General features: G+C 39.0%; 3 protein-coding genes across 4 annotated transcripts; 1 reads left to right on the top strand and 2 right to left on the bottom strand.

Annotated features, from left to right (window-relative positions):
- Nucleotides 1-4706: 4706 nt before the first annotated feature.
- Nucleotides 4707-11994, top strand: pla2g12b (phospholipase A2 group XIIB). Of its 2 annotated transcripts, none has more exons than XM_012966460.3 (4): nt 4707-5110; nt 6242-6330; nt 7606-7771; nt 9659-11994. In XM_012966460.3, exons 1-4 carry the CDS (start codon nt 4882-4884, stop codon nt 9775-9777), a joined length of 603 nt encoding a protein of 200 aa, XP_012821914.1. In that variant the 5' UTR covers nt 4707-4881; the 3' UTR covers nt 9778-11994.
- Nucleotides 11995-16093: 4099 nt separating this feature from the next.
- On the bottom strand, nt 16094-36620 carry oit3 (oncoprotein induced transcript 3). The gene is made up of 9 exons (XM_002935968.5): nt 36461-36620; nt 33545-33919; nt 31285-31395; nt 25257-25379; nt 22693-22815; nt 21376-21536; nt 19108-19523; nt 18636-18735; nt 16094-16564 (listed from the first exon to the last, which is right to left on the bottom strand). Exons 1-9 carry the CDS (start codon nt 36522-36524, stop codon nt 16385-16387), a joined length of 1653 nt encoding a protein of 550 aa, XP_002936014.2. The 5' UTR covers nt 36525-36620; the 3' UTR covers nt 16094-16384.
- Nucleotides 36621-52706: 16086 nt separating this feature from the next.
- Nucleotides 52707-116206, bottom strand: mcu (mitochondrial calcium uniporter). The gene is given in 8 exon segments (NM_001130227.1): nt 52707-53384; nt 53948-54064; nt 55372-55575; nt 56089-56249; nt 58859-58963; nt 59558-59728; nt 62758-62827; nt 116066-116206. Coding segments are annotated over 8 exon segments (1020 nt in total). The 5' UTR covers nt 116180-116206; the 3' UTR covers nt 52707-53306.
- Nucleotides 116207-144179: the final 27973 nt, after the last annotated feature.

The raw sequence follows: 144179 nt of genomic DNA, 5'->3' as shown, positions 1-144179 counted from the left end.
TTCGGCTATGCGAAAATTAACACCTACTACAGGCAGGCGAAAAATTATACAAAAGTACAGTAAATGATTTTTTGCAATAAAATATGGACTTACAGTGTTATTTATTCAAGTATGTGTTTCCCCTAGAGTGACGCAGCCGCCAGTTTGCAGGGAAATGGTCATTTTTAATACAGTAATTTTCTGCAAGTATTGGCGTGTATGGCTAACATGGCGTGCGTTCATTTTTCGCGACTATTTATATTTGGCTACAAGTGATGAAATTTTTCGCCAGGCATGGATTCGCAGCGAATTTTTGGACGTGCGTTGAATTTTTTTGCGGCGGATTTTTTCATGCGTTTCGCAAAACAATCCGCCAATGGCAAAACGCATGAAAAAATTTGCCACGCAAAAATTCACCGCACATACAAAAATTTATACAAGCGTCAAAAAATAATAGTCACGGGCAACAATTTTTTTGCCCGCACAACATTTTTGCCGTTTAATTTTCACTAAAGATAACCAGAACACATTTACTCATCACTAGTGGCTACTATTTATAAGCATCTACTATTTATATGATACCATTTATATGTGGCTAATATTTATATACATAATTTATATGCGGCGACAATTTTTATACACTATTTCTAAGCTACCATTCATATGCGGTGACTATTCGCGGGCGTAATTTAGCATATGTACCAGCAAATACCGCATTGAAATAGTCTTCGCGAGTTAAATAATGCATGCAATATCGCGCGAGTATGCTTATAGTGAATCGTGCGAAAAAGCGCCAAAATTAAGACGCGGTAAAATTTTTAACGCACGCTATAAATAGCGCACGTTAAATCGCACTTTAGTGAATCAGGCCCAATGAATGCTGTTTTGTGGATAAGATTTTATTAGTTCTGAAAAGAAAAACAATGGGGCTTATTTGCTAAAGCTGGCCATACACGTGGCGATCTCACGATGTTTCGTACGACCGTCGGTCGCACGAAACATCGTCAGATCCGCCACACACCATTCAGGGCTGAATCGGCAGGTAAGGAGGTAGAAACAATAGGATTTCTACCTCCTTCTGCCGATTCAGCTCTGAAGGGAGAATTTTGGTCAGGCGCCTTCTATGGCGCCCGATCAAAATTTTCTAACCTGGCCGATCGGCGAGTCGACCGATATCAGCAGCTTCCTGCGATATCGGTCGGCTCGCTGACATGCCATACACGCACCGATTATCGTACGAAACGAGGTTTCGTACGATAATATCGGTGCGTGTATGGCCACCTTTACAGGCTCAAAAGTGTAATCAGTGCTGAATAATCCTTAAGGTGGCCGTACACTTTAAGATCCACTCGCTTGACGAGGTTGCCAAGTGAGCGGATCTCCTTCCGATATCCCCACCTATGGGTGGGCAATATCAGGCGAATGTAGGCTATAGCGGCGCTAACGGGCACAGTCTGTTCGGGGACCACATCGGCTCAATCTGACTAAAATTTTTAACCTGCCCGATCGATATCTGCCCGATTTCAGGCCAGATATCGGTCGGGCATGCCCTTCGTTCCTGCCTCTAAACAGGCCGATAATCGGCCTGTGTATGGCCACCTTTAGTCTGAGCACTAGGCAGTACCTTCAGGGGCGGGCCGAGCCGCCCGGAAGCCCTAGGCAACCTGGTCGGCTTGGTCGGCTGTTTTGGCGCATGCGCATTTTGCACGGGGGGGGGGGGAGAGGGTGCGATGAAAAGTATAATTGATTGCCCCCACTGCTGGGCAATGAAAAAGGAGAACAGACTAGGGGTAGGCAGGAGTGGCTCCTGTCTGGCGCCCCCCAATCGTTGCGCCCTAGGCAGCTGCCTCTTCTGCCTACCCCTAGTTCCAGCCCTGAGTACCTTTGTTGTAATACAAGTCCAATTGTTCACACACTCGCCCCTTGTATTATGCAGTATGTTTCAATCATTTTATTGTTTAAGATGACCCATTGTGGACAGGCCCAGGCAGGTAATCTGTAGATTCTGGTAAATGTCAGTAAAGGTGGCCATACACGTAAAGATCCGCTCGCCTGTCGAGGTCGACAAGCGACCGGATCTTCTCCCGATATCCCCACCTATGGGTGGGCGATATAGTGGGCATTTAGGCTAATTCAGTCATTTGGCCCTGGGGGTCAAATTATAATGACTGTAAAGGGCGCAGTCGGTTCGGGGACTGCATCAACAAGCCGGTGCGGTCCCCGATTCGACTGAATTTTTTAACATGGCTGATCTATATCTGCCCGATTTCAGGCTAGATATCTGTCGGGCAGGCCAGTCGTTGCTGCCCCTACATGGGCCAATAAGCTGCAGAATCTGCAGCTACAATCGGCTCGTGTATGGCCACCTTTAGGCTGCCATGGGCACATAGGCGGAGGGTGACTTTTTTGTTTGGGGAGGCTAAAGATGGGCCATACAGAGACTGACCTACAGCTAATGTGAGACTTAGTGGATTCGCTGCTGGTGTAAATGAACATCCCAATTACCTCTTGTGGTTCCCACTGACTTCCAGGGATACTGTGCAAAAGTGCGGGTGGGAGAGCTTTTTTCTCCCTAAAATACTTAGGATGTAAAAGAGTTAATTTAGGACTGGAGCAAAGGTGATAGGGGTATAATAGATATTATTTCAGCTAGTGATTCAGCCAAAAGTTCAAAGTTGTGAGGTTCTTAGATAATGTTTACAGCCTGCAGATCCTTTTTATCAGTCTTCATTTCTGAAGATTTCCCTGATGTTAAAGGTTCCAGAGCAGTGCAGAAATAGTTTCTCTTTTTAAGGTGCCAAGCAAGTTTGGGGAGGCTTTGCCGCTTATGGATAGGCACTTATGGGCCTGTGGGGGCTTGCATGAAATGCAAGGGCCTGTTTTTGAATCCACAGGTGGCTATACACATTGCCATTTGCTCGTTTGGGGAGGTCCAAGTGATTTTTCATCTGACATCAGTCAGGAAATCAGTCGGGAAGATTTGAAAATTTTAGTCGTTAACAATGAAATGTGTCCATTTCCCAACTGTTTTCAGGGCCAAGCAAGCAGCTACCAACAGTTGTCGTAGCATCAACAAGACGATAATGCTTGGAATGGTCGTGTTCGCAATTTTAAATGATTGTTTCAAGATAAGCTTCCTTGTACAATAAACAAAAAATTAACACATGCATGGCCAGCTTTAGTCTGAACGTAATTTTGGGCAATTGTTGCATATTGCTTGGTTTTTATCACCACTGAAATTGTAAAATATTTTCTGTAGACTTAGCCCTCTAAAAATTCAGGTCAGCTAAGTTCAAAGGGACAAGCAGAATCCATATTCCTCTACTCAGCAGAAGCTGCACGAATCAGTACATTTCACTATCTGTTTCTCTGGGACTTTGTCCCCTGATTCAGTTATTTGCCTCTCCCATTGAAAGAGTATTGTAAGTATAATCTGCAGTAGTAGTAGTATGATACTGCCCACATGAAAGTACGATATACCCACATTATACCCACTATATGATACATCCCACATCCCACATCCCACATTTTGTGGGTATAATGTGGGTATGTCGTACTTTGGCTCATGTAGGAGATATCATATAGTGGGTATAATGTGGGTATGTCGTACTTTGGCTCATGTGGGATGTATCATATAGTGGGTATAATGTGGGTATGTCGTACTTTGGCTCATGTGGGATGTATCATATAGTGGGTATAATGTGGGTATGTCATACTTTGGCTCATGTAGGAGACAAATCTCGGCGCCGCGTACACTGTCCCACTGGCGATTTACATTGTACCCGGTGGGATGGCAATGTGGGGAGATTAGTCGGCTGTGACATTGAAGATTTGTCGCGCGACGACAAGTGATGAGCGAATCTGTCCCGTTTCGCTTTGCCGAAAAATTAGCGAATCTTTCAAGAGATTCGGGAGACGGCGAAAATGTCACGCGTCAAAAAAAATTGTCATCCGCGGCTATTCTTTTGTTGCCCGCGGCTATTCTTTTGTCTCGCGTCTATTCTTTTGTCGCCCGCAGCTATTCTTTTGTCTTGCAGCTATTCTTTTGTCGCCCGCGGCTATTCTTTTGTCGCCCGCGGCTATTCTTTTGTCTCGCGTCTATTCTTTTGTTGCCCGCAGCTATTCTTTTGTTGCCCGCGGCTATTCTTTTGTCTCGCGGCTATTCTTTTGTCGCCCTAAGGTATTCTTTTGATGCACGCGACTATTCTTTTTTGACGCACGACTATTCTTTTGACGTGGGTGACAATTTTTGGATGCACTGCAAATTTTTCTGCGGCAAATTTTTTCATCCATTTCACAAAACAATCCGCCAATGGCAAAACGCAGAAATTCACCGCAAATCCATGGCTGGCGAAACATTTCGCCCATCACTAGTGACGACTATTCTCCCCATGTGTCACTGCCCTTAGGGTTCTGATTTGGTTTAGCTGAATACATTTTTGTCTAGAATTTCTGCAGCAGATGGTTAATTCTGTGCATCCCTACTGCTTCGAGTAAATGATTTGTTTGATTTCAAGCAGCCAGGCTCTGATTGTTATGGGTTACTTGATCTATAGCAAATATACAGCAGCACCTACACCTCTCTGTATTTTTCTCCACCCTATACACTAAACAAGTAGTACATGTCTGATGTATTTGCAACCTTACAGGCATCCACTAGCCAATGTCTTAATCATTCAGTATTTTGTAAATCCAACTTTGTTCAGACTGCCACTAAGGCCGACCTTTGGACTGCATGTTCCCTGTTATTATTCTTGCAGTGACCTCACTGAGTTGCAATGTATAAAGTCCACTCTCAGGAACTATACAAAGAACAAGCTCAGTAGGTAGAAAAACATTTCAGTCTTGGGCTTGGGCTTTGTCTTTCTTTCTGGCTAAGGCCTGGGGTGACTTACCTGCAACATGAAGGGATTTGTCAGGATTGTTGTGCTGTGCTTAGCTTTAAGCATGGGTATTTGCACAGAAGATACAAACCAAAATAACACTGCCAGTCAGGTACCAGAAGAAGACTCGTCAGACTGGGGCATTGGTACAATTAGAGATGGATTTGAGGCAGTTAATGGCTATTTTGACTCCTTTCTGGAACTACTGGGAGGCAGGAATGGTGTGTGCCAGTACAAATGTCGATATGGTAAGTTGGAGTTGCCGGAACAGTTATTTTTGCATTAAGTCCAAGGTGTTCCTTCCAGTTCTATCCATATTGTGTTGGCCTTTGTGTTCTTTATATTTTCCAGCAGCACTTCTCCCCTCGCATCCCCCCATTCCACAACATCACCTCCTGTTATATCTCTGTATTTGTGTTAAGTGAAACAATGTGGTGTTTGGGCAAGTTTTTGGATTGGCCAGAGATCTATAAAATCACATTTTTAACTGTATAGGTATCAATGTGAACTGGTCTGCAGCCTTCCAGCTATTTTAAAAACTGCAACTCCAGGTGGGATGCTGGGAGATGCAGTTTTAAAACAACAGTAACTTAAGGGCTACAGATTGGGCCTCTTCCAAGTTCCAAGTTCCCTCTTCTCTAATGCTGGGCCTGGAGGTGTTAGAGCATTGCAGTTTCCTTCTGGCAAACTCTCGGCAATCAAGCAAGGTTTTATAGATACCAAACACATCCCATGATCAGCAGTGATTCTATGTAGTTGGTCAGATTCATTTTATACAGGTATCAGGATTTGGCAGAGAATGATATACTGCAATTCCAGTACCACTATCTTTATCCAAAATCCCGTTCATTTGCACATCTGAAACGTGGATGAAGCCGGTTACAGCAGAGCCAACATTAAATACCTTTGCAGGGAATTTGGCTAATCATTAAATGAAAATCCACTATTTATTTTCTCTTAAACAGAGTAGATTGTTAATCTTAAAAGAGTAACAAAATCTTTTGAGTTCATACTTGTGTATAGGATATTCCTTCTCTGTATTTACACAGTTGTAATTGCACACAGGAATAAACTCCTTCAAGGGCTCCAAATCCTGCGCTAACCTAAAACAACCAGTAGTAAAGAAGATCTCTGACCAATGTGGTCTGATTACCTTTAAGAGCGATAAATATAATCTCAGTCATAGAGCATGACCCAATTAACAACTGATTTGCATGTCATTGTAGTAATAAGCCACTGTTCATGCAATACAATTTGAAGGTTAATACATGTAGGCCATTTATACCAGTTTGTACCATGAACGGAGAAGGCAGTAGATATGGAAACGTAGCGCTTCTTGCTATTCACTACAGTTGATCTTTGTTATATGGTTTCTCTAGGTAAAGCCCCACTGCCCAGGCCGGACTACAAGTCTCCTGAACCCAATGGCTGCAGTTCTTATTTTCTTGGTCTCAAGGTACCAGAGAGTGTATGTACCATTAACCCCTTCTGTATTTCATATACACAAAGATCATTAACCCTGTCTAATGGAACTGATTACATATTAATTCTTGAGTGTTTTGAATATCAAAGAAAAAATTATCTATCTATTTCTCCTCTCTCTCTCTCTCTCTCTCTCTCTCTCTCTCTCTCTCTCTCTCTCTCTCTCTCTCTCTCTCTCTCTCTCTCTATATATATATATATATTGATATATATATATAGAGACATATATAGAACACACAATGTTTTAGGCTCCTGTACCAGCCCAAGGCAGCCACAGGCTTTTAGCAGGGAAGGTCTGTGCCCCCAAAGATGCCCCAGTAGCTCCCCATCTTCTTTTCTGCTGATTCCCTGCACATGCTCTTTACTGCTTTTTAATTTAATAATCAACCTCATGGCACCACCTTATATGATAGGGAAACCTTGTTTTCTGCCTTATAATTTGTGATGACCCCTAAGCTTAGCATCTCAACAGGTGCCCAGAGCTCACTGAGCATGTGCAGTGTCACTGACACTTCTAACATATTCCAAGATGGGGAGCTCCTGTGACAGCTGTGAAGGCCTGAATCATTGCAGTTATAGGGATGCTGAACCTTAAGGCTGTTTCAATACACACAAAGATAAATGTCAGTCATACAAGCAACCTGTTTAGTGTATTTGCCCTTGTGTTGTTGCAACAATGGCCTGACACACAAGTCCACCTGCAATGTCAGGTGCATTTAATTCAATGAATTCCAAGCATTTTGGCTGAATAACTATTTTTATTATGCCTCTCCCTTCCTCCCTCTCTGCATCTATGAAGGCATTACTGGTTCACCTGGCAGATTTTGACTTGCCTAAATGTCTATTCACTTAGATTGTCTGCCCAGAACCTTCCTTGTCAATTCCTTTATGTTATTATTCTCTTTTTAGTAACTGGTAGGACTTGTGGTCTAGTTGCCAGTGGGTATAATGGTGGCATTTGAAATCTTGGTTTAGTCTTCAATGGAATACTACACAGCATAGACAACTCTCTACATTTCCTTAAAGTCTGTATAAAAACACACCATTAAACCTGTGTGTGTTTCCATTGAACTTTTACTTACTGCTTCTAAGCACAATTCCTAAGCACAAGTCAGCAGGAATATACTTGTATATAAGGGGAACCACTAAGTCACTAGAGTAGCAAACATCTGTCTGTTTAAACACTTGGATTTGTGTCTAATTTCCTATTGTTCTGCTGTAAATGTTTAATTCTGAGCACTTTGCTTTCTTTTCCCTGCAGATGGATTTAGGTATCCCAGCAATGACAAAATGCTGTAACCAACTGGATATCTGCTATGATACGTGTGGGGCAAACAAATACCGCTGTGATGCCAAGTTTCGCTGGTGTCTGCATGCTATCTGCTCTGACCTCAAAAAAAGTCTGGGATTCGTCTCCAAGGTGGAAGGTACATTTTTATGGCTATTTCCTACAATCATTTTGTGTTTTTTAAGAAATCCTCTTAATTTGCCCTAGAGGTTCATAAAACCAAATAAATGCGGCCTCAATAATTGTTAGGGTGAAGGCACACAGAGCTACTAGTAACAGCTGCTTTTTCAAGGCTACTAAACTCCAGAAAATCCCCTGCCATAGACAATACTGGGAGTTGCCTCTGCTAAAATACATGTAGAGACAATTATCAGTTAATGATCAGAATTGTCTATTTTAGTAGCCATGACAAGTAGCTGCTACTAGTAGGTCTTCACCCTAAGGGCCGTGACACACGGGGTGATTAGTCGTGCTGCGACAAATCTCCGTTGTCGTGGGCGACTAATCTCCCCGCAATGCCATCCCACCAGCTAGAATGTAAATCGCTGGTGGGATGGCATATGCGCCACCGCCATTTGCCGAAGTCGCCGAAGTTGCCTTGAGAGGAAACTCTCAGCTCTCGAAGATTTGTTGCAGTGCGACTAATCTCCCCGTGTGTCATGGCTCTTAGGGTGAAGAGCTAATAGTAGCAGCTACTTGTCACAGCTACTAAAATAGACTAATCACCCCGCAATGCCATCCCACTGGCTAGAATGTAAATCGCCAGTGGGATGGCATAGGTGTTGCTGCAACGTCCCAAAGTCACCCGAAGTTTCCTCTTAAGAAAACTTCAGACAACTTCAGGACATCGAAGCGACGCGTATGCCATCCCATCTTCGATTTACATTCTAACTGGTGGGATGGCATTGTGGGGAGATTCTCTATCCAGGCTTCCTACTTTTTAGCTTCTCTCAAAATGATTGAAATGCAATGCAGTCAGGCTAGATATCCAAGGTAATGGCACACCAGACACTAGCATGAGACTGGACATGAACCTGAGTTGCTTGGGACCCACCATGATCACCTGGTTATTGAAAATCCTGGTGTGCCCTTGGCCCTGAACTAGCATAGCTAAAAACAAAAACATAATAATGAATCAGAGCCCACTGCACCCTGTCAGGGCCAGCCTTAGGCCAATTGAACCTATTGGGCCCAATAGGGCCCTGCACTTATGGGGGCCTTGCACAAGGATGAATAAGCACATTAAGTCTTGCCTGGCCCCAGCACACATTACCCGATAATGCTGATATGTGTTCTGGGACATTAAATACATACATGTTGCTTTCATACTGCTACCCCAGGAATGTCAGTGCCCAGTGGGGACCACATTTGCCATGAAATGTTGGGGGCCAATGTAACAAGAGAAAGAGGTGAAAATATAGGGTTACAATATCAGTCATAGAGTGAAAGGCAGGGACTATTTGCCCACTCAGCCCTGGAACCCTGTGCCAACTGTCAATACCTTGTGTAGGGTGCCCCACCAAAATGGTCCTAATCGCCCCCAGACTGACCCTGCACCCTGCCCTGCCCTTAGCAAGTAAACTACAGGTGTCGCATTTCTAACATAATTCTTTACTACTTTAAATACCTTCTTCCAGCTCTGAGGCAGAAAAGCAAAAGCAAACACTGTAGAATCTCCCACCTTGTGGTCTTCATAAATCATTATACAAATAGTTATAATAGTTACAAATAGATATCATTTTATCTCTGCGTGCTTAACATTCAGAACTCTAGATACACGTAATATAGATGAATACAAGCTTTATCAACAAAACTGATATTAGGCATGAGAATAGATTCAGAAGGTTAGAAGGTCTGTATGTCTATCTCACAGCCGTAGGAAGGTGTGCAATCTCTGTGCAACAGCTAATGTGAATGTAATGAAAACTAAAATGTTATATAGGGAATAACCAGAGATCAAATAAGCAAATTAATAATTGAGGGTCTGCAAATCATATCCTGATTAAATTGTGTTTTTTTTCTGCAGCATGTGAGTCAGTGGCAGACACAGTTTTTAACACCGTTTGGACTTTGGGATGTAAACCCTTCATGAACAGTCAGAGATCATCCTGTATCTGTAATGAAGAGGAACGAGATGAGCTCTAAGAGCCGGTGACCTCTGGACTTGTATTACTACACAGTTTATCAGCTGATCTGTACAGAAAGTTGCAGTTCTATCCACTTTATTTCCAACATGAACTTACAGTTCTATACAGCTCTGCCTCCTTCATTAGTCTATTAACTGAACATTATGGGACTGCACATGACAACACCTCCAGACTCTGAAGACCATGGGGGTACTGCAGAGTTTGAAAGCAATCATTCAGTTGTTCCATTTTGTGAACTTTTACTTTAGGATGGAAGACTAAAGTTTCTTTTTCTTTTTAAGGCATTATACAGCTCAAGATGGGCAAATCTGAGTTATACAAAGACTGGGGATAACTGATTGTTTTGAGGGAGGGAAAATAAATGCAAGATAGCCATAGTTTGTTAAAGGGAATATATCAAACAGAAATGTTTAGCATCCAGAAACTCACAGCATATTTTTTACCTCTTACTTTTCATGGTAGGACACATACAGAATATTGTCCTAATTCAGATGCCCCCTTTATAGGTTATAATATATTTTGCATTCAGAGAAGGTGCCTTCTATTACCTATTGTTTTTGTGGATTCTCTATTCTTATAAATACATTTTGTTAGAACAGTTGTCTCAACCATTCCCTCTTACTATCACCACTATTTAACTATAAGTAAGGGTCAATATGTTCTACAACAAGGTTGTCCAATAGGAGGCTCGTGAGTCGGAAATTGTTTTTATGGCCCCCAGTCTTCTCAAGGGCTACAGAAACTTTGCATGATATTATTTTAATGTAATCCACCCCTCAAACATACTGTACAGTAAGACAAATCATCTCCCTACTACCTATCAGAAGTTGCAGAGTGCTGCTCCACAATGGTTTTTGTCTGTGGCTGTAGCTGTCATACATGTATCTTTCTGTACAGGCTATGAGCAATTGTACAGGTTTCTTTCCACTGCTATGCGTGGACTCCTCTATCTTATAATGGCATATTACACAAGGCTGAATCCAAATAGAGAACCAACAAATTCATAAAAGCAAGCAAAAACAAATCAGGCAGTAAATTATTATAAATTCCCCTGTTACAATTGTATTTAGAATAACAGAAAGGAAATAATATAAAGTTAATTGGCACATTTATTTCTACTCTTTGGCTGGATTATAACAAAAATCGTATGAATATGGTAGTAGCCTTGGGAACCCTATTTGGGATTTAATGTTAACCATTGCCTTGCCAGGGTACAGATAACAGGGTACAGTCCCTCCATCACATTCAGATCTTGCATGCAGTTTAGTTTGCCTTTTATGTTCAGGTGCTATGCTTGATAATGGTTAGTTAGCCTAGTAGTATTCTTAAATGTAAAATGTAGTGAATGCTTTCAAAACACAGTGCACAGTATCTCTGATCTTTCTTAGGGTTTTAGCTCAGCCATGACCCTTATACTTACCAGAGGGTTCCATACCATTTAGTGGATAGACCATAGCAGCTATTGGTGTGCCAAACTCAGTAACATCAGTAGAGTGGTTGGGGACAGAGCAGCTGGATGGATCTGGCACAGACTCAAAGGGCAAACATATGCTCCTTAGTGAAGAGACATATCTTTTTGAATTCCCCCTATAAAGCCTAAACAAGTAAATTTTATCTCTGAAATAAATTGTCCCTTCCCTCTTTAATAAATATAATCTTAGAGAGAGAGAGCTTTTTGAGCATTCGTGATAGGCTTAGTACCATTTTACTACTCTCTCAAAAAGTTTAAGTTGCATTTTTATACTCATATTCTGCATTTTATTCTGCTGACTACCAATGCGGTAATCATTAATAAAACAGAAAGATAGAGGCTATCTCGCTCCTTATCCATCTCTTTACAACCTATTGCATCATGCGAATAATATGTTATTACTCAACTGAATGCTTTTTGCAGCAGTCATTTATTTTACGTAGGCCAAGTTCTACATGACCCAGATGTGTTTTCATACCAGGCAACAATTATAACTTCAGTCCTTGCTCTGTTTACAGCAGCCCCTCTGGCATTTGCCAGAACCTACAGATTGCCGGTCTGGGTCTGTTAGCCGTATTAACAGCTGTTAATGTTCTGTCAGTCCTCTGTATATGAAAGAGAAGCATGTATGAGGGGGGCTTTTCTTTCTCTTTAATATAGGATAAATGTCTGCTGTTAACTTATAATTGTTTATTATGTGTTATCATTATTGTTCTTTGGATAAAGTTGAAAACAATTACTGACGATTTTCTCTCATTTTTCAGTTTTTTTTGAGCCATGTTAAGCCATAAATAGCAGTGTGTCTATAGAGACAGCCAACCCAGTGGATGGTAGGACCTGGCTGATGAGAAATGTTAGTATAAATATGAGAAACAGATCATATCTCTCACCATTCAGAAAAGAGACGCACATATATTTTAGTTATGCCGTTGTGGACTTAAATAATACAGTTTTGGGTTGGTCAGTATAATCAAAAATGAAAATACTAATGAATGAAATGACAGTCATACAATTTTACATTTTTGCTGTGATTAATTGTTAGTTAGATGTAAAGGGATCACGCTACTTTAATTAATGCCTTGAACTATGGCCTAGAAAATATATTGTATTCATGATGAGAATGGTAAAGGCAAATTATTATCACATAAATTTCTCTTTTTGCATCTCCAATTAATTGTAATTGTGCAATTTGTACTGTGCCCCTTTGAGAACAGGATCGCATAACAGCATCATTATGAATAATGGAATACTAAGCTCACAGCCTGCATTTCCATAGTAATGTGCTACAGACAGGCGCATGGTTGGATGAAACATGCAACTGGTTTGTGAATTTAAATGGTTACACACTTTTTTGGAGGGACAGAGGGATTAAAAAGAGTGCAGGGGGTTTGTCTTCATGTAAATATGTAAATATCTTTAAAATGTTGCTTAACAAGTATACAAGTCAGTATATTCCTCTTGTAAGCAAGGAGAGGCATCGCAAAGCAAAACCTTTATGGTTGTATAAAAGTGTTAGTGTCGAGGTTGGTAAGAAAAAATGTGCTTTTAAAGCATTCAAGTTAGCAAGGACAGTGGAAACTTTCAGCAGGTACAAGGAAGCAAATAAAGCATGCAAAAAAACTAGCTAAAAGGCAAGCTAAAATAGAAATGGAAAGGGATATTGCAGCTAGGAGTAAAAGGAATCCAAAATTATTTTGTAAATAGTAAAACAATGAAGGGGTGGGACCCTTATTATCACAGGGGGGGTCAGTTGGTTGATGAGAACGGGGAAAAATTCTGAACTCCTATTCTTCATCTCTCTACAAAGATGATAGACCCAATTCTAGTAATTTAGCTACTGATGCATGGGTCACTCGGGAGGAAATTCAAAAGAGACTTGAACATGTAAAGGTAAACAAAGGTCCAGGACCGGATGGGATTCATCCCAGGGTATTGTGCATTGTTATTTTATAAGGTCAAGAATATTATTCAGAGCCTACTGCCTATTCTTCACAATGACCCTCAGCTTTCTCCAATTGTGGCCAATGGCTGCAAGTTTGTCTCCGGCTGTATTAACTTCTAAATCGACTAAATCGATGTGGCTCACCACTAGGGGTACTTACCCTTGTGGCGCACAGAGATGCATCACATGCATATATATTAAGCGCTCTACTACCTTTAAAAGTACTGTAACAAACAGATAGTTTGATATGCGTTTTTACGCCAATTGCAATATGCACCATGTGGTATATTTATTGACTTGCAGTGCCTGCTTGCTTCAGTATGTAGGCTGCACAATTTGTCCCCTTAAAAACAGGATGCGGGAACATATAGGGCATATAGTTGCGAAAAATAGAAACAATCCTGTTTCAAGACACTTTCTTGAATGTTGCAATGGTGAAGTAACTATGTTCAAAATTCAGGTAACTGACAGTGTTTCCAGACGAGCGATGCAGCGATATGTGGACTAAACTTTTACATAAGGAGGATAAATGGATTTTTGTTAAGCATGTGCCAACTGAATGGGTTAAATTCCATTTTTGATACTAATTATGTTCCCTCCAATTGATTTTGCCAGGAATATTTAGTATGCTTGGTTCTATTTCATTTTCTTTTGCCTTTCTCTTTTTTGTTTTTTTCTGGTTGATGGTTTTATATTGTGGGATGTCATTAATTAAGGGGCTGTGCTCATTTTGAGGAGTATGCCTATGATTAAGTGCACATGTACGAAACGCGACAGGCGTAAAGGTTTTATGAACATAAATAAGACTTTTCCGGGATTTCCTGGCTGTCCAGTGTGCTTTTGCTAGGCACTTTTGAAGAACTGATTGATTCCCTCAGGCTACGGGTTCGGGGCTCTGAGCACCTGGGCCACACAGCGACGGCGGTGAGTTACACTCTGGCATGGTGCCCAGAGACTGGCAAATTGCTACTGTGGTTCTGTTATTCAAAAAGGGATTCAATTCTCAGCCTGAAAACTATAGGCCTGTTAGTCTGAGGTCAGTGGTAGGAAAGTTTTTGAAAAGGGGTAATATGGGATAGGGTACTTAAATTGCAAATCACAATACTATAAGTTTGTGCCAGCATTATTTATGCACAACTATAAGGCTCTGCTGGGGTTGGATCCCCAGACCTTTTGATTGCTGACTGCTATCCCTAACCACTGAGCCAGGAGAGCAGCCGGCAAGAGCTAATTTCTCATTTTTTCTCCTGTGCACTTGTATACTGGGCTTTGGTACATCACCCCAGCAGCCTTATTGGTTAGGTGGGGTCAGCCAATCAGGGCTGACTCTGCCCTATATAAGCCCATTCCTTCTCACATTCTGTGCCTGAGTATTGGCCTTACATTGAGCACTGTGGCTTGCTCCTAGCTCTTGTTCCCTGGTCTGGCTCCTTTTCTGTGTCTTCTCTTGCCCGGTTCTTGCCTTGTCTTGTTCTAGTTTCTCCCCAGTTCTGTTCTTGTTTCTTTCTGTTTCTGCTCTTTTTCCTTCCTGCTCTTGATTTGGGAATCCCATAATCAGGTAGGATCCAGGTCAGTGGTCCTACAGAGGGTTCTTGCACACTGTATTGACAATGTTTAATTTTGGGGGAAAACAGTCCCTGAATATTAAGGGTTTACAACAAGACAATAAAGGTTAGGGTTATTATCTGCAGAGCAGGGTGCAAAGTGACAACATTCATCCAAATCGGCCTAGTTTTTGCTGTTTATATCCTGCACCTTAAAGGAACAGTAACACCAAAAAATGAAAGTGTATAAAAATAATTAATATATTATGTACTATTGCCCTGCACTGGTAAAAGTTGTGTGTTTGCTTCATAAACACTACTATAGTTTATATAAATACCCTGCTGTGTAGCCATGGGGGCAGCCATTTAAATTGAAAAAATGAGAAAAGGCACAGGTTACTAAGCAGCTAACAGATAAGTAGCATAGATTCCCATTGTATTCTACACAGTAATCTGTTATCTTCTTATGTAACCTGTGCCTTTTCTCCTTTTTTCAATTTAAATGGTTGCCCCCATGGCTACACAACAGCTATTTCTATTAACTACAGTAGTCTTTCTGAAGCAAACACACAACTTTTACCAGTGCAGGGCAACAATACATAATATTTTAATTATTTTAAAACGTTTTTATTTTTTAGTGTTACTGTTCCTTTAAGGTAAGGGTTAAAATTTGGGTTCCCATTGTGGGTTGAGTGCAGGTCAGACTGGGAATGTACACTCTTCCTCTGAGCCAGAAAATCAAACTCAAATGCTGATAAATCTCCCCCTTACTGAATTAACATTTTGTATCCCATTTGTCACATGCATTAAGTGCAAAAAAACATGGCATTTGCATCAGAAATTGCTCTGTGCATACTGCACTCATGAATGACCCCTTGGATCCCTTAGGTTATTATAAACTTGTTAAACTACAGATCAACTTCTATATTCAACATTTTATTTTTGGTTACAAAAATGTTTACAGTCTCCAAATTAGCTAAAAAATGGGACAATTTTAATAAAATCAGAGACAAGACAAGGGCATCTGATGGCCATTTCTGTCACTATGTGGCTACTGTTCCTACCCACTTGTTAACTGCCACCAGACTGTCGCTTCAAACACAATGCTCTCTAGTGCCTTGTGTCCCCCTGCACTTCACAGCTTGCACCTTCTGTACACAGAATACAGCTCTTCACAGTTCATTCTTGGAGCATCAGGGAAAAAAACAACTAACTTATTGGAGCAAGTTAAGAAAACATGGCACTTTGAGCCCTTTTTTTGTATCAGGGGACACTGGCATTGCATTTTAGTTTTCCTTTTGCATGGTTAACACAGCCCATATGTGGGCAGTCAGCTAGAAAAGTCATACAGAGCATGTCATTGGCAAATGTATTTATCAAATATAAATTTGCTTTTTTTTTTTTTAGGAAGTTAAGACAACTTTTCATTAATGACTGTCAAATTTTAGTTAACATTCCAATGCAGCAATATACAAGGGAAATGATGAGAAGAAACATATTTATACACTGTTGTGATAATGAAAAGGAAACAGAAAAACAGCATGTAGCAACTATAAATAGGGAAACTAGAAATACAAAGATATTGAAAAGTATATTAGCACATATATTGCTGAAGCTTTAAATACAACATTATCTCTCTGAAGTAAAATTACTCCTCAAAATCAATTCGAATGGGTCCACCAGTGAGGAGGCGATTTGCATGGTGAGTGGCCTTTTCTTCTTCCTCCATCTCTGCAGATCTCCTCATCCGACTCCGGCATCCTTGAGCGCAGCGAGACCTTTCATCCAGTGTGCCGCAAACCAGGACTTGGCAGTGCAAAAATACTTCCTGTGAGGGGGAAGCAAAGAGAAATGGGGTTTGTATCAGAGAAGCTACACTGGGGTGGCCTGCCGCTGATACATCACCAAGCAAGCTGTACACTGAAAGGCAAAGTTAAGCCCACCTTGATTTACAGAAAGGATTGACAGCCATAGAAGTAACTGAGGCCAATGTAATAGATATCACAGAGCTGTTGTTTTGCACAAGTGGTTAAAGGACATGGGATATTAACAAAAATAAATGTTTGTATACAAAGAACTTTAAGGCTCAGAATACACTAAAATATCTGCTCATTTTGACCAAAAAAAGCAGAATTTTTTCCTAATTTGACCAACCAAATGGTGTGGCAGCATTAGGGTGGCCTAATATATATATATTAGATTAGATTTAATAAATCTACATCTTTTAGAAAAAAAATTTCCTCTGTCTACCATTGCAAAGTCATGGCTAAATCTGGAGGTGGAGCTGTGGGTACCCCTGTCCTAGACAATCAGTGTAGGAGTATAATCTTCCCGTGCATGTGTTGAGGGAGTGGTCAGGGGCCTCTGCATAGGGCAGCTGCAAATATCTGCAATACAACTAATTTACTAGTGAAGTGCTAGATTTTGTCTTAAAAAATACAGGGCAAAAGTCACAGATATTTACACACCCATGACACACAATACTGGTACAAAGTTGGACATTGCTCTATGAAGGATTGTTCTATTTGCAAATACTGATTAGATGTGTGGCACTGGCTTAAGCGTGGAAGCAATGTATTTGTATTTGTAATGTGTATTTGGCATTGTATAGTAATGTGGATTATATATATATATATGATTGCACATAACATGGTTTTTTTTCTTCACTTCAGTTCATCCATAAATTACATTTTCTTTCACAATGAAATTGCTATTGTCCAAGCTTTAAGTAATCATGCGGTAAAGTCCCAATATTTGCACTGATATGTGTATGACCTTTATACCAGCAGCAAACAACTATTATCTACTAAGTTCACAAGAGCCTTCTTAATGATTGCACACCTTGAAGTCATCTATCATGGCTGATTCCACATGGGTCTGATTTTCAGCCTGCAGAAAAAAACAGGCCTAGAATCACAGATCCTCCTCTGGCATCAGCCTCCAACCCAGAACCATTGTGTCGGCCCATGTCAGGCTGTGTGCAGGTTTTGGGATTACTGCTCTAGAAGATTTGTCAAAATCCCCAAATCAGTTACCCTTCTCCCGGCAGAGCCTGGATCAGTGGCAGGGGAGCTAAGTCTGACAACCAGTTAGGGTTATATTTGGAGAGAATGCGTATTTGCTCACCTGAAATCCTCACTTAAGGGGATTGTTATAGATTTTATGGTGTAGCTTTAGTTTCTAAATTACACTGTTTACATTGCAAATAATTCATTTAAAATTTTATTCTTTAACTAAATAATATATATTTTTTAGTTGTAATATTGGTGTGTAGGTGCCATCTCAGTGCATTGTGCCTGAGTCTGAGCTTTCAGAAGGAGCCAGTGCTACACATTAGAACTGCTTTCAGGTAACCTATTGTTTCTCCTACTCCCATGTAACTGGAGGAGTCCCAAGCCAGACTTGGATTTCTTACTATTGAGTGCTATTCTGATATCTACTGTGAGCGGCTATCTTGCTACTTTCCCATTGTTCTGCTGATCGCTGGTGGGGGGGGGGGGGGGCAATATCACTTCAACTTGCAGCACAGCAGTAAAGTGTGACTAAAGTTTACCAGAGTACAAGTCACATGGGCACCCTGGGAAATGGCAAGCCCCATGTGAAATTAATTATAAAAAAAAAACTACTTATAAATAACAGATTTCAATGCAGGATTCTGCTAAAGGAGCTCTATTGACTGTCGTGTTTTTTTAAAAAAAACATGTTTTCCCATGACAGTATTCCTTTAAAGGTCAGTTATGGTTAAGCATATTTACTGTTCTTTATATTTTTGGAACTAAGGACAAGAGCCTGATACATTAATTTTCCTATATCTGTAATTTTGTTGCATGTGACCAAAGGTGGGACCTTCAAGGAAGACTTGAACCTATAAAAAAAGAAACATATGAAACTGCTTTTACCTTGTTATCTTTCCCCACAAACTTGAACACTGGAACTTGAAAATGTTTGGCAAGATGATCTTTGGATGAATATTGTTTCACTGTGTCATCAGAGACACATCTGAAAATGAAGAGGAAGACAATTCATATTTCAGATAAATAATACAAAAGCTTCCATAAGACTAACGAGATTATTTTCTCAAAGGCTGCAGATCCTAAAATGTAACTTAATATTACTTTAAGCTTACAGCAACATTATAATATATCACCTATTATGTCTGTATTTTGCATGTTTCATTTATTCCATATTTTCCCTACATCTGGGCTTGCATTTAAACATTTTACTACACACGGTTTCTTATAATGAAAGTTGTATTTTAAATCATATAATTCTTTATTATTGCTGCATTTTATAGTAAAAAGTAATTTGGACTATAATCGAATATGGCTAAAAGCAAAGCTAATCATGCTGTTAAGGCATAAAATCACTTGCCCATCCTTTATTAGGTAGTACTTCAAGATCTCATCATTATTGGAAGTTGGGGTTGCAAAGCAGCTCTCCACGAGGGTTTCCAAGCCATTCACACGCATAAGGGGTTCAATCCCAAAATAAAGGGAGTCTCTGAGCTTGAGCACAGGAAGATCCTCTCTGTATGGCTCATCAAAATCCTTATCCTTAAATATTTCTAGAGCGAATGGGAAGGTGCCTCGGTTACGGCTCATGATCTCCAGTGGGGAGTTCTTGAGGTTGGGGACGTACCCTTCAGAGATGGTATAAAGCCGAGGAAATTCACATGTTACTGGGATGAGGAGTTTGCTGGTACGGATGATAATGTCTCCATTGCTGCCTGGGGTCTGCTTGGGCATCCCAGTGACCAGATTAGAGGCAATGATCTTGTCACTTACCACCTTAAAGTTAGAAAGGCAACAATAATTTGACAATTACATGTTACAGTTTCATAAAATACAGAGCTGACTGTCAAGATTAACCCCAGAGCTCTACTAAATTATTATAATTAAGAATAAGCCCTCTCAGGAACATGGTTCTTTTCTGATCAGATTAGGCAAAGGTTATCCCATATGGGTTGTACCTAATATTTAGTAGTAGCCTAGATGAGGCAGAGCTAGCAAAACCATAGTCTTTTTAACAAGAGTAATGAAATATGTATGATATGATATTTAAGCCTTGGAGAAAACAAATGGAAGTATAAAAATTAATTTATTTGATGAATGTATCCCTTCAAAATATTTTTGCTGACTGTTCCCCATCACAGTCTCCTTAGGCTCAGAATAAGGGTTGGATTTATGATATCAATAAAGAAGAATTGTAAAGGCACACAGGGGGTCATTTATCAACACTGGGCAAATTTGCCCATGGGCAGTAACCTATGGCAACCAATCAAATTGTTGCATTCATTGTTCTACATGCAGCTGGCTGAAAAATGGCAAACACTGATTGGTTGCTATTGGTTACTGCCCATGGGCAAATTTGCCCAGTGTTAATAAATGAGCCCCACAGAGTCTTATTCTTATATGGAAGAGATTAAGAAAACTCATGGGGGCTAATATTTTGTCCAGGTTTCAGATTATTAAAACCTGGACAAGCCAAGCTGAACTAGACAGCCCAGACGTAGACAGGCAGTCCAGTCCAAAATCAGCAACCATATTTCACAAGCAAATTCAGATCTAGTTTATCACAGTTATTACTCCTATGTGCAATGAACAGTAATGGAGGTTGGAAGGGGGTGCAATTCTCTACTATTGAAGTAAGTGGTTCATTTATCAACACCAGGCAAATTTGCCAGGCAGTAACCCATATCAACCATTCAATTTTTGTCTTTTTTCAGCCAGCTGCAGGTTGAACAATGAAAGCAAAAAGTTGATTGATAGCCATGGATAATTATCAGGAGCAAATGTATAAATGAGCCCCCCGTGTGTACATTTCTCTGCCAAAAATACATATATGAATATGTCTAGACTAGATTCTATCTGCTAAAAATTAAAATAATGATCAGTTGCCAATCTGGACAAACATCTACAGGGCCAAACTCATTGAAGTCACAAGTTGTGGTGAGTTGTATGTGCATCTGGTGCAAGTTGCACTTTCAAGCTACCAGCTGTAGGCTTCCCTAGCATCAACAGGCAAACATTTGCATGATTAATTATATTAACTATATGGAAAGACGAGGAGTGTTAGGATGCAAGTACCAGAAATGAATGGTTGATCAAAATCACTACACACATTTGCTTTCACTTTAGCACAATCACCCTTGCACTTACAGTAGTAAATGAACCATTCCTTCCTTTTTGCACCTACAGAGGGTGTAGTTGCACAGTATGTCTGATATGGATTGTCTGTGGCTAACTTCAGACCCCAAAGAGCTAATGTATTAAAGAAAGCAAGGTGCACAGTGCAAACACATGAAAAGCACTCTATTTTATTCCTACAGTCCTTCTGCCCACATCTCGGATTTTGCCTGCAGCTGACAGGCACAGCTTTCTTGGAATCTTGTTGAGGTTGGCAATGCTACATACAGAAGGGATAGCACATGCAGGAGATATGGGCATTCCCTGGCACACCCCACCTTTGAATGATAAGAAGAACAATAAAGGGAACACCAGGGTCCTTTAGAGACCTCAGTGCTACCTCAGAGAAAATAGATTGATGTAAATATTATTTTGGTAATTTTGTGTCATTAGTGAACACATTTGTACTTGTAAGTGACTCTTGAAAATATCAAGAAAGAATACTTTTACGAACATTGATGATGGTTCCACAGGTCTTCAGGTTAAAGTTGATGTTGACATGAGTGCCATTGGAGACTCCTTTGCAGGATGAGTTTGATAGAGAGAGTTCCAACCCCCCTACCAGATCCTTTGGGACAGCGACTTCTATTGTGCTGGGTTTACACAGCACGGGAACTGCAGGAAATATCATAAAATGAAGCTTAGTACATGGACTGAAATAGTTAAATGCGTAAATCCTAAAATATAATTAAAGAAACTGTAATTCTAAGCAATTTTCAGTGTATATTAGTCACAGATTTAATTGGTTATTAGTAAATATTACTGCAATTGATGCTAGTATGTGCCTGTCACTTTCTGTGATTATATCTTGTGGTATACTTTGGACATGAGGACCAGTTGGCAGGGAAGCATTTTACCATTTGGCATTCTTAATTGAATGTATATTGTATAATATATGAATAAATAAAGATATATTGGATAGTTGCTGAAAATTACATTTTATTTTATTAGACATCATTTTATTTTTTGGTTTACATTATTGCCCTGATATCTTTTTCAGCAGTATCCACAAAAACTGTAGGTCAAACTGGGAAATAACAATATACGGTTACTGGAATGTGATGTTCCAACAATGACTATGCACAATTGGGCTCATTTAGCAACACTGGGAAAAATTTCCCATAGTCAGTTACCCATAGCAGCCAATCAGTGGTTGGCTTTTTTAAGCCAGCTGCAGGTAGAACAATTAATGACAAGTTTCTCAGCATAACCGCTGCTTTATTTATGAAAGACAGACTCTTGTGGAAGCTTTCGGCAACACAGAACAATAACTGAAATGTGTCACAAACAGCTTCAGGTGAGACACTGAAAGCCTCAACCTTTTATAGAAGATGGAATCCCTTACCTCAAAAGTAAATGACACCCCTTTTATAACATTCTGTGTATTCTGTGGTTACAGCTGTGCAAACAGCATGTGCATGTGGGGGCTTAGCTAGTCAGCACTATCATGTCTGGCCCTTGTGGGTTTGCAAGATGGTGATATTGAACTTTATACTTTACATTTATGGCATTTTTATATACAGTACTTTTATCTCCTACTTTACCTGCCTTGGGTTGTCTTTATAGGGGTCACTGGGGGATTTTATGTGTCCCTTTATACAGAACTTACCTGTCAGAACTTACAACGTCTCCAACATGGCCATGGGAACATTTATAAACCTTCCGGCATCCCAACAAATATTCCCTTATTTGCCAAACCCCAGTTTTTGATTTTTTCAAGGAATAATTCTGGTAAAGTGTAAATAACAGGTGACCAAATAGTTTCACTTACCTTGACAGGTGAGATTATTATCAGAGAGGCTCAGCCCACGTGGGCACTGACACTGATAGGAATCGCCAGTTTCAACACACATGTGACTACAGCCACCATTATTGTGCTGGCAGCCTGCAATATCTAACAACAGAGAAACCGTATTCAGTGATTGCTGCATGAGATTTCCAAAGTCCTCTGAGGTGAAGGTACAAACTGTATCTGACCTTTTAATCAAATGGATCTTTCCCTAAAGTTATAAAACTAAACATGAAATTATACAATTGTCTAATTGATATTAGCAAGTCTGTAGGATCACATATAGAAAATGATAGCCTAAGGACAAGCATGTGGCCCTATGGTTTTTACAGGGGCCAGATGTAATACATGGCTGCATGTGTGACACTTCCAATTAGGCTGTTAGTGACAGAATAATTACTGCAAATGACCTAAGTGAAAAGTCACACAACACACAGGCAGTGATTAGTGAATGATCACTGTAATTGTACTCCTATTGTAACATATATGGCAGAAATGGATTGTAATCCTGAATCAACAAAAGATGAAGATTTGTTTGCAGTAAAAATATTTTGGTACGTTAAATAAGTTTTTACCCCAGTGGTATGAAGGGTATGAAGCCTTTAATGTAGCACATTAAAAAAGATTAAATGTGATTAAAAAAGACACAAAAATCCCCTCCTTTGAAAACTTTACTAAGTCATTCTGTATGGATGCTTCAGAATATTAGGTAAACATCATTTTACCTTCCACACATAATTCTGTTTAAAGTGAGCAGGGATTTGTAAGATTGTTTGTCTACTCAGAGCATTTTACACAAGGTTTTTTGGTCTATATTAGCTGAATCCATGGAAGGGGAAAGTAAATCACCTTTGGCAGGAAAGAGTAGCTTGCAGAAGAAGGAGAATGAGAATGATATGGGAAAAGTCCCAGGATCCCAAAGCAATAAAGATATCTGCCACATTCTCTGAAAGTCAGTTTAATCAGCGCTTCTACAAGGGATATATTTTCTTATAATCTAAAGAAACACATTTTAATAACAATATTTGTATTAAATTAATTGGATCATCTGCTCTGATACTAACAAACTAGTTGATGTTAAATGGACAATTGCTGATTCATAAGGTGGCAAAGTAGAAAAAAGGCAGCAATTGTCCATTTGTTTGCCCACTGCATAGGGCACTGTTAAATTAGCCGCAGGCCTTTGATTTCATTTCAGGGATACACATAGGCATCCTAACTCCTGCCCCTACTGTGCGCATCATTCTGAAGTGCAAGGTAGGAGTGATGGGACTCACAGACCCCATTGGGGCCCAGTATTTTCCAACTGCCTTTGGACAGGGCTGGACTGCACATCCTGATGCTGTGCTCTTGTGTATAGTGCAGAGCATGGCATACTAGCCTAAGCACTAATGGACACACTCTTTCACTCCTTAGTGCACTTGCACCCCCCATCTCATGCTAGATTCTAAAGTAAAGGGCTCCATTATGGCCTGTGCCCGCTGATACTCCCTAACTTGCACACCTGACTGATGCACACAGTATGTAATGGCTAGGGGGCCCTGCCATGAGACAAGTTGAAATAGTAACTTCAGGCAGCAGCACCCCGAAAGTAACCAGGGTGGCAAAAAGCTGCTCCTGCTACATTTAAGAGCTGAGATCTCTACACTCTGCTAGTGTAGAGTGCGCAACTGTGCTCTCTGCACTAGCGATGTAGCCCCCCCCCACTCGGAAAGGCTTTGACTTCATTTCAGGGGTGCACATAGGTGGCTCTGTATTCATGGGGGGAGCAGGTCTCTGTGCTCCATTTTGGAGTGCAGAAACTTGTGCAGGACAGGATGCAAAGTACAAAAAACACCATGATTTTAACAGTTTGCACCGTGCCCTGCATGAAATAAATGACCCCTTTGAACATATTAGTTTTGCTATTTTGCCAGTATAGCAGGATATAGCTGAGCCAGAGGTGAAAACTAGTGCAGTGTAATGTAGTGTCCATAGAGGAGAGTTCTCGCAGCTTAGCAAGGTACTTGATACACAAGAGGTCATTTACGAACTATTTATTTACTAACACCAGGGAAATTAGTACCAGAGCAGAAAACAAAAGACTCCAGTTAGTTCAGAAAACCATGGTTGGAATAATAAACAAAGCATGAGGTTTCTATTAGTTACTGCACTCTGCAAAATTTTAAATCACCTCACATGCATCCCGTACAATGTTCCCTTTGTGCAAATGGGGCTCCGGTGTTTGTAAATACTCCCCCCATGTGATGTCTAACAATTCAGCATGTATAGGGCACAAAAATAGGGCAAAGTTACATTAAATAAAAAACACATTAAAAAAAACACTAGTGGATAAGCATAGCCAAAATCACAGTATATTCTGTGTACCGTTCTATAAGTGTCAAATAATCCCAGGAGACAGTTCAAGTGCTTCTGATATTGTTTATAAAATGAACAATGTCCCACTGGTCTGAAATATTGACAAGAAGAAAGGTTTAGGTTATAAATCAGACCCTTCAGACTGCTTGGGAGGCAGCTGAGGTGATAATGGGAAATATATCAATTACCTTCACAAGTTTTTCCATCTCTTCCCAAGACGCGTCCTTTCCCACACTCACACCGGTAGGCATTTTTCAAGTTTATACAAATCTCACTGCAGCCTCCGTTGTTTTTCTCACACTCATTTTCATCTAAACGGCAGGAACAATGATATTCAAATTTGGACCAAAATGAGATACTTTTCAGAATTAATGTTGGTGAAAAGAATCTTATTACACAGCCTATTTGGGAAGCTGCCAAGAACAGTTAATCCCATAAAGAGGAGGAAATTACATACTATGATAAATGTTAAAGGCTCTTTCTGACCACAACTCTTTTTGCAACCACAATGCACTTTGCACAGATCATATGAGATCTGAATGACATGGGTTACACATGATGGCTTATGGGGCATAAATGGACAGAACATGTTAAATTTCAGGTCTTTCTATATAAAAAGGTATTCTCACGGGAACACAGCCTGAAAAGCCCTAATAAACCGCAATATAGTTTAAATAATATATCAGGCAAGGTTTAAGTCTCCTTATACTTTAAATATACAGAACATTTGGTGTCTTTAAGGAATATTCAACACTAGGGGGCAGATTTATCAAAATGTGAGCTAGAGCTCACCACAGTAAAATTCACTCACACTTTTTATTCATACCTATTGGAGTTTTTAAAAGTGTATTTATCAAATGATGAACTCTAAATTTCACCCATTGATAAATAAACTAGAAATGGATAGAAAGCGGGTGATTTTTTTCTGTGGTGAGCTCTAATCTCACATTTTGGCCAATCTCCCCCTAAATATAACAAAACAGCATCAGCTCTTCTTGGGGACTACTTCCCACTGAAAATTGTTGCTAAGCTCTACTGTATGTAGTCAATGTATGTATGTATGTATAACTTTATTTATAAAGCGCCACAAGGGTACGCAGCGCTGTAAAATCTTACAGAATACAAAATTACACACAGGGAGGACAAGTGATCTAATAAGTAAATACAATATATATATATATATATATAAATACCATGTGGTATGAGACAGAGTAGGAAGGAGGTCCCTGCCCCGTAGAGCTTACAATCTAAGTCAAAGCCTTAATGTCTCTTCCAGGTATGTTATCAAGGCTGCAGAGACATAAGCTGCATGTGTATACAATAGTGATAAGCACATTATTTGGCAGGCATGGATATGCAGCGAAATTCTGCATTTCACCATTGGTTAATTTTGTCATGAAACTGGCGGGACACATCAAATAAGTGGCATCAAAATAGATGTGGTCATGTCAAATATGTTACGGTAAATAAGTCCTGGTTGCATCAAAAAAGTTGTGTAAAAGTTATGCATTACGCACATTTTTCACCATTTGGGGGATTCTGAGGAGTTTTGTGAATTTTTTGGCAAAGCGAAACGGGACAGATTCGCTCTTCACTAGTATCCAGTGAAACCTCAACTTTACATCCCCTGATTTTATGTCTTCCCTTATTTGACACCATTTTCCTGTGGTCTCACCAGTATATAATGCATAATACATTTGCCTGATTTCCCAGGTTTTACACCATTTTCTTCTAGTTCCTAGTAAAATGAAGATTCTAATATATTTAAATATCTTGTACACACATAAGTCGAAAATTCCTTGTCTCTCATTTCATCAGAAGCTGCAGCTGCTTAACAAGGATCCCTTGTATCTAAATGTAATGTACATTTTTTAGGAGGGGGCAATTATTGTCCTACTTTGTGTCAGATGTAAAAAGTGTTGGTGAGCCAAAAAAGCATGAAACTCTAAAACTGATGAGTAAAAATGTGTCTCTGTACTTCCAAAACTTGCCTCCAAACCAGAGGTTTGTTGAGAGCAACATCAAAGGGGGTGGTGAGCAACATGTTGCTTATGAGCCACTGGTCACTACAACTGCTGCAAAACAAATCCCAGCCATCAATCTTCTTTCTTTAATTCAATCAGTCAATATAAGTAGCCTAGATACTGAACACCCTGCTTCGCCTAACACTTTTGTGGCCCTAAGCAGGGCCGGATTTGTTTTCGGCGCGCCCCTAGGCCACCCCGTTAAACGGCCCGCGCCCCCCCAATGCGCATGCACAAATGAGCGAACAACCGCTCGTCTCCCTACCCCGCCCCCCCTGCGCGCCCGCGAGTGCGCATGCTCATACATTTAAAGCCCCATACGGAGCAGTGGGGAGAAGTTCCCACTGCTCCGTATTGAAAAAAACTTTAAAAATTCCATTGCGGCGGGGCGGCATGCCGCCCCTACTTTTCTGCCGCCCTAGGCCCGGGCCTTTGTGGCCTCTCCACAAATCCGGGCCTGGCCCTAAGGCCCTTAGGCTCCCATAGGGTGGGGTTAATTGGAATGGTGCTGGGGTTGGGTGGACAATTCTCAGGCATAGCAGCACATGGATTTGGCAGTCTGGACAGTGGCCAAAAAGTCCAACCTTGAAATATCTGTATGTTTGTGGAAAGCATTTTAGTTGCCTAATTCAGGAGACCCATCTGAAAGAACTTACCTTCAACACGTTGCCAGATCTTTTTAGTTGATGCTTTTGTATGCCTTGGGGATTTTGCAGATACCTGTGGTTGTGACAACCTAAAATCCTATGTTGCTTCAGCAGCTTCCCTTTCTGTCACTGGCGCTGTTCAATCATCCTTCTCTTTATTTTTGTACTTTTCTTAACAACCTTCTCCTCCCTCATCTTTCTAGAGGTATCTGTCTCTCTAACATGATTTCATCTGAATAAATGAATGAATCGGCAGCAGGCACTGACAGATTATTTTTCTGTAGCATATTAAGTCAGAGACACTATAAATCAGAAAGACTTTGTGCTCCCGTGGCAGACAAACTAAAAATATTCTTGGCACGAGGCACATTAAGTTAGAGGGAGCCCAGTGGCCGTTCTTTAGCTCAGCAGAGGCCATGCTGATTATCTTTGTAACAGTCTCTTCATACATCAAATCAGCCTGAGATGGGACTTTAATAATCCCTATCAGAGCAGATAACACTGACAATAATTAGTTCCCATAAGTAATACAGAGAGTGGTCATGAGGTGAAAACATTATTTTGTCATTGAATGTGTTGAAATAACATTGAAGTCGAAGTCTCAGCCTTTACCTAACTCATTTTTTTTTTTAAATAATAAAAATATTGCAATTGGATTTTAATTAAAAGAAACATAAGGACAACTTTCTGGTCACACAGCGGCTCTCATTCAGCGTGATAAGTTTTTAATACAAAAATAAGGTTATAGTTAAAGTTATACATTTTCTACAGGAAAATATCAGCACACAGGAGACCATTACATGCTACATTCTGATTGGTTGTTATGGGTTAAAAAAATATTATTATAATATTGGGACCTGTTATCCAGGTCACACAAGCGAAGACAGGCTTCAGTTCTCTATCAGGTCAGCCTAGCTGTTGATTGGTTCCTTTTCTACAGTGCAGTGTGCTGAGTGTCATGGCTCCCCTGCCCAGCCTGGGAAAGCAGGCAGCAGGAAGTGGAACGGATGGGCAGGTCTAGTAGGATTTTTGGATTCATTTTCAATAAATTGGAGGAAATCTTGTTTTTTTCACAATATGTCTGTTTTAAAACTGACTCTATGGGAAATGACCTTGCATAATTTGGAGCTTTCTGGTAACCATACAGCAATAAGATACAAGCATAGAGGACAGGTAATAGCCACGTTAACTCCAGCATAAAACAATGTTATTACAATGGCATCAAATTCATAGCGTTTCACTGTAAACGTTCCATTCCCTGGCTTAGCCATGCGTGTTTAAGGCTCTTACATATGGTTATGTAAAAGTGCGACTTTTAAACACACTTCAAGTAAATGTGCTTTTTGAGTTCAAGATTTATCTCTGGTTTAATACAGAGTACTTGGCGAGTGAATAAAAATGCATGACTGTGCTAAAAACACTACTGTGCTAAAAAGCAAATTTGAACGCTGGTAGGTACAACCAGGCAGGTAATATAACAGATTTATTTCCTTTATGCAGTAAGGTGCGCAAAAACCCACGTTTCAAATGCATGTTAAAGGCACACGAAATCGCGCCTGTAAGAGCTGTAAGCGCTGCAGCATTAACTAGTGTCAGGGTCAAAAGCTCCAGCTATATTTTATCCAATAAGTGTCAGGGTCAGAAGTTCAGAGTAACCCACTGTTGGACTGATTTTTAAATAAAAAAAAATGTTCCAAATTTTAAACTTCCAACTTTGATTTAAAGTTTGACTTATTCTTAATATAACATGTATATCATACAAATATTTGTATTATATATTAATAACATATTCTCTAATGTACAAAAAGAGTATTAGTAGCAGCATGGCCAGGGCCGCCATCAATGGGGCCCCTCACAATAAAATTTTCTGGGCCCCCCTCCCCCAGGGCAACTCCCCCAATGGCCCCTCCCATCAGTACAAAGGACACACAGACATGAGACACTGGTAGCCAGCAGTACCCCCCCTAGTACATTGGTAGCCAGCATTACCCCCACTAGAACTTTGGTAGTCAGCAGTGCTCCCCTAGAACATTGGTAGCCAGCGTTGCCCCCCCCTAGTACATTGGTAGCCAGCAGTGCCCCCCCTAGAACATTGGTAGCCAGCAGTACCCCCCTAGTACATTGGTAGCCAGCAGTGCCCCCCCTAGAACATTGGTAGCCAGCAGTACCCCTCCTAGTACATTGGTAGCCAGCAGTGCCCCCCTAGAACATTGGTAGTCAGCAGTGCCCCCCCTAGAACATTGGTAGCCAGCAGTACCCCCCTAGTACATTGGTAGCCAGCTGTGCCCCCCCCTAGAACATTGGTAGTCAGTGTTGCCCCCCCTAGTACATTGGTAGCCAGCAGTGCCCCCCCTAGAACATTGGTAGCCAGCGTTGCCCCCCCTAGTACATTGGTAGCCAGCAGTGCCCCCCCTAGAACATTGGTAGTCAGCAGTGCCCCCCCTAGAACATTGGTAGCCAGCGTTGCCCCCCCCTAGTACATTGGTAGCCAGCAATACCCCCCTAGTACATTGGTAGCCAACAGTGCCCCCCCTAGAACATTGGTAGCCAGCAGTGCCCCCCCTAGAACATTGGTAGCCAGCGTTGCCCCCCCCTAGTACATTGGTAGCCAGCAATACCCCCCCTAGTACATTGGTAGCCAACAGTGCCCCCCCTAGAACATTGGTAGCCAGCAGTACCCCCCCATAGTACATTGGTAGCCAGCAGTGCCCCCCCTAGAACATTGGTAGTCAGCAGTGCCCCCCTAGAACATTGGTAGCCAGTGTTGCCCCCCCTAGTACATTGGTAGCCAGCAGTGCCCCCCCTAGAACATTGGTAGTCAGCAGTGCCCCCCCAGAACATTGGTAGCCAGCGTTGCCCCCCCCTAGTACATTGGTAGCCAGCGTTGCCCCCCCTAGTACATTGGTAGCCAGCAGTGCCCCCCCTAGTACATTGGTAGCCAGCTGTACCCCCCTAGTATATTGGTAGCCAGCAGTGCCCCCCCTAGAACATTGGTAGCCAGCAGTGCCCCCCTAATACATTGGAAGCCAGCAGTGCCCCCCTGATACATTGGTAGCCAGCAGTGCCCCCCTGATACATTGGTAGCCAGCAGTGCCCCCCTGATACATTGGTAGCCAGCAGTGCCCCCCTGATACATTGGAAGCCAGCAGTGCCCCCCTGATACATTGGTAGCCAGCAGTGCCCCCCTGATACATTGGCCTCCTCCAGCGAGGTCCTTCCTTTTATAAGGTTGTGCCCGTGTGTACTGATGTCACACATATGCACGGGCACAACCAATAGGATTACCCGCTGACCACCAATGACAGGTCCCGGAATTGATTAAAGGGGGCCCGAGCTACTAAGAAAACTGAAGCACGGCCAGGCCCCCTTTAAAGTTAAAATCGCCCAGGCCGGGGACGACGTCCCCCCTGATGGCAGCCCTGAGCATGGCAGTTATGTGACTTGTTGTGGAACACTTCAGTGTCCCCTTTATGGTAGAATATACAGCCGGGAACACATGGTACCCTACATAGTGCTGTGCTTACCCACATACCAAGCTCACTTACCAAGACACGTCTGCCCATCTGGGCCTAGCACTGTTCCGCTGTTGCAAACACAATCTCCAGAGTCTACACATGTCCCTCGGCAATCAATAACATCACATATATCATAGAAATCTGGCAAAATACACAAGAACAATATTCAGAGGCGGGGCACAAAGTCAATATTGCATAATGATTAGCACTAAAAAACTATTCCTAGAATATACATTTTCTACCTACAATTAGGAATAATGTAGAACTATAAATAAATACACATCTTGCAGCATTTTACATGGGAGGAGGATGTACATGAGCCTCTTGTTGGTGGTGTGAATCAAGCAGATGCAAAGGTTTGCTTTTCAGGCCAACAGTCAGATACCTGTGGGAGCCATTGAACTCTCACTAGTGACCTACATACACAGGCTCTTACTGTCTTCAGCCAAAATGAATTTCTGCCCACACGAGCAAGGCATCAGTGAGTCTTAGCCACATTTATGTTGGAAAGGTATTTACTCCTATACACAAAATGACTACTGTTTCAGTCACGAATGACTCAATGGCTAAGTAATATCTGCACCTTTGGGCCTGGGTTATACATAAGTATTGCATGCAGAATTTGGATACAATTCAGAAGAATCATTTTTAATAATGTGAACAATATACTAAGCTTAAAGAGCATATGTCTACCCTTGCCTATGTGAATGATTTCTTTGTCTTTAGACTAATACCTCTCTAATACCTCTCTAATACCCCTCTATTTTTTTTATAAATTTTTAAGTATTTGCCTTTTTATTCTGCCTCTGTGCAGCTTTTTATATAGGGCTCACTGACCCCAGCACCATAAAACCCTATTGCTATGGCCTATTTTCTTAATTATCTTTCTATTTGGTCCTCTCTTATTCACATTCCAGTCTCTTACTGCCTGGTGCTAGGCTAAATTAGGCCATAGAAACCAGTTAGTTTCTGAAATTCCAAACTGGAGGCTATGAATTAAAAAAAAGCTAGTCAAAAACAACAAGAAACAAAAAATGAAGACCAACTGTAAATTGTCTTATAATATCACTGTCTACATTATACAAAAATGTAAAGGTGAACTTTTTCAGGGATCCCCATCCTTTTTTTTTTACTTGTGAGCCACAGTCAAATGTAAAAAGACTTGGGGAGCAACACAAGCACCATAAAAGTTCATGGAGGAGCCAAATAAGGGCTGTGATTGGCTATTAGGCAGCCTCTATGCACACTCAGCTCAGCTCAGCTTACAGGGGGCTTTATTTGGTAGTAAATCTTGTTTTTCTTCAACCAAAACTTGCCCCCAAGACAGGAATTCAAAAATAACTCCCTGGTTTGGGGGCACTAAGAGCAACATCCAAGGGGTTGGGGAGCAACGTTACCCCTGAGCCACTGGTTGGGGATCACTGCAGTAGAAGGTCATGTGTATGTAATGGTTATTAACTAACATAAGTACTAAATTACACCACTCCAGTAGCTCAACCAAAAATGAATTAATTTTCATCAGTTTCCTACAGACTAGGGGGCTGATTTACTAACCCACGAATCCGACCCGAATTGGAAAAGTTCCGACTTGAAAACGAACATTTTGCGACTTTTTCGTATGTTTTGCGATTTTTTCGGATTCTGTACGAATTTTTCGTTACCAATACGATTTTTGCGTAAAAACACGAGTTTTTCGTATCCATTACGAAAGTTGCGTAAAAAGTTGCGCATTTTTCGTAGCGTTAAAACTTACGCGAAAAGTTGCGCATTTTTCGTAGCGTTAAAACTTAACGCTACGAAAAATGCGCAACTTTTCGCGGAAGTTTTAACGCTACGAAAAATGCACAACTTTTTACGCAACTTTCGTAATGGATAGGAAAACTCGCGTTTTTACGCAAAAATCGTATTGGTAACGAAAAATTCGTAAAGAGTCCGAAAAAATCGCAAAACATACGAAAAAATCGCAAAATACCGATCATTACGAAAAAAATGCAATCGGACTCCATTCGACCCGTTCGTGGGTAAGTAAATCAGCCCCTAGGAAATGAAAGAAAATATCTGTTGGGTCTTGGTAGCTTTCCCTATATTTTTTCAGTGACAATATTCTTCACCTATGAAAGGTATCAGTAATACTATGTAATTTTTTTTTACATTTGAAATCTGAATTCTGGGTGACACGGATTAATATTTTATAACTTGCTGCAGCTTTACAGCAGACTATGCAGAGTATATATTTTAGGCACCCAATACAATCTCTAAAACAGATTAGAAAGAAAAAGGAAACACATACGTCCGCAATATACGTGGAAGCAGACACTAGGTTTGGTTAGCCGATAGACATAATATCCTCCTGGGCAAGCCTTGATATCAATAGTGGTGTTCCACATACAGCAATCGTTGTTGAAGCTAGCACAGGCTTGTCTTTGTACAATGCCATCTGATTCACTAGGATGACTTCCATTGAGCCATACTGGAGCATGAGTGCCACAGTGGTTTTCTGGGATACAAAAAGTCGGCATTGCATCTCCAGCCATGCCAGTAAAACGATACCACTCTCCATCCAAATGGTTGTCGCACATTGGTTTGTCTTGGGACTCATTAAATACGTGGTCTGTATTCCTCCAAGGCTCATTGAGACTTATATATGCAGAACATGGGTCAAGAGCTGGTAGGGAACATAAAACTTGATTAGAATGCAAATATTTATGCAGTTAACTTCAAGTTTAAAGGAGTAACTCTTGAAGTTAAACATTTGCAGAGATATAACTAAACCCTTAAGTATTTTGTAGTATGTACACACGATGGATACTAGCTTTATGAATAAACATAAAAACAGTGGATAAGGCTAATTTTTGGGGGGACTGCTTACATTATTTTTTAATGAAGAATGATCACTAAACTGGTTTTAAAAAACAACATTGCATTTTGTCCTAGGGTAGAGGTTTCTAAACTTTAGAGCCAAAAGCTTCTCTGCGTCAAGGTGGAATCAGTCCAGGGGCAGCAAACTGCAGCATCTCATACAATAATCAGCTCTGTTATTTATCAGCGTGGGTTTGGGTCAAACAGAACCCGAATAGCAAGCTGACCAATAACAGTGTCAAGTGACTATAAAGCTAAAATCACAATGTGTGAGGGCTATACAAGAAATGAGTACGCAACAATATAAAGAAAGGGGGGATTTCCAGTGTTTGCACCAGGGCCCTTTCTTCTTTAGATTTACCCGTGTTTGCAGCTCAACACAATGTGGCTCACTCTATATTCAGTAGCAGTGATTTTTCTTCCTCTGCAGCATTTTGCACCATGTAGGTATGGGGCACCACAAAAGCATTTAAAAATGGATTTCCCTATGTCACATAACATATAAAACGTGTTTCAGGTGCATGACACTGTGCATTTTTAATGACTGTTTTACAAAATTCACTTTGAAATAGTAAAAAATAGTGTGTAGAGAATACTGTGTATTATACAATACAAATCTGGAAGCTGTAGTAAGACGTTCTGTTAGAATACTAAAATGACAAGCTGACAGATGGGTGGAAAATGCATGTTACATATGCCGTTTTTTGTATACCAAAAATACTTTGAAGACATCCTTCAAAAAAGGTGTTTCTATAATTTTATTATAAAAAAACAAAATAAGAGGTCTTGTGCAACAGCATTAAGTGTTTTCTATAAGGTTGCCACATAACCCTTTTTAGACATTTCTATAAGCTGGATGGCTGTTTAGTAATTAGTTTAGGCACATTGTGCACAAAAGCAAATGGGCTAATGGTGTATAAAAACGCTGACCAGAAGATTAAATCACAGCAAGTCAACATTTTGAATGTTTGAGACTCTTTATAGTTCTCTGTCATAAGTACTAGTCTACCATACTAATTTGTATTGATTGGCTTGGCTAGCATCCCAGGGGTGGGGTCTGGAGCAGTGGAAGCCTGAACTCCAGTTATGGTGACAGAGAAGGGAGAAGAGTCAATTTGCTTTTCTAGGTAAACTTAAAAAGCTCAGGTTATTGGTCAGTAGGGTGTGGTTTGGGGTGGGCACTAATGCTGAATGTTTCATATTTTATATCTGTAACTGTGTTAGGAAATAAGACCTCCAACGGAACCAGGACCCAAAAAGTCTGGCAACCACATACTAAGCAATAAAACCAAGCTTTACTTAAACCTGTTATATTTTTACATTGTTTTTATGCATAAAATGACCATGTAACCTAACTCCTCTTCCCCTCAAAGAGGTTTCAAAAGAGAAGGTTTTGTGCCTTTTTACTGAGAAGAACACTATTAAATTATTGTGCTACCTATTTTCATAATTATTGTTTTATGTTGAAACAATAAGTAACAATGAGAATTATTTGAAAAATGATAAAATGCAAACAGCTTATAGAAATGACTGTGAATTTTAACCTTTCAGAATTAGACAACGGCTTTGGAGATCATTTTGATGTTAGAAGATATAGTACTGTCTGTATCAACGAAACCTGAAACTGTCTGACTGTGCCGCCGCATTATGTGTAAAATCACTCACAAAGATAATGAGCTCTGAAATCTATTCTGGAAGTGTGAACTGACAGACTGGCTGAGAGGCAAGACAATCATTTGAAAGCTGTCACAAAAACTCATAGAAGGGTTTTGAGGTAAAACCTGATGAAGCAGACTGGACTAAAAATTGGATATATGGTATAAGATCAGAACACTCAAATACATTGACAAGTACAAGATAGAAATATAATATAAAATGAAATTATCAATTGCATGAATTTCAAGAATAGCCAGCTGATCAAAGTCTTTTAAAAGGTTACTTTTACATGTTCTAGAACAGAGAATTTTAACTTGCCAGATAAGACTGTGCAGCTGCTTTCTGTATCTGGCTGAAGGTAGGTTAGTTCCTATTGTAGGAAACCATGCCTGTTAGAGGTAGCAGCTACAGATCTCCATGTCTGAGTTGGTGCTGACTCTCTGTAAATGGCAACTGTAATTAATACTTCAACACTATGCATGTGTGTGTTGTTTGTGTGTCATCTGGGTGTTGCAGATTAACAGCAGTTAGGTAGGTAGAAACATGTCTGCCATATCTAGTGTTGTGTTATTTCTATGCTCACCAACACACAAAATAAAATAAAACCATAAGGTACAGCCAACAGTACCTATAAATGGAAGAACTTGTATTCATTATCCTGGTTTTGTTTTTGGTATTTAAACCTACTTACCCAATGGGGTCACTGGTTTAAATCTTGAATAAATAGAGAACGTAAGGAGAAGAAGCTGCAGCATCTTGGCAGGTCAACTGTAAACTAGAGAATGGAAACTGAACCTCTTGGTGAACCCTTTAACTTCTTGCTAGATTGTCTGTCTGTGATTATCACTGCGTGTGTATGTTCTCTTGTTTTCTTTTATTTATCACCAAAACCCCTTTCTTTATCATATGCACTGTGCATATTATCAGAAGGAAGAGGATGAAATGGGTAGCGTCTCTGACCTTTCCAATAAATATCTGCCTTGTAAACAAGGATATTTTTACCGATTGATCCCAATGCCTCATCCTCCCATTGTTTTCTTATGATGGAATCCTGAAAATGACACTCTTCTTATCCGAAAGGGAACTGAACAGAAGGAATGCCAGGAGACAGACACTAGTCAGAAACTGTGCTTCCTCTTCTCTCCAAGTCACATGTTGCTTATATTTCTACATCCATATTTAGCTCTTTGCCTGTACAAGATAAGCCTTAAATAATTACTATTCAAAATAAGGAATAATTTAGCAAGGTTCAAAAACCAATAAACATAAAAAAATCCTTCCTACATTTTGTTAAATTAAATAATTTATTTAGTAATTTTGTTAATTCCCACTGAAAGGCAAGCCCAACTACTATAATATATCCCTACTGTTACCTCTTGACCCCCTTTTTTCGCTCACCCTTCATAAACTGCCTTGTGCCATTCTCCAACTCTTCTCCATCAGCTTCTTTAGAAAAAGGAAAGGGGTGTGGGCCTCCAGATTGAGCCTTGTCCAACAACTGTTTAGGTAAAAAAAGAGACCAGACTATTAATGTTTTTGGATGTCCAAGATTTAATCCCTAATGTATTTAGAAGGAATTATGTGTTGATTTTATCCCCACAACTTAAGTTGCAACTAAAAGCTCCTGTATGCATCTGTGCTGTTATAGACTGATTCCTTGACTTTTTGTGGGTTGCTTTTTGTTTACATTACATTTGGTGTGGCAGACACATAACAATAGATGATGTTATGGCAGTATCCTGTCAGTATGTATACATATTTCCTAAGAGAAAACTTGCTTAAAAAGGATTTGTAAATTATACACACATGCTGCATTAAAGGAACAGTAACACCAAAAAATGAAAGTGTATAAAAGTAACTAAAATATAATGTGCTGCTGCCCTGCACTGGTAAAAGTTGTGTGTTTACTTCAGAAAGTCTACTATAATTTATATAAATAAGCTGCTATGTAGCCATGGAGGCAGCCATTCAAAGGAGAAAAGGCACAGGCACATAGCAGATAACAGATAAGTTCTGTAGAATACAATAGTGTTTTATCTGTTATCTGCTATGTAACCTGTGCCTTTTCTCCTTTGAATGGCTGCCCCCGTGGCTACACAGCAGCTTATTATATAAATTATAGAAGTGTTACTGTAGCAAACACACCAGTTTTACCAGTGCAGGGCAACAGTACATTATATATTTATTACTTTAAAGCTCTTTCATTTTTTAGTGTTACTGTTCCTTTAAAGTGTAAGTTATGATCTGCCAGTAGATGATGTTCTAAAAGCCAGGAGAACTCAATGCCCATTCTCCATAGCTCAATGAAGTCAACATTGTTCAGCTCTGTTAAAAATGTTTCCTGAGGGATTTGTTTATGTTTAGTCTTTACAAAGCATTCTATACTCTTGTGCACATTCTGTCATATAATGAAATAAGTAAGAATTCATTTGCAGAATGGACAACTCAAGAGGGAAGCCCCACTTCTTTTCTTGTACACCGTAAGTCTGGACGGCTTTACTGAAGAAGAGAACATTCTCAGAATCACAACTAGATGGAACCATTTTTGTGGAGCATACTTATACCCTGTCAAGGTGACAAATACATCAAATTGCTGTTTTTGGGTGGTTGTGATTCAGAATAGATTGTCCTGGATTTCCACATATTTTAATAGAACAATATGTGTATAATTAAAGAATGAATCTCATCTTAAAGGAACAGTAACACTAAAAAATGAAAGAGCTTTAAAGTAATAAAAATATAATGCACTGTTGCCCTGCACTGGTAAAACTGGTGTGTTTGCTACAGTAACACTACTATAATTGATATAATAAGCTGCTGTGTAGCCATGGGGGCAGCCATTCAAGCTGGAAAAAAGGAGAAAAGGCACAGGTTACATAGCAGATAACAGATAAGCTCTGTAGAATACAATAGTGTTTTATCTGTTATCTGCTATGTGCCTGTGCCTTTTCTCCTTTGAATGGCTGCCCCCATGGTTACATAGCAGCTTATTTATATAAATTATAGTAGACTTTCTGAAGTAAACACACAACTTTTACCAGTGCAGGGCAGCAGCACATTATATTTTAGTTACTTTTATACACTTTCATTTTTTGGTGTTACTGTGCCTTTAAGTCACACTCAAGTTGCCCATTAAAGGTAATCTGCCTGCTTGCTTCAGTCAAAACATGTCAATCTGTGACTAATTTAGTTATTCAAAGAGCCCTGCCCTTGACCAATTGCCTCATATTATTGACAAAATTCAAATTTACAAATTATGTTCTTTTTCACAGTATGAAGATTCTCATTTATCCAGGTCATGATATACAGTATCTAGTAGAATTAAGTCTAAAACAATTGGTCTTTTCTGAGTTTTACCACTCATCCGAGTGGCTTCTTCAGTTCAACTGGCTGGTAGAGAATTCCCCGGCATTTAGACCCTTGAGGGTAGTACAGTCACATCCAATCACAATGGTTCCATTGAACTTATTCAGATAGGTGTTGGCTGAAACTGACAGGTGTAAGAAGGTATGATCCAGTCACAATGGTACCATGATTTTCATTGTTGAACGTGTTAATCCTTCAAAGTACATGACTGGAAGTTTGAACAGCCTTTATTATTTTTTTCAAAGCACAGAAAATTAAAATGAGGTTCAAATGTGATGTTGTGTTATGTTTATATTAAAAACCCTACAAATGCATATAAAGAAGTAGACATGGTGATGGTATTATTATGCTATAGTGCTCTTTTTTATTTTATGGGTCTGGGTATCTTAAAGTTGGTGGGAGAATGGATAGTGCAGAATACAAGGAAATACTACAAGGGAACCTGTTGAACAGGACTTTCATCTTTTTTTAAAGCATTAAAAGGATCCAAAACACAAGGCAAAAATAATATTGTAGTGGCACAAGAGTGTCTGATACTAAAGGTGCATTGGCATTATAAGGACAACCTGTATGAAGTCTGCCTGGAAGAAAGGACAAAACCACTCGCTAACAGTGTGGAAAGCTGACAAACTGTTACACATGGGAGCTTCAGCCACGAGACAAGGTGAGAACCTTTCCTCGGGTGGCACTTTACAAGGGACAGAAAGGGTTGGTAGCTGTAAGAGCCCAGTTTCTGTTTTTTAATGCAGAAATATTACTCTTGTGGTGCAGAGAGCACAAATGCACACTCATGTATCGACCTGCTCAAAACAAGCAGCCCCTGGAGCACCCCTGCTCTTACCTCCGAAAGAATTAAAGCTGTTAATGCAGCAAAATGGTGGCTTTGGCTCTACAAAGTACTGAAGTGTGAAGACTAAAGAGTTATGCAAACAAAATAGGGATTAATGATCTGTTATTAAGTAAAATAAGAGAACTGGTCGTGTCTGAATATGTTTGCAAGGCACTGCAATAAATGGGCAACTTCTGATTACATGGTCCCTGTAAGGCCAAGTGCAGTGAAATTGTCCCAACGACTACAAACACAGGTAGGTGGGTATCATCAGCTGACTGGATTTTTGCAAGATTTCTATTCATTTAATGGGGATCTTAACCTATTTAAAACTATTATTAGTTAAATAGCTATGTGAATGACAAGAAGCATTGCCCAATCATAGCTTAACAGCAGTGACCCACCCAATTATGAACAGATTGTTATAAATTAATGTGAAGCGCTGTGTAATTTGCTGGCAGTATATAAATAAATGATGATAATCATCCTTGGAGGAAGAACTTTCTTGTATGGACCTTAAAGGACTCATTGGGGTCCATCTTTTCAGAGCTACTGACCCATGCATCAAGAACCATTCATCTAACATAACACAGATGGCACAATATTTATTTCCAATATAAATTAAAAGTAAAGGTGGCCATACACGAGGCGATTTCGCTCGTTGTGCGATGAACGATTATATCGACAAACGATCGTATGGCGATCGAGTTCCCATACGATATGCCATCCACGGGCAACGATAATTCGGGAAAGATTTCGTCGCATCATTATCGTAAAATACGTACGATCGTACATCTACGTACGATCGAATGCCGTTGACTTCCGCTGCTGGCAATCGTGACATGCGCAGAGAACAATCGTTGAAAGACAAATGTCTGACACTCACACCAACTGGCAGATTTTATCGTTAAACGACCAAAATTTTTAAACCTGGCCGATCGATTTTGGGGACGATAATGTCGGCTCGTTTAGTGGGCCGACGATCGTTCGTACACCACCGACTATACGATAACTTAACGATAGCATCGGATCGTTCGGGAATCGATCGTTTGTAAGTAAAAAATCGGTCCATGTATGGCCACCTTTAGTCTAAAGGCATTCTTTTTAAGTACTTACTGCATATCTAAATTCCCAGATCCCTACTTGCTTTTCTGAGATATGGTGCTGGCAGCCTACAGCAGTGTGAAGACTCTGAGCTACACATACCCACCAGCCAGTCGGAAGCGGATCTGGCAGAGGGGAGGGGAGGGGGGGGAGGGAATGAAACACATGTGCAGTATGAAGCAAGGAGGGAAAGGAAGGGAGAATACCTTTTTTAGAGATGGCTGCCTGTTCTAGAAAATGTGAAGTAAGTGTGACTGAGTAAATATTTGTTTGGGTGAGCCAAAAGTGTGGTGTTTTTACTAAACAATAGGAGGACATATGGGTAGTATGCTTTTTAAATTTTCACTTGCATTCTTCTTTAAGTGCCCTCACATTGCTAAGATGTATGATGTGACCTTTGTATCTAACAGCCCTTTATAATACAGGGTTGGTGCAAAACTTTGAGTTTCAAATGTCAACTACCTACACACAAAGCAAATGCTATATATGCCCCCCTCTCTACTCATCTTTGCCATCTGTTAAATGTAAAAGAGCAACCAACAGATTGGATCTTAATGTATGTAAATGTATTTTAAAAGTGTTTATGGATCGATGGAAACCTAAGAAACTGCAGGAATTCCACATGTCACAGCATACATATCATAGATAAATGTATACAGGGTTTTAAAGCCTCAGTTTCTCAGAAGCAATATTCTAGATTTTGGGATCCAATTCATGTCATTAAGGCCCTGACAATTTTGAGTCACTGCTTGAAAGCTCCTTGTCATATCTAGCCTTTTTTAAAATTGGATGTAGCTGTTGAGTCATTCATGGTAGTGAACAATGGGCACTGAAATATATATATTTATAAAGTCACAAACAGCCAGCACTCACGTAACCGCCCATTATGCTGGCCTGGTGCAGTCCAAAATTGAAGATATCCAGAACATAGTAAGGGTCCGCACTTCTCAGGGCTATGGAAAAAAACTATATACTTTATTGGGAGGCTGATGTTTCGGCCCAAACAAGGGCCTTTTCAAAGTGAAAGTGAAAAAGGCCCTTGTTGGGGCCTCCCCAAAAAAAGTATATATTTTTTCATAAGCCCTGAGAAGTGTGGACCCTTACTATGTTCCATATATACAGGTATTTATATATATATATATACTGGCTCTAGGGGTACTCTTATGCATTATATTAAGCTTCAATGTGTATTTTCTTCTTAAACTATGTAAACGTAACTAAACCAATGGGCAGAAAGCCCAGGCTGTCATGGTTGCCTTGGATAGGTAGACTGCAGTATAACCATTATTCCAAAGCTTTATGTCTCTGTAGCTTTTGAATGTGAGTCTGTCTATATGTTGCACCATAAAACAGGGTTTTGAACCCAGACTGGAAAAGTCTGGTAGGTTCAAAACAGAATTTAAGAAAAGGAGGTAAAAGGGATGGAGTTCACCACCCATTACAACCCAATAAACTGAGGAGAGTCCACATTCCTATACTTACTGTTAATGGAAACACTTGGGAGTTCCAGGTATATGTGAATAATTGAATTTACCTAGGAAAGTAAATGGTGCTATAAAGCTAATCTAGCCAATTGTACAGAGAAGAGACTGCAATAAATTCTAATAGGCATATGGTTCTGCGTCTGATCTGAATCATTCTGCTCCGCAAGAGAACATAATTAGGATGTAACTTTTCCTTAGCTGTTAACTGTGATTTTAGCAATAAAATAGCATCTGCTGAGTTCAGTTTGTCCTAAGGCACACGTTTACTGCCACAACCTGTTCAGCAAAACAAAAAAACGTTTCTTTTGTTGTATGGGTATGGGACCTGTTATCCAGAATGCTCAGGACCTTGGGTTTTCCACATAAGGGATCTTTCTGTAATTTGGATCTCCATAACTTAAGTCTGCTAAAAATCATTTAAATATTGAATTAAACCCAATAGGCTTGTTTTACTTCCAATAAGGATTAATTATATCTTAGTTGGGATCAAGTACAATATACTGTTTTATTATTACAGAGAAAAAGGTAATCATTTTTAAAAAATTAGAATTATTTTCTTATAATGGAGTCTATGGAAGATGGCCTTTCCGTAATTCAGAACTTTCTGGATAACGGGTTTCCAGATAAGGGATCCCATACCTGTACTATGAAACTGTATATTGGCTTATATATACAGTGCAAGCTTTCGAGATTTAAAAATTTAAAAAAATCACATCTTTTCGTTAGGTATAAAACATATTACTTCAACAGGCATAACAAATTATATATTGCACCTGATGAAAATATGTTTAATTTCAAAATCTTAAAAGTCTGCACTTTTGGCATGAATCAGCTAATTTAACAGTTAATAGTTTAAGTTTGGTTGAAAAAAGTCCATAGTCCATCAAGATCAAGCCCTCTAAACAAACCCCAGTGCACATCGATACATATATACACATACTTATACTGTACATACACTTATACAGACCAATCGATACACTCACATATATAAACTATATATGATTGCTAGTGTCTCAATCCTTTCTCCTTGTAGATTGTAAGCTCTTTTGGGCTTTCTTCACCTCTTGTATCGGTTACCGATTGCTTTATATGTTACTCTGTATGTCCATGTATGAAACCCACTTATTGTACAGCGCTGCGGAATATGTTGGCGCTTCATAAATAAATGTTAATAATAATAAAATAATATCTATACTAACTGACTTAGCTGTGGATAATATGCCTGTAAAAGAAATCATCCAAGCCACTCTTAAAGGCATTAGTAGAATCTGCCCTCATCTGGCAGGGCATTTCACAACCTCACTGTCCACACCGTAAGAATCCACCTACGCTGCTTCCAGTGAAATGTAGTTTCTCTAGTCTAAAGGGGTGGCCTCTAGTGCATAGATCTATGGGGACATATACCCTCGGCTATCTGTCTATAATGCCCTCTAATGTACTTTTAAAGAGTAATCATGTCCCCTTTTCTCCAGAGACAACAACCCCAATCATGACAATCTACCTTCATAGTTTAATTCTTCCATCCCCTTTACCAGTTTAGTTGCAGTCTCTGCACTCTCTCCAGCTCATTAATATCCTTCTTAAGGACTGGAGCCCAAAACTGCACTGCATACTCAAGGTGAGGCCTTACCAGGGACCTATAAAGGGGCAAAATTATGTTTTCAACCCTTTGGGTTATGGAAGGCAGCACTTTTGCTTTAAGAGCCGCTGAATAACATTGCCTAGAGTTACACAGCTTGTTATCCATAAAAATCCCCAAATCCTTCTCCTTTAAGGGAGCCCAAACACACTACAATTTCCTGTATAATTAGCATTTATATTATTTCTAGTACCTAACCTACATAACCATGCACTTATCAACATTGAACCTCATTTGACAGATTGCTGCCCATTAGGTTCAATTTATTTCCTTTTATGAACTATGTCTAACCTAGTACAACTCTACAACCTGTTCAGCAGCACTTGTGAGATGCAGGCTCTCGTGTGAGATGTGAGAGGGACACATCAATATTTATATTTTTGCTGGAACTTCAGTTTTACATTTCATACATTTACTACACCCTCACTTAATGTACAGACTCATTTACTAAACTGGTGCAATGTGAAAAGTGAAATTTGACTGCAGAACAATCAATAACACCACTCATGGCAGGAAACCCTAAAGGTGCCCATACACTATAAGATCCGCTCGCTTGGCGATGTCGCCAAGCGAGTGGATCTTCACCCGATATCCCCACCTACAGGTGGGCGATATCAGGTACCAAGTAACTTAAAAAAAAAATAATCCATACATTTGTGGTTATGGGGCAGTCGGTTCGGGGACCGCATCAACGAGCCGATGCGGTCCCCGATCCGACTGGATTTTCTAACCTGGCCGATCGAGATCTGGCCAATTTCAGGCCAGATATCGGTCGGCCAGGCCGCTCTGCTCTCCCCATACACGGGCCGATTAGCTGCCGAATCGGTCCAAGGGACTGATATCAGCAGCTATAGTCGGCCCGTGTATGGGGACCTTAAGTCCAAGCTTACAATCATAGTCACTGGGGGGTGTCAGTAGCAAAGTTACACCTTTTATTACATGTCCTTTGAACTCCCTCCATATAATGAAACAGACTGTACAGTGAATGGAGAACAGATATATACTACTGCTTAAAGATTACGTAAATGTGACAATGGAAGGTAACGTTAAAGGCATTTCCTGAACTCATTTACTCAGTGTCAAGGACTCTTGTTGTCTTCGTAGTGTAAACAACCTGCCATCTGGACCAAGATAAAGCCCGGTCATTTATCAACACGCAGCTATTTCATTTGTTTGCAGATTTCTAGTGGAGATCATGATCCTAGGAGGGAATGATTTTTGGCATAGCATAAATGTATGTTTTCTAAAGTATAGGCGGTACTACAGTAAAATGCAAATCACTGTTGCAAAATTGGAATAAGACTATTAAACTATTGCTATTGAAACAATTACATTCAGTCCCCTTGAAAATAATGTGAATTGTAGGCAGCCTGCATTTTCCTGCATGACAGCGAAGAAAGCCAGGGCGGTCTGTTAAGCTGGCCATATACGAGCACCGATTTAATCGTACAAAACATAGATCTGATTTTCGGACCCTGTGTGGGCTTTATCCTACTATTTCACTGTAAATGTTAGTTTTAGATCTATACATTTAAAATGGACAATCGATATCCGAATGTTCGTCGGAATAAGAATAAAATGTGAAAGTGTATGGTCACCTTTAGTTAGCCTTCCCCCAATATGCACAGTTCTTATGCAAGATCTGCGCAATATCTGACTTTATATGTAGACTGAACTTGGCATGAGAAACAAATAGTCCCCATAGCTCTAGTATCATCAGCTCCGATTGGCCTTAGCACAAAATAGGCATGAAATTGGTCAATATAATGTCCTTTCGGTACTACAGCCTGATTGATTCTAGAAGCTGCCTATCCTTGTTCTGAATTTACAACTGGGGCGATCCCTTTTTGGTCTACTAAGTCAGCTGCTGACATTGCAGAATTGCTAGTTTTTAGAAAGTACCACAAAGTGAGCACTGTGGAAATGCATATTTTTTTGTCCTTGGTGGACTTATGTTGCACCACTCACGTAGGCAGCTTTATCCACCTGATGTGGAACTGTTAATATTTTCACAAATTTTGGACTAAGCTTACTAAATTTCTGGCAGATGAACTAAGCCTCCCACAGGCTTTGAAGCCTCAGTTTTTGTCCCCTGTGACAACAGCAGCTACCTGGTAATTAGTACTGCACCTTGTACTATTAACACAGTGTGAATATTTTGCCTTAATTTAGTCTGCCTTCACTGTCTGCATGTTAAAATTAATAAAAAGCAACCTAACATAATACATTAGGTTGAAAAAAAACCCCCACCAAGTTCTACCTTATGTCTTTTTATAACCTGTCTAGCTGCTACTGAAGCCTCTTTAATGTGGCAATCGGACCAGTCACTGGATCATTTTGTAATGTGAGCCGTCTTCCATAACCCCAAATTTCCTCACTTGCTAAAAAGCCATCCAACCCCTTCTTGAAACTATCTAATGCAGTGCTGTCCAACTTCTACGGTGCCGAGGGCCGGAATTTCTCTAGCATACATGGTGGAGGGCCACTAATGGAAGCCAGTTTTGACCACTCCCCTTTTTGAAACCACACCCACTTCAAACCACACCTATTTTATCACAATGGTGGTAGCACAGCAAAATCCCAAATGCTTGGTCCTTACTGTGGGGATATCAACCATCATTCATATGTGAAAGAATTATGTCATATTAAGATATACCCTTAAATTCCATATGCCTCCTCCTCCCCTGTGGATAGCAGAGCAACCCCCAGTACATAATTACACACATTAGGGACCATTTAATGGCTATTTCCAACTGCTAACAAACTCCCACAACAAACCCCTGCCAGGTTCACCTCCCACAAGCAGCACAGGGCAAGCAGAGTATGGCACACACAGGCAGCACTCTGCCTGTCCTATGCTGTCTGTGTGTGCCATGCTCTGCCTGCCCTACCCTGCCTGTGTGTGCCATACTCTGCCTTCCCTATGCTGCCTCTGTGTGTCATACTCTGCCTGCCCTACCCTGCCTGTGTGTGCCATACTCTCCCTGACCAATGCTGCCTGTGTGTGCCATACTCTACCTACCCTATGCTGGCTGTATGTGCCATACTCTGCCTACAGTACCTATCTGAGGTGTGAAGAAGTGAACAATGGGGGTGATTACAGTCTGAGCCTGAGGTGTGAACACTGCAGGGGGTGAATAATGCAGGGATTAAAAGGTGTGAAAAACACAGTGGATTACATATTTAAACAATACAGAGGGATTACAGCCTGAATCTGAGGTGAGAACCATGCAGGGGGGGCAGTTAACCTCAGTACTGATACAATTTAATGCTTACTCAAAGGTAAGCCATCAAAGCAGCCACACAGAGGGGGGTCGCGGGCCGCCAGTTGGACAGCACTGATCTAATGTATCAGCCAGTATAAATGATTCGGGGAAGGAATTCCACAACTTTACAGCTCTCGCTGTAAAAACACCCTTTTTGAATATAAAGATGGAACCTCCATTCTTGTAACCAGAATGACATCTGCTGGAAGGTCCTATTGGTAAATAAAGCATTAGAGAGGTTATTATATGATCCCCTTATATACAGTATTTATACATAGTTATCATATCACCCCTTAAGTGCCTCTTCTAAAGATCTAAGCAGTTTTCTATTCCACAGATTATTTTAAACAGTGGTACTACATTTATATAAAGATGTATACAGCTACTATTTTGGTATCAGGAAGAAATCAATATGTCCTTCCAGTGAGAAGAAGCAGGTTACCCTGCTGGACCAGCTTGCCAATGTGTTAAATAGACCTCTACTGACTTCTGTATTTCATGTGCAACCTGTACTGTAAACCTATGCAAAATATCCTGATGCCATGGTTCCTGGTAGCTGGAATGATGGTGAGTTAATGAATGAATACATCTACGTTGAGGAAGAGACATGTAACTTGGAAGACATTGTTTACCACTGACTAGTGGTAAATATGACTGAACATGACAGTGGCAGAATGAGTAGAAGATAAAGGAAATTTGTGCATAACAACATAAGATCATTAAGCCGATGTGTATAGATGGCCAGACATAAATCTTTACGCCCTGCTTGTAATATGCATCAAGGAAAAAGGAAAATACCCCTAAGCACAACGCAGTGTAATGGCATGCCCCAGAGAAAGTGAGGGCCAGTCTCAGTCTCAGTCACAGTCACAGTACTGATGCTGCTATATCTGCCTTCATATGAGCACAAGCTTCATTTTATACATTCTGGCTAAAATCTAGAATCTAGCACTTTTTTGTCCCTATGTCACACCTTTCTGATTGTCAGGAAGAATGAGAAATGTTGAAGAATAGCTACTTCACAGAATATCTGCATTCATATTTTATTCATTGTCAGAACTATGTATCCATACATCTGTCTATTTGCATGGCGTTGATAAGCTCTTACAGAATCTCTGCTGAGTTGAAGGGCAGAGCCCATAGGCTTTCTCACTATTTGTAAGGATTTTAACAGGAGATCACTACTGCAGTAAATTAAGAATGATATGGTAAACCGAAAGCTAGAGATCAAAGAAATTCATTTACGTTTGCTTAGATAAGCAGTACAGAACTAGGGAATTACATTCTTTACATTTGTTTTCTGCTTACTTGCATTTACACCTATAGAAGAAAGGAGCAGCCGCCATATATCCTGATAATAAACCATAGATCACACAAACAGCCCCATCTATTCCTGTCCGCTAGGGATTATATACAATTAGAAAAATGATACAGAGATATAGCTATAAACCCCCAGAAAATCCTGTATGGAATATTTTAAAGCGGTTGCTCACCTTTGAGTTAACTTTAGAGAGTAATATCCATGACAGTCTGCAATTGGTCTTCATTTTTTTTTTAATTTCACTTTTTGTTCTGCAACTCTCCAGTTTGAAATTTCAGCAGTTATCCAGTTATTTTCTCAAGCTCAATTAAAGGCATATAGAAAACAGTCTATGCATGCACTAAGGGCACTGGTCCAGTCTTTACAATCCTAAGGATCCAAAAACTATTTTAAGTCCAATATGAAAATAAAAGAAAAACCACCTTTTCATGGGTGCGAGTGTCAGTAAGCATTCCTGCCTAACATACAGTCTTTCCCAAGGATACTTAGCAAATGGATCAAACAGTAGTTGTGTATTTCCTATCCAATCCACATTCTTTTGAAGTTCTGGCCAACGTTCAGGGCTAATACTGGCATACTTACAAGCGGAAGAAAAGCAGCCCCACAGAAGGATGCTGACACTACCATACTTAAATGAATGAATGAATAAACCATTTAAATCGCTGCACCTTATAAGGACTGTATGGGATAATGATGTAAAAGAAGTCATTACTCAAAGAGAACTATGTGCAAGTAAGAAAGTGACATGTTAAGAAGTAGAACAAATATTTTGCTGTCAGATGAAACCAACCTATTACTTTGAACTCTGGGCAGACTACTGCAAGTGAACCTTTTTCAGTTTGTTACAAAAATAACAGGACAATGATTCTAAAAACAAGGCCAAATTATGGGACTCTCCTGCAATGGTCCAGTCAAAACTCCACTCAGACCCTCAATCTCAATTCAGCCACAAATTTTGAAAACTCCATTTGAAAATTGAAATCAGTCTTGTACTGTTTTTAATATACTGGGCTAGTGCCATTGGTTCCTTGACTTAAGTGACTTGTTGGCCTGCACAGAGCCTTGACCTCAACCCAACCCAACCCTAAGGTGTAAAACAGGAATGTCAAGTCAGTTAGGCCTAATTGTGCAAAATCAGTGCCCAACCTCAGCGTCTAAGGCTGAATGGAAGAACCAGCAATGTTGTAACATCTAGTGGAGAGGTTGTTATCACAGCAGAGAGGGGGCCAACCCCATACTAATACTCTTGGTTTCAGAATGAGATGTTGGACAGCCACTTTCAAATAGTGTAACACATCACAGTTGAAGAAATAGGGCTGTTGTTCAGTGTAGGGTTTGTTTTTCTGAGAAATGAAATAATTGGTCATGGTTATGAATTTAAGTCAGGTCTGAACTGAAATGACAAATTTGCTATGAGGCATTGTTACTATAACACTAACGGTCCATCATTAGTATGGAATGCGGAGGACATAATGCTTAATAAATTTGCTCTTCATGCAGCTTGCAAAAAAAGATGGACAGCAATTTTGTAAAATAAATATATTTCTTTCAATACAAATGCTTGAAATATAAGGCAAACAAGGCAACTGTATAAAGCATACCATAGGGTTGATTCACTAAAGGTCGATAAAACGTGTGTTATTTTGGTGCACAAAAATAAAAATGAACGAATGTGGTAGCACGAAGTTTAACGCACGCGATGTGACTTAACGCATGCGTTAATACTTTAGCGAATTGCACGTTTTTTCCGCGTCAATTTTAATGCAAAAAAGCATTCAATAAAACTTAGACCTTTAGTGAATCAACCCCCATGTGTGCAATCATCTAGTTTCCAAACTGAGCTAGTACAGGGGCTACATTTGACATTGTTACACTGGTATGCTTTTTTACATGCCATATTGTTTTGTTAGTTGCCCATTTTGTATACCGACGTGCTGCTATTCATAAATATGCCCCTAAGCCCCACACTTTCTATTCCTGGTTTTATGTTTAAAGACATGCACACAGTTTGGTGATTGGGAAGCCAGGCCAACAAAGCTCTAGGCCCCAGAGCAGCTAAATGTTTAGCAGCTTCACAGCAGCACAGAGCTTTGCTATAGATACTTATTTGTCAGCATTTGGCATGTTATAAAATAGAAGCAAAAGACAAATGTTTCAAGGAGGTTTCTATGAGTTCAGTTCTTTGGCACATGTCCCTGAGGCTTCTATAAATAATACATTATTATACAGTACACTGTAGAAGTGAATAGCTTGATTGCACTACATAGAGTCATACAGCCATAGCTATTGCAATAACACATACATACACCTCAGGCTTCCAAAAATTGTGTGTTTATTGTTGCAGAATTACATTTTTTTCTTTTATACATATTTCATAAATGATACAGGATTTTACACATCTTTAATATTTTGCTTATTGATAGGACATTCCTCCATGCTCCAAACCTCCCCGCGCATACACCCACACACCAACCCTTTTGAATACAATGACATCTTTACTACACTTCTTTGAGACCTTTTTGCAGAACAAAAAATGAACTTTCTTGCTGAAGGTGCTAGCAAAGTGCATATATTCCCAGCTCATTCAGCACAAACTGAATGCAAATGTTCAAAACAAAATCCAATTTCTTTAGTGTTTAAAGAGACCAACATTATCCAGTCATAAAGGGTTATTTCAATTGTTAGAAACAGGGCATCACATTGAGAGACTAACATTGCTGAGCTAATAAGACTTTCCCTTTAACTTTTTTTTGGCAGAAAATTGGTGTCTCCGCAGTTTGGGGGACACTTGATGAACATGATTGTCTGAACTGATCACTTCAAAACAGATGGTGCAAGCACCAGAGTAATAATCATCTGAGTACAAGCTGTAAACAGCACAGGGATTAAATGCAGTGAGATGCACCAAAGCCTAGTTGCCATAATCTCATAATTGCTTTTAGGTGTTCACCATATAACTATGTGAATATGTATGAAAGACAATGAAAGATGGGTATAAAAAAAAAAAAAAAAAAGAAAAATATAGAAAACATTCATTCCATCAGCAAGTAGAGCTGCATTTTCAGCAGTTATCGGACTGCAGCGTTGTGTCACCTATGGCCTAGTAAGGCCAGCATGGAGTCCTCAGTAAGGTGACTGGATCTCCTCTCTCCATTTCAATTTTTGCAAGGCACCAGTCATCTGGCTTCACTTCTTTAGTTCTGCAATTCTATTCCTGAAGTAGGAGCCTTTCACAGTGGGGAGTGCTTAGAAAAAGTGTCTCTGTAAAGTTAACATGTAGCCCCAACCTCCCTCTGTACCCATCATGCCAACCCTCCCCAAAATGTCCAGCCACAGTTTAGCTGGAACGAGAGACTGCACCATTTCGATATAGAAAGTCTGTGGAAGAGCAGCGTATTCCAAAGGAACAATACAAAAATAAAGAAAATGTATTCCCCTAAAATCTTTGGAACAAAGATAGAGGTTAGAGCTCAAGGTCTTGCCACACTAAACTTCATCTGTGATATGTAGTCAGGAGAGTACATGGACAAAGCTAGAAGTCTGGAAAACCCAAGAGAGATATTTCTGAAGGAAATAGCTCATTAGGGACCAGTGGAAAGAGCTAGACCATAAAAACAATTACTGGTTATCGCTTTAGAATTGGTGATGCTCCTTTATACATTCATGCAAGTTTGAATCGCTACCCAACTGGTCCACCTACTAAGTGCACAGGACAGTGGAACAGCTTCCTCCCAAAAGAACATACATAAACCTATCATGCATTCAGCCACTGGGGTAATCAGCCAGGGCAATGGGAGGGACTGAGGAACACTCAGAATGTGATCACTAGAAAATCACATGCGTTTCCCTAAAATGCATAGCAGATAGTTTTCACTGTGTTTGGGACTTAAAATTGGACGGTGTTGCATGGAAAAGGCATGTGCATGAACCTGGAGATTAAAGAACAGAAAGGCATAACAGTGCCTCAATGCCACTGCAACAAATCCCTCTAAAAAGCAGAGGTTATTGTATTTTTGAGGTTACTTCTGGTCCAGCATTTTCCCAATGCCATTCATTGTGCACTACTTTGTTGTTTCTGCTGTGCCCCCACTGGCTTGGCAGACCTAAAATTCAGATGTGTTTACAGGCACTCTGCCACGGACTTAACCTTACCAAATAAAAACATGAACTCAAAAGTAAAACGGAAAAGAAAAATTAAATAAAACATTGTAATTTGTTCAAACCCCTCAACCATATATATACTAATGCATTTTCATCCACAGACAAATAAAAAGATAGCTACAGTTTGAGTAAGACAATATGCCACAGCCCTTTCGGAGAGGCATTGTCAAGGCCTCTTATGCTCATTAATTTTCCTTTTTACCTTCTTCTCCATTTGTATAACATTTACTATAAAGTAAAAAAAAAAAAAAAAGAAAAAAGTAAATGCTCATCCCAATACCATGTCCCAGCTACCACCTGTAATGCTTTTAATTCAAAGGCAATTGATATCCACAGGTTTGGCTGGGGATTAGAGATATGATGAAGATCAATCTTTAGCATCAATTTGTTGGATGGGGAGTTGCATTTGCAAAGGGTCACGCAGTCTCTTAAGGTCCACCTCGGCCTGTAAGAAATGGGAAAATACAGTTACATTTGGTCAAAAATTATACTAAACCAGCACTTAAAATCATTGTAATTTGTTCCTTCAAAAGTATAAATAAATACCATTTCATTTTATGTGCTGAAATCCAGCTGCAAAACCGTTTTTTTCTTTCTGCATCTTATGAAATCCTGGCAGCAGAGGAAGGGCTAAAACACTGATGTTACATTGATGAACTACATAACCCACAATGCATTGCACTGTGGGATTTGGAGGATGCAGGATACTGTTACATTTTATTTTAGTCTCAAAGTAGTCAGGGGACTAGGCTTAGGTAACTGTGAAAAGGCTGTGTATTTTTTAATTAAGTTGTTTGAAATTATGTTTACTTTATAAAAAGCTTAAGTTGTGTTTGGGAGGAGTTCCCATTTAAGGGAATACATTTAAAAGAAAAAAATGGTCCTCAACACTGTGAGCCTAACTATGCTGGCCTTGAAAGGCTTGCTAATAAGGGCCCCACACCCATTTTAAAATGGTTGTATGTCCTTCCTGACAAGAGCCGGGCTTGGGTACCGGTAATCCCATACCTGAGTAATTGCATTCTTGAGTCGATTATATTCTTCTAAATCAAAACTTGTCTTTTTGGCTCCTTTATGGAAAAAGTGTAAGTACTGTCTGTCTCTGGCATCTGGATAGATATATTCCTGCAAAGAGAAAGGAAGTCTCTTGCTTTGAGAAAAAAAAGTCAGGCCAAACATTTTAAAGCAGATGATTACAAAGAACAACACAACCCCCGGGCCAGAGAGTGATATTAATACAATATCAGAAAGGATTACAGGCAGACAGTTCTGCTAAATCAGATTTTTTGCAGCATCTTTGCACTGAAGAATTTAAAGAGAAACTTACAAATAAAAAGGGACAGATTATTGGAAGCGTTGTATTCAGTGTTATTCTTCTTGAACACTTTTATGGTCACATGATAGTACCACAGGAAGAGACTATGATCTGCAAGGAGCTGTGCTGAACTGACCGTTGGTGTCTATTAAAAGTTCTCCAGTGTCAGAAAATAAAACCAGATTCAAACATTATATACTCCTTCTCTGTCACTCCAACAAAATTGAATGGAAGACTGTCACAAATGCGCTCAAATTAGTGGAATGCACCAATCCATACGAAAATGGTCTACCCATTCCCTAACTATCACACAGTCAAAACGTATATAGATACAAAGATAAGCTAACTAAGAATAAAGGGCCAGTATACCCCTTGTTCAACATGAGAGCAATGAACATACTTTTTGCCTGTTGTTTTAATCACAGACACACAAAAAAATCTACGGTTTTTATTTCTTGAGCTAACAGAGCTAACAGGGACACTGAAGTTACTCCCATGTTTGGTTCTTACGAGGTAGACAAAACAAAGGGTGAGGGGTGGGGTTGTATAAAAGAAATCTATTAACAAAGACCAAACATGGAGTAGTTTCAGTTTCTCTGGCTTAAGAAATAACAAAAATCACAGATTTTTAGTAATTAAAACAATAGGCAAAAAAGGAAAATATAAAATGGAGGAAAATAAATAAAGGAAATAGGATAAAGGAAAATAAAAGGCAACCCTACTTTTAGATAAGCTACATTTATACTTTTCAGAGATGGTCAGATACAAAAAAAAACAACATCCAATCATGGAGGAAGATTTTAGCTGCTGATTCAGCTCCTTCAGTTTGAGTCAGCAGCTTGACTGCCTATGCATAAGGTGCTGCGACAAAAAAAAAAAAATCTTGTCAGAGCGATAACCACATTGGCTTGTTGATGCGGTCCTCACCCTGATGGCCTGTATTAGAGTCTGATATTACGGAGAGATCACCTTGTTTGGCAACATCACCAAACAAGTGAATTCTTTTAATGTATGGCCAGCTTAAATATAGAAAAAACTCACGTGACCAATTAGTGCAATTGGTGCACTAAGTATAACTTTCCTAATTAAGCCACTATTTTCTCTGCCTTGGTCTTACCTGGCGTGTTAGTACAAAGTAGGCATACATTGCCATGGCGCTCCCATAGGTAATAAAGTATGTGACAGGCTCCATAATATCCCAGGAGTATTCCCACCATGTCAGGCGGGCGAGAATACCAAACTGTGTAGCCATATATGCCAGTCCACCCCACAGAACCCACGTGGTTCGCTTTTCTGCTCGTCGGCCTATCTCCTGACGCAGCTGGAGAAAAAAAAAAAACCCAGATAATAATTACTTGCACTGTCCACAGAGCAACAACATATCCATACTTTGAGTTACCGAGTTGCACAAACTGCAATGCATTGCTAGGATTCATTCAGTATGACAATTAAGGATGATACATATGTGTATCAAAAATAGAAGGTTCCTGTTATTTTTCTATGGTTCTTGAATGTATACCCTTTCAGCACAAAACATCTACAACAGTGATCCCAAACCAGTAGGTGCCCATTTTTAAATTTCAGGCTTGGAGGTAAGTTTTGAAAGCACAAAGACACAGTTTTACTCCAAGCAGGACCTCCTGTAGGCTAACAGTCCACATGGGGCTACCAAATAGCATTCCCAAAGAACTCTTTTAATGCTTGTGTGGCTCACCAACACTTTTTTACATCTGAGAGTGGCTCACAAGTTAAAAAGGTCTGGGACCCCTGATCTAGAATAACTACACAGTGCAAGCAATAATGGTTGGGAAGAACATGTATATTTAGTACATACTTTCTCTAGAGGTTCTAGCTGCCCCCGGAGATCCTCTAACCGCCCATTTAGCTCCCGTTCTTTGTTGAGCTGATGTTCTTCAATGCGCAACGTGCTGTACAGGTGCTGAACTAGTGTTTTCAAGTCGTTCATTGTTGTTGCATCTTCATGGCTTAAGAGTTCTAAGCATAATGAACACAATGTTAAGGATGATCCTCCTATATGTCTACAACCAGATGAATGTTTGGATCTTAATCCCTGGCGGGAGAATTATCTTCCATCGGCACCTTAAAACCTACATACAGTGGTGTGAAAAACTATTTGCCCCCTTCCTGATTTCTTATTCTTTTGCATGTTTGTCACACTTAAATGTTTCTGCTCATCAAAAACCGTTAACTATTAGTCAAAGATAACATAATTGAACACAAAATGCAGTTTTTAAATGAAGGTTTACGTTATTAAGGGAGAAAAAAAACTCCAAATCTACATGGCCCTGTGTGAAAAAGTGATTGCCCCCCTTGTTAAAAAATAACTTAACTGTGGTTTATCAATGTCAATTTTCAATTTCAATATCAATTTCTGTAGTCACCCCCAGGCCTGATTACTGCCACACCTGTTTCAATCAAGAAATCACTTAAATAGGAGCTACCTGACACAGAGAAGTAGACCAAAAGCACCTCAAAAGCTAGACATCATGCCAAGATCCAAAGAAATTGAGGAACAAATGAGAACAAAAGTAATTGAGATCTATCAGTCTGGTAAAGGTTATAAAGCCATTTCTAAAGCTTTGGGACTCCAGCGAACCACAGTGAGAGCCATTATCCACAAATGGCAAAAACATGGAACAGTGGTGAACCTTCCCAGGAGTGGCTGGCCGACCAAAATTACCCCAAGAGCGCAGAGACAACTCATCTGAGAGGCCCCAAAAGACCCCAGGACAACATCTAAAGAACTGCAGGCCTCACTTGCCTCAATTAAGGTCAGTGTTCACGACGCACCATAAGAAAGACTGGGCAAAAACGGCCTGCATGGCAGATTTCCAAGGCGCAAACCACTTTTAAGCAAAAAGAACATTATGGCTCGTCTCAATTTTGCTAAAAAACATCTCAATGATTGCCAAGATCAATATCTTGTGGACCGACAAGACAAAAGTTGAACTTTTTGGAAGGTGCGTGTCCCGTTACATCTGGCGTAAAAGTAAAAGACTCGTTGCAAGTTATCTCAAATGCTTGATTGCAGTTATTGCTGCTAAGGGTGGCCCAACCAGTTATTAGGTTCAGGGGGCAATTACTTTTTCACACAGGGCCATGTAGGTTTGGATTTTTTTTCTCCCTAAATAATAAAAACCCTCATTTAAAAACTGCATTTTGTGTTTACTTGTGTTATCTTTGACTAATAGTTAAATGTGTTTGATGATCAGAAACATTTTGTGTGACAAACATGCAAAAGAATAAGAAATCAGGAAGGGGGCAAATAGTTTTTCACACCACTGTATGCACTTTTACATAGGCAAGTCCTTATAGCTGTCCTGCAGAACTCCTGCTTTCCGGCACACCCAAGTTTACAATTACAGGGATCACTGCTTAAATTACCTCCCAGAGATTTTTTTTTTTTTTTTTAAGGAAAAATCCTTTATTCCAGAACTTTATATCATACCATGTGTTACTCAGTTCTTCGACATTTTCCTTTTAAGCTGGCCATACACGTGGCGATCTCACGATGTTTCGTACGACCGTCGGTCGCACGAAACATCGTCAGATCCGCCACACACCATTCAGGGCTGAATCGGCAGGTAAGGAGGTAGAAACAATAGGATTTCTACCTCCTTCTGCCGATTCAGCTCTGAAGGGAGAATTTTGGTCAGGCGCCTTCTATGGCGCCCGATCAAAATTTTCTAACCTGGCCGATCGGCGAGTCGACCGATATCAGCAGCTTCCTGCGATATCGGTCGGCTCGCTGACATGCCATACACGCACCGATTATCGTACGAAACGAGGTTTCGTACGATAATATCGGTGCGTGTATGGCCACCTTTAGCATCAAGGCATGTTTCAGAATCAGTTACTTTGGAAATAATAATTAAGGTGTTTATTCATTATTTACAATGCTGTCTGTAATAATCCATCTGTGCACTTAAACAAATGGATCCTGCTTATAAGATAATTTTATTTTTAAGTTCTAGAGCATTTGAAAAAGACAATTAACACAAACGTTCCTAAATAAATGAAACAACCACATGCAAGGCATATATATTATTAAACAGACCGGATTAATAAAGCAAACAAGGAAACGTGATCTGTCAAACCAATACATAGTAGAAGTGATGTACAGCATTTAATATTCCTCCTCTGTAGTTTGGTTTTAGATTGCTATATATTGGTAAATCTGTGAGGCTATCCTCATTTATGAGGCTCGATAGCAGTTCTGTGTAATCCTCCATACACATGGCACAGAAGACAAAATCTACTCTAAGGCCCTGGATTTATACTAGAATAGGCAAATATGTATTCTTTGTATTTTTAAAATAAAACTATGAATTTCAACTGTTCTGGTTTTCCTGTGGATGCAATGCAAACTTTGCTATAAATAGAAATATTGCTTGTACACAAGTGTAAGCCTAGCTGTAATATCAGTAAAGCTGTTCCAGCGGGGAGGCTAATAATTAGCATGGGGCTTGGCCTTGTCTCAGAAATACACATGCATGCACTAGAAGGGGATCTGTGGAAAGTAGAGCACAATTTGGGAATTAATCCAGGATTCAAATTTTTTGCAAGCTGTAAAAAGCATTTACCTCTTTTTGGTGGCTGCACATAATAAGTTTTATCATTAATGGACAATTTGAAATCATCTAAAAGGAGAATTTCAATCCCTGTGGAAGAGGCCACACGTGTTCCATCTGCAAGATAATTATAGAAAAACTGTCAAACACAGACAAGAGAGCAGTATACACACAGATTATATACAGGCTGCGCACTAACTGTACCTGCTCTATCGAACTGTAAGGCTAATGCCACACAGGGCTGAACCTTGGCCTCCACCTGGAGTGGATTTTTGACAAGTAAGTCAACTTCCTCTTATTTATCTTTCAGTTTTTGTCATTTAAACCACTGCCTGGTTCCTATGCTAAACTGGACCTTTGCAACCAGATTGTCTCAAAATAGAAATATCTGAATCATATTAAAAATTAACTTAAAGATTAAATTAACTAAAATTAACTAAAAGATTAACTACCCTATGAGCCCCAGATTAAACAATCCCAGAACTGACAGGGTGCTACATTTGTCTCCGGTTGCAGCTGCAGTGGGGTTGCAAATCTTGCCATGTGAGTATAGTACCTGAGCCTCACATTGAAGCTACAGCAGGTATCTGCTAATTTGTGTGTAGGACAAGTAACCTTAAGGAGCAGATAGGGTACGGCACACATAGCGCTTTTGTTAGCAACAAAAAAACAGTATAGTATCATTTCAATTAAATGAAAAGTCTGTGGTACCTGTAGAGTAGATTGCAACCCTGTCTATGCCTCGGTCCTCTTGCTGTAGCTGTTGCAAGAACACTCCAACAGAATCTGAGATGGGCTTGAGGGTGAATCGACATCTCTCGTGTCGTGAGGGAAGACTAACAGAGATCACAGGTAACCCATTTTGATACACCACAGTCACATCTAGTAGAAAAAATATCCACCACAAAGATGTCAGGAAAAGATTTAAAAAAAACAAAAAAAACACAACAAACAAACAAAAAAAAAAAAAAAAAGGAGTAATAAAAGTGTAAAAATCAGGGAAACTGTATTTAAAAGCATAATTTATAAAAACAGCATTCTGAAGGTTACTGGTAATATCTTATTTGCGTGAAAACAGCTGCATTTAAGGACAAAGCTCAGAATAGTGTGTAGTACTTCCCCTAGAAATAAAAGGCGGAAGAGGAAAAACCACACAGGTGGTCCTGATCAAGACTTCAAATTACTGCACCATTAACCCGATTAGTATCAGGTAGATCAAATAGTCCATTAAACTGAAATGATAAAACTTAGGCTGATGCCACACCAGGCGTAGGGCTGATTTTTTCGGCAAGCGGAAAAACGCTTGCTGAAAATTCAGCCCTACGCCTGCTACTTGTGCCTGCACCCGAATGAATGGGATACGCTCGGGTGAAGGCACAAGTAGCCGATATACGCAAGAAAACGCGAGACTTTGCATTCTCTCGCGTTTTCGTGCGTATATCGGCTACATGTGCCTGCACCCGAGCGTATTCCATTCATTCGGGTGCAGGCACAAGTAGCAGGCGTAGGGCTGAATTTTCGGCAAGCGTTTTTCCGCTTGCCGAAAAAATCAGCCCTACGCCTGGTGTGGCATCAGCCTTAACCTTTATTGCTAATCATTAAAAAAGGAAAAAAATAGAAAGATGTGTGTCATTGCTCAAATCCCCATTAAAATTCGCAAAGGTGATTATCAGGTGTAAAATCTGCTATGAGATGTGGTAGGGCAGCTATTATCTAGCCTTTCAGGTGCACAGGATTATACAGTATCAAAAAAAAATGATACAATGAATATCAAGGCTCTCAGCACTTTTAAGCGTTCCTGTAGAGACAGCCAAAAAGAAAAAAACAAACAAACCCCTTTTAATTTGCAACAAATGTTGCCAGTTCAAACTCGTAGAGAAAAAGGTATAAAAATGATACAATGAATACCAAGGCTCTCAGCACTTAAGCGTTCCTGTGGAGACAGCCCCCTGTAGGGATATCAGGCCAGCATTCTAACATGAATTAATGGTAATGAAAATGCACTGATTTTCTTTTACTTGTGACTCCTGCATAGGGTTGTCCCAGCTATAGGGCCCATTTACATGGAATAAGTTGGGCATCACAAAGATATTGTTGGTAAGATGTACTGATAAAGCTGGGAAAGACAAGATAACCTTCTTGGGACACCTCAAGCTTTTAAATTAAAGGGGAACTGTCCTGAAAATGAAAAAGTTGTAGCATAGTGTTACTAATAACTATAAACAGAAGCCGATGCAAATAAACCCATTCAGATTTTGTGTTGAAGCCCTTAACTCAGCCTTGCAGCTTCACCCATCTCCCTGTGCAGCCAAGTTACTAAAGCTGTAAAGTCTGTCTGTGATATGTCAGAGTCTAATAACCTACTCATCAGCGCCACCTACAGTGCTTGTCAGGATGCAAATGTAGAATTTGCATCAAAAAACACATACTGAGCCAGGGGCTTATCATTGTTAAGTACTTATAAATACTAAAGCAATGCTGGCTAGGGTTTCCACATAGTTAAGACTGTAACACAGGTGGGGAGGGGGTCAGGCTGTTCCCTGCTCAGATATATATGCAGTAGGAAAAGGCAGCACATGGCTGTTAACTATAGTAACAGGTATGTGGGCTGTTCCTGCGCCGATGTATGCAGTAGGTAAAATTGGCCAATATGTTTTACTAAAGTTGTTAGAATGTGCTTTTGAATGCAAATTCTACATCTGCAAGTAAAGGGTGCTGTCCTGGTTTTATGAAGGTGAATTTACTTAGCTTGTACTCTAGGTGGCGCAGAAGAGTGGGTTGCCAGACTGACATATGGTTAATGACAAACAGCTTTAGGATCTTTGCTGCACAGGGAGTGGGGGAGGATGGGTGAAGCTGCAAGTTTGAGTTAAGGGCTTTCACACAAAACCTGAATGGGTTTCTTTCAATCGGCTACTTTTTATGGATATTACTAACACTATACTACAATATAAAGAATTTTCAATTTCGCCCAAATTCCCCTTTAACTGTGAAAACTCAAATGAAGCCCATGCAGTAGGGCCTATCCCATCACCCTCCTAGGTATATAAAGCAGTAGTTTAGCTCCACTTAGGGCATGTATGAGGGGTTTACAGAGGGTACGCTAAAGAAAAACATGTGTTTTTCTCTGCATATCCATGGCAATGTCACTGTGTGCAGAGAGCCATTTAAAAAAAAAAATGCCACTCAGCATGATTTATTGTTTTTGCTGGAGTCATTACAGACTGGTTATTTGCTTCTAGCTGCAGGGACCACGCCTAAATCCTTGGTTACAGTGATGGCTTGTATAGGCCATTGGGTAACTATGTAATTTCTGGGGAAGGGTTACCACAACAACAGGCCCAACCGGCAATCTGGAACTGTGGCATAAGATGGCATAGACCAGTGCTTAAATTGATGCGTGTTTGGGCCTTTGTTTACTTAAAGTGCCAGTCCTGACATGCTTCATAGCAAAAGTGGCAAATCATGTGGTCAGCTCAAGCAAATTATTTGTACAATAAAAGTAGAGTAGGTTCCACTGTATTGGAGGGTGTCATGCAGAGTCCTGTTGAGGTGTGATATGCAAATCAAATAACCTGTTTGGAGATGGGTGTGGGTACATATTCTATCTTCAGATTTTGCCCCTTTATACAAACTGTTGGCAGAAGCAGCTCTGTGGATTTGAGGAAAGATTAAAGCCTCCATTTGACTAATCAGTCAATTTATATATGGGATGCTATTGGATGTATCTAATATTAGAGCCTGTTAATAGTATCAATTCTTTAACAAATAATGGCACCTGCAGTAAATATAACACACAGTTACTCAATATAACTGGACATTTCTGGCTAGGAAATAAAATAATAAACAATTGTTCAATGTACTGGGCTTATTCTGATTTACACAGTGTGATAAATAGTGCAACTACTCACCATCAGAGGGCGATACTGTACTGCAAAACACTACTCTTTGGCTCAGCCATGCAGGATGTCTCTGGTGCACCTGGAAAGGAAAAAGGATGGATCATTAATCACCTGGGAAGGTAGAACCTGCTTGTGAGCATCGGGAGACATATATTTCTGTTCCTCCAGGAAACATCCAGTACACGTTAAACAGTATCTAAGCAATAGCTCCTTGAGTGTTCTAATATGTAATAGGAACAGACACAAACATATAACCTTGAGGCACACAGTTACGCAATGATTTTTACAGCATCATGGATATAATATATTGTTTCAGTAGTCAGAGCCATCATATTATGAATAATGAGACCCCATGGGGTATCAGTTAGACAAACAATGTTTCCTCATTGCATGACCCCCCCCCATTCCTTTCTAATAATATGGCAATGCCTTGTAATTGTTAACTGATCCGCTACAATTCCATTTTAATGTAAAAATCAATAGTATACTTTTACTTTCTATGTTTCAATTTCCTTGTTCCAAATTATGGGGAAGCCCTTCTGCAGAATTTCCCTGGAGCCAAGCATTGCAGTAAATAATTTTTATGCCCGTAAAGAGAATCACATTTTTCACCCCTTTTTGCCCTCTGTACCCCATAGCAGATGCATGCAATCAATTAAATATTAGCCACTCTGCTAGCCCTTTGCATTTTAATAGAAGAGTCCATCCAAATCTTGCACTAATTGCCCCTGGGGGAAATCTAGCACAATAAATAAGTATTGACCTCAGATCTGACTCTGGCCCTCAGTAGGGGCCCCCATACTCTGGGAAGCTCTAGTAGGTTTCTGATGCACAAAATGGATTTGCTTTTATTCCTGGGAGCTTCCCCAGATTTTCACTGCTCACGTCCTTAAATAGTTATTCACTAGGTTGATTTTTATTTAAATCCACATACATGTGCGATTTTCCATTTAGTGATGTAATTGCTTTACAGTAGAGGCTGCCACAGGGCACTGACAATCATTGAATCCCCTGCATGAAACCATGTTCTTCAAGTCTGCTGGGATCCTGTTCTACTTCCTGTGCTGCTGTATACGCCCACTCATGCACAGTGCACAATGTGTACATTATGTGTATAATGAATGGCATGTCACATTCCATATACACAGGAAAGCTCAGTGACTGCTAGAATTACATATATACTTGAATTTTTATTCTGAACTACAGTAATTACATGCATGCACTATTTACACCCATTTAAGTAAAAAAAAAAAAAATAAAAATGTCACATTTTCTTCATCTAAATCCTCTACTGTAGTCACAGACACACTAACAATATGGTTAACTAGCAATTCAGCGCTGCGGAATATGTTATTGCTTTATAAATAAATGTTAATAATAATAATAAATAATATTTGCAAGGTAATGCCAACTGAAGTAAAAATGTAAACACAAATATAAACCAGTTGTCTTTACCCCAGAGGTTACTCTTTAGCCCCCTTAGGGACACCTGTAACATATAGCTCTGGTACAACCAGTCGCCCGTTTCCCTGAGGCTTATATAGCCGCGCATGCCTGGCTCATAGGAAAAGCCTTTTAAGGGTGATACAGCATCGCTCCTAGTAGTGCTTAGTAACAGACGAATCCACTCGCTTTCATGGAAATATTTAAACCTTCAAACTGCTGCGGCGGCAGTGGCTGCCATTCAGGAATTGTTAAAGGGGAAACATACCCTATTATATATAATTGGACATATACAGTCAGTGCAAGTTTATTTATTAGAATTTCCCAGAATGGAAACACTGACTTGTACACAGCTAATGTTTTCTTGGCATAATAACATAATTATAGGATAAAATCCTATTGCAGGGATAGGATTCTCAGTAAAAATAGATAGCAATGCAGAGGGAGTAAAGCATTTCAATAAATATGCAGTTATTAACTGTTACAGTTTTCCTTTCTTTCCCTTAATTAGTTCTAAAAATAAAATCTAACACCTGTTTCATATTTGCATTTATGAAATATTCTGCTTAACACACTAGAAAGCTTAAAATGCTTGCTTTACAAAAGACATTGTATAGGTTTTGCCCAAGTAGAGCCCAGATTTGCCCCCACAGACTCCAGATCCATAACCCACAGTATCGAAAAGGTGTTTAGCCACACTTACTCAACTGCAATAAGATGAAAGCAACATTTTGATTGGTTGCTATGGGTTACCCAAGGCAGAACTTAACACAATTATTAACTATATGCCATACAAGAAGGGCACAAGCCTAGCAATCGTAGCTTTGGCTAACAGCTCTGATATTGTCCTTCTGATTTTTTATCAATATGCTATTACACAAGGATGCAATATAAATATATTTTCTATTAAACAGACATTTGAAGGGCTATGAAGATCTAGGCAAGGTATGAATACAGGGCACCAATGCTGCCTGACAAAATCCATCTATTCATAAATTGAACCAAGGACTCCAGTGATGCTAGGCAATGATGCTAACCACATAGCCATCACGCTGCCCAAATGTGTTGTTTAGAGGAGTTGAACTGCAGCTCTGTGGAGATTCCTGGACTTGAAACAAATGGTGCCCCCGGTGCAGTAGTGCAATTAGGTGGGAAAGAAAGGCCACAGAAAGCTTGCAGGGTTTCACAATCCATAACTGGACTGTACGATGTGCCTTTAAAGCTGGACTTTCCCAATAAGCTTAATGTGTGGGATATGTTATTCTTCATTGGCTTTCATACCCGCACTACAAGGCTTCTACTTGAATGAAATCAGATTTTGCTCAATCTATATTTATGACCTTGAGGGGAGCGTTACGCTGATGCAAGTCAGATTCTGTTGTAGCTTTCCCATACATCACTTTGCATTCATTTCACAGATGTCACATTCTCTTAGACTTCTGTCAGGAAGCACATTCCCGGCAAATCTAAGGACTCAACACTTCATGGGTATTGAGCTGTTTATTGTAGAACATCCACACCAGCATGTTTCCCTTTTCATACATTCACTACTTACTGAAAATAAAGAAGCAAAGGCATGAGATCGTTTGTCATACCAGTGTGTCCTATCTGATTTTTCATTTGGTACAGGTACAGGATCTGTTATCATGAAACCAGTTTTCCAGAAAGCTCTGAATTACAGGAAAGCTGTCTCCCAGATTCCATTTTAAGCAAATAATCCTAATTTTTACAAATTACTTCCTTTCTTTCTGTAACAATACAACCATGTACTTGTTCATAACTAAGATGTAATCCTTACTGGAGAGAAAACATTCCTACTGAGTTTTTTTTAATGTTTTAATGATTTCTTAGTAGCCTTAAAGTATGGTGGTGCAAATTACGGAAAGAACCCTTATCTAGAAAACCCCAGGTCTGGAGCATTTTGATTAACAGGTCCTATACTTATACATCAAACCAAAGCAGATGGGATTCTCTGGCTCTCCAGCCCCATCTAAACAAGATTATTTTAGTCCTAGAGAAGTGTGACTACTAAGAGTCTGATGCTACAAATTTTGGAGATGTGGTTATATCTGGCCAAATTGTATGTGAAATGAACAAAATAATATATATAATTCTAAGCCGAAACGTTAAATTAAACACCATTTTTTTGCTTTATACAAGTCCTGTGAGTGCGATTTGTTTGTGCTTACTAATTATGTTATTTTAACCATGCACCCAGGCAGTACCTGGAGTTTTCTGTGTGCACCATTCCTGGACTTTTACATATATAAACAATATTGGTCTCAGAATCAGGCCAGTATAATGAACAGGATGTAGATGAGAAAGCAGAAGTATGCCCAGTAGAGTTTTAAAGATAAGGTTAAGCATGTGGCTACACCCCACTGAACTTGGCATTTATCACTTGTAAGCAGACTTCCCCAACAAACACATTTGTGGTTGAAAAAACAAAAGAAAAAAAAACCTAGAACATATAACATAACAAGCAAGAACTTGGATGCAGCTCCTGTGGGCCAACACTTTTTTTTTTAAATGCACTGTTATAAAACAATGCTATTTATTTATTAATAACTGTTAGCATTGCACCCTTTTCCATTAATTGGTACAATCCCTGTGGGCCCTATAGGCTTGTGAGAGGAGAGGGAAAGGTCAGACTGACCTATTACCCCTGCATATATGATACCTCAGTTTACTACAGCAGGCACAATCCCTGCCTCTTACCATTATATGACACTTAGGGGCACATTTACTAATCCATGAACGTCCGAAAAGCGTCCGAATGCGTTTCTTTCGTAATGATCGGTATTTTGCGATTTTTTCGTAAATTGTTGAGACTTTTTCGTAGCCATTACAACTTGCTCGTAAATTGTCGCAACTTTTTCGTAGCCATTACGACTTGCGTGAATTGTCGCGACTTTTTCGTAGCCGTCGCGTAGAGTATGAAAGTTTCGGATTCATTCAAGCTTCAGTATCGTGACTTTCCTTGGGCAGAGTGCCATTGAGTCCAATGGGAGGCTTCCAAAATCATGCAAAGTCTGAAAGGTTTGCCCGCCGTTTACGAGCGCTCAATACAAAAAAGTTGCGACAATATACGAGCAAGTCGTAACGGCTACGAAAAAGTCGCGACAATTTGCGCAAGTCGTAACGGCGACGAAAAAATCACAAAAAATACGAAAACGTCACAAAATGTTAGTTTCCAATCCGATTTTTTCCCATTCGGGATTCGGATTTGTGGATTAGTAAATCAGCCCCCTAGGGTCAGATTTATCAAAGTGTGACATAAGCTCACTGCAGGAAAACCCCACCTTTCTATTCATTTCTGTGGGATTTTTAGAAGTGTATTTATCAAATGGTGAACTTTAACTTTCATTTACTGATAAATATTATGCTTCTAGAAAAATTCAATAGGAATAAATAGAAAGCAGGTTAGTTTTTCTGTGGTGATAAATCGACCCCCAATTGTACAAAACTATAGGTTCTATAAACTCTGCACTGCAATTCAGATACATTGGAAGACGTGGCAAGAAACTGGCAAAAATGTGGTCTTGCCACTTGTAAATGTAACCTTACATGAGGGGTATCAAAGGAAGGTACAGACAGCTAGTGACAGGTGAATGAACAGCCTACAATTGTGAATGCATGTCTTCTGCTGAACACAGGTACCTGTATGGGATACACATTTCTTACTGTTATATTTATAGTTATTGAACAGATCCCATTCATTCCAACATGAACTCCCTGTCATATACCACCTCTGGAAATCTTAACAAGCAGTTCTGTTATTTAATGGGTGACCCATATATATGATATAGGAATATATGGTGTGATTTTGCTGGTGTGCCTAACACATTGGGTTGAGCTATAAGCAGGAATCTGCTTGTTTGGCACAGCTGCACTACAGCACTTTTTGTTAAACTTAATTTATTTCTGGGATGCAGTCCATAATAAAGCAAGAAAGAATCCAACTGATGTGAGCCGCTCTTATTGTAAGAGTTTTAATTACACTATGGCTGTTCTTCTGGCAGGAGAGAAATGAAGCCATTTGAGCATGTCCAGTAAAATATAGGGAGAGTGTTCAATGGTAACATCATTCAGGAGCCTCAGAATCAGGGGAAAAGGTACAAAGGAGAAATCAGAAAGTGGTTTATTCATTTATGCTGGTCTGTGACCTTTCATACTATTTATTGTCCTTTCCTCAGGGCTTGAGCCCAGTGTGACACTGCAACTGCATTAATGTAATTCTAGATAAGAATTAAGAGGTTTTCAAGAACATGGGTCTCCAGTGGGTATCGTAGATGAACTGTGAATTACACTTTACTTATTAACAACAGCGCTCTTCAGTAGAGGAGACTAGTAGGGTCTAAATCCACAGCTGCTATAAAGTGCAGACCATTTCTTTTCTAAACGAAATATATAAGCATCCAGTTCTTCTGCAGTAACATTCAAGCATGTTTTCCATTTATAATGGGGAAAAAACTTCCTTGAGAATGCCAGATAAGGACTGCCATTATTTATTAGGTAGTCCTATGTGGGCTGCTGGCTCTACTTGGTGTAAAATTGAGTCTCTGCCATTTAAAACTTGCCTCCAAGCCAGAAATATAAAAAAGGGCACCTACTTTGAGGCCACTGGGAGCAACATCCAAGGGATTGGGGAGCAACATGACAGCCACGAGCCACTGGTTGGGGAACACTGTCATAAAGAATTATTTTAGTCTAACCAGTGCAATTTGCTTTGGCCAATATAACAAGACAACATACATTTTTGAAAGATTTATAGTTATTGCAATAAATAAAGTCAAACTATGTTCAAAATCATTGTGTGTATGATTTTCCAACCAATATGTAACTCACTCATGTAAATCCCATAGAGATATTAAGCAGTTTGTTCCAGGTACCAATTGCTTTCCTGGTCTAACAAACTGAGTTTATCATGTACTGGTGCATTCTTGGATCAGTTACTAAACAGCACAATTAAAGGAGAAGGAAAGTCATTTTGGCATTTTACTGCCAATAGATTTGTCACATTAGTGCCACCTAGAGCACTATTTATTCTGCAGAAACCATTACAATACCTGAGGTAAAGAGCCCTAGAAGCTTTCTCTGTTTGTTTGTTTAAGACGGCATCTGCCATTTTAAGTAGCTTCGTGCTTCAGCTCTAGCTGTTATAGGTCAGATCACACATTCCCAAGGGTGGGGGGAGTGAGTTTTAGGAATTCTTATGGGAGGAGAGAGCTGGAGAGGGAAAAGAGGAGAGAGGAGAGAACTGGACAGACTCTGGCCCCAGGAATGAAGGATTTTTCTGAGAGAGGAAGTCAGATACCCTAAGTACATGGTTACAAAAAGGAGACAAGAAATCCTGTGTTTCTTTTGAGGACTCCGTGCAGCTTTTCTGTGAGTGCTTATGGCTGGATTTACATAGACCAGTGGTTCTCAACCTTCCTAATGCCAAAACCCTTTAATACAGTTCCTCATGTTGTGGTGACCCCCAGCCATAAAATTATTCCTAAGGCAATCGGAAATATATGTGTTTTCCGATGGTCTTAGGCAACCCCTGTGAAAGGGTCGTTCGACCCACAGGTTAAGAACCGCTGACATAGACCTTTCTGATAAAGCTTACTTAGTTAGAAAACTGCTAGCAAAGCAACCCTGTAGCATCTCAAACCCTGTAATTGCCTGCCAGCACATTCAAACACATATCACACATCAAGAGATTCAGTTAATGCAGGGTGTTTCCTACCAATTAGAATTAAAAGTTACACAACACCAAGACTGGAACAGGACTTACAAGTCCTATTGCGCCCGTAAGCACAACAAGCTTATTAGGCTTGCATGCAGACTCATTTGGAAAGCTTTAAATCTGTTGCTGGTCATATACACATTCTTAGGGTATATTTAACTCTGCTCAAGAACTGTAAAACCCATTAAGTGAGTTGACATGGATAACTGCTTTGTCCCATACTAAGTATTAAGTGACACACATGGACATTTTCCAGGACATGATTACAGATGGTACATGTACAGAAAGGCTTGGCTTTAGCAGTGAAGTACAATCTATAATGAGATGTTCTGCCACCAAACACCCAGCATGCACATAGCTAACTGCTGTTGGGTTTTACTAGGGGCTGTAGAACAGTTGTTCCGGAAGAGATGGAGGGCCACATAAGGGAGCAATGCTGACCGCACACATCAGAGTACATTGCTGGTGTTAATATTAAATGGTCAGTCTGTGTACTCATCTCATTTCTGGGATGTTCTAAGAGGCACATTCTGCCAACATTCTCAAAAATATGTAAACACTGTAAGGTATTGAGAACAAACTGTATTCTGCCAGCCAGAGGGAAATAAACCAAAGAATCTATTTTGAACACTTGCTGTACATGAAATTCATGCATTCAGGCAAACTTAATTAAACCAGATATCTTCATTGCACAAATGCATTAGAGCTACCCTGCTGCTTCTCTCATAAATGCTGCTGTAAATGACAATACATGACAGAAAGGGCCTCTTTGTTCTGTTATACCAAGAGACCTGTAAAGCATTTTTGAACATGTGCCATTTTTATGAATAGCTTGCAAGCGTTAGATTTATGTAGCACTGTAAGAAATCTAATATCACTTGCATTACACGTCGAAAGGCCATAGAACTAGTGGTCATTTGCCTGTGCAACCTCAGCCTCCAGTGAAATTATCCCATTCAGTGCCCTCAAGAACAGCAAACTTAATAGAATTCTTCACTTTACAAGACTGAAAGCCACGCTGACTGACATTTATAGGATGGAAAGCTTGTTTAGTAGTTGGCTGACCAACTGATGTCTTGACAATAAAGAACTAACAGACTGCCAATAGATCTATGGGCAAACTGATGAACCTTTCCAAAGGGACAGAAGGGCACTGCTGAGTAAAGGCAAATGGCAAGCTCAAGGCACATCAAGCGAGCTCCATTACAGAGGATATAGACATTTTTCCTGCTTGGGAAAAAAAGGGTTAATATGCCTTATTTCAATGGCAGTGTAGACAAATCTTTTGCTGGTAAAATTTAGGGTAAGAAATCTGAATACCAAATAATTAATATAAGGCCTGGGCTGCATGCATGGCTACTGAAGGTAGATCCTTCAGTTTAACTCCCTTTACTGCTGAGCAGGAAAGAAATTCAAAAAGAAAGTCTGATACCTCTGCAGAACCTGAAATACCCATGAAATTACAGTGAACTGGAAAATAAGATACTAAATATCTGCATGTGCCCCTCAGTGGGAACCAGCTTTGGGCTTAGCAGAGTTGCAGGTGCAATAAACAAAGAAATAATGGCTCATTGCACCAAAGAAATAGTACAGAGAAGATAAAATAATTAAGTCATGTCAATTTCTAATGAATAAAAATCTGTGGATGCTACAAATTATATAAAAATGATAGCAATAATCTATACCTTATTTTAAATTTTTTATTAAAATTTTGCCTATTAACCTAGCAAATGGCCAAAAAACATTAATACTGAAGAGCCTTATGATAGCCTTGTGTAACGTGTACTCCAATGAACACTAGGGAAACTTCTTTCTCTGAACCTCTCTTTGCAGTTAGTAATTGTGCATGCACAGCAGGCAAATATGGTGCCACTGTTAAGCAAGAGCAACAACAAACTGCATTATTTTGATAAGCTCATTTAACACAGAGAGATTGTTTATCAGTTACATCAGTTTCTGTCACGTCGTCAGCCCCTACCAAACAAACATTCTCATGAAGGTAAATATTATAAGGAGCCAGTTAAACTGCCTGTGAGGTGAGAGTGTGGAAGGAAACTAGCCAAGGTGCAGTGCTAGCAGTTTTTCAGCCACATTTGATATTACTGCCCTAGCCACAGTATAGAGGATCTTCCTAAGGGCTATGACACATCTGCTGCCTGTAGCCAGCTACTTGTGGTGGCTACAAAATGCCAGAAAATACCCTGCCATAAGGGTAATCGTCTCTGCTAAAACACATGTAGAGACAATTATCAAAATTATTTATTTTGTAGCTGGCTAAAAGTAGCTCTGCGTGTCATTACCCTAAGAAACCGCATTCCTACCTTATTCCTGAACTTGGGGAAGCAATTTCGACTCACAATGTATTACTGGGACAGCTGTTAAACCTGCACAAGAAGCAATGTTTCCGGAGAGCTGCATCAGCTTTAATGACCAAGGACGTAGGGTCCACAACATTAATCTGTACATCACCTCACACATATAGAGTTAAAGTTGCAAAAGCCCTTAACTATCAGCAGAAACTGCTTTTGTGTACCATATATTTTCAGACTGCGCTACTTTTCTAAAGAACCCATACGTAAGTAAACTGCAGATACAGTCTAGATCAGAAAGGCATTTCATATTTTACATCAATCTTTATCAATAATAATTGTAGCAAGCTGCTCAGTATGAACTTTCCTTGGCTCTGTAATTGTAACATATTGTGGTTTTTCACTACAATACAAACAGGCTTGTGCCAAATTTTTCATTGCATGGGTGTGTGTGTGTGCAGCTCTACAGAGGAAATTCCACTGATGTCCAAGCAGAGCAGGGGGGCATGGTACAGGCTTGGGATCTCTTGCACAAGAGTGGGACCCTAGGGTATTTAAAAATGGAGACTCTATAAATACACAGGAGGATAGAATTGGTTTAAAAAAAAAAAAAAAAATTATATATATAAAAAAGACTAGCAACTCCGGGATTTCTTGTGAAATTATATATAAATAAATGTACATACAGAGATAGCCAGAACTCACAGGACTTTTAGTAAACAAAAAGAAAGAAAAGGTTGACATAAAATATCCTTACATAGTGGTTTATTAATCAGACGTTTCAGTTCCTCACAGGAACTTTCTCCCTGACGAAAGTTCCTGTGAGGAACTGAAACGTCGAATTAATAAACCACCATGTAAGGATATTTTGTGTCAACCTTTTCTTTCTTTTTGTTTGAAAAATGTCCCAAGATGTGACCGAAACGTTGATATTGCACATTAAGATTGCAAATTGCATTGTACATTGCAAATCCTGTGAGTGCCGAGTCCTTTGTTTCTCTACATGGTGGCTACCTTACCCGGCACCCAGGCATCTTTTGTTTTGGTGGTGAGTGCCCTCTCCTGATTATGTTTATATAGCTGACTGCATAAAAGGTAAATTTGCTCTTTAGATGTAGTGGTTAAATCACCAGACCTGTCATGGGGTTAACACCTGTGGAAAAAAGTTCCTGGGGGTTCCAAATAAGGGCTATAATAGGCTTTTTGGTAGCCTCTCTTTAAACTGACAGCCTATATGTGGCTCTGCTTGGCAGTACACTTATTTTTTATGCAAAACTTGCCTCCAAACCAAAAAATCAAAATAAGGAGCCGCTGGCCTCTGGGAGCAACATCCAAGGGGTTGGTGAGAAACACATTGCTATGAGCCACTAGTTAGGAATCACTGCATTAGGGCAATTCAGATTCACTGCACTGTTTCCCCAAACAGAACAATAAAATGTGACCCATGCAGTGGTCCACATATTCCTCATATGGTATCCATGGACATGGACAGCTTGGTCAAATACCGAAGGTACTCAGCATTGTGCGGCTGCCTCTATGGAAATGCATGGTATTAAAATCACTATATAAAACAATGGCACAGCCTTATAACATCTATTTCAGGTAGTCAGCACAGCTGCTCTGAAAACCGATATGCTACAAAGCTGCGGCTTGAACATGAAGCAGATAACCTTGTGGGTGACGGCTGCAAGGTTATGTGGGGAAACACTGGCATCACTGTAGTATTTTCTACTGCTCATCCGTGTGTGGAGAGAGGGGAGCGCCAACTGCAGAATGAGACTCCCTCTGCATGCTGAGCACATCAGAAATGAGAAGTAGGATCAAATGATGAGGAGGAGAGAGAACGCGCAAGGGAGATGGGGGGGGGGTATCACGCATGTGTGTCCGGAATTCCACATTCTATGACGAATCGAGGATTCCACCGTGGAAACTCTGAGCAGGAACAGCCCAGCACAGCAAAGCCCATCATTTCATCCAGCTGCAGTGTGCAGACATTATGGTAACACGTTTAATCTATGGATACACAATGTCAGAGTACTTTAGGCACACCGCAAGCCAGGCCCAGCACATAGTTACCTTAAGCCATCCCTGCCAATCCCAGGAAAGCAAACAATGAGTCAGGTATCCAAGTGCTTCGTCTCAGAGGACCAGGGGCACACAGCAAACAGCCGTTACTGCTCATAAAGCCTTAGGAAAACATGTATATTTAAACTGCTAGACTGAATTCCTTATTAAAAGGTAGTAAATCTGTTCCACGTCAAACAAAAGGACAGATGATCAATGCAAGCAAGTTCAGGGTTACATATACATAAATAAACTTTATCCATATTCTGGCAAGCATGGAATTGGAACTGCAGGGAGGATTTTGAGCACTATCAGTGCTTAGGGCTCTGGCACACGGGGAGATTAGTCACCTGCGGCAAAACTCCGTTTGCGGGCGACTAATCTCCCCGAGTTGCCTTCCCCTGCCATCCCACCGGCGAACATGTAAGTCGCCGGCGGGATGGCAGACGCGGCGGCGCGATTTCGCCCAAAACGCCCCGCTGCGTCTGCCATCCCACCGGCGACTTACATTGTCGCCGATGGGATGGCAGGGGAAGGCAACTCGGGGAGATTAGTCGCCCGCGAACAGGGAGCTTGGCCGCGGGCGACTAATCTCCCTGTGTGCCAGAGCCCTTACTGAACCTTCAGCAGTTTCTTGCTAGCGTATTTACACTGGTAGATTAACTGCTTCTTGTGGCATTAGTCTTGGGCCATGCTATTGGATTTCACTGACTTGACTGGTACTTAGATCACTAGTCTCTGGGGGTAAGTGGTCAGAACAAGTCGCTGCGTACAAAGACTTTGACCCCTAATAGCCGATGGGATATAAAAATGTGCAAAAGTGATGAAGAAGCAGAAACAAATATCACATGGGGGAGGATTTAAAAATAAAGAAATAAAAAGTACAGGTTCTTTTTATATATTGAAAGCATTCCCCCTAAAGCTGCCGCCCTAGGCTCATGCCCTTGGGTACCTAAATATGAACACTGTTCCAACTTAATTACTTAAATCTAAGTACTTAATTTCTGTCCTGGGCCATTTAACAGCAAAAAGGTAAATTCAGTAGTATTCAGAATGTCACCAAATTATTGTTCTCTTAGCAGTCTAACAGTGTGGCCGTCAAGCTTACAATAATTAAATATTAATGACTCTGTACTAGATATTTGGTATAGTAATAATTTATGATGAATCTGTTTGCTACAATATGATGAAATAGGTTAACTATGAACTGGCTCATGTAACTATTTACACTCTCATTATGGAGCAGAAAAGCTTGTACCACTTGTGTGCTCTGAATTGAGCTGCTTTAAAAGACCAGAAAGATAGAAACCTACACACAAACAGGGAAATGCAGATGTACCGTGTTTCCCCGAAAATAAGACACTATCTTATATTTATTTTTTCTCAAAAAAATAGGGCTTATTTCCAGGGGATGTCTTGTTTTTATTAAGTATAATACAACAATCTATATTTATTCAAATACAGTTAAGTCATCTTCTTCTGGAACATCATCATAACTCTCCAGACCCGGAATTCCATCCTGAATTTCTTGCGACTCCATTTCCACTCCGTTCGCGAATGCTCAATAGGATACCTGCTGCCGCGGTTACCACTAGGAGAAAGGAGTGATGCGGTTGCAACCACCGCAAGTGCGAATGGCTCGGAGAAAGGAGCTGCGGCAGATAAAAGGTATTCCAGTCTTCCTTACCAGTCCGCGCCGAAATGCATAGCGTGGCTTTTCAGAAACGCAGCATAGCCATGCCCATCACTAGGTCTTATTATCGGGGTAGGGCTTATATTTAACAAATGCATAGATATCCTGCTGGGGCTTATTTTTTGGGTAGGTCTTATTTTCGGGGAAACACAGTAGCAGGCAGTTAGGAAGTGCCAATACACTCACTAATACAGCCAGCAAGGTAACAAGCTCTCTGGCTTCCCTGCCAAGGTACCCAAACAAAAAACAAAACATATACACTGAGGTTTTATGGTTAATGTCCAACATTTGCCTTACAGATACTGTAACATCATCACATCTCCTCTTTCTAAAAATGCTTTCCTGCATCAGCAGTGTTTAGAGTATTATAATATAGTATCCTCTATTTATATAGCACCAACATATTGTGCAGCACTTAGAGATTATACATAAATCACATGAGTCTGCAGCCCACTGAAGCTTAGAAAGCAGAGTCCCCAGAAGAAACCCACACAGACATGGGGAGAACATACTAACTCTTTGCAGCCAGTACCCTTGGCTGGAGTCAAACCTAGGACCCCAGCACTACAAAGCATGATATAAAAAGCACACTTGAAGGGCACTAAGTGCCCAGGAGCAGTAACCCATAGACACCAATCAGCTGGTAGCATTTACTGGTCACCTATTTAAAAGCAAACGTCTTATTGGTTACTGCTTCTAGGCAAACTTAGTGCTTTTTTTTTTTTTATTACATATGGGGGTTAAAGGGGTAGTTCTTCTAAAATTAACCATTTGTATCATTGCAACTAGTCCTCATTTTTTATTTTTTGTACTTTTTGAATTATTTAGATCTTTGTTGAACAGCTCTTCAGAGTGGATTTTACCAGCTTTCTGGTTGCTAGGGTGAAATTTATCCTAGTAACCTGTGGCTTGAATTTAAAGACTGGAATACAAATAGGAGATCGCTTTACTAGAAAGATAAGCAATGAAATTGTAGCTGAACAGAGCAACTTGAAGAGGTGGCAAAACAATGGCAATTATCCTAAAAGATTGCTTCCAAAATACAGCAACAGGTACCAGAGCCCTAGTGCAATTTTTATTTATAAATACAATGGCAGTAGACATTTCTTTTGCATAATTATTTATAAAACAGCAGGTTTTTACTCCCTTATATGGCCTGACTCTAGGAGCTGCTGTTTCCCCACTCACTCTTGTGTTTTAATTTCAGTGCATGCTGGGAACTGTAGTTTATGCAGCAGATTCAGCAAGAAAAACCCTATGTTTATCACATCATGTAACTGGGAGGATACTTATTAAGTATGCAGCTAGAAGGGCTGCGCTGACCGCAAACTCACTATATTACAGCAAAACCAACTGGTTTGTCATAGGCCCCAACCGATTTAGCATTACTATTTAAACGGCATGAGGGTGTAATAAAAATATATTGTACAGGGCTATGGTTGAAAAGTAAGACTTCAATAATAACCACTGGCAAAAAAGAGACATACTGTGGGGCTGCACTAGTTACCATTTACAAGGCAGTATATCTCTTATAGGTGTCCTGACCCTGTTTTATAACAACTATCCATTATTTATATAGTGGTATCCTGGGGACACGGGACAGAAGATATTCAATCACTGACATAAATCCCTGCTTACACACACTTATGCAGTCGCACACAAACACACTACAGCCAGACTGACCTGGAGCCAGTTAGCCAACTAGTATTTTAAGATTGCGGAATGAAACTGGAGCACACTGAGGATAAATACAAACCCCATGCCATTGCGCTGTGCTCCGCAATTCATCATCTCCACCTAAATGTGGAGCCTGGCCTTGTTTAAGGGAAATGAAGTTTACTTCTGGCCACCAATGAATTTCTTTGCGCCCAAGAGCAACAGCTTACCATCCATAACGTTATTTAACATGTCGGGCCTGTGCTTGTTTAAATGAAAAAAAGGAAGCACAAAAGGGCAGGTTAAAAATACATTTTTCTTCTTCTCAAGAGGACCTGTTACCCGTTTAAAACACAGTCTGGGTCACAACCCTGGGCTTAAAAACACTGGACTAGACACTGCATGGTATATGCCCTCAAACCAAATTTCTATATTAGGAACAGTCAAACAGAGCTTTGGGACATAGTGTACTATTTATGATGAAAATGTCAGAGGTGCAATTGGAGAACCACACCTGAAAAATATAATGCTGGGTAACTGACACTGTGTGTATGTACATTAATGGAAGTGGAATGCATAGCAATATCCACAGAAACTACTTTGCAAGTTGTGACCTGACTATAGACCAAGCATTCTTCTACAACACAGGATTCCCTATGGTAATGATTGGAGCACAAACACTTCTACTAACTTGGATGCAATATCATAACAGGATGACAAGAGCCCTTGCAAATTCCAAACAAAGAAAAAAGAAAGTGACAAAAAAAGTGTCAAAATCCTTGGAACACAAAGGGGCACATTTACTAACCCACGAACGGGTCGAAATGAGTCCGATTGCGTTTTTTTTCGTAAAGATCGGTATTTTGCGATTTTTTCGTATTTTTTGCGATTTTTTTCGGCGTCTTTACGAATTTTTCGTTACCAATACGATTTTTGCGTAAAAACGCGAGTTTTTCGTAGCCATTACGAAAGTTGCGTAAAATCTTGCGATTTTTCGTAGCGTTAAAACTTGCGCAAAAAGTTGCACTTTTTTCGTAGCGTTAAAACTTACGCGAAACTTCGCACCTTTTAAGTTTTAACGCTACGAAAAAGGCGCAACTTTTCGTGTAAGTTTTAACGCTACGGAAAAAGCGCAAGATCTTACGCAACTTTCGTAAAGGCTACGAAAAACTCGCGTTTTTACGCAAAAGTCGTATTGGTAACGAAAAATTCGGAAAGACGCCGAAAAAATCGCAAAACATACGAAAAAGTCGCAAAATGTTCGTTTTCAAGTCGGAACTTTTCCAATTCTGGTCGAATTCGTGGGTTAGTAAATCAGCCCCTAAGCATCTGGATAGGAATAGAGGCAGGGCTGACAATAACTAACTTTCTATTCAGCACTTTCTGGATGTCACTGCCTTCCTCACATTCCCCCTCCCTCCTCACCATCTAATTGTGTAGCCGGTGCATGGGCCTGGGCATCTGGTCCCCCATTCTGGAACATACACAAGATTTTGGCATGATACAAAGCTTGCCTTAATAACAAGACTGAAGGAAACAATATTTATATAGTGTTAGTAAAGTTTATTTTTCTCGACTAACATGATAGAAAGAATTTTGGAATTATTTTTAGGGCGACAGGAATAAATGGCACATCTTACATTAACAGATAAGCCTATTTCAACTTGAATAGCTATCCCCATGGCTACACAGCATTTATGTATATAAACTATAGTAATGTTTCTGAAGCAAGCACACAACTTTTACCAGTGCAAGACAATAGAACATAATATAATAATTAATTGATACATTTTCATTTTTTTGGTGTTAATCAGCCTACTGTTACTTTTTGGTGTTACTGTTACCTTTAAATGCATATCAGTTTATTTAGATAATATATACAGTGCTGTCCTGTGGTTTCCTATATAGTAGGCTGATTATCTGATAAACCATAAGGTTGAATAAAAAAAAAAAAGTATATTCTACAAACAGATATGTTGACAATGCCTCGGGCAGATTCTCAAAAATTAGCATAATCAATACAATTGCTTGGGGCATATTAGGCAATTCTGCTATATAATACGTGTGTTATGTATTAAAACAAGGCAGAAGTAACACAAGGGGGAAAAAAAACCATAAGAAAAGATAAGGAAACTGGAACATCTGTCCATGTAGTTACGTTTATTGTGCATGCTAGTATGTACTCAGAATACAAAGCATCGCAAGAATAACAGGAGGTTAGACTGCAAGGTGATATACATCAGAACAACTGAAGTATGTGAGTTCACTTGTTCTGATGCTGCAATACTGGACAAGTTGCTCTCCAGCATCCAAATTAGCTTTCTATAAAGCAGAGACTCACATGGGGATTTGCACATCCAATAAAACGTACAGTGATTAAATCTGTGATCAATAAAATCAAAAATACACACCATTTTCCCATGCTATGCTTAATACAGATATGGAATCCATTCTCCATTAACCGGTTATCCAGAAAGTTCCAAATTATCTGAAGGTCATCTCTCAGACTCCATGTAAGTCAAATAATTCACATTTTTAAAAATTATTTTTCTTTTTCTCTGTAATAATAAAACTGTAGCTTGTACTTGATCTCAATTAAGACACAGTATAATTAATACTTATTGGAGGAGTAGTTTAGTATGTAGTTTAGTATAGTGATCACAATTACAGAAAGATCCCGTATTGGGAAACCCCAGGTCCTGAGTATTCTGGATAACAGGTCCCATAGCTGTACTGGAGCACAAAGGACCTGAATTGCTTTCACTTTTTGCTTTCTTGCCTGCATATTCACAAGGCAATAGAGCAAGCAACTGAACTGATATAGCAGAAGGGCAGTGAACTAACAGGAAGGTAGCCGAGTTAAATGTTGACTAAAATATCTAAAAGGATCTCAGAAAAAAAAAAACTTATACCCCCATATGTAATAAAAGGGATGAAGTTTGCCTAAATGCAGTAGCCCTTAGCAACCAATGCTTGCTATTAAACAGGTGACCAGTAAATGGTTGCTATGGGTTACTGCACCTGGGTGTGCCCTTTATTACATACTGGGGAGAAATAAACTAAAACTATACTTTACAGAGTGTGATCAATGTGCAAATTAATAATCACATAATTAGATGCCACTTCAGTAAAGTGAAGCAATTTTTTTAATGTCATCGTTCATTATTTTGTAGAGCTATTAATAGGTTTAATTAGAGAAATGCTGAAAGACCGATGCTGCAATTTTGTCCAAAGAGTATATTAACTCCAGTACACATATAACAAATGGCTGACTACTCCCATAGCTTCCCTTCAGTGACTGCTTTAAACATGCTTAGCTCTAAGGGCTCAAATAATTTATTGAATGTACTCTCTTTTTTATCCCTTCATCATTTAAGAGATGTGGGACTTGTGTTCAACTCTCTCCAAGAAATGTGACAGTGCTTTCAAGTGACAGTCACCTGAGATGTATGTACCCACTGTAGCAGGAAAATGTTGCTAAATCATTGTTGGACAATTTGAGAGCTTGTTCACCTGCCTATGAAACTATTAATCGCCCAAGCGTCACAACACCCAGAATCACTATTTGTGCCCTTGCCCTAAAGGCAGATCAGTAAGGAGACAGTCAACTAATGCCAAACTCACTTGCCAGTGAAGAAAAAAAAAAAATATAATATTGCTATGGGTTACTGCAAACTTTGTGCCTTTTATTACATATAGGGGAAAATGTTTTATTAATTCCATAGAAAAATATAATAAGGTTTGTGATTATGGACTGTATGTCCTACAGAGGCGCATATCGGGCATTCCTTCTGGCCCATTCAAAATTCACCAGCGCCATACCAACTTCTGTGATTAATATATTTTTGGGTGTCCATCTGCTAACCTTAAAATATCCAGTGACTATTTTAGGAGTCTAAAACAGGAAGTGGTGATGTACATGTATTAGACATGTGCAATATATATTAAATATATATATTAAATACCTTAGTAAAACCTTTATTATTTCAGCATTTGCAAAGATTTCACTGCATATGTACAGCAAAGCTCATAGTGCTTTTTTTGTAAATCCACTGCAAGAAGTCCCTGTCATTGCACCATAAATGCAGCTCAGCTCAGAGCACCGGGCATGGTGTGAATATGTCTGAGAGCAGGGATGGCTGAATAAAGCATCAGAATTGCCCATTTCTGTGCCCGAGACTTTATAGCACTCTTTCCCTTCCCATAAAATTCTTAGGGAAAATATATAAAGTTTATTATTTGGTGATTATAAGAAGAATACAATGATAATCTCTCAGCTGAACTCATTGCAAGCACATAGAGGCAAACAATTATACTGAGCTAACCTTGGCAGTGATCTGAAACACAAACTCATTTGTTACAAGTAAATTAAAGCTAAACTATGTCTGCACCATGAAGGTCATAAAACAGACAGCAAATACTTTGGTTCAAAACAACTTTTTACTTTTAACAGACAGGACCACAATAAGGCATAAATGTATTTAATGTCCAGGTAGAAAACCTTCTAGAGTCCCATAATTATATTAAAAGCCTTTCCAAAAGCTGACATGGCTAAATGTGAATCGACTATAACTTGCAAACCGTAGAGCAACCAAATACACCGAAAAGCAATAAGAAGCTTCTTATTTTGGAATACAAATGTGCCCAACACGGCAACACCACAGCCACAAAGCTAGACCTGCAGCTGGTTGTGTAGCCACAGGTTACCCGCAAGCAAAGCTTGTGAGCAATATTTTCAGAAGCAAATATAGATGCAGGTCTTGTTCATATTTCTTATATACTATATAACCTTATCTGGGTTGCAGATAAGGCAGTTGCGAGTCGGGTAGTGGGTCAAAGAGTAAAAAAATGCAGGTTTGGGTCTCAAAAACTGGTTCAATGCACAAGCCTTCTCAAGAACACCAGCTACACTGGTACCGCAGACATGTATGCGAATGAAAAAATCAAAACATAATATATACTGATCTGTAATGATTTTCCAAATTCCTACATGTGTCTGTTCCCTATGAAGGTTTTACAACCAATGATGCTAGTCTTTCACACACTATCATCTGATAAACAGAAGAAATGAATGCAGCAAAAAAAAAAAAAAAAAATGACCTTAATTTAAAATGACTCCTGCAACAAAAGGTCTAATTCTCTGTGACTGAACCATTTGAGTGCCAGGGACTGTAAAATCCAGAGCACAGCTATAAAAGTGCCAGCATGCCAGTGCCATATAGTTGGGTTAGGCTTTGCTCTTTGCCCCTCTGTCTGCTGCCAAAAAACAAGATCAAAGTGCCCCCAGCACAGAGTACTCCACTTACAAAGGCAGAACAGATTCCTGCAGATCCAATCCAGTGGTAGAGACACTAAATATTAAAAACAATTAAAACCAAATAAATATATATTTTTTAAACAATTTGGCTCTAAAGTATGATAATTATTAATTACAATTTTTTATTGGTTTTCTGTGCACAGAGATTACCTGACTATTTGAGGATCTGTGTGAATATATACTGCAATGTTGCTTACTAGAGGCGACTAGATGCCATTCACATGTGCCTGCAGATCAGCTTACTGCACCTGCTCCAGCACATGCAGTCACCAGACAGACACCTAATGTCTATCTTCACATGCTATGCTTCAAAAAAAAAAAAAAAAAAAACCCACACCCTGATACCGGTTATACAATTTTACAATTTACTGGGTCAAGATCAAAGCTGTGTGTTCCAAAAATAAATACACAATTTCTTTCAAATCAATGAAAATATGTTAGGGTTGTTCTTTGAAAACTGTGTACCTGCTACTATTAAAGGGGTTGTTCACCTTTGTACAGCATACTCAAATATAACAATTCAACTGAATAGAATAATCTTTGCCATATACATATATAACAAAAAATGTGCAGAATCATCCCTCTGCTGATCCTTCACTTCTGCACAGAGTCTGCAGCAGCCCAAAGTAATGGAGAGGAGATTTGTTCTACCTTGCACCAACTTTCTACAATATGATTTGGCAAACATATCTAAAAATCGCAATACAGCACTGCCTCTATTCATACAAAATTATGCTTTGCTCTACTGTTACAACTGACTCATCTATTAATAAGCCAACTGTACTGCCAACACAGTCAACTAAGAATTGACTGTACATGTTCTGACTAGAGCCATTGTTTCTTGCACCCAAAGCAGCCAATGTCTATCATGAAACAAAGCCACCAAGGAAACAAAACATTTAGCTTTCACAAAAGTGGTTTGTGACAATTGTAAAAGAAAAGCTAGAGACAACATAGAACCAGTTCACCCTCCTCAGATATTTTATTTTGCTGGTTTCTTTCTGCCTGAATATAATACAGTTAACACTATAGAGTTACTAGCAGGTTGGATCATCAGCAATACTTACTCTACAATTCTGCGCTATCAGGGAATCGAATTAAAAAAAAAAAAGTCAAAACAGTAATCTTATTAAATACAAGTATTACAGAGAAATCATTTTTAAAAATTAGAATTATTTGCTTTTAATGGAGTCTTTGGGAGACGGCCTTTCCATAATTTGGAAATTTATGGATAAGGGATTTCCGGATAAGGGATCTCAATACCTGTATATAATAATACAGGGATAGTACTGCAAGTTGCCATGTTGTGATATGTTCGGTAAATTACTTTTGGGTACGTTCATCTTGTTAAAATCCCGTCCGCTGTGTTTTTGCCAAGAAGGTAGACAGACTTGACTTGCTGCATAGCTGGGATTGTAAATATAGACTTGTTCATAGCAATAAATCTCATAGAACTTGTGGGAAGAGTCATGTTTCTCACTGTTTACATTTACGTCACTGCTGGCTGGAGAGACCAGAAGAGGTTTCAGTAGAACAGTAGAGCTTATGGGTTAAGCAGAGAAACCAAATCCACAGAAATTCACTCTTTGTTTACACAATAAATAAACCATCAATATCTAATATGTGTATTTTGTTATTTGCTAATTATAAAGGGAATGCTTACAAGTTATTTTTATCATTTAGTTCTTCTTTCACAGTAACCGTATTTATATACAAGATAAGCCTGTTGAAATGTCCAGAAATCCCACAGTGGTTCCCCTATAGCTTGGACATAATTTTTAGGACATTTTAACTGGCTTACTATTATACTATACTACTGTGAAAGAAGAACTGATAAAAATAACTTATAAGCACTTATAAACACTGGTGGGAAATAATGCATCAAAATAGCCTTCGTTGAAGTAGGTCTGGGGACGCTGATATTGCTTTCTGTAGCCACAGCAATAATGGAAGTGTAAATGTCACATGGCACAAATGGCATAACCCAGAAGTAGCCTATACCCATCAGAGCTTAACCAGATAAGGGCAGGCTGGAAAATGCATTCAGGAAAGGACTGCAACAGGAACTTTATAAATGATTGTTTGCTGGGGGTGGAGGCAAACAATAAGACCAGCCTGATTTACTACTAGAAAAGCTACAGATGTATTAAACCTAGGGATGCATCAAATCCACTATTTTAGGATCAGGCCGAACCCCAAATCCTGCAAAATATTCAGCCAAATACTGAACTGAATCCGAACCTCAATTTGTATATGCAAATTAGGCTAAGAAAGGGTATTTCAACTTGCGTGTTTATGAGACAAAAAGTCACATGATTTTATTATTCGGATATGGCTTGGCCAGTCATGGATTCACCTAAATCCTGCAGAAAAAGGCAGAATCTTGGCCAAATCCCAAACAGAATCCTGGATTAAGTGCATCCCTAAGGAAAACAGTTGTCAAATAGGCATATCCAAAACAATAAATAAATCCTCTTCCCTGAAATCTCACCCTAACATGGTCCACCCCTTTCACTGCTTTAGGCCCCCTAAAGCAGGCAGCTCCACGGTTTGGTAGCCACAATTCATATGCATACATGCAGGTTTAAAACTAAGACTAGATGTAAAGAAAATGTAGCCAAGTACTGGAACACTCCATCTCACTAGTCTTTTTATAGTCTATGTTTTCGCCTTCTTGGGTTAATCAGATGGCTGGCAACAATTCTGCTGAATGGTACCCTTCATGGAAATAAATAAAATGCATCCTTCATCTCAGATTGACAAAATGATTAAGTACGGTTTCTGCATACGCTTAACAAGGGATGTTCCTGGAATAGATTTTCATACTAGCTGGGGAGCAAAGCATCATGAAAATGAACCCAGAATAAACTTAAACCATTCATCTTAACAAATACATTCACAGATGTGGGATAAAGATTCACCTGGCCATAGTGCAAGTTTAATACATACACTTGCACAGACTTCTCATATAGTTCAATACATTTTCCATAGCTATACTTAAGCTTACTAAAAGGAAAAACATTTTTTCGTTACTTATGGGTCCAATTCTGGGTTGAAGAGTTATCTCACATATGTCTAAATCAAGCTCATAACTTGGCATAGTGATTCAGTCAATTAGAATAGTGTGGCAAGTGCCAATTGGCTGTAATCCTCATACAAATGGTCAAGAGGTATGAATGGTAAGAAGCTTGTTTCATCTGCTGTGCCGTATTTTCTAGCAGTACTAGTCCTCCTCCCATGGAGCTACAAGATGCTTGAGAAACAAACGTTGAATAATTGCCCTAACTGCCATTACCCTTATGCCTTTCAGTATGCTTGTTTTAATGCCATTGATTCAGAAATGATACAAAGCTTAGGTCATGTGAATTAGAGTAATATTCCAGTGATCAAAAATGCCATTTTACTGTTGTGTTATGCCAACATTTTTCCTAGCGAGACTTAAAGCTTCCAGTATATGTGACCATTCATTCAAAAGACCCACCCCTTTTTATATTCATCCAGCTAATAGAACACTCCAATGGGTTTGTTTCATTGGAGAGTAAGGAATAGATCATACATGTATAGCACCCTCAAACAGTATCTTTCCATTTGGCCTGCTTGGAGTAATGTAAAGGTCAGCAAGTGAGACAAACTTCAAGATAAACCTGGTACTATGTATGTACTGCGTCTATTATGTAGGGATTAGGTAAAAAAAGGTATTAGGTAAAAATTAAATAAATAAATTATATAAATTAATGATTATTATTAATTGGTTATTATATAATATAATGAATTAATTATATTAAGTCATGAGCAGTTACATTTGTCAACAATAAACGCACTGCAAACAAACCAACCTGGAGTATTACTGGCTAATAATTTATAAATTAATAATTAAAAGATTTGGCTGCAAGAGGCAGTTGAGTACAAAACGAAAAACTTTTACATGAAGCGAACAATTCATTTTGAGGTTCTTGTGAAAATTACATACAGCTAACACTGGTTAAGCAAGACCAATTTCTGTTTCCTTAATGATATACCCTCTTAGCAGTAGTAGTCTTAGCAGTAGTAGTCATGAAAAAATGTTTTATGTTAATGATAAAAAATGAATTATGAATTCCAAACACAGCAAAACGATCTCCTTTTTTAAAAAGGAAAAATATATGTATAAATAGACCATTCAATAATATGAGTATGGAGTCAACATCCATTACATTCCAGTGCATGTCACTGGGCTCAGTAAATCTTGAGTACAACTTCATCTGTGTAAAGTGTTTGTCTTCATCCCCATCTCCCTGAGTAAAGAGTCATTCAGCTTAATGGGACCAACTTCTCCATGTTCAACACCATTAACAATATAATGCTATTTCTCTACTTCACCATCTAAATGTGACTATGAACATATATTAAATAAGACAATTCCCTATTCAGTTATTCCACATGCATCAGAATTCAGAAACTGTCTGGTGGGCACTTTTAGTCCTCTGAACGATTAATTTTGCTGTCCTGCTGAACACATAACATAACCATTGATCTGTGCTGAAGATGAATGGTAGTCTATTTGCAATACAAGCACGCAGCTTGGATTCAATCAATGTGATACTGCATGAAAGGTCTATCTGAGAGATGTGGCACCTCAGTGGTGCCTGAACCATAGCTCCCAAACTAAAGCTCACTGACTGTTCCCATACTGTTATATCAAAGATTTAGCAAGGCTTTTACAATATCAAGCATGCATCTGCTTTAATGGAAGATAGTTAAAAATACATGCTGCTGACTGCATTTTGATTGTAATGCAGCCCAGTGTGGATTAATTTTTTATAAGTGTCTTATTTTAAAGATGCGGCCACTTAAACCTTTACAAAACAAGGATCTTGCATGCTTAGGCCAACTTTCTTGTCATGATGTTAGAGGGTATATCATTAAGGAAACAGAAATTGGTCTTGCTTAACCCGTGTTACCTGTATGTAATATTCACAAGAACCTCAAAATGCATTGTTCGCTTTATGTAAATCTCTAGAGCAGCGGATACAAATTGCAGGATCTGCAACTGCTGAGAGTTTCCCCTCTGCAAGGTTCGAGAATGGATATCCTAGTCCTGAAGCATACATATGTATATGTTTACATCTACAGGAAAAGGCTGTCAATTCTGCAGCATAATACAGCTTTGGGATCCCTTATCTGGAAACCCATTATTCATATAGCTCTGAATGAGAGTAAGGTCATCTTCACAGACTCGGTTTTAATCAAATAATTTACATTTTCAAGAATGATTTTCTTTATTTCTGTAATAATAAAACAGTACATTGTACTTAATCCAAACAAAGACATAATGAACCCTTATTGAAAGAAAAACAATCCTACTGGGTTTATTTCATGGTTAAATTAATTTTTAGTAGACAAAGTATGGTGGTCCGAATTATGGAAAGATCCAGACCCCAAGCTTTCTGGATAACAGGTCCCATACCTGAATATTGGTCTTCCCAACATCTAGTTTCAATTTAATATATACAGAATATCAAACAAATCAGTTCTTCTATAAACACATGCCAGATAACAGGGAAGGCCTGATCACAGACCTATAAGCCTTTCTTTTGATTGTATTATCCACTGGCAACAATCAGCTTCACTAATGGCAAAATGCTTGTTTTGAAAACATACAGAAGCAGACATGTTGCTTGGAATTCTCCTTAGACACCATGAGTGAAAACTAGGAGTGCTTGAAACGTTTCATACTCTGGGTAACACATATGATGAGAAACTGATAGATCAGATCCCACATGTATGTATACATGTACAAACACAGACAAACAAAAGTAACAAGAACAATAAAACTGTAGCCTCAAAGACCAATAGTTTTGGCTTCTGGGGTCAGAGACCCCCATTTGAGTGCTGGAAAAAAAATTAAAAAATGAAGACAATTGCTAACTTGCTCAGAATAGGCCATGCTATAAAATAATAAAAGTTAACATGAAGGTGAACCACCACTTTAAGATGCTGCTTGATATTTAAATTACATTCATTTATGCAGTAAATGACAGACAAACTGGCAAAATGAAAACCTAATGCATTGTAAAAAGAAAGGGGGTGCAAATAAAATGGAGGTTACATAACTGTTTATGAAAATAGACATAAAAAGATTCAAGAAATTTCCAATGAAAAAAAAATACAAAGATCAAAGGAGGCTGGGAAAATCAATCTGTAATAACCCCGATTTAAAGCATATTATTTAAAGTATGAAGTCTATAAATAATAATGCCACGGTACCTCTGGCAATATAACCAATCAATTCCTAGTGTTTAACGTTATGCAGATCATAAAACAAGACAGAGCTTATTTTACTGAATGTACTAGTAAATGTGATTCACAGCAGAGGAAGGCATTCAGCGAAAGATATGAATTATTCTAGCATATGTTTGCGTATATACTCTACATTTGTGCATATATATATATTTATTCCAGCCTTGGTGTAAAAATAGCTAATGCTACCGCAGGAATTTTTCTGCCCACAGAATTTTGGCATAAGAGTCAAATATGCCTGAAGTTATGCGAGGATTACATGGCAGAGCACTGTACTGTGTTAGCTATGGAATGCACAGAAAATAAGTGCAGCACACATGGTACCATGCCACAAAGCCATCTGACTACTGCAGTGCTTTCATGGAAAAGCCCCATTGGCAAACCAAAGCTAACGAGAATGAGTAGCCTCTCTATTCGGCAACAGAACCTTGCATTAGAGACAATGAACCATTAGAGGCAATGGACCAATCTCAGCTAGTGAAATAACCCTCACATATTTTACATTTTAAAATGTCAGGCAATCACAGTTACCCAAGAAAAAAATCCTCTTGCCAAATTAAAAAAAAAAAGAAAAAAAAAAAAGGAAACAGCACATAGTGCATTTTTACATATCTTATGTTTCGTTAATGCACAAATACATTCAATTCTCTATTGAGGTTACTTTTTGAACTACCCCTTTAACCCTAACATGAAATAAAAGGAACCAAGTTTGCCCAGTAGCAGTAACCAATAAGATGTTTGTTTTTAAACAGGTGGCCAGTAAGTGTGCATGCTAATTGCTTGCTATGGGTTACTGCTCCTGGGCAAACTTATTACCTTTTATTACATCCCAACACCCAAGAGCTGTAGAACATCAGATTAGAACACGTCTGGATTCAAAATAGGTTTAAAGGCTCTGGCACACGGGGAGATTAGTCGCCCGCGACAAAACTCCCTGTTTGCGGGCGACTAATCTCCCCGACTTGCCATCACCTGCCATCCCACCGGCGAAAATGTAAGTCGCCGGTGGGATGGCACACGCGTCGGCGCGATTTCGGCAAATTGCTGAAGTTGCCTCGCGAGGTGATGGCAACTCAGGGAGATTAGTTGCCCGTGAACAGGGAGATTTGTCGCGGGCGACTAATCTCCCCATGTGCCAGAGCCCTAAACATTACAAGTACACAATGGCCCAAACAACCTTACATATGTCCAAGTACCAGTCAATTGATGCTCACACCAGCCCCTACACTATTTGCCAGTCCTGGCCTGGCTTAGACACCTGGAACCATGGAATGTAGGAATAGAGATGGTTAGCTTTACATACTTAGTTCAGCAGCAAGTAAACGGTATTGCAATGGTTAATATACAGCTGGAGATGATCAGGACAGGTTTCTGTCCATATATTGTTCAAGCACCCGTTCTCCCCTTTTCATAGTTAGCCTTTATTGCAATAAGCTCGATTTCAGAACACAGAAATCATTTGTAGATTTACACAGTGCTGTGCTCACCTGCTTCTAACAGGTGTGTTTATAGATCATTACAGCCAAAAGCCATTTAGCAAGCATCGTGTTTATGTATTCCTTCTGTTCCAAGGGACGTGCATGGGGTTTATAAAACCACGCCGTAGAAGGGTAAGTGTTTCAAAACTGGCAAGCTAGCAAGGATTACTGAAGCCATGTAGACACCTTCCAACAGAGGGGTCTAAAAAATGGCTATATAGAATAATGGCACTGTATGAATCACTTCTAAAATCGGATACTCCCTGTGGTTGATCATTAGATTCATAAAACTGCAGCCCTTAAAGCAGAGGTTCCGAATGCGTGGGTTAGGTTCCGAATGCGTGGGTTATTTTGCCTGAGGCATTTACATAACCTGTCTGATGCCCTGTGTTCCTCTATGAGGGGGCTGCCATATTTGTCTATTAGCATTAGAAGCTGTAACTGACAGGCTGAGAAGGGACAGTCAGGTTGGCAAAACAGTCAGGTTGGCACCAGCCAGCTACCTTGTCTGCACCGGGAAGCATGGTCTCCACCTGGGTGCAGGCAGACGCAGTGGATATTGACATTGCTTTTTTGGCTAATATCTGCTACGTCTGCCTGCTCCCAGGCGGAGACAATGCTCCAGGTGCAGGCAAGGTAGCAGGCTGGTGCCAGCATAGTGGCTGATCCTCGGCACAAATAAATTGTATCTCCAAATGTATCTGCTAACCTTTTCCTCTAGACACACACTTTAACCTTATAAAGTAAAACTTGAGAACAAACAGAGTTGATAAAATTATATATCAGTTCTAATTTTCTTTCCATTTTTCTGAAAAAACAGCTTGGTTCCAAGATTAGCTTGGTTATACATGGAAATTTAAGGTACTACAATGTAACAGGTTGAAAAAAAAAAAAAAAAGACTCACATCCACCGAATTTAATCTTTTATGCCTATAAATGTCTATGTGCAGTTATTTTACAAATACAATCATTAGCCAAGCCAAAAATTATCTTCAGCAAACAATTTCTTCAAAATAAAAAAGAAAAAAATGTTGAATGCAAGAGGAGGATTTTAAGTCCCATTCACTCCATTCATTTAGGAGGAAGGATATAAAAAGGACCATCTAGTGTATCTTTCCTCAGTGAAATAAAATCTTTGTATTTGGTGTTCTTTCTTACCATTGTGCTTCAAAGCAAATGTAAGGCTGAAGCTACTTATAGCACACACATCTATGCAGCAGAACATTTCTCTTCACACGAAGTGTGTGAACACTAATGAGGAACTTGGGTAAGACAGAAGGGAGAGGGAAGAGGTGAGAGATGACCTAACCAAAAAAGGTTAGCTTCAGATTTCTATATCTAAGCCTGAGGAAATGGGCTTTATATTTGTTTCTCATGTAGAAATGGAAGGAAGCCAGCACAACGACAGAAAGTTACCTCAGAACCTAAAAATGTACAGAGTTTAACAGTTATTACTGGATCTAGTTATCGACTTGTGTATACAGTGACAAGTTGTTGGGGGATAATTCAAAGGGATATCTTACACTTATCCACTTTTGAAGTATGCTACCAAAAAGTGTAAAAATGCTGTAAATGTGGCTTTCAAGATAATGGCAGTAAAATGCAAAATAATTACTCTACAATATTATTTCTAACCAATAAGGTAGGCAGTTATGTAAATAGGGCATAGAAAAATCCAAACAACTATTCAGAGAAGTGTCTCTACCTGTGTATTTCAGCCAGTAAAAGCTCTTATAACCACTCTCTATTGTAAATCCATATGGAAGCTCCAGTACTGTCCTAGAATGCTATAGTGTTCCAATTCAAGTTTGGCATTTCTGGCACTTTCATATGGTTTGTGTTACAGTTGCCAGCAGAAAAAAATGCCCACTGTGCCTTTGCCTTAGTTATTTAATGGCTAATATATGTAAAGTATCTAAAATGTGATAAATCTGCAATAGGCTAATGCTAAACTAGAGCATTAAAAAATAAATTCTCTTAGCAGTTTAGCTATTGAGTAACTTTTTTGGCTATTTCATTGCAAACCTTGAAAACATATGTTGGCCAAAATTTGACAATAGAAACATTCTTACTCAAATATCCTGTGGGACAAGTTTAAAATGTTAGTAAGCCTCCTGTGAGTCAGTGTAGTTGGACAGGTTTTGTTCTGCTGCTCTTCACTGTATTGTATTTTTTTTCCTACATATGGTGTTTTTGAGCAATTAACCCATGCATAACTTGTGTGTGCAGAGTGGGGTGCTGCCATACTGAATAAAAACAATATACCTGAATCCTTTATTTCTCATCCTTTCAAAAAATTTATCAGGAACACACAAATGTATTAGGAAACAACTTAATGATGGTATTGTACAAATATTTATTACAAGCCGAGTATACATCAACTGGTATCTATCTCTCTAATACTTATAAAATGTTTTTTATTCTTCATCGTTTACATACATTGATGCAAATCCTATTAAAACAGTTTAGAATTAGCAGGGTTCAGGCATTTTCCTCTTGAGGGGGAAAGCCATCACTTTCTTATTAGCCTAAATGGACTGATTGCCAAGTAATCACTGTCCTATAGGCATAAAGCACAACTACTACTTCCTGCATTATTTCCCTAAGAGCTGTTTAAGTGGCCCAGGCCAATACTCCCTACACACTCGTTTTTATGCCATGATGAGAAGAATATAATTTTAGTCCCATGTATGGCCATTTTATTTCATCCCAATCTGGTCAAATATCAGTCATAGAAGGCATTGTTTTGGCTGAAGACATAAACTAATCATCTGATGAGCCAGCAAACAATACTGGCCCATATACACAAATTTATTGGTAAAGCATAACATAAAGGGGAACTCAGGCTTCCGAATCAACATTTGTTAAAGTTCTTTACACAACACAGAAACCCCCAATATACCCATCACTGTAATTTGTTCCTTCAAGAATTATGAATAAATACCATTATTATATGCTGAAATCTACCAGCAAAACAGTTATTTTTCAATTGAAATCCTGGCAGGGGAGGAGGGACTGTTACAAATTGAAACAACTTCTCCACAGCTTACAGAAAGCATACAGGAACTACATAACCCACAATGCATTGCACTGCAATGTTACTTTCCGTATTGATGTCACCTGTGCAGGGAATTGTGGGATTTAGAAGGCACAGGCTGAGGACAGTCGACTACCGATACATTTTATCAGAGTCTCAAAAGTAGTTAGCCAGATCAGCAGGAGAACAGGGGGCCAGGCTTAGGTAACTGTTCCAAACCATATTATTACATTAAAAATCATGAAAAGGCTGCATATTTTTTTTTGTATACTGCAAAGTTTCTTGCAAGTGGAAGTAAAAACTTTGTGTGTTTTGTGCTTAACAATTGCTTTTCTATCTTGGTCCTGAAAGGCAGTATGAATTCCACAACAAACAGAATAAATAAATAAAAAACCACTACAAATAAAAATTGAAATCTAATTGTAAAATGTCTTATATTTTTACCAAGCAGAAAATAAGAAAATAGCATGCCCACCAGAGAATATGATATATATTTTAGGTTACAGGAAAAACTAAACTTCCTGCAAATGCGATGGAGCTGGAAAATCCTGGCTTGTAACAGAAAATACATCTCTTATTTTCAGCTAATCAATGTTTTCATCAAGTAGCTGCTTAAAACATTCAAAAGAAATCTCCTGGACGATGCTCAGGGTGACTTTGGATATATTTAATTGCAAATAATAGTAGGAAGTCACACTCAGAATCAGTTCCATGAAAAGCGTATCCTCTGGGGCCTTGTTAGGAGCACAGTAATGCATGGTCTTTAGCCACTTCACTGGTCTTTAGCCACTTCACTTTATTCACTTCAAGTAGGCAGCCTGGCATCTCTTTTAAATGAAAAAAATATTCTCTTATAAAAACCTCAAGGTTTCCAACAGCAACAGGATTGATTTAAAGTAAAGATAAACAAAACTCGCATAGCAACCACTACATGAAAACAATGTGGATAAAGAATTGTTCCATTCAATACAAAAAGGTGGCAGATTTCAGAAGCCCCCCTAGCAAACTTACTACTTTTGCAACAATTCATTTGTTCCATTAATTCATATGTACAGGGGCATTTTGTCGCCCCTGGCTCAGTAGGAAAAATCCTATATCCTGAATTGTGATCAGTTACCTTTCCTAGAAACATACATGAATACATTAAAAGAGATATAAAACACTATGAACAGAAATAACACCACTTGAAGTTTTTAGTAAAAAAAACCCCATGCAATTAGAGGGTAATTAGCAAAAGGGCAATTAAAAGAAGTACGTTAGCTCCTGCCATCTGGCACTATCATTTGTATAACCTTGCATGTTTGATGAAGTAAGATGAAGTATGTCATTAAAGAGAAGAGTTCATCAAAACTGTTAAATATTGTTTAATAACAATGTAAGCACCTGGGAGGCTATCATAATTCTTTAAGAGACAGAAGAAATACTTTGGTAAAACCTTACGCTTACTTTGCTCTATAGAACAATGCAACGATAAACATAACCCAACATCCACAAATAGCAATCTCATTTCTCATTCTGTGAATTTGTTCCTTTGTGTCCAACAATCAGTGTCTCAGTGTATTCAGTTAAATTCATGCAGAGATCATGATCAACACCTCACAGTGGGTTCTCTCTTGGAGTCTTGCAGCTCTCGGAGTGATTCTCACAGCTTGGGAAGTTATCACTATTAGCATCAGTTATAGCACCATGTCACATAGTGCTTTAAAGACTCATATATAGGCTGAATATTAAACAAGATACATAAACTACAAAGATAAATTTTAAAATAAAGTAGCAGGGAGCCTATCACGAGATGAACAGGGTTTAGCAAGTCTCCTCATTTGCTATCTACCCCAAAATGAGTTGTTTTTCTTTGAGTCAAGAATCCACTGGCCACCTCTACTACCAAATGCTGTCCTCTGGGGAACTGGAGACCATTACGGTATCCTTTACATACTGTTGAAGCAGTGAATAAATAAATCCTTCCTAGGTAAACAAGCAAATAGCAAAATTTAAGGATCCACCACACAATGTTTGGTGCTTTAATGCTTTAAATGTTGTGTGTGCTAAGGGTATAAAGAAATAAGTCAGAGACTTTATTTATATATATATATATATATATATAAACCGGGTTGACTTCATTCATTTCTGTGGTGCAGATTAATAGAGTTGTAATTAACAGGGAGGCAGAAATCTGTTTATTGGAACAAAAAAAATGTACAGGACAGATAAGGTTTATTAGGTTAGATTAGGGTTACGAAGCAGATTATAGCTGCCAATGCAGGCTGGGGTGTAGCTGAACCCAATTGCTAACAGTAACCCTGAATTGTTTATATCTACAATGGGGTAGGTGTTTGGGCAATAATGAGCCTGGTATAGGAAGTGTGCTCATGTTACCCACTCTTATAGCACCATAGTATTGCTTGCTTTCACTCTAGCCTCAGCATAAAAATGAAAACCTGTAAATTAAAGAATCCATGAACAGTAAACAAAACCTAATTTAGAGGAAACATAGTTCATCTCCTACAAACATTTGGAAGAACAAATGTAGTTTAGTCTGTTGATACTAAAGAACCCAAATCAGAGTGCAGTAATTACTGGAGTCTGTGGTGTGAATGAACTTAAAGCAACATAAGAAATCAAGTGTAACCAAACCTCAGCAGGCTTTATTCTAAAAGCCGATGTCATTAATTCTTTTTTTGTGGTTATATTTCCAGCAGTAAATGGGAAGTTGGCTACAAACCAGAATGGTAATCTGCTGTAAATAGTGAAGGGGGAAACAAAACAAAATCATTTTATCCTTAGGGACTTACAGCAGTATTTTTCAAGGAATGCAGTGAACGCATAATAATTTTCCCATGTGTAGTACAATGAAAAGGAACATAGTGTGCCAAGAAAAAGTATTTTCAACTGCATTTCATACCTTTAGGAATTTGTTTTTTTTTTTTTTTTTTTTTAAAGTTTATGTTTGTAATGCTTTAATAACAGATTTCCCCCAGAAATTTCCAAGTGCAAACCAATCATATATTTTTTATCATTGCCTATGTGACTAGGATAAAATTCAAAAATGAAATATGTATCCTTCTAAAAGCCTAGGAGCTATTTCATACTAGCAGGAAGATTGCTGCTACCTAAAACAGAAGGGCTTTGCCATTGAATGCACTAGAAAGCAGCATAGGTTACTAGGTTGAAGAGCGATGCTTGGCTATATACTGTATAATATACCCCTACTGTAAAATATAAGGATTTTATAAGTCATGGAAGCGTTCCGCAACCATATAAAAGTACAAAGCTGAAGGCCAAATGCTTTTATACAGGTAATGGAACTCTGCAAATTTATGTATCGGAAAGAATCATCAGGTAAACTTGTATCATTATATGTATTATTCTGGTCTAGACAGGCATTCTCTGGACTCAGGCAAATGCCTGACAGGCTGCTGTAAGATGCCATAGACTGTCAACTACTTATTCAGCTGGTGGAGGGCTGTTTGGGCCTCTGTGTACCTGAAATGTCAGAGCCTATTTTGAATCTCAGTTCAGGTCCAATATTAATATTCTGGATAAATAAAAAAGAAAGTAAGGGGCAGGACACAACCAGTTAAACAGCAGAAAAGACTTACTGCAAGCAGGCTGGGCTATGTCCAAATTATTCTCGTACATAACTGAATTACACTTAAGTTGGCACACATAGCCAATTCCCCATGCTAACAATCACTAACCACAGGGTTAACCACTAGGTCAAGTGAAAAGTATGCCCATGCTATACCTGTGCCATGATTGAGACCAAAGGATGATACAGGTATAGGACCTGGAATGCTCGGGACAAAGGGTTTTCCAGATAAGGGGTCTTTCCGTAATTTGGATCTTCATACCCTAAACCTACTAAAAAAAAAAAAAATTAAAAAAAAATCAATAAAACATTAAACCCAATAGGATTGTTTTTGCATCCATTAGGATTAATTATACCTTAGTTGGGATCAAATAAGGTACTGTTTACTTTTACGAAGAAAAAGCAAATTAATTATTAAATTAAAAATCTGAATTATTTGATTAAAATGGAGTCTATGGCTTTCCATAATTCTGAGCTTTCTGGATAACAGGTTTCCAGATAATGGATCCCATACTTATATTGCCAAAAAGAGTGATGAGGTGCTACCTGTGGCTTTTTCCGGTTGGCTAATGACCTCTCACTCATGTCAATGGGGTAATCACTAGCTGAATTTCAAGTTCTGCTGTGACATGAAGCAAAAAGAAAAAACAAAAAAAATTGTGTTAAAAATCAGAATGGTTTCTAGTAGTGATCAATACCAGGGGGGCTGATAAACAAATCTTAACACATGGGATCACCTTCAAAGCCCTATAACTCGTAAAATTGTATTATATATACCGTATATACTCGAATATAAGCCGAGTTTTTGAGCACTAAAAATGTGCTCAAAAAGTAAACCTCGGCTTATACTCGAGTATATGGTATGGATGTGCCCCCCCACGGACTTGTGTCCCTGCGTACCTGCGCCTGTGCTCTCCCTATGCCAGCTTCCCAGAACGCCATCCTAACTGTGCGCTCTGCTCTTCACCTGTGCGCGCTTCTGATCTGCTTGGCGCCGCAGTCGCGCCAGTGACGTCACGCGCCCCTTCAGTTACTCGTGGCCTGATCTTACAAGGTCTAAGATCAGGCCACGAGTAACTGAAGGGGCGCGTGACGTCACTGGCGCGACTGCGGCGCCAAGCAGATCAGAAGCGCGCACAGGTGAAGAGCAGAGCGCACAGTTAGGATGGCGTTCTGGGAAGCTGGCATAGGGAGAGCACGGGCGCAGGTACGCAGGGAAACAAGTCCTCCAGTAATGGCCTGCGGTATATGCAGTATGCAATTAATCCTAAACGATTTTGCTATGTAGGAGTCAGGGGAAACTTTATCTTAGAATTTTAGATTGATGGTTTCTGATTAATAAAAAATTATTTTGTTTCACCGACACTTGTAATCCATGCATTTATAGTATCAAACTGGAAAGGGCTATTGTCATTGCTGTTTTTATTACCTTAGGCATTGGTAGAACATCACAGATTACCAATGGCTGCACCAACTCTTGTACTATTTCTGCTAATCTTAAATGTGCTTTTCTTGGTAATCAATATAGACTTTGGAATCCCATGATACTAGTGGAAGGCCAGCCTGAGTAGAGGACTATCTAAATGTTCCGTCCTGGTTTTGTCTGTCCTGTTTTATGCCTGTTCCAACTTGCTCCTACCTGTCCTGCACTTGTCAGGCCAGTTGTTCCCGTTCTTTGCCTTTTCCAGTCTCTCCTAAACTTTGCCCACTCCACCATGTCTAGTCCCTTTCTAGTACCTTTCTTAGGCCACCACTGTCTAAAACACTATACCATATATATTTCTTAAGCTAGACAGGGGGCAATTTTTGGGATACTCAATTAAACCAAAGTGTGAGCACACTTTGTGTGCTGGCTCACTCGCACCAGTCCTACTGGTGACACCCTAGGCTTATACTCGAGTCAATAGGTTTTTCCAGTTTTCTTAGGTAAAATTAGGTACCTCGGCTTATACTCGCATCGGCTTATACTCGAGTATATACGGTAGTTGCTGGGGCTTGAAAATGTGTTTTATTTACTCATTAAACTGTCATACCATCAAACAAATACTGCACAAATGACTAACAAACCCAGTAAAACAAGTTATAATATGCTGGGAGATACATTTTCCTAGTCTCTGTTTTAATATTATAGTTGTGCGTAGTCCATTAAGGGAAAAAATAGGTGTGAATTTGGTTAACGTTTGCAGCACTTTGCATAGTAGGCGACTAACAGCTTTATTTTAGCATCCTGTAAACAAATGCAATTTCCTTTTACAAGATGCAATGCATATTCAACATTTCAACATCATGTAAGAAGAGGCTGTCTGAATGTGCACTAAAAAGATGCAAACACCAGACTGACCTTCATAGCTTGGCTGCAGCATTAAACTGGGGGGAAGTAAGCAACTGGTCATTCCTACTTATGCAACTGTTATAAACCTGCTCTACATTGCATAGAAACAGAGTACATAAGATTATCACATATAGTATCATCTCTGAAATGTATGTTGAATATTCTACAGCACTTTTACAAACATGACATTATTCTTAAAAATCTTTTAAAATTATTTGACGGTTTTAGCTTACATGTGAGGAATACAGAGAACTGTTTCATATGTTTAAGTTAACTTTTAATATGTTACAGAATGCCCTATTCCTAGCAACTTTGCAATTGGTCTTCATTTTTTTTTTTTTTTAACAATTTAAAAAAAAAAAAAAAAAAACTATTGCTCTGTGAGCTTACAATTTATTATTATTGTTACATTTAATTCCTTATCTTTTTATTCAGGCCCTCTCCTCTTCATATTCCAGTGTTTCATTCAAATCATTGCCTAGTTGCTAAGGTAAACAAGACCCTAGCAACCACATAGCTGCTAAAATTCCAAATTGGAGAGTTGCTGAACAAAAAGCTAAATAACTAAAAAAAAAAGCACAAATAAAAAATAAAGACCAGCTGCTAACAGTTTCAGAATATCATTGTCTACGTCACACTAAAAGTCAATTTTAAGGTGAACAACTCTTTAACAACAATTCACATGGGGACATGAACTGACATGGCTAGCTGAACTACCACGTTACAAATCAAGAATAGCAGAGACAACTCCCAAATTTTGTCATACCCTGAAAACAGCAAGAATGTTACCTTGCATTAAGCCTACTTTGCAGTGGGTTGGTACATTAGTATATTTTCTAGGTAAAGCAAATACAGAGGCTACTTCAGCTTTGCACAGGTTGGCTTCATTATCTGTGCAGTTAAATGGTTTACAAAAGAGATTGCAGGATAACAGTTATTCAGATTTGTTCTAAAAACAGTTTTTTATAATCAATATATAGTTCTGTACTGTCAGTTCTCAGCAGAGCCAGTACCCAAACACTCAGAAACAAACTATGCAATTTCAGAATATGTCACAAACTGTTAAAGGAAAGTCAATTTTCTACAGAAGGTTTGCTTATTATAGTCAGGGACATCTACCTCCATCTACCTCCAGGCACAATACAATGGGATGTATCACAGGAAAACATAGATCTTAACCCCAACATATTGACAGCCAGAAATCCAATAACATCCTGACAATATTTGGCAACAGTTTTACAGATAAGTGTGATTGCATGCGAATGTGCTATTTGATATAATCTCAAAATGTATTCTGGCTTTTATATACCTAAAATAGAATAAAATGGACCCAAGGTTGGGCCTAGTACCTGAAGGACATTTACTTGCATCTTAAAGAAAATAATTTTAAGCTTTCATTTTTACTTTACTTTAAAAAATTAGCTATATAAAAGTTGGTTAAAACATGAAAACAGATATTCACAGATTTTTGATCATTTCCAAACAATGATTTGTGCAAAAAGGTTGTTTTCTGGTGGTCAGAAAGGCACAAGCCACAATGTAGCACACGTTAAAGTGTTTCCTGGCTCCAAATGCATAAGGGCATATGATAGGCCAATAGATGCCATCCATTGCGAAGCTCCTTAAGAGGAAGAATTGATAAGAAGATAAAAAGAGATAGAGACACAGCTCAAAGAGCTGCTCAAATAAGTTTTACTTCGGCTTTCCAAAGACGCGTGAATTGCCTACAGAAGGAAACTTTGCGCGACTTCAGAAAGCCAAGGCAATATGTAGGCCTTTCCACTGTGATGTTAACGATTTGTAGCACATTTAAGCATCCGCATTTTTTGTTGTGTTTTTTAATAAAGAGGGAAACATTTGTGAGTTTAGTCATGGTTAAAAAAAACCTCTAAAACGACAAAAATCTGAACCTGCCAATAAACCACAAAGTTAAGATCAATCGATATGATACCCAACCCAAGAAGGGGAGAGGAAGTGGTGTCATAGCAGGTTCCAGGGGAATATCGGACCCTAGTGGTGCCTGAGGCAGCCTAGGGGATGCTGCCCCACCTCGCCTCTCTGCGCTAGGGGTGTTTGCGTTGGAAGGGGCCAATGGGGGTGGCCACATTGCTAGTACAGCGAGCTCAATAGAACATCACATTTTTGGCTGCCTGCCACCTGAGGAGAGTGGCCATACACAGTATACCCAGCTGCCTCTCTTTTGTTCTGCTCATTTGGGCAGACAGCCTGAATAAGCAAAGCAGCAGGAAGTAAACAAAATCAGCAGCTCCTCCTCACTTCCTTATCTGCAGATGCAGCACAGACAGAAACCAACCAACATTTAAATACTGCTTGGGATTATTAGGCATCCATACATGTACCAAAAATAATACTATTAGGCATCCATACATGTACCAGAAATAGTACTAAATAGCACATGTATTGCCAGCTTTACACTGCTCTGTAACAGCAGAAGCATCCTAGTTAGATAGAAAAGCTGCAACAACACTACTGCCCTCCAATACCACGGCACAAGGCTTCAAAATGTTGGGGCAGGCCATGAGGGCAGTGGTTGCAATACTCAAAATTCCCTACTCTTGGGGTGTGGGACTTGGGGATTGTGGTAATACATAGTTATACATGCTGTTGCGGACATCATTGACAATAAAAAGCTGTTTGCAGTGTAACTGCCCCTTTAAAACGTATATTAAACAGAAAAAGTTCTGTGATGACCACAGAAATATCCATTAACAATGTTTCAGCTGCAAGAATGGATTAGGAGTGCCTGAATGCAAATTAAATTACTAATAAACTAATTATAGTAGCGGATTTCTATCCCTAAAACAACTTAGCTCAAGTAACCAGTAAATCCACTTCATACAAATGTAGTTAGGCCAAAGTAGCTGTCACCAGGGAGATTGGCTAGAAATCCATACCCGGCCTTTGTGCAACAAGCAAGCACTACAGGATACAGGTGAATGAACAAAAACAGCAGCCCCTCTGGCATTTGTCAGAATTCACAGTCCGGGTCTGAGGGCAAAAGTGTGAGCCAAAAGAGCTTAATCTTCTCAAGAAGATATGATCAATGTCAATGCATGCAGCCTTCAAATAGGAAAATTTGCCAAGGTACGCCAGTGATCATATTAATCCTCCAATAGCTAAAAATGGGATCACGCATATTAGGGTAATCACAAAAAGCTGTTCAAGTTTTTTCAGGTTACACGCACTTCTGTGCTGTTAAGGGAACTTAAGCTTTGTGTTATATATAATTCTTGGTGCCTTTACTCTGAATGTTAGTGTAGGCCTCCACAGACAGAGGGCCACACAGCTCAGGTCGTACTACTGGATCTTCAGGAGTATGGCCAGCAATAGAGAAGTATAAGGAACTGATGTGAAGGATGCTTGTACTCACACAGATACACATTAGTGCCAGATGCAAATATCAAGAAGACAAATCTAACTGCATTCAACATTCATGCAGGTCTGCACAGATACTGATCCCAGATTTAATTGTGCTGCTTCTGTCACGTTATTAGACCACGACTTACTTTGAGCAATTTTAAAGCACTTAAATGGTGCCAGGTGCATTTAAAAGAAAGACAATGTTTATCGATTTATATTATGCAACAAGATATGAATTTATAAAGTAAAAATCAATATAGTTATTATAATCCACTACCCCCTACACACTCAGTAACAGAGCTCTGAAATCAAAATACACAGGTTAGGTTGTCATCTTACGGAGGCCTGCAGGATGGAGACCTGTCCTTTACTTGTGTGAGGATTTCCATAGAGAAGGGTTAGAAATATAAAAATCCAAAAATTGTAAAATACCTTCCAATAAAATGATACCATAATTACCCATTACCTATTTAACCAATATCTGAATTATTGCTACACATTTATTTTGTACTAAATGATGTATTAGTCATGTACTGGCAAGCAAGATTACTACTTATATCATCCTAAGTACCTGAAACAATTTAACGAAATGTAAAAGCAGCATAAAAGCTGCCCGTGCCACATGTGTACTTAAAACTTTGAGCATTAGTACAGGATAAAACCAAAATGCATTACATGGCATCCCAGTTTCAATGTACTTTGCCAGTTTTGCCAAAAATAAGGAGGCAAAAGTAGAATTCAATTCTAATTACTATGTTGAAATGTATGTATTTACCTTAAGCAGATTGCTAACAGACAAGCTCCAGTGTCATTTTTTTAATTTAAAATAATAAAGAAATAAACCAAAAGGTAAGGTGTGGTTGTGACACCAGCATAAACCCATTCAAAACAAGGTTTTGCTGAAAGGAATTACCCTTACTATCAAAAATGCTTATTAGTGAGAAAAGAAAAAATAATTGCACTCATTGCCCAGTGTCCGAGGGAGGTACACTTTGTAACAGATTATTACCATCCTTTATTATTAGAATATTTTATAGTGTGACAATTCAGATAGGAGTACTAACTAGCACAGAACAGCTGAACATTCAAGAATCTGAACAGGCTAACAAGGTGCAACATTATTCTCAAATAAGAATAACAGCATGAAATTGTGTTTAAGCAATGAGGGGATGGTTTATGACCAGGATCTTAAATGTGGATCCCTCTGTTTTAAATTTATACACAGCAACCCAGAGTATAGGCGCTTCTTACGCAGCTGGAGGGCCACAAACCTTAAATGGCCAATTTAAGTAATACAAGATCACTGCATTCCTGGGAGCAGCCCCATTAAGATCACCCTGTGATATGGCTCAAAAACAGGGCATATGCCCCATTTACTCCCTACTTATAATCCAGCAGAATCATTACTGCAGGCAGTCCCCTATTTAAAGTGAGGTTACATATTTAGAGGAACAAGATTCCTACAAACTACATTTTACTGTGTTACGGTGGCCAAACAGGGGTCAGTAAGAGTTGGCAGCTTCTCGGCCCATGTATGGTGACCACACAGAGTCATGTCCAACCAAAATCAGGCGGGACATTCGAACAGGTTTAAAGATTCAGTCGTGGCAAGGAGCACATTAGCTTGTTGATGTGGTCCTCATCCCAACAGCCTGTAGCCTATCAATGTGATGCAATATGGATCACCTCAACTTTGCCAAATGAGCAAATCTTTCAGTGTATGGCAAGCTTAATTGCTGATGGTGATAATAACATTTTGCCAGCAATCTCTAGCAGGGAGGTGCGCTGGCTGATGCTCTAATTCCCATAGAATGCTTTCACTCTGGCCAATTCTAAGGTATTTTTCATATTGCTGTGTATAATTTAATTCAGAGGGTCCTATGTTATATCCCACAACTCTCTTGCACCCAGTAATAACGCAGTCATCAGGTTGTACTATGGAGCAACTTTTGTCCAACAACTCACAGGTATTATTTCTTTATTTTAGTAACATGCTAGTAAAAGCACAATTGACCTAAATTACATTTCAATAGCTTATAATGTATGTAACCGCGATCAGAAACTGTTGACTGTGCCACAATAGTATTGCACAAAACAGTACTACAACTGGCTAGTAAGAAAAATTACAATTACATTCTACTATTACATACATTTTAAGCTGCTTCCCAGAAAAAATTGCTTTTTTTTCCCAAAAAATGTTGTAGCAAGCCTAATCAAACTAAAAAGACTGGGGTTTTTTTGCAATTTTTACCAAGTACAGGCATCCACTTGATTTTCAACATATTAGCAAGGGCATCTCGCAGTTTTAGAAAAACTAACTGCACCCATGACTTTTGATCGCTTACAAGACAAAGTCTTGTAACCGAGTTAATTTCATACTCCCTTCCACCTTACTAACACCTGTGTAGTACTAATAGCCTCTTCTAGTGTTCTAAAATAGCTCTTTACCAAAGGTTTTAAAGGGAGAGATCAAATAAAACGTGTAAAATATTGTACATTGTACTATTCTATTCATGATTTTACCTATTTCCAGACTCCTGTAGCACTAGGACTGAAGAAACATAGGCTATTCTCTCAGCCAATGAATTCCAGTCAGCAAAGAAGCACCTGAAATCTTGGTTGCCTTCCCTAAATGCACTGGCTAGCTGATGCAACCAAGGCTTTTGAGCAACCTGAAGAAGCATTTTATAATGCAATGGCAAATAACAGTTCATAAGATGATATTTCTCCTTCACTAAATGTATATGGAAGGAAATAAAATCATTAATTTCATCTGAAGTTAGAATGGCCATACACTTGTTCAAAATATAGAAAATACAAAATATAATACAAAAATATAATACATAAATAATAAAAATAAAAAAAAACAAACAAACAGTTTATAGCTGTGATGGTCAGGTGCTCATGAGAAACTTAATATAACTTTTTATGTGAACCTTAAGTAAAACTCACTGAGCAGTTCTGGAAAAGAAAACGATACAGCCACACATATACAAAGCCTTTTTTAACAAGTTACTAGTAAATCAGAGATTTTAAGTTGCCCTTTTATACAGTCCAGTATCTGGTAAGGATTGCCACCCCTACAAGCTCATAATGACAAATATGTCAAAATCAGCGGTATCGCAATAGAAGGAGCAGAACCCAGGGTTAAAGGGGCTCCGTGGGGCAAAGGGGACCCAATCAGGACCCAGAAAACCTTTGGTAAAAATAGTGTAGTTTCAGGGATATTTGGGATTTCTGGTATTTGGCCAAAAAGTTATGCTTTAAAATGGTCGCCAAATGCACTGCTTTGGACCCCATGGGAACACAGATTTACAGTATGAGAACTGCAGCTGCTAGGCATACTATCAAAGTGGCAGAACAATTAGAAATGGATCCATGTCATTATTTCTAAATGTTCATTTTTTACGCTTGATCCTATCACGCACATATTTCACCTGAAATATCTGTTCAAGGATGAAAAATTAAAATGGAACCTTAATTCTGTACACATTTTCTGAATGAAACATTTGAAATAGTAATAATATACTTAAAAACAAGAAGCATGTGTATTTAAAATGTTCATATTAATATGGTTCTGTTTACTCTTCACATGATTATGGTACCCTAGAAAGCAATCCAGAATTAAACCAGAAATTGTCATAGCATAGAGTATACTTCAGTTTAAAAAGAAAAAAAAGAGATGAGACAAATAAAAAAAACTGAATGTTCTGGGAACATGAACTAACCACTTTCATCCCTTTATGTATGTAAATACTGAGCTGTAAAGAGGTTTCATAATATTATCTGCTGTGCAAGCCCAAGTGACCTACTATAAGGCCCCATTACATACACCACACAACTAGCAATGCACAAGTGCTTGACTAGGGACTGCAGGTTTCACATATACGCCATAGTAAATACATTTATTAGGCTGCAGTTGGTGACTGAAGGGCTTGTTTCACAGTGTGCTGGTTTCTCTTGGCATAGGCACTTCAATGATCTGAAAAAATATAATTCCTCTTGATGGATTGTATGGTTTACGCTGTAAGGGGTAAACATGCACATGTCACAAGGCTGCTAAAGAAAGCACTGGTCTTAGAGCAGAAACTCTACCTGCAATACTTTATAACTACAATTGCACTGCAAAGCAAGCCAGTTTTGACCTTGTATTCAGGAAACAAGTGCGTATGCACAGCACTAAGCCTCAAACACTTTTCAACAAAACTCTTCTTTCATCAACTTTAGAGCAGAGTAACCTGAGCTACAGTAAAAGGGCCAGGAGGAAGGTGGTTATCAAGGAGGCCTAATGGCGGGACATCTGCTACACCTATAGAAATGGGAGTTATTTGGCTTAGGGGGATGGTGCAACCCTATTTGAAAAGAAAACAGTGATTTTAATGATTTACATAAAGTCAGTAAATACTTTATATATTTGAGTATAAGCCTAGTTTTTCAGCACCCAAAATGTGCTGAAAAAGTCACCCTCGGCTTTTACTGGAGTCGGGTGTCATGGGTCCCTCCAGACTAGCACCCTCTGTCCTTGTGTGAAAATTAGGCCAACCGCATCCAAATGACCATTAATTGGAAGAACTTAAGGTTAAAGGAGAAGGAGAGAAAAAAAAAAAAAAAAAAGGAAGTTGCCTAGAAATGCTGAACATTATTATTTAAAACTCTGCACTAGCCCAAGGCTACCACATCCCTTTAGCAGGGAAGATTTGTGCCTACAAAGACACCCTAGTAGGTCCCCATCAAATTCTCTGCCGATTCACTGCCCAAAGCTTACTGAGCATGTGTAACTGACACTCCTAAAAAAAAATAAATCTAAATTTGTGACCCCCTGTGAACAACTTTGTAGGCCTGGATCATTCATAGTATACAGAAACTTACTGAAATACTGAATCTTTAGGTTGGTGAAATAAGTATATAAAATATAGCATTTCTAACCATATTAGTTGTTAAGGTTTACTTGTCCTTCAGGATGATTATATTATACATATTTGCAAAGGATTAAGAAAACTCAAAGCATGTCTAGTAAAGCTAAACATGCCCTCTAAAAAGGAACTTTTGGGTTTTTATTCAGGGCATATCTACAAGGACAAAGATGGAAGTGATCATATATACATCTGTTCTCTCAACATCGCCACAAAAGTTAATAAGGCCTTAAACATTTTATTTTCATGAACAGCTTGAGATGCATGTTCCCACAGCTATAGACCAATGGCTCACTACAGCTAACAGTCTCTTTTGCCTAAATGTCCCCAGTATAAGTTTCTGCTACACAGCAAAATTTCTCTGAGCCCAGTTCTTGGGCATGATGATAAAAGCTCTGTGGAGCATTGAACAGTAAACTGAGTGGAACAACACTTATGGTTATGAAATCTGTAAAACAAAAGCAATTAGAATGCATCGTATTTCATGGCTACCCTTTTTTTCATTAAAAAAATAAACTATTTATTTAAGAATTTCACAGCTCAGGATGCCCAAGAGAAGAGCCCAGAAAACTATAATCGGAAAAATTAAATGTAAACAAAGTACAGGTATGGGACCGGTTATCCAGAATGCTTGGGACCTGGGGTTTTCCGGATAAGGGATCTTTCCGTAATTTGGATCTCCATAACTTAAGTCTGCTAAAAATCATTTAAATATTGAATAAACCCAATAGGATTGTTTTGCCTCCAATAAGGATTAATTATATCTTAGTTGGAATCAAGTACAAGGATCTGTTTTATAATTACAGAGAAAAGGGAAATCATTTTTAAAAATTAGAATTATTTGCTTAAAATGAAGTCTATGGGAGATGGCTTCCGGATAAGTGATCCCATAACCGTATAATATTCAGCAAAATTAGCGAAATTAAGGTAGCATAGTAATATTATACACAAATCTCATTTTAACATGTAAGAATAAAATAAGCACAGAAAACAATTACTATGGTGCCAGGTTCTGTATCTTAGCAACATCTTTTTCAAAACTCTACCAAGATGCACTGCCCCTTCTTAGAAATCGAATGTACACCAACTTTAATGTTAAGTCAATCCATGCTGTGATATAATATCACCTTTGATTGGCAAAGCAATGACTATTGCCCAATATTACATCAACCCAATATTTACAATACAAATATTTTTGTATTTTTTTTTTTTTTTTACTTTTGTGTATTATCACAAAAGTCATATTGATTGAATAAAGAGTTGTCCTCAGCAAAATGTCATATAAGCAGAATGGCTAGGGTTGTCATCTTTACAAAGATATAAAGAAACCTAAGCAGGTGAGGCGAGGGCAAGGATGATTTAATGACATAAGGTGGCAATATACGGGCAGATTTAGGTTTCTGATTCGTGTCCTTTAGACTGATTCAGCATGGACTGTGCTTATACATTTGTGTTGAAATATGTAAACTTAATGTGTACATAACCTTAGTGCACCCAAAGGCACAGTGCAACTTCAAAACTCATGGCACTAAGAGATGTGTGCTCTTAGAAGAAGTGGGGCTGAAGGGTGTACATTCTGAATAAAAAGTGAATAAAGTGAGGCTGTCATTTTCTGTAAATATACATACATATAGGGGTATTAATATTATCCTTTGCTTATATATCTCCGGCACATTTAGAAAGAGTATGTTAATTTAAATTAGATTAGTCCCTGCCCCAGGGAAGCTTACAATCTATGGTTCCCATTACATTAACCTGTCTGTATGGTTTTTGAGGGGGGGGGAGGGGAAGGACTACAGTGCAGTAAGGAAAACCATACAGGAATCATGTGAACATACAAACTCCTTGCAGGTAGTGCCCAGGTAAGAAATGGACCTAGGGTTGGCAGCTTTTTAAGATAAATTTTTCTGGCTAGCAGGGGAGCAGAGACAAAAGGGGTGGTTTGTGACATAGAAGGGGTGGGAAGATAAAAGGGTGGGGCCAATGCATCACAGTCATCACAACGAGGATGAGCTAGAGAGATATAGGAAGATGAAAGGTAACTTTGGGGTGGGCCAGGGGTTAAACGTCAGGGTATCGCAGGCTTACTGGCAACTACATTGACGGTAAATCTGTAATACTGACCCAGGCTTGGGCAGGTGTTTTACCGGCTACGCAAATAAAATACTGACCAAGTGACAATCATAAATGGACCCCAGCACTGAAAGACAGAAGTGCCAAGCACTTAGTCACTGCGTCTGTTAAAGAAATGCCTCTTATCATTAATATTGTTCAGAATGCTATTCTCTAAGTTTAAAATGTTTCAGCACTAGCTTCTGTGGACTGCATGCACCATAATGCACTGTTATGGCTATTTTCATGAGAGCAACAGTGATAGAGCTAGAACTACAGGTTCTTGTTGCTGCCATCACAATAAGTTGTAATACAGCATGCAGTTTAAAAAAAGGACTGCAAACCATTAACACACTACAAGGTCCTCTCTTACCAGGGCAGCACTAGCAATTATGAAAGATTTAGATAGTGCTGGGCGGTATACCGGTAAAAACCGATCACCGGTTTTTTTTTTGAAACCGATATAAATTTTTGACATACCCCCATACCGGTGTGCTGAATACTTCCGGGTGCGCACGTGATGTCAGCGCGCACGTGACGTCAGCGCGCACGTGACGTCAGCGCGCACGTGACGTCAGCGCGCACGTGACGTCAGCGCGCACACTCTACAAAAGCGCCATCGCTAGGACGCATTCAGAGTCGGATACCAATGTGAGCTGTCGGGGGGTGCCTGGCCAGTAATTATATTTTATGTGAAGGGGATGGGTGGGGGTGGGTGGGTTATACTTATGTGAAGGGGATGGGGTTGTGTTTGGGGGGGGGGGTGGGATGGGGTGGGGGGTTATATTTATGTGAAGGGGATGGGGGGGTTATACTTATGTGAAGGGGATGGGGTTGTGTTTGGGGGGGGTGGGATGGGGTGGGGTGGGGGGTTATATTTATGTGAAGGGGATGGGGGGGTGTTTGGGGTGGGTGGGTTATACTTATGTGAAGGGGATGGGGTTGTGTTTGGGGGGGTGGGATGGGGTGGGGGGTTATATTTATGTGAAGGGGATGGGGGGGTGTTTGGGGTGGGGTGGGGGGGCGCATGCGGATGGGGGGGTGGGGGGCTGCGTGCGGATGGGGGGGTGTTTGGGGTGGCGGGGGGGGGTGCGGGTGGCGGGTGTTTGGGGTGGTCACCTAATCATGCATGGGGAAAAAAAAATACCGTCAAATACCGTGATACCGATATAATTTTGAAAAATACCGTGATATAAATTTTTGGTCATACCGCCCAGCACTAGATTTAGAGGTATTATTGTTTCTGCAATCTTTTCTGTTAGCACCCTGCCCTCATTAGTCGTAGTCTTTTCTAATGGACACATGTAGAAAGAATTCAATCCCAAGAAGAACAATGAGACCTTCATATACAAAAGCCCATTAATGGAGGTTCCAAGGGATGGCAATATAGAAGGTTGAAGGATTTCTTTCAGTGTAAACTAATTATTACAAATGATTACAAACAAGTGCCAAATTGTGGCTGCCCAGAACATATAGCCTTATTTCAGATTCTCAAAACAGACACAGGAAAGAATATGGGGCTTATCAAATTATATTGCTTTCTCACTGCAACCTTTGACTGCAAGCTGTTTTTGCTGCAACTGCAGTATAGTTTTAATTTAGGGTACATTTGAGGTCATTCCTCCTCTCTTGTTTATGCAGTGTGGGGTTTGTCACCTTTTTCTATATTTATTTTGCTGTTTCAGACATACCTGGCAATCAGGAGCCAGAAACCACCTTCAATGCTACTTTTTCTGGTCATTTTATAGCTGGAAAATATTGGTAATCACCACTCAAGTATGATATCTTTAAAAGCCTTTTAAGACAAACCTAATACAGGTATCGGACCCCTTATCCGGAAACCCATTATCCAGAAAGCTCCGAATTACGGAAAGCCCGTCTCCCATAGACTCCATTATAAGCAAATAATTCAGAATTTTAAAACTGATTACCTTTTTTTATGTAGAAATAAAACAGAACCTTGTAATTGATCCCAACTAAGATAGAAATAATCCTTATTGGATGCAAAACAATCCTATTGGGTTTAATTAATGTTTTATTAATTTTTTAGTAGACTTAAGGTATGGAGATCCAAATTACAGAAAGACCCCTTATCCGGAATACCCTTGGTCCCGAGCATTCTGGATAATGGGTCCTATACCTGTACAATAAAAATATGTTTTGTTGGTGGGTTCCTTTATTTGGTCTACCTGCAGATGAAAACCAGACAGGTTCTGGGCATGTGTTTGTACTTCAAAAGACATGCGCAATTTCTGCTGACACTTAAGTACCTAAATCACTCACAAATATTTCATGTTCAAAAGTGTGGGCAGGATGCTGCTCACTGAAAGCAAACCTTTTATTGGTAGTACGAATTATTATTAGAATGGAGGTATAAGTCTCCATCAGCCTTAGAAGAAAGGTGACCTAAATCCCAAAAATGAATTGATGTAAACTGCTCTGAGCACTTATGCAGTTTACATGTGTCTTCCTTTTTTTTTTTTTTTAGCAGGGTTCCATCATATTTGCAGTTTTAGACTGCTAAAATGGAGTCAGCAACTCTAGGGTTACCTAAATATGTGCAAAAATACATAGACAGTGACCTTTAAAAAAAAGCTGTAGAACTGAAAGCTGAAAGAGTGAGGACTTTCAAAATTTACATCAATTAAATGTCTTGGGGTTTAGAACACTTTTAATAAAAGAATGACACACCTTTTATTGACTCTCTCTCTGTGTTGTTACATCTTACCCTTTCAGTTGGGCTGTCACAATCCCATCTCCAACCAAGCCAGCAGCTCCATCAACAGAACACAGAGTCCGCTCATTCAATAATACAAGTTTCCAAAAAGATATTCCATATTAACACTGTCATATTTTATTAATGAGATGATTCCTACCAAAAATAGCAGTGCAAAGCAAGTCTGGCAGAGCAGAGACTGCAAAGTGCCAGAAGAGGAAATAGCAAGAACACCATTGCAGCACCTGTATAATACTGTTTTTTGCAGGATGAACTGTGTTTCCCACCTGTTCAGTAGTTTACTAGTCAAGCCACAGGTAACTAGTATTCTAGCAGACAAAAGTAGGCAGTGATGTGTTTCATTAAATCTTTATACAGCAAAGGCAAAATTAAACAGAAATGGATTATAATGGCCAAGTGCAATAACAAGGCCGTAACTATGGGTAGGCAGCAGAAGCATATGAATCAGGTGCAAGTGGGGGAGCAGTAAGAAAGCAGCATTGGGCTCTGGGCTCCAGACTGCAAACTATGGATTGGGGGGGGTGGGGTTGCAATGTGAGAGGATGGGGCTGGGACAGGATGTGATAAAGTGGATGGGTGCCTTAGGCTCCAATACTACTAAACCAGGCTCTGTACAACAATATGAACACATTAGATTGCACGTTCTTCTGTACACAGACATATTTCCAAAGCTGCTTCTAAATTTTAGTCTCTCATGATGGGGTTCCCCCATCTTTCTCAGTTGTCTTTTTTGCAGCTGCGCCAAGCACTGTAATCCTCAGTGACACGTGCATACGCATGCATGTGTGCAACATCTATGCCTTTTTTGGAAAATGCTATAGTGCACACTTGGGATATAGGTATTTTTCTATAGATATCATGACAGATCTGTGTTACGGAGAAGGAGGAAGTTAATAACCTATAAATCCCTGAATGGAGCTGCATCTGTTTTGATGATTCAGCATTACAGAAATAAACAGGTATGTCAGTAATTTGCTCAGTGGTTAACCAAAGCTTGCAAGCAGTCCTACCAGCCTCAATAGTTTGCCCATATTATACACTTATAAGAAAACCAACATGGGCACTAGCACTGTGAGGACATGAGCAGGTCTAAAGAGGTCTTTAATTGAATGACTAATCAGGATACGTTCATCCCATTATATACACAAAATGTCATATAATAACGCTATCAAATAAAAGCATCTACCTCTTCTAAATTACTTGGTTGCAGCATCTCATTCTAAATAAACACCCACAGCAAATGACTTTATGCAATCATACAGACTCAAAGCTGCACAAATGATGGTGTTATCCCTTCATTTGGAAAATTGTACTTTAGCTGGGCAAAAGTGTCTGCTATGTATCATACTGTATGTACACTGCTGTATATGTAACATGCTGCCTAAATATTGCTACATATTTGTGTGTGTATATATATATATATATATATATATATATATATATATATATATAGATAGATATATAGATATATATATAGATATATAGATATATATATATATATTTATATATATATATATTATACACACACATATATACTGTAGCAGTAATGTAAGATATATACTGAGAAATCTAAAAGAAGTGTAAGAGTCAATGATGTAGCGTTATGCAAACCGGCATAAATCTTGAATAACAGAAATTGCTGAATAAGAAGTTACAGTTATGGGATGTATTATAAGAAGACTGATATCCAGAAAGATCAGCTATATGGAAAAGCCATTTGCCAGTGTCCTATATAAAGAAACAATTATTCATTTCTGACTTGTTAGCGTAAATCCATGGTGATGGAAAACCAATCCTCTTGCTTTTGTTTTTCACTCTTGGTGTTCCACATTACATAAGATCCCCTATCCAGAAAACCACAGGCATTCTGGATAAATGATCCCATATCAATTCTAATGTAGGAAATGTGTTCCTGATTACAACTGTTGCCACAAGTGCAAGCAGTGTAGCGTTCTTTGATGCATAAGCTACACATTGTAACTATTCTAGATCAGTCTGCCTATCTGATGATATAGCATAAGCTCCTATTACAATAATATTGTTACAATATGAAAAATAAAGGCTAAAGATTCCTTTTTCCATGTCTTCCAATGTATTGGTTCATGAGAACTGTAAGGGTGTAAGATCATTTCCTTGGTACCAGTTGCTATCAAGCCCAGTGTGTAGAGTGGATGAGAATGCAGGAATAAATGCCTTTTATGGAAGGAGGGATGGAAAAGAGTATTCCCCTTTCCCAAGGATAGATGTCATGCTGGAAATCCTCCCACTCATTCAGCATAGCCCAGAAAAAAAAAAAAAATACTCTAGCCGGGTGGGGAGGTGCAACAGAGGAAACCTCACTGCACCAATCTCTCCAATGTGTTTTAACTAACAAACTTGGTGGTTTGGCCTCCCATCATCCCACACGGTAACAATTTGCTAATTAGTACATAACCTTATTCCAGGTATAATCAGCCTGTGGCGCTCCAGTTGCTGTTGAACTACAACCCTCAAATCGCATACTAGAAGACATGCAAGCTGGGCATCCAGGTATTAATAACTTAGAGGGGTGAAGGTTGTGGCTTTTACTACACTAAAAGAAATCATGGGGATTGCAGCCAAAGCCCAATGGCATTTAGATGGGCACATGTTTGCATTGGAGCCAACAGAAGAAATAAAACCCCAGGGAGACTCTGTTGCTGTACCTGCCCATCACATGGGACTCACTATACAGGGATTCATAGAGAATGTGTAAGATTTCTGAGAATGTGACTGTGTATGAAGCACCCCTTTCAGAACTACCCCTGCCACTGACAACTGCATTTTGGTAATAGGGGGCAGTGGAATTTTTCACTTAATCTGTGAAACCTGGGCCGCTTCCAAGGGCAAGATTACCTGGGACAGAATTTAGAAAACTGACAGTGACTGGCAATCCGGGACAGTTAGCAAGTGAGGACTCTTGCGGGTTCCAAGCTCAAATGTGCCCAAGTCACTGCAGATACCAAAGCCTGTTGGTGCACAGAGACTGGTAGCGCTCACTGACCCTGCAGCAGGGGTGGATCCCGTTCCCTTCCATACACAGAGCAGGGCGAAGATAGTAAAAAGACATGAGAGCTGGGGAAACACCCCCTCCCAGCTGAGTCTGTAGCCGCGCTGGCTGCAGTAACCGGGAGTTCCCTGCACACCCCGCCCCAACAAGAACACTCCTTGTCCTGACTCACACACCGCTTCCTGGTTTAGAGCACAAGCTTAGTTTTCACTCACCGTCCTGTGAGGCCGGTGCCTGGTGACCCCCAGCCCGGGGAATCCCGCTGTCAGCCCCCCGCCGCTACTCCTGGAGAGCAGCAGCAGCCGAGATCTACCTGCGCTGGCCGCCATCTCTCAACTGGAAGCGCTCAAGAGCCCGGGCGCGCAGCGGGGTTAGCAGGGCGGGGCTAAAACCTGCTTCTCAAAATAGCAGTGACCAATCACAAAAGTGGGATAAACAAGAGGCGTGACCCGAAAACTGAAGAGAACTCGCCCCACTTCACAAGGCTTCCGGGACTGTAGTGTTTTGGGCGGGGCTAGCGAATGTTGAAAACCCGCCCACGGGGGTCGTGGTCTGCCTGGTCCTGTCAAGGAGCTTGAAAGTTGTTGGTGAGGGGAAGAGTGTCCTGTAGGGTTCCGTTGTGCTACACAGTTCATAGAATCACCGAGGGGAGAGAGTCATATAATGATAGTATAATGAGTGAGAGCTTTGTGCCTTCACATTATTTAATAGACGTGTTTTGGGGATTTAGCGTTGTGGGGCAGAGAACTATTACTAAAGAACTTTGCTATATTTGTAGCACAGGGATTTTATTTGTCGTGTTACATTCTTCTTGCAATTTTAGCAAAGGACAGAGAGATAATTATATATACAAATATACAAACAACATCTCTTTGAACACTCCTTTATTGGAGTAGGGAGACACGTTTATATAATACTGGCCCTAAAAATGAGCCAAAGGGGTTGTTTACTATGTGCAAGGCAGGGTGCAGAATGTCAAAAGCGGGTGCAATCAGCCATGTAGTTTGAATTTAGCTCCATGCCCTGCATATAAATGAATTGCTGCAGGTCTCAGTGCTCCCAATACAGAAGATGTAGACCTACATGCTCTTGAATACTGGGCTGCCCTGTGTTCAGTAGCACAGGATTCACTAGGAGCTGGTGGAGACACATAGGTGCACCCCTTCCCCCACCTGTCCACTTACTTTCCCCTTATTAAAGTGTTTTTGGGCACAGACCACAACAGCCCTGTACCCACCTACTTACTGAGAGGCTGGAAGGATATAGCTGCCCTGCGCCTGTTGATGCTGTGCTCTGCAGAGCAACCAAACCCCAGACAGAAGTGCCCTCTGTATGCAGTTATATCCTATGTGTACTTGCATTATATGGTGCCACACCTTCTGTATTCCAGTACAGCAACATCATGTACCAATAAAGCTTTGGATCTGGTTCAGCCAAATGTCCAATTAGCCTATGCTAATCTTCCAAAATATCTTGGATTCAGCCAAATCCTGGATTCAGTGCATCTCTAAATTTTATACACTTGGCAAATTGGGACATTTCTTTATGCTGAAACAAGCTTAAATAACATGTATTTAATAGAGTTAAGTATTATTAACTTAGTAGGATGACTTTAAATCTCTTTTCAGCTCTTACTGTGAGTTTAGGAGTACAAGGGTGTTCACTGTGGACAACAGTTGAATTCATTTATACATTTGGTGCCCTAAAGACTCATTCATTAACAGTGGGTACAATTGCAATGCATGGTAATGTGAGCAAAATCCATCAGCATGCAATAAAAATAGTACATATGTCTGGTGCTGATGCAGAATAGCTCAGGTCTGCACTTTTGTGCCAGTTGTGCAAAAAGTGATGACTTTACTTAAGTGCAAACGCAACGTTTCAGGCTTCAATTCTTTAATGGCACAACTTCAGAGTCCTATAAGTTATTCCTGCCCTGTGTACTTTGCACCTGTTTTTTTCACTCTGTGCCTTGTCTCCCCACCCCCTGATAAATATTGCACTTTTTTGTGGAGGGTGTTTATATATATATATATATATATATATATATATATATATAGCAAAATTAATTAAATCTTTATGCAACTTTGATATTTCTGCATTGACAGTTAATATGGCCTTTAAAACTGAAATATCTGGTGAACCCTGAGTTAAGACTTTTGTTTCCCTCTAAATGTAACTGTCTGTTTAAGTGCTGTGCATCAATAAAGTGCTAAGAGGCATAAAAAGCATATGCACAGATCTTTTTTTTTTTTACCTTCTTCCACCACACCTGGGAATGTAGCATGACCAGCCCTGACAGGAATGCTCTTCACATTTCTTTCTCTATATGTGTGTTGTAAAAAAGCTATGCTGCTGACTGGGGAGGTACAGTTACATATATGTCATCACCATATACTCTAGGTATCAATAACTGCTCAGTCTGCCATTGCTCCTAAATCAGGAATATGTCTGCCTGGCAAAAACTCCCCAACTTAATGCTGTGCTCCTTCTCTTCCTCCACTTCTTTGCCTCAGTGAACTTATATTATGGCCATCTGAGGTGATCAGCAGGAGGGAGATGAGCCAATATTAATAGAATCTATAGAGCTAATGTTAATGTAGACATAAACCCTATGGGGGGTGGTACTTTAACCTTGTTAATGCTGTTTATTGCATGTCATGTCTAGGTGGTCATATGGGTTTATTCTTTAGGTGTAGACTTGGTTATATGTCAGAAACTGCACTGCACCAGATTTAAGTGATCTCAAACAGTTAGAAAAGCTTATATTATAGAAAATCCCCCCCATCTGTCCAAGCTTGGTAACATTTACATAGACTTTCTAGATGTCAAAAGCTAGAAGGACAAGTTGTGTTCAGACCTCGCATCTGACATCCGTATGTACAAAACAAGTACAGAAAGGGATTTCCCTTTTCTCTGTAATAAACAGTGCCTTGTACATGATCATAACTATGATATAATTAATGCTTAATAAAGGTAAAAATAGTACTATTGGATTTATTTCATTTAAATGATTTCTTTGTAGATTTAAAGCATGAAGATGCAAATTTTGGAAATCCCTGTGTCTTGACCATTCTGGATAACAGAATCTGTACAAAGCAGATAACTCCAGGAGATGTAAACATAGCAATATTCTGATTCTCACCTAAAAAATTTGAGATACCTAATACTGTGCAGCCTATTTGAACTTAGATACAGATGTTGCAACCACCAAAAAATTAAAAAAGTAAACTCAAGAAAGTAAAAAGTGGCAGAATAATACAGTATTGCAGGCATTGCAGCAGTCTTGTGCAAGTGAGAAGTGTGCAAGAGTGGATCAAAGTCCAATGGTCATTGCCTATCAGTAGGTTCAGTCTGTCTGAAATTCTGTATATCTTTTAGACATATTGGCATATATAATGCACAAATTACACAAAGTATGGATGATAAAATATGTCAATATATACATATTTACACAGATGGTGAATAAAAATATGGAATCACAATGAATGATCAAACTAAAACTGACTACCCAATATAAACCCTATGTAAAGTCTAAGTAATACTAAATAATTAAATCTTAAACTGTAGTAAGAGATATTATTCTATTTTCCTAGCAGAATAGTTGCCACTTCTTTAAGTTGAGAAAACTCAACAGTTTCCACAACTGTCCAAAATGCTTTTTCTGACCAGTTGTTGATTTAAATTGTATCTTCTCAACCAGACACAATTTCATGTGGTGCCGTGTTTGATAGTATTATCATGTTGAAAAGATACATTCTAGTACTGGCTTGGTTTTATTTAGGCTACATACTAGGGGCTTTTGAGAGGGAATTGTAAACAAAGGTTGCAGAAGGGATGGAGCAAAAAGCAGAGCCATCGTCAGTAATCACAAGGCTCTATACTACTAAGTTAACAGGGCCTTTTCTGCTAACTTCACTGTTTTATTCTTTTATCAGATGCCAACAAGTCCCATTGCATTCTATTATATAACAGCGGAATATAATGAAGCCATACAGAATATGCTAGATTCACAAAATGAAGTGTTTAGAGGAGAATGCACATGTACTTGGTAGCTTTGGTTTACTTTTATTTTTAGATGTCAACCACATTGCAATTCTACATTTAAAAATATGAAGACAGTGAAACTTGATATTGAGTTCTGTAATCTGATAATATTTTACAGTTAATTGATATTATCTTTAGGATCATATATTTTACCATTCTGTTGCAAAGGAGCTGTGCACTGCACCCTCTTTTCTCATTTCTTAGTAGCTAAAGGAGCTGTATACATAAACAGAAAAGAAGAGCTTTATACAGTCACAGAAGTAAACTTGCACATAGGTGAAATCTTTTGAAATTTCCCATGCCTTGGACTCTCACAGTGGGAGAAGAGGCAGAATGTACAGCTTTACCATAACCCACAGTTTACTCAACTGCCTAATCTCCTTAATTATCATGTCTGGGAGCACAGGCAGCATAGAAAATTAGAAGGAATGTATTATATAATCTCTGCAATTCAGGAAAAAAGGCACACACAATAAAACAGAAAAATATGGGAAAAAACATTTTTAACTCCAAATCTAATTGTTGAAAGTAGAATAGACTTGGCTGTTTCATTTTTACATGTAGTATTGTACAGTGGTACTGAAGTGCAACCGCCAGTTATGTTTGCTGCAGCCACACAGCCAGCTTGTGGTCAGTGTGCCATTTCAATTTAAGCACAACTGTGGCTTCTTCTTATGAAGATCACAGTTTAATGTTCTAGGTCACAGCTCGTATTAATGCTTTGGGTCACAGTGCTATTTCTTAATGTTGGTCACTGTGTCTTTTTATGCTGTGGATCATAATTTAATGCCGTGAGTCGCTAACTTTTTATGCTGTGTGTTGGGTCACTACACCTTTTAATTCTTGGAATCACTGTGCCTTTAAATGCTAATTAATATCACTATGCCTTTAGATTGTGTGGGTCACTGTGGCCTTTAGTGTTAGAAATTATTGTGTCATTTCATGCTGTGACAAATGCAATGCAAAATTATTTATAACATTTTCTGTAGGTCTCTTAATTTCTTACCCTCCCAGCAATGGTTCACAATACACTGCAGGGCTTATCTGTGACAGCAACCACAGTTGACATTGCACAAACATGTATGCAGTTCTTGTGCTAATTGACACCATTCATTAATGTTATTTGTGTCCAAGCATGTTCCTTGTACTTCTGCATTGTTGCACTCAGCCCTGGTTTCCCGTCTCATGTGCTATTCCAAATCACACAATGTGGAGATAGCTCCACAGGAGCAGTATACTTGCACCTAACCGAAGCACTGAGCACTGGAAATAACATAATCCCAACTTTGAAAAGTTTCAGTACAAAATCAGATTTGTCAAAACATGCACATGCAGTTGCTTCAGATGCAACTTACCCTTGCGGCTGCCATTACTGTGGGATTATCAGGGGGGGGATGCTGGATTTTGGGTTAAAAACATGGTGAATTGCATTCGAAATTGTGCTTTGCAAACTCTATTTCTAAATGACCCTGTGTATCTTTAAAAAGATAATTTCACCAAAACTTAAAAATCTAATTTTGAAGAGCAACATGTCTGTTATTTACACTAGTAGGTGTTAGATTATGTAACAAATGGGAAAAGAACATTGTTAAGATCATCATTAACTGCATGTAATCTCTTCCTGGGTTGTTTGATACTTGTTTTATATGTTGTTTTATAAATGTAATTAATAGACTTATCCCATCCTGCTATGCTATATCCAATGTCCATTTCCTTTCCTGCAGATACAGTGTCTTCTATGGCAGCTTGTCTTGTCAGGGGGCCTCTCTGTGTTCAGTGAACATCTGGTGATACATTTTATTATTACATCAAACACCAGGTCACTGTCTTCTTGTGAAGGGCATTTGTTTGTTTGTTTTTTTTAATAATAAATGTGCCAATATTATTGCTATGAAATCAAACTTGCATTTTTTAGAGTATTGCCTAAGAAATAGGCATATTTTAAGACTGGTGTGAATTTTAGAGACTTACTGTGACCACAACATTGTGGGCTTATGGCATCAGAATGCAGCTGGAGCTCAAGGGCTCCCTCACAGTTCAGGATTTAATTGACTTCTTTGTCAGTGGCAATCCATTTATATTACATATACTCTGGAATGTAAAATGATATAATGCAATACTGAAAAGCTGCCAACTAATGAGAACTACAAGCCTGTGCTTCTAAGTGCAGACTGTTAATTTAGTGTTAGAACAAAAAGTTCTTTGCATGAATATTAAGGCCATTTCTTTAAATCCCCAAGTAGCGCTTGGGTCCTAGAATCAGTTCTAGCCAGGACACTATCTACAAGGAGTTTACATGTTACCCATGTACTCAGGTTTACTCCCACACTTTAAAAACATACAATAAGTTCAAATGACTCCTGTTAAAATTGAACCTAGCGCGTCGGATAGGGACATTAGATTGTAAGTTCCACTGGGGTAGGGATAAATGTGAATGATGTATAATCTCTGTTAAGTGCTGCAGAGTATGGTGGCACTATATAAGTAAAGAATAATAGTAACTGAGCCCTTTCATGTCCCAAAGTACACTGATATCAAATGAAATACAATAATAACAGTAATAAAACTGTACCCAAAATGAAGCTAAATCATTTGTTACATTTGTAATTAGAGGAACACTTTCTTCTATTAAACTTAAAATGTATTTTCTATGTTTGACCCAACAATTTTTATTAATATACAGCTCATCTCCTATAAAGAACTTTATCATTTTTTGGAATTGTATTTTCAGTATGTGATAAATTACTGCACTCCTGCAAGTATCAGGGCCTATGTATATAAAACAGCAATGTTGTTTTAATGTGTTTTTGTAATGGAATCAGAGGGAACATACTTTTTTTAGTGGTAGTACTAGGAACATACAATTTCTTCCTGCGTTGTACAAATGTCTCACTTTGGGAGGAGGAGCTCTCGGCCTTTTGTAATTAAAAAGAATTCTTTGGGACATAGCTCTGGAGGCATGGATTATAGGTGTTCTTCTAGCACAGACCATATACATATAGTTGTAGCCCTCTTTTGCTACTGCATGAAATTTAGCACGCATTCACTTGCGTGTGGCGCTACAGGAGCCCTGGACCTCCGCTATATGGAAGGGCAGGTACACTGATAATGGCGTGCCTCCACCCAGGGTCAGGACAGGTTGGACTGCGGTACCCCTCCCTGGGAAACTTCTCTGATCCACAACACACAAACACAGGAAAGGTTGATGGATTTATTTGCAGGACGCTATACCTTTAAATTAGCAGAGATAGATACAGCCTGCCAGCCAGGGGCAACCTCACTCACATTACATACAGTAGGTAGTACTTTCTGAACTGCTGAGGGGAATCCCCCACTTATGTGGCAAGTGCTTCAGAGTCTTAAGAACTCCCTTTGGCTTTCCGTGCCCTGAGAAGAGCACGCTTTGTTCTTCAGAGCCCTGTACAGGACCCCCTTTCCTTCCGCACCCTAAGAGAGCGCGCTTTCTGCCACTGGGGAGGATTCCCAATTACTTTATTATACAGAGCACTGTGTGAGCTACCAGCACCTTGCTTGTCTATCTGCTTCCTCCTTCCCAGCAGCCCCCTCTCCTCTCTCTTCCTTCCTGTCAGCTCACACAGAGGGTGGGGGCTCCTCCTCCTTACACAGTAACAGCACAGAGGAGAGACAAGTATACACAGCTACCCTACATAGTACTTAAAATTAGTTGGCCAAATTGGGTGTTCTACTATTTTCAATACACTACATATATACACTATATATACTGTTATATGTATAGCAGTTGTATTCCCTTAATAAAAATGGGAATGATTGCATAAAATTGAATAATGGTTGGTTATGCAATACATTAGAATGACTTCTTACGCATGACAGGCAAAATAACTTTTTATTATTTGTGAAGAGTGAACTCTGACAGAACAGAAAGATGTTGGTTTGTTTGATTTGTTTTCAGCTGGCTTCACAAAGAACATGCCAGTATATTCTCATACAGTATTGAATAATAATCTTGTTGTTTTTATGGCTAATCGAAGGAAAACTAAATCATAATTCCACATACATGGGTCGACATAATAGTAATCGTTTTATGGTACAGCTTCCTCATCAGGGATGGGTGACTTTGCAATATGAAGTACATAACTATTGACAAACAAAGATTTAATGGATCAAGACATGTCAAAGAGGAAGGAAACTTCCCTTAGAAAGAAAGGGCAGTGTAGAAAGTTCATATCATGAATGCCACAAGGGTGCCACAAGCAAGAACAGTATATTCATAAATATTATTTGTACAGGTACTTATAGAAATGTAGCCATAGTAATACTCCACTGATACATCAGGCTATACCAGAGAATTATATCTGTAGCCACTCACTAGGTGACGTACAAGTACGATCATTGGCAAAATGGTGGAGAGAGACACATAGGGGCAGATTTATCAAAACACGAGTTCGAATCCCGAATGGGAAAAATTCGGATTGGAAACGAAAATTTCTGAAGATCGCAAATATCACGAAAATGCTTACGAAAAAACGTATTAGTCACGATAATATCGTATTGGCGATCCGAAAGTCACGGAATTTTCATACTGAACCATTGTAAACAGCGGCAGAGCCTTTCCAATTTGTTTGCGCGAGCGCGAAAAAATTGGCGAGAATACGCTCGGAGCGTTCGGGTCTTGGTAAATCTCCCCCATACTATTATGTGGAAGTTACTGTGTGGTTCTGTAACTGCAATATTTAGCTCAGCTTGCCCACTAATTACACAAATGTAATATTTTATTGCTTAGAACAGGAGTTTCTCTCTACACAAGAAATATTTTGGTTGCAATTGCTGGACAGATCTTACTGGACCTTTAAGTTAGCATTTTGTTTCTTTCCCTGCATACATAACCTGCCTTATAGGAAGTAATTTAAACTAAAATTTCAAATATTATTTTAAATAAAATAATACTTTAACACTGCCTTCTAGTAAATATAGGGTACATAAAAAGATCCAAATCATTTGGTTTATAAGATGAGTGAAATGCTTTTGTGCAGCTGACCAATTTTAAATCATTGGGCCATTCCTGGTACCAGTATTCCAAAAATACTGGCAAAATTATCCATTTTTACAGTTACAACTTAATAATCCTCAAAACATTTTAATTTACTCTTTTAAAAATACAATAAAACTACATGCGGGACAGACCATGCTGATATTAGACAAATGCTATGTTTGTAACCCAAGATACAGATATTACATCTGGATAGATATAATGATACGCTGGCAGGGCAATATTGCTTGTTGGGTGTAATGAATGATTTGACACCCAAAGCAAATACTACAGTATTCATGTGATCAGTCCTGTTCTTTGCAAGGACTGTTTCATATTGAAGTGAACAGCTCCAAAGCCCATAACCAACAAAACAGGGGATAAAGTTCTCATACTGAGCTTGAGGTTGCCCCAAAAGATCTGAAAAACTGTATGCTGCATAATGGACTCCTAAGGAGCCACTACTTCCTCCAGGTGCTATAACAACTACAAAGGTAATGTTACTAACTGGTAGTACCATTACTGTGTTACCTTCTTGTTATAATCTAAGAATTACAGCATTTACCATCACTGTCTTATCTATGCCTTGTATATAATATATTACTTCATCTGTTGTGTCACATGTACCACAGTTTACCCTTTTTTGTTGTTTGGCAAGAAACCAAATAAAAACCTTTAAAAATATACTATACAAAAATACAAATAAAAATCCTATAGTAATTTCATTTTTAAAACCAGAATGGAAAATGCAGAAACATCTGGGCCCTCCACTTAATAGTTACTTTCTGTCTATAGATATTGATCAGATCAATATTGCTTAATGGCCCATATATTAATCACCTAATGCTGAACCTCTCTGTTTCATGAGAGAGAGAATTGTTGATAAAGACTAAATGAGCTCTTGCATGGGGAAATTTTGTGTAAATAAAAATGATTCATACACACTGATCACACAAGGCCAGTGGCCAGTGTAATCATTTAAAATAACTTAGGATCTCCTGTCATTCTAGACATGCCATTTTTAAGATCAGACTATTATTTTCACTTCTTCCAATTGCATCACCTTACAGTCATTTTTCCATGGTCTTTGCCTAGAATGCTTCCTTCTGATGCTACATTTGTAAATGTGTATGTGCACACTGTCAAATTAGTTAGCATTGTTAGTTTATTTGGGGACCATGCATGTTAAATAAGTCTAGAGTTACATTGTTGCATAAATATATAGTTAATTTGGGTTAAAAAAAAAAGACAAAAGCCCATCAAGTTCAACATCTACAAATGAATCCCAGTGCACATATATACCACATACATACTGACCTATTTTTACACTTGTTTATAATAACTGTAGATCTTAAGTTCACAATAACCTTGGATACTATGCTTGTTCAAGAATTCATCCAAGTCACTCTTAAAGGTATACATAAAATCTTCCATCACAACGTCACCTAGCAGGGCATTCAACAACTTCACTGCCTTCACCATGAAAAACCTCAAATTTATGTTTTGTTCCTAAATTCTGAATGGGTGAACTCTGCTTCATTATGCTACTTTTCTATGGAAAAAAAGATTGATTGCTGTATGCCTATAATGTCCACTAATGTACTTGTAAAGAGTAATCATGTCCTCTCTAGCACTTATTCTCTAGAGATAACAACCCCAACCTTTACAGTCTACTCTCATGGTTTAATTACATTCCTTTCAACAGTTTAATTGCACAAATCTGCACTCTTTCCAGCTCACGAATATCCCTCTTAAAGATTTAAGATTTGCCACATTAGTGCCACCTAGAACGCTATATTTATTCTGCAGAAAGCATTACCATACCTGAGTAAAGAGCCCTAGAAGCTTTCTCTGTTTAAGATAGCAGCTGCCATTTTAAGTACCTTCCTGCTACAGCTCTAGCTGTTGGTAGCTCAGATCACACATTCCTAAGTTCTTAGAAGGGGGAGCAAGAGAGGGGAGAGGAGAGAGCTGAGCTCTTTCCAGCTCACGAATATCCCTCTTAAAGGAGAAGGAAAGTCATTTTGGCATTTTACTGCCAATAGATTTGCCACATTAGTGCAACCTAGGACATTATATTTATTCTGCAGAATGCATTACCATACCCGAGTAAAAAGCCCTAGAAACTTTCTCTGTTTAAGATAGCCACTGCCATTTTAAGTACCTTCCTGCATTCCTAAGTTCTTAGAAGGGGGAGCAGGAGAGGGGAGAGAGGAGAGAGCTGAGCTATCTCTAGCCCCAGGAATGAAGGATTTTTCTGAGAGAGGAAGTCAGACACCCAAGAACATGTTTACAAAAAAGGAGACAAGAAATTCTGTGTTTCTTTTGGTAGAACTCAGAAGGCAGCTTTTCTGAGTGCTTATGGCTGTATTTACATAGACTTTTCTGATAAAGCTAACTTAGTTTTTATCTTTCCTTCTCCTTTAAATACTGAGGCCCAAACCTGCACTGCATATTCAGGGTGAGACCTTAGCAGGGATATATAGAGACAAAATGATGTTTCAATCCCTTGAGTTATTGCCCTTTTTATGCATGACAGCACTTTATTTTCTTTAGTACCCACTGACTAATACTGCCTGGAGTTACACAGCTTGTTATCCACAGAAATTCCCAAATGCTTCTTAAGTAAGGATATGCCCCGACACACTACCATTTAGTGTATAACTAGCATTTATGTTATGTAGAACTGATATATGGAATCTTGGGCGCAGATAGCCTCCAGCGTTCCTTTACCATGGCAAAATACACAAGTAAACTTACTAAGATGATACATACAATAATGGGCATCACCTTAAACTGACGTAGTAAAAAAAAAAATCACCCAGACAATAAACATTCCAAAATAGTTAGAGGAGAGTAATACGGAGACCAATAAGGGCCCTTCCTTTAACTCCCAAGTATTAAATTCAATGCGTTCCAGTATATCTGGTAGGAGGTTCAACATTAAAGTATTGTTGTAATAAACAGAGTACATAACACGGTATTCAGAGTGATTCAGCTACAGATAATGAAGGTGTGGTGTGAGCTTTTTAAACCAAAGGGAGATGTCTGATTTGTGTGAAATGTGAGAGCTTAATTGCTAGCAACACAGAAGCCTCACCTTAGCTACTGTATCTGTGGCCGCAGAGATATGATAAAAAGAATAGTGATGCATGTGTGGAAATGTTGTGTGAAAGGTTATTCCAGTGACTCACACTGCTTCACTCTCTCAGTATTTCCAACTGGTGCAGTTAGAAAAACTCAACTAATTGTCTATTTTATACAGGCGATATATGTAATCTTCCACACTGCAATTTCATTTGGACATTTATTTTAAAATATAAGGTTATCTGATACATTGTTTGTGTGTATCTATTTTGTGGCTTTTTGTTTTTTTATGGCTCCTGCAAAACATTCAGCTTGTTAGGAACAAGCTGTTGTCTGCCTCTCCTCCAAAATCATTAATCAGCTCTCTTTCTCCCATTCTCCTCTTTAATCATTCACTAAATCTCTCTATTGAATTGATGTTTTACCTTCTATTTTAGATCATAGTGGCCCTTATATTTGTCAGTTGCCTCATGCAAGGGATAGATTTAGTTAACGCCAAGGAAATTATATATAAAATTATACAAAATATACAGAATTTACTGTAGTGTTTAAAATGTAGTGCTCTGGCTATTTTTTCACTGGGGAACAATTGGCAGGGTTCATTGATCATCTCTTATCTCTAATGTAATTGCAGAATGGAGGCATGGGTGAAGGAGACAGGAATGGACAAGTATGTTTCATTACATACAATCCTGCCACATGAAATATAATTTATTTTAGGTCCAATCACTACAGTGAAATCTGCTCACAAATTCTTAGAATGCTGCATCATTGCCTGGGGTTGTCAGCCTGAACTCCTCCAAGGTTAAGGGGCAGATATATTATGGATCAAACTGGAAAAGCCGAAAGTATAAAATAAAACAACAAAGGAAAGGTGACACTGCAATAGAGAATGCAGGCCTGTGGTTATTCAGAGGAAATATTTTATTCAGAGGAAAATTTTTCTTCCATTTTTCCTTTTCCTTCTCATTGTGTCATTGTGTAAAAAGTGTTATAGTGTTATAGTGTTTTTTGTTATATTGTTTTTTCTTCCTTAGATTTGATGAATTGATTCTAGAAGAAAAACACTAAAAAAATTGACAAATAATTGTGAAGAAAATGCAACCTGTGAGCAAAAAACACAGCATAGAACCCAGTAGAATTCTCTTTCAGACAGTACTAAAATGACTCTTAATCAACAGGTTAGTTGATATATTTTCCAATTTTCATTTGATTTTTAACATATATACAGGTATGGGATCTCACATGCAGAAACCATATATCCATAAAGCACCAAATTACAGCAGGACCATCTCCCATAGAGTCCATTAGGCAAACAATTCACATTATTTTTAAATCACTACCTTATACTTGATAGTAATTAAGCTAAACAAATCCTTATTGGTGGCAAAAAGATCATATTGGGTTTTTTAATATTTTTTAAACATTACATTTTATTAAGTGAAAACAAGTAAAAAGAATGTTGAGCACAAGCTTCCCCTTTAAGTAGAGTTTTTGCAGGTTTACAGGTCTAAGACAGACTGGCATTGTGTGAAACTCTGTAAGTGCAGCACAGCCATCAAGCAATACTGCACATTTGCACATGACCTTTTCTTCTTCATGTTAATTTACATACAATGTTGCCACCTGGCTCAAAAGCATACAAATAAAAACAGAAATGAAGGGGCATTTGCAGCAGCGTTTAATGGCTGTGTAGCTTTTACAGCACATTACATAATCTTCCACAGGTAGCATCATTCTCTCAACTAAGTGATCAGCTCCCTATCTGTAGGGAAGAACTTGGGGACCTGTGGGTCTGCAAAAGTACTGCTTAATAAAGTATATATCTTTAAAATGCTGCATTTCCATCCCATTGCAAATATGAAAAAATGTTGACCTTTAGAAAATCTGCCCCTAGATATTTTGTTTAAAATACCCATAATTCAGTACTGAATGTATGTGTTTGCAGGGCTGCTATACCAATGGTAAATCACAGACTTGTGAAATAGCCCTAAAATGTCAACATTTATAGATATATTCACTTGGAGTCCAGAGATTGTTTAGTTAATTGTCGTCATAGTAAGAAGGAGTGCCACTCTCAAACAGAAGCAGGAATGTCCTTAATTTCTAGTGAGCTTACAGACGTAAAACCCTGAAGCCTAACATTGTGCTCATTTATTTAACAGTAGTTAGTATGTCGGCATCAGAGAGAGCACATATGCACATTCACCCCTGTGTTGTATGGCTTCTCCCAATCTTCCTCCTGCCAATACTGGATTTCTCAGTAAAACCAAGTGAGCAGTCCGACCCTGAAAATGGGAACATGATTGCAATCGTCAAAATGCCAACCCTATGCGCTTGAGCCTACTTGCGCTCATTTATATCAATGTTGTGTCCCAATTTGCTGGTTGCCCAGTACCAAACACCTGCCTTGCACAAGGCTCTCTTTGAATGTTCTATTTACAGGCACTCCCTGTTGTGATTGTGTTCAACTGTAGGGTGTGTAATGCCAATGTCCAGCCTGATGCAATTCAACGCACAAGGAAAAATTGTGACTATTTGTGTGTAGTTTACGCAGTGCTGATCTTTGCACCACTGGTATCTGGTGCAATATTTTGCATTTGCAAACAGTGAATTGCACTAATTTTTTTACCCCTAGTATTTCTACATATTATATAGGTGCACTTGTGTGTGTATATGCGTGTGTGTGTGTGTGTTTAAAACTGCCGGCTGCAGAGTCCTGCACTGTAGACATAGCAAGTGACTCCTGTAGCCAACATAAGGATGACTGATTTCTAGCCTCATTCAGATTTCTTTTTTGTATAACATTTATTTTATTATGTTTTTTTCTGTTGCTGAAAAAAAGGATAGAAAAAAATAAAATAAAAAGTGGATGATCACAAATGGGGCATGCTAGAACAAAAAATATACAAAATTCCTATTAAAAAGGTGCGTTTGTCTTGCAAGCCAGTGTAGGAACCCCTAAGGTTAAATGGCCCCTACGGCTTCAAATCCCTACAGGTTCAGTTCCCTTAGTTGCTGGGCAGAAGGGAATGTATCTAAGTGAGTTAATTAACTTATGTATGCTATTGGCTAGCAGGGATGGTGATCACTTCCTGCCTGAATTTAGTATAGTGCTGGGAAAGGAGTGGCACCTTCCTCTTTGCTTCCACCTGAGGAACAGGGTGGGTGTAGCTGTGAGCCCAGGGCATGGGCCCAGGCCCAGGCCCAGGTAAAGTCGGGGAACAGGGCCCCATGAATGAGGCATTAGATAGGGGCAGGTGTAGCTCCCTGTATAGTACCACTCTAGGAGTGTAAGGCAGTTAGGGTTCAGCTAGAAAGAGCAGTTCTACATAGGAACGACAATTTTGGAGGTATCTCTCCCAGGCCATATTGCCTGTAGTGTAGGGATGCCAATGGATAGGGAATTAGGATACAGAATTCCCTGAGGGGATCCACTATGGGGTGTGGCAGAGGTGAAGTGAGATTCCTGCCAAGTTTGTCCGCAGGGGAGTGTCAGTCTGTATTACACTCTGTATGTGGTGTTGCCTGTACCACTGGCCTCTGAGAAGCTGCATAGTGAGTAAACCTGTGGGTGTTAAATAAACACTTATTTTGTTGTTTGCAAGAACCTCTGGCACCTTCTGTTTTTATTTTTCTGTATAGCAACAAGAGAGGTGTAGTTGTACAACACTCTCACCTTCCTCTTCCACTTTGCGAAGGCCCATTCTGGGTAAGAGAGTACAGTGTAACCCATGTTCTACTGGTACTAGTCCGGGAAGGCAGCTATTGAGCTGAAATAGAGGTAACACCAATTAATCCCATCATATTATACCTATTTGAGGAATTTTCTTTGGAAGTCTGTTTTTTTTATTTTCCAGCATCTAATATTATTTCAAGGCAGACAGTGACATGGGAAAAGATCCTCAGTATAAATGCTAAGAAGGCACAAAGCATGCAGTATTAATTGGCATAAAGAATTAATTCCTGCAGCAGTCAGATCTTGCCTGTGATTTTTCTCTATTTTGGGTACCAACCAAGGAAGCAGACACTTTAAGTGAAGGGTGAGGATTTCTGAAATGGCTCAGCTACAAAAATACAAAACAGTTTTATGCAAAATCTTATTGATACAAAATAGGGGGCTCATTTACCAACATAGGTGCGAACTTGCACAAATGCAGTTACAAACTAGGAATGCAGAAAATCCAGGATTCGGTTTGGGATTCAACCAAGATTGGCCTTTTTCAGCAGGATTTGGATTCGGTCAAATCCATGTATGCAGCTAAACTGAATCCAAATCCTTAAAATCATGTGACTTTTTGTCACATAAACACAGAACTTGAAAACTTTTTGTCGCGCATGTAGAGCGTGGTTCTCTTTCTCACTTCCTTGCCCTAGTTTACATATACAAATAAGGATTAGGTTGGGATTATTCCACAAAGGATTTGGGGTTTGCCAGAATCCCCAAATAGTGTATTCAGTGCATCCCTATTGCAAATATCAACCAATCAGGTATTAGCTTTTGTTTTTCTAACTTGTATTAGATCACTGGTTGCTATTGGCATTTGCACTCTGTCCATAAATCTGCCCCTGCATCTCATCTACAAAGTGGTTTCATAGTAAGTATTGAACCCATTACATTATATAACAAATAATATGCCTATTTTCCAGTCACTAAAGAGTTTTATAACAATATAAAGGCAGGGAGCCCCAGGTCAAGTTATTTTACACAGGTCATGCATGCCAAGTTACATCATTAATATTATAACTGATTACGTCAATAAACACAGCTTACAGAAACTGTAGTGCAATTGCTCCACCTCAATTCCTCTGCCAAATATTGTTCCAAGTTTTAGGACCATGGGCTATCAATTTTTTTTAAAAAAAACTACTGTTGCTATATAGAAACCCCTGTGCCACTTCCCTTCCCCAAGCTGCCTCACTACTCGCTGAGCCTTAGGCACCTATTTAGAATGGGTGTATTCCTGTGCTCTTGCAGAAATACGGGTAGCCCCACTCTAGGCTGTGTAGACACAGAGACATTAATAATGCTGGATGTCAGTAACTTTGAAGGGCACAGCCAGCAGTGACAGGGACAGTAGCGTGTGTTAGCAATCACTGGAGTGTAAATGGCAAATTCTCAGATCCTTTCTGTTTCTGGAGCACACTAGGAAGTAGATTAGATAATTAAGAGCAATAGCCACAGCCAGCAGTCTCATTGTTAGAGACAACTGGTCCCAGGGGATGCTTTGAGGGCTTTCTTGACAGCAATGAGCACAATACTGGAACATTCTTACAGGTTAAAGGTAAAATACTGGGACTAAATACAGGACATCCTTAAATATACAGTAGGATGGCACATTCTCCTTGAATAACAATTGAGACCAAAGACTTCCTTGCAGATTTGTTATGCAGGCATAATTGTGTAAAAAAAATATCATGGTTCGATCTGAAAGTTCCGAAATTTTTGTATCCGAGCGATTGTAAAAGGCGCAAAAAACTTTCTGACTTTGAACCTTCTGTGCATGTTTTTGCAAGCCTCCTATAGGACTCGAAAGGACTCGGAAAGTCTCGATACCGAAGCTTGAATGAATAACGAAAATTTCGTACTCATTGGGCAATATGATTTTGTGGCAAAGTACGAAAAAGTTGCGGAAATTAACGAAAAAATTGCAGAAAATACGCTCAGTTCTAAAACTATGAATTTTTATTATTCTGACTCAATCGTACATTGATGAATGGGCCCCTCTGTATAAGAAAGATTTTGCTACTTTACTGTAAAAGAAAAATACACAAGGTGTGCTGGGTCTAGCTCTTCTGACATCCTAGGCCGGGGTCCCCAACCTTTTTTACCCGTGAGCTACATTCAAATGTTAAAAGAGTTGGGAAGCAACACAAGCATAAAAAATATCCTATATTGACTGGCAGCTTTTATAATGCTCTGTTTGGCAGTACATACAGTTTTGATGCAACCAAAATTTGTCTTCAAGCCAGGAATTCAAAAATAAGCCCCTGCTTTGAGGCCACTGGGAGCAACATCCAAGGGACTGGAGAGCAACATGTTGCTTATGGGCCACTGGTTGGGAATCACTGCAAAACTAGGCTGTGGCCTCCCAGTCTCCATTACTGCATGCTTACCTGCTAACATTGTACTTTTAATGGCAGTTTACTTAATCTACTTCAGATGCCTACAGTTATAGGTCAGACACTTTCACTGTTAATTCCCAACCCCTCACATAGCTCAATCACAGATCAGAGGAGCCTTATTCCCTTCTGGCTACCATCTTGTTCTACAAAACTGGGTGGAAGTTCACCATAAAAACCACTGCCCTGCCTCACACCACTGCTGCAATACTGCAATGCCAGATTTAACTTTTACTTTTATCAGCCATTTTTCAATCTGAAGAAAGTAGAGTCACTACATGTCCCAACTGCAATGGAAATACAATTTGGTGTGTGGGGGGATTTTGATGTTGGTAGAGGAGGCAAGAAAGCTTGCCTGGTAAAACAAAGACATTTATTTTAGGACATTGGATGTATTGTGGTTGAGCAGTTGTACATATAATTCGTACAAACGTGAGAGTTAAAAGAACTCCCTTTGGCTGGGTGATTTTATTAAGAATATTAATATGTAAGTTCATATAAAAGACGGCTATAAAAATGTACAGCTCTTCTCCTTTAATATAACCTCTTAAAATGTTAACATAAACCTGCTATGATTTACAACCCTCAATAAAATTTGACCTAAAAACAACAAATGTGTGCCTTCTTACTGGAGAATAAGGGCCATATAACCTGCGCAACAATTATGAGCAGCAGAATGTAAATATCACCACTTTGCTTTTTGCCTTACTAGCTGCCTTAAAGGAGGTCTAAGCCCTTAAAATTAATATGGCTAAAATGCCATATTTTATATTCTGAACTTACTGCACTAGCCTGAAAGTTTCCGCATCTCAACAGCAGCAATGACCCAGGACTTTGACCTTGTCACAGGGGCTCCCCATCTTGGAAAGCATCAATGACACTCACACGCTCAATGAGCTCTGGGAGCTGGTGAGAAGCTGAGCTTAGGGGTCATAGCAAATTATTAAACAGAAAATAAGGTTCATCTGTTATATAAGCTGATGCTACAGGGCTGATTATTCAATTCTGATGCAGATTGGATTCGTTTCTGAGCTGCCATGTAGTGATTAGATGTATTAATTACTAATCAGTAGGAATGCACCAAATGCACTATTTTGGGATTCGGCTGAACGCTGAATTCTTCATGAAAAATTTCAACTTCTGTGTTTGTGTGACGAAAGGTCACATGCTTTTAAGAATTCGGATTTGGTTTGGCCAAATTGTTGCATTTATAGTCTAGATATACAGCATACTGTGAGTCAGTCTCTCAGCTCAGCAACTGAGAGCAGCACAGAGTATGTGCAGGGAATTGGCAGAAAAGAAGATGGGGGCTACTGGGGCATCTTTGGAGGGCACAGATCTTCTTGCAAAAGACCTGTGGTTGCCATGGGCTGCTACAGAAGCCCAAAACATAATGTACATTTGTGCCCTCCTTCTATAGTTAGGCTTTAATTCTCCTTTTAGCACTGCTACAGAACCACAAAATGCTGAACTGCAGAACTATCATTCAGAGATACTTTTTCACTACAAAATAGAGGTTAGACTATTGCAGCATAAGGTGTCAGTGATCTGCTAGATAAACCTGTTCCATTCAGAACATTCTTATACACCCTACTTAAATATAATGACATACCTTCACTTCATGATCCCATATATTTTCTGTAAAATCCACAGGATATGTAGCTACATAAATAAACCCATATTTACCCTTGAAAGCAAACTTTGGAACAGAGTGTGAATATTTGAAAATTACAGTTGCAGTTTACATTTTATCTTATCTTTAAGGCCAGGAAATCTCTAGAGACACCAATAGATGATCCAGAAGATTAAACTTGACAGTTTTCTATTTTTCCAACATCCTTTCAGAAATAGGCTCTATGTCAAAAACATTGTTTGAGCGATGAAGATGACTACATTGGATAAGTATAGGTTCCACCAAAAATATTTTGCTAGTAAAAAGCAAAATGAAATTCTGAAAAAGTCTCTTAGAAATCGAAGGTATAATCAGCCCAACATTGCTATAAGATAGATGTAAAGCTATTACATTATACATCAAACTGGCCTCAACAGGTTCGGCTTGTATTTGTTCTGCCTAGTGATGAGCAATCTGTGCCGTTTCGCTTCACTGAAAAAATGGTTGCATTATATTTTAGATGCACGCATGGCAAATTTTGATGTGCCAAATTTTGCACCCTTAAGGATTTGTATTATTCATTATTCTACCATGTGTTCTATGGCAACATTATGGCAACATATAAAGAAATATATTTCTGTTTTATATGTATATGTGAATATAGCATATACTGTATATATATATATATATATATATATAGCAAGACAATGAGCCGCACACACAGGGAAAACAAATTTTTTTTTAATGAAAACGATCCAACGTTTCGAGCACCAACTGTGCTCTTCCTCAGGGACAAACCACTGTTGGTGCTCGAAACGTTGGACTTTTTCTTTGTTCCAATAAATTTGTGATTTTTTTTGCAAAGTCCTTATGTGTGCGGATCACTGTCTGTATATATATATATATATATATATATATATATATATGTGTGTGTTATTTTATTTTAATTATTCTCATCTCATCTAAAATGATCTGGAAAATGCAAGATGTTTGTGTTCTAAATTAAGAGAGAATGTAAAGTGTTTCCTGAATTGAAATAAAAAAAAAATAATATCACTTTAGGTTATTTACTGAGATAGTAAAACATGGGGATAAATTATGTAACAAGACCGCCTTTTAATGTAGAATGCATATGAAAAATGTATGTCAGGTTTATTGATTTAAATTCCTTTTTTTAATAAATATACTACATTTATGTTAAATATACAATATCAGCACCATCTAACTGTAATATAAGAATTACAGGAATAAATGTCTAAATGACAAACCAGTGCATATGAAATATCACTTCTATGAAAACACCAGTACGGAAGTGCAGACAGATTTAAGATAAGGAGAAAAATTCCTGGTCTATAAAGGGAAATCAATACTTTCTCTTGGGGACTATTTTATTCCAGGATTCAATTATTTGTCTAATACAACAATATTCTTGGTTGAGCGCTATCCCCTTCTTAAGGGAAAAATGCTCCGTTTTACATAAGTATGGTCTTGCGTGTCTTTATATTAGCTCAAATTGTACCAAACTGCCCCATATTTTGTACTGCACAATTTAAGATTACAGTATTTTTCCTGATGATACCATTTTGTAGAGATTTGGTTCATATATGAATATGCAAATTAGAATTCAAATTGTGTACATAATATGGCTGAACCTTAATTCAATGCATCCCTAATATTTGCATAGAGTAGGATCATCCACTTTGATTATTTCTTCTTTATATTTGTATTTATTAAGAATTTATAGGTTTGGAAGAATACAAATGTTTTACGTATGATTTGGCTCAAGCACTGAATCAAATTCCAGCATTAATAACTCAAGCTAGGGGGCAAAGGGCAGCAGGGCTGTGAACTTACCACCTGGACACAAGTGCATTTTATCTGAATGCTAAGGAGAAAAAATTGTGCAACATTGCATGCAGGCATGTGTTAAATGAGGACCATCATTTGTAGTCACGGCAGTCTCATTACCATCAGAAATCTGCTTGCAGTTGGGACTGGCTAAGCAATAAAAAGCATTTCTTTTTGAACAGAGGTCCTGGTGCCTGGATACAGGGTCATTTGCTAGGAAATAGAGTAGGAATATCACCTTGGACCAGGGAAGCAAAGGTGGACTAAATTGCCCTTTGAAAGTCCAAAGTCTCATTTACAAAGCACAGGGCAGGGTGCACAATGCAAACAATGGGAGCAAGCCACTTTGTTTTTTGAATATTTGTAGCCTGCAGTGCACTTTATACAATAGTTGCAGGTCTTTACACTACACATGTGTTCAGCAGCATTAAGTTAGGGAGAGGTGGCTCTGTGCTCTACATCTTGCACTTCATTTTTTATCTTGTGTGAGCTGCAGAGAGCAAAGCAAGACCCTGATACAAGTGCTTCTTGAATGAGCACTAAGAGCAGCAATTTTGCAACACTTAAAGGAACAGTAACACCAAAAAATGAAAGTGTATAAAAGCAACTAAAATATAATGTGCTGCTGCCCTGCACTGTTGTGTCTTTACTTCAGAAAGTCTACTATAATTTATATAAATAATATGCTATGTAGCCATGGAGGCAGCCATTCAAAGGAGAAAAGGCACAGGCACATAGCAGATAACAGATAAAACACTATTGTATTCTATAGAACTTATCGGTTATCTGCTATGTAACCTGTGCCTTTTCTCCTTTTTTCCAGCTTGAATGGCTGCCCCCATGGCTACACAGCAGCTTATTATATAAATTATAGTAGTGTTACTGTAGCAAACACTCCAGTTTTACCAGTGCAGGGCAACAGTGCATTATATATTTATTACTTTAAAGCTCTTTCATTTTTTGGTGTTACTGTTCCTTTAAGTGCTCTAGCATTTGCAACCAGGGTCATTATAAATGACCTCTCTAGTGTTTTATTACAGTGAGCTATACTGGCTTATTCTTATTCCAATACAAGTAAATAGCTTTTGTGGCTGAACAAGAAACAATAGTGAATTTACCCTTGTGCCATACAATACTGTATTTCTTGTGTACCTATTTCAGATACCCAACATGAAATGCCCTGGTCTTTTGGCACATATTTCATATAAAGGAATTTGTTTCCAGGTTTTAAAATAATCACATGCTGCATAGCTACATAATAAATCTGTGTAGTTTAAAGTAATTGTCATACATTATATGTGCTCTATATTTATCTGATTTTAAAGGGATGATCTGGCAAATTTATGTCATCTATATTACAGCATATGAAACATACATTGTGCAGGCCTACCCCATTAGGTAAATTTTATTAGTCTCCTTTTTTTCATGGATCTCATATAAACCTACTCATCCATAAACTATACTTTCTAATGCATTCTCTCTGGACTGGAGTAAAGATAGGAGTGGTTGTGGGGAGAAGCTCTGAAAAACTCTTAGAAATTATATATCAGCCTTAATTGGTGTCAGTGGGAAAACAGCAACCATTCATTTAGCCAATTATATAACTTCTTTTACAGCCCTTCCCCCAGCCAAGGTGCATTAAGACTCAGCACAAGCTACTCTACAATATCCTTTCCTAAATCCTTCCCTGTGGCACAACCTGGAGAAACAAGAAAGAGAGTGTCAGGAAAGCTCACCTGACAGACCAGAAATAAAACAAAAAACAGCACTACATATAGGCAACTTGCCAAGGCTTGTATAAATAAGTAACAGGTTTAAAACTGTCAAAATGCTGTGTCTTTTCAGAGAATATCTCCCATTATTTGAAGAGGCTTAAATACAAACCTATTTTTATCAGTAGGATTAGGGGAAGATATACTGTATGGGATATGAGAAAGCCAAATATATTAAAAGGCATTTGATAAAGCATAACAAGCATATCATTACATTTGAACAGAAGGATGGATGAACTAGATGGTGGAATAGAGATGTATGATCAACACACACGAGACCCAAAAGTCCTGATGTGGGGCAATGAATTTGTTCAAATCTATAAATCTGTTCTATAAATTACAATAACCTGGTGGGCAGGGATATTATTACCTAATGCTTTAGTTTGTCTGTATATCAGTTAATATGTACCCATGAATAAAATGCTGCAGAATATGGGCTAAACTCCTTGAGAACTTTTGTTGGATGGTGTTGAATCAACAAAATGCATATGAAAAGTCAGATATAGTCGCATGATTTAAAATACTATGGGACTAATAGAAATGTAAACTACATTTAACGTTTAATATTTAAAGTTTTTTTTTTGCATTGAATTACACTAAATGTCAGATGTAGATGCAGGAACAAAATGCTCCATCCAACTTTATCTGATCCGACTTTACAGTACAGCCTATAGAGATCAGATTTTGTAGGATCGTACAAAATCTTGTGGTGTTGCGTAGTGTTGCATGGTGGATCATATTAAATTTGACCCACAAAATCTGATGAATATCTCCCATGTAGTTTAGCCCTATCTTAACACTTTGTTAATAAATGTAATTATAATAAGTTTAAAAAACTGTTAAACTAAAATACACAGTCCTAGATTTAGCTTTGAAGGCTATGAGTGGAAAGTATACATGTAATAAAGAAATGGAAGGCAATTATGGGCATCGGAGTAGGGTTTCCAACTTTTCTGGGAAAAAAATACTGGCCTTCCTATATTTTTTTTATTTTTTTCCTATTAATGACATTGGCATGAAGCACCATTTTTACTGGCCAGGCCATTAAAATACCAGCCAGGTGGGAACCATACATGGTTGAGTGTAAGCATTAGGAGAGCACAGTTTGAAACTTTGTCCATGTGTCCATAGCCTCTAGTTTCACTGCTGTTCAATGGGGCTAAATGGTATGTGATGATTAGTAAACTGGTTGAAAGATCTATGCATTATAAACTTGCATGAGAAGATTGATCAAGGACTGGAAGAATGGGTACTTTACCTCATAACAAGGTTACCAGTATAATGAAACATTGCTGTATTATCCATTCTAATTCACATTCTAAAATAGCAAAAAGTGTTTGCCCCAATTCTCAAGTTAAATGGCCTTTTAACTTGTCACCTGTTGCATCTAGAAGGTCAAATTAGCATTCGGTTCTCGCTAAAGCTGGCCATGCACATTCAGATTTTAGTCTTCTTCCAACGAATGTTTGGATATTGGTCATACATTTAAATGCAATGATCTGAAACTAACATTCAGACTGAAATTGTAGGATAAGGCCCTAAAAATAACACATCAGAGGAATGTTCTAAACATTAAATAATTGTCAGACACCAATTATACAAAAGTGACTTCTTTTGTAGATTCCCCAAGGATAGGTGGCCAAAATTTTCTAACCTGGCTGATCGACCAAATGACCGATTGCCATGGTACAAAAATGATCAGCACGATAATTTGGAACCCACACACGGTTCGAAAATTGCACAAAACTAGGTTTTGTATGACTAGCTTAACTTATGCCCTGATTGGCCTTTAGGCTTAGCCCCTCTGCCTCTAGGCTCCCCAGAGGGAACTATCTAGAGATTGGAAACAACTACTTGATAGTAAGAAATCCAGGAAAAAGATGAAGGAAGATGAAAATGCCATTTGTTGCAGCAGAGGGCAAATTGTAGGAAGAAAAGGACTCTTTGGAGAGTATTAGTAGTTTCCTATACTAATAATATAATACAGGTATGGGAAGCCATAAACCTGTTATCCAGACAGCTCCAAATTACGAAAAGGCCATCTGCCATAGACTCCATTTTTATCAAATAAAAAAGTACCTTGTACTTGAGTCGAACTAAAATATAACTAATCTTTACTGGAGGCAAAACATATGCTGATCTAAATTAAAGAAAGATCCCTTATCCAGAAACATTCTGGATAACAGGTCCCATACCTGAATTACACAATTAAGCATGTCAATTTTGTCCCAATTCATGTTCCGTATGCAGATTCTTTCATGTTCTCTGTGCACTTAATACCCAGCAGTGCATGACTTTTAATGAAAACAGTGTAACCCAAAGGGAATTTTCTTAGCTGAAAAATCAGGCACAGTTATAGTTTCTCTATGACATTATGTAAACTAATATTGAAAGCTGAGCTTTTAGTTAATGATCAATGCAAACGAAGCATGCATTTGCAGCGTGTTTATTTTCCACTTCTTTATGATGTGTATTAAAGTCATGTAAAAAGGCAGTTTCTGGGATGATGCACAAAATAAAATTATACTTGGGATATTTCAGAGTTATGTCCTTTCTTAGCCAAGGAGAATAGAAATATTGCAATAAATCTTCCCCTTTCCCTCAGAAATGTCTTTATTTAAATTTTCTCATAAAGTCTGAGAAAGAATTTATGAGGATGCCCCATCATTTTAAAGGAAAAAAATAAGGCTATGATATACAGGACCGCAGTCTGGAGGAATTAAGAATTTACTGAAGCATTACATTTAAGCACAGCTATTATGAATGAGAATCAGACAATGATTTTGCAGGGTTAATCTATTATCTTTATTGAGGAATTCCTGTTCCTAAGTTCTACATGAAGTGTTGTTTTAGGTTGGGATATATTATTTTAATGCTTTATTTGCATAGTGCCAAAATATTACATAATGATGTATGAGTGAATCTTATATTATTGTTCCCTAGGAGGAGTTCATATTGGCTAATGAAGACATCCATATATGAAGAAGAAATTTCTGTCACAATTAACAAACAAATCATAATATCATAGTGAAATGGGACTGTGGTAGTGATGTGCGGGCCAGCCCACAACCCCTGGGAAGGGTGAGTTTGGGCTGACAACGCAATATCAAAACCGGGACTCGGGCGGGTCCATCCCTTCTGCCTTCCTCGACGCCTGCAACCTAGCTAAACCCCACTTCCAAGTCTAGTGGCGTCTATATATAGGCACGTGCCTGCCCTGCTGCCCTCTCAGTGATGTCATAGGCAGGGCACTTGGGGGTCTATAAATAGATGCAGAGCCGCGAGCCAGGTCAGGTGCGGGTGGAGAAGGTTGGGTTATGGTTGGATTAATAGTTGACCTACACATAGACTGTGGGAATATGAACGCCTGGCATGATTTGTGATAAATAAAAGAGGCAAGACTATTGGGTTGTGTGTGGGTGTTATGTTTATACAACAGCTCTGCGTACATAAGTAGCGCTTTATAAATAAAAATATACATACATACATACAAGGATCCTTGCCCCACCAAAAACATGATATTTATGTAAACGCAAACCATTTATATATAACAATTAACACAAATGCCGGATTCTCTACTGTGACATCAAATGAACAAATAACAGAGGTGAATGCAATAAAACTTAAGGTGTCAAAACATACAAGGCAAAAGTTTTTCTTTTTTATATATAATAAACAATATAAGCTGGTGAGAGGGGGCCTTCCTTGTGCGTGCTGCTCCTGCTCTTTGCGTCCCAAACACAGAGAATTGGTCCAGCTACATACAGTATTTTCATATCTTAGTTTCTCTACTCAGTATAGGAAAACAAAGCTCATGGGAAAATATATTTTACATGCCACTGAAATCCAAAAATAATAATTCTGGATATCTGCCGCAAAGGAAGAAAATGTTTCAGTAATATCTATTGGAGATATTTGTACAAAAAGACACTAAATACAGGCCTTCTTTATGTTATCAGACATGTTTGCTAAAAGTCAATATAATTAAGTTATAATAAGTAATTGGGTAAAAAAAGAATTTCAATTGAATTTATCAAGACCAAAGCGTGTGATACACCAGGGGGACAACACTTCTGCAATCAGGACCACAGGCTTCAGGACATGAAGGTGTTAATTCTAAAAGAGAACTTTGGAACTGAACGAGAAATGAAGATCTATGAATTCAAATGTATGGAGTTATTCAACACATTAAGACAGGGCCTTAATTTGGGGTCAGGTTTCATGTCACACTATTTGACCTGACTGAATCCAGACCCCTGGACTATTTACAACCCACCCTAATAAACCTTAATTACTTTTACTATCTTCACTAGTTATCTCTATCTATCTGTAACTTCCTAATTTATTGCTTGTGAACACTTCTTTAGGATCTAACAGTATAAATGTTGTGCCATTCCAGTTCTCATTTGTATTTTGCCTGATGAAGGGGCATTAGAGCTCCGAAAGCTTGCAATGTATTTTTATTGTTAGCCAATATAGGTATCATTTCTACAATACTCTTGTATTTGATCAATTACAAGGCACTGTTATATTACTACAGAGAAAAAGGAAATCAATTTTAAAATTTTGAATTATTTGATTAAAATGGAGTCTATGGGAGACAGGCTTTCTGTAATTCGTCACTTTCTGGATAATGGGTTTCCAGATAAGGAATCCCATACCTGTACAGTTTGAAATTCCAGCAAATTCCAGCAAGTAGAAGGCAGAGAGGAGTAGGGAATGGTGTTGAGAATAGCACATAAAGGGTAGAGGCAAAATAGCACATAGGTTTGGAAACAGACTGGCACATGAGGGTAAGGGAGCAAATGCACATAGGGAATAAAACATTGCAT

Source organism: Xenopus tropicalis, chromosome 7 (genome assembly GCF_000004195.4).
Source record: "Xenopus tropicalis strain Nigerian chromosome 7, UCB_Xtro_10.0, whole genome shotgun sequence".
Classification (NCBI taxonomy): Eukaryota; Metazoa; Chordata; class Amphibia; order Anura; family Pipidae; genus Xenopus; species Xenopus tropicalis.
The sequence above is the reverse complement of the archived record's forward strand: the minus strand, read 5'-3'. Positions and strand labels throughout refer to the sequence as shown.

What these genes read in the sequence shown, in the direction of transcription:
- pla2g12b (XM_012966460.3), top strand. Translation starts at nt 4,882, where the DNA reads ATGAAGGGATTTGTCAGGATTGTTGTGCTGTGCTTAGCTTTAAGCATG. An exon ending in GTCTCAAGGTACCAGAGAGT is followed by an intron (nt 6,331 to 7,605) that starts GTATGTACCATT and finishes TTTTCCCTGCAG; the next exon opens with ATGGATTTAGGTATCCCAGC. An exon ending in ATTCGTCTCCAAGGTGGAAG is followed by an intron (nt 7,772 to 9,658) that starts GTACATTTTTAT and finishes TTTTTTCTGCAG; the next exon opens with CATGTGAGTCAGTGGCAGAC.
- oit3 (XM_002935968.5), bottom strand. Translation starts at nt 36,524, where the DNA reads ATGCTGCAGCTTCTTCTCCTTACGTTCTCTATTTATTCAAGATTTAAA. An exon ending in AGATGGGCAGACGTGTCTTG is followed by an intron (nt 25,380 to 31,284) that starts GTAAGTGAGCTT and finishes CCTGCCGTTTAG; the next exon opens with ATGAAAATGAGTGTGAGAAA. An exon ending in TAATAATCTCACCTGTCAAG is followed by an intron (nt 21,537 to 22,692) that starts GTAAGTGAAACT and finishes TATTTCCTGCAG; the next exon opens with TTCCCGTGCTGTGTAAACCC.